General features: G+C 39.2%; 1 protein-coding gene, 2 long non-coding RNA genes and 1 pseudogene across 7 annotated transcripts; 1 reads left to right on the top strand and 3 right to left on the bottom strand.

Annotated features, from left to right (window-relative positions):
• Positions 1 to 13,386: 13,386 nt before the first annotated feature.
• Positions 13,387 to 14,208, top strand: LOC309862287 (high mobility group protein B1 pseudogene; annotated as a pseudogene). Its single transcript has one exon. The product of its transcript is annotated as a high mobility group protein B1 pseudogene (transcript).
• Positions 14,209 to 26,797: 12,589 nt separating this feature from the next.
• Positions 26,798 to 87,336, bottom strand: IL6ST (interleukin 6 cytokine family signal transducer). Of its 4 annotated transcripts, XM_082725990.1 has the most exons (18): positions 87,090 to 87,329; positions 85,234 to 85,326; positions 61,733 to 61,819; positions 56,757 to 56,833; positions 51,622 to 51,927; positions 50,651 to 50,771; positions 46,429 to 46,595; positions 45,763 to 45,917; positions 43,662 to 43,821; positions 41,724 to 41,806; positions 40,887 to 41,097; positions 40,248 to 40,430; positions 38,257 to 38,358; positions 37,902 to 38,048; positions 37,475 to 37,615; positions 34,231 to 34,327; positions 32,208 to 32,289; positions 26,798 to 31,474 (listed from the first exon to the last, which is right to left on the bottom strand). In XM_082725990.1, exons 4-18 carry the CDS (start codon positions 56,818 to 56,820, stop codon positions 30,737 to 30,739), a joined length of 2,757 nt encoding a protein of 918 aa, XP_082582116.1. In that variant the 5' UTR covers positions 56,821 to 56,833; positions 61,733 to 61,819; positions 85,234 to 85,326; positions 87,090 to 87,329; the 3' UTR covers positions 26,798 to 30,736. The 4 variants fall into 4 exon arrangements, with proteins under 4 accessions (XP_082582116.1, XP_082582115.1, XP_082582117.1 ...); XM_082725989.1 differs by lacking the exon at positions 85,234 to 85,326 and having other exon boundaries at positions 87,090 to 87,336; XM_082725991.1 differs by lacking the exons at positions 61,733 to 61,819; positions 85,234 to 85,326.
• A 794-nt stretch (positions 87,337 to 88,130) lies between these two features.
• Positions 88,131 to 103,168, bottom strand: LOC309862292. The gene is made up of 3 exons (XR_014310405.1): positions 103,048 to 103,168; positions 96,377 to 96,459; positions 88,131 to 88,711 (listed from the first exon to the last, which is right to left on the bottom strand). It is a non-coding gene; the product is annotated as an uncharacterized lncRNA (long non-coding RNA).
• Positions 103,169 to 106,654: 3,486 nt separating this feature from the next.
• LOC309862291 lies at positions 106,655 to 125,609 on the bottom strand. Its single transcript, XR_014310404.1, has 4 exons — positions 125,396 to 125,609; positions 124,077 to 124,205; positions 122,274 to 122,405; positions 106,655 to 108,630 (listed from the first exon to the last, which is right to left on the bottom strand). It is a non-coding gene; the product is annotated as an uncharacterized lncRNA (long non-coding RNA).
• Positions 125,610 to 126,166: the final 557 nt, after the last annotated feature.

Raw genomic sequence — 126,166 nt, 5'->3', positions numbered from 1 at the left:
GGAACCAGCAGGAATTACTCCTACCAGGGATTCAGCTGGGCCTCTCACCTTGCTTCTCACTCTTTCTATTTGATTCCTCATGGCAGCATTTTCAAACTCCCAGCTCCTCAGGTTGTCTCAGGGTCTTCCCTCAGGGCTTCCAGCAGATGCCATGTTTTCCAATTTCTTGGAGGATGCACTAGCCCATGTCTCTTCTCCCCTTCAGGTCAGACTTCTGGGAAGGTCTCAGAGGCAGAGGTGGCTCTGCTCACGCATAACCCTCCCTCCGGCTCTCTTGAACTTTCAACATCTCCCCCTTGAGTGATTCCTTCCCATCAGCTTCTAAACTGGAACATCAGCTGGGGTCGTAAGGATGGCCATTACTTCCCATTCCTTGGCAGCCTTGCTCCTGAGGTTCCATCAGCCTCTAGTAAGGCTTCAGTGTCCCTCCCTATTCCCATGATGCTCCTTGTATAACCCCAGCTGGCTCCCCTCAGTACACCTGGTCGTGTCACAGAAAATCATCCCATGACACTTTCATTCTTTTCTTCTTTTTTTTTTTTTAACAACAGCAACAAAATGGGCTACACTCCATCCTCTGTCTTCCCCCTCATAGCCAGTGTCCATTTTGACCTGGTTTTGCCTTTGAGCCAGCTGGGTGTGGAACCAGCGATCTCAGGGTTTACTCTGTTGCATCTCCTAGGATGACGTAGGCTCCCTGAGCATCTGCTCCTCCCAACAGACCGCAGCCTGCCAAGCCTTTGGCAAAGCCTACTGTGTGCAACCTTTTTCACACTTGGAGGCTCTGACTGGCCCCCTCAGATTAGATTCATCAAGTGTCCCATCCGCTGCAGCAGGAAGAAGAATAGGTTGTTCTCTGGCTGGTCTGCCAGAATTGTGGTTCAGCATTTGAGGCGTGTTGGTTGGAGAGATGAGAAACATGCTAAAATCTGGGCCCCCTGAGAGCTTTCATCGACCTTAGGGAGCCCACATACTGTCAAATATATTGAAGTATCCACCTTTCACATTAATTATATTTTTTCCATAAAAATTTTGTAAGGGATTTTGTTCTTGAAATTTTATATATAACTTGATTTTATGATTACATTTCTTTTTAAAAATTTTTTTTAAAAATTTATTTATTTGAGAGAAAGAGAGATCACAAGTAGGCAGAGAGGAAGGCAGAGAGAGAGGGGGAAGCAGGCTCCCTGCCGAGCAGAGAGCCCCATATGGGGCTTGATCCCAGGACCCTGAGATCATGCTGGGCCAAAGGCAGAGGCTTTCACCCACTGAGCCACCCAGGCACCCCATTTTATGATTACATTTCTTAGCAATCATCCTGTGTTTATAGGGATTCTTACGACTTGAGCAAATCTATTCTAATCGAATTTGCAAATTTTTTAACAACATAACATTTTTATAACTTCTAAAATAATGAAGTTATTTTGTTTTCTAACTACTTACTTAAATATCCTTCATTTCCAATTAGCAATGCTCTTTTCTTGGTTTTGGCCAGTGATTGTTTTTCAAAGGGTGTGTATGTTTTTGTGAGTCCCTGAAAATCTCCTTGGCCTTCGATAGAGCTCCTCTAGTGCTGGAGAATAGAATATTCTGTGAGAGTGTTCCAACTGAAAATACCCAATTGGCATCCAATTAGGAACTGCTGACATCTTGATTAGGAAGGTGGGTATCTTGAAAACAGAACCTGCAACAAAACAGGGCAACACTGTTTACTCCGAGGAACAGTGATTCCCAGTGGAAGGCCTTGGGGTCAGGAGTCAGCTCGTGCTGTGGGTGGGGAAGAAGGACTGTACCTGTAGGGCTGATGGGATTTCAGTGTAGCTTCTCTTCCTTTCACATTCCTAACTGCAGCCTGGCTATTAAATGGAACGCATAAACAAGTAATGCTAATGGGCCCTTTTTGAGTTTGGTAAACTGGGGGCTGCTGAATGAGTCTGAGCCTTTGTGTGAGCCTGCCTTCAACAATCACTTGGGGCCTTCGTTCGCACCTGCTCACCATCACGCCAAATAAAGGCCCACCCATGTAGTTAGAGTACTGAAGACTGCATCTGCACAGATTAGGCGTTGGGATGGTATTTCAGGTTAATTCCCCAGAAGCAAACCCTAAGACATAAATTCAGGTGCAACTAATTTACGAGGAGACCATTTCCAGGAGAAACTAGTAAAGGAGTGAAGGAAGGTTTATAGGGAAGGGGAAGAAACGAGATCAAGCAGGATTTTAAACTCCTCTGGAGGCCAGTCCTAGCCTGATCCCCTGCGAGGTGGATGCTGGTGGTAAGTGACTGGGACTCCAGAGTGTGTTACCAGCTAAGGCAAGGGACCTGGGTGTTCTCACTCCTAAACCCCTCAGTCACTGCCAAGGATTTCCCTGTCGGATGTGTAACTTTTAGGCACTTTTGACTCTGCACAGAGGGGGAGAAGGCCAGCCACCCAACAGGAGTGTCAGGGGCAGGCGACAGAAAAGAGAACTCTGAGAGATTGGATGCTGGGAGGTTGGGAGGTATCCTGGTAAGGCGACCAGACTGAGCAACTAAAGATGCAGAAAACATGAACAGACACTTCTCTAAAGAAGACATACACATGGCTAACAGATATATGAAAACAAAACAAAACAAAACCAAACCCAAATCACTTGCCATCAGTGAAATATAAATCAAAACCACAACGAGATACCACCTCATGCCAACTAGAATGGCATAATTAACAAAACAGGTAACAACAAATGTTGGTGAGGATGTGGAGAAAGGGGAACCCTCCTATAGTGTTGGTGGGAATGCAAGCTGGTGCAGACACTCGGAAAAACAGTATGGAGGTTCTTCAGGATGTTAAGAATAGAGCTACCCTATGACTCAGCAATTACACTAGGAGGTGTTTACCCCAAAGATACAGAGGACCACCGTGAACGGGAGGGAAATCTGGAGGGGGGTAAATCAGAGAGGGAGAAAAACCATGAGAGACTATGGACCCGGGAAAACAAACTGGGGGTTTCAGAGAGGAGGAGGGTGGGGGAGAGGTTAACAGGGTGATGGGTGGTAAGGAGGGCACGTATTGTGATGAGCACTGGGTGTTACACCTAACCAAGGAATCATTGAACACCACATCAAAAACTAATGATGGCTGGGGCGCCTGGGTGGCTCAGTGGGTTAAGCCGCTGCCTTCGGCTCAGGTCATGATCTCAGAGTCCTGGGATCGAGCCCCGCATGGGGCTCTCTGCTCAGCGGGGGGCCTGCTTCCTCCTCTCTCTCTGCCTGCCTCTCTGCCTGCTTGTGATCTCTGTCAAATAAATAAATAAAATCTTAAAAAAAAAAAAAAACTAATGATGGCTAATTGAACATAAAAAAAAGAGGCAGAGCATGTGTTTTGTTTTTAAAGAGCGAGCCTGTACGTGCTGGCAAGAGGGTGGGGGAGGGGCAGAGGGCGAGAGAGACCGTCCTAAGCAGGCTCCACTCCCAGCACAGAGCCTGAGGGGGGCTCTATCTAAAGACCCTGGGACATTGACCTGAGCCGAAATCATGAGTAGGATTCTTCACCGACCAAGCCACCCGGATGCCTCCCAGCGTGTGTGTTTTTAACACGCAGCAGGTATTCTGTGCGTGTCTGTCAGAGATTGTGTTCCTATTCCCGCGGCAGCCCTGTAAGAGCCGCCCCCTCTCGTTAAGTCAGCGTTTGCGGCAGAAGCGTTTGCGTTGAATTGCTTTGAACGCTCACTTTGCTGCCGGCTGGTCTGCGGCCTGGTGCGAACCTCCCGACCTCCGTTCCTGTATCCGTAAACTGATGGGGGGAGAGTAGGAACCCTGTGAACAGTTCCGGGGAGATCCAGCGAAGGAATGATGGACGCTGAACGCAGGGCGTGGCACAGAGCGCGAGCCCAGTGAATAACACATGCGGTTATTGCTGGTGATGGTCTTGTTTCTTAGAACGGTCATAGTTTTAGTGAATGTGAGGCAGGGTCGTCTCGGTAAAGCAAGGATAAGAAATCGGCCTTGCAGTGATGAGAGCTGGTCAGTCACGGCGCTGGTCTGCCCCTTTCTAGCGGCCTGGGGGAGGGGCAGGCAGCGCGGTTTCTCCCGGGAAGCACGTCCCGTGCCGGTGAGTGTGACCGGGTGAGACAGGCCTTGGCGGAGCTGAGGTGAGGAGGGCAGTAGACCAAGCTGACGGGGAAAGTGGGGCGGTGTCCGTGATCAAACGGAGACACAGACGAGGGCGAGGAGGTCTCCTGTGGTAGGCGGAGGGGGAAGTGGTCACTCGTGGTTGGGGGAGTTCAGGGTGTAATCTGGGGTTCCGGGGAAGAAGAGGAGACAAACTCTGGAGATGGTGAGGTTTGGGGACTCAGGCCAGCTGGGTTCCTTGCTGCAAGCTTGTGGTCCTTGCCTCAACAGGCGTTAGTGATTGTCCTCTCCTTTGGTAGTGTTCAGGTCTGAGAAGACGATTCTTGATGTGTTCTTGGTAGGAATATTGAAAACACTGTCCCACCTTTGCTTAGGATTCTCCAGCCTTTGCCTGTAGGCCAGCTCTCTGCTGTTCTAGACTCTTCGCACGTGCTGCATGGGCATTTTTGATTCCAGTGTGTATTGGGGAGGTCCCCAACTCCTCTTGCCCCTTCACCTTCCTTTCCTGTACCCTGGTAAAGCAGCTGTTGTGGCCGCCTTCTGTCCCCCACTTGATCACACACGATGATCCTACCTCCTCAATACCCTTTCTTCTCTATCCCTTCCTCCTGTCCTTCTGACACATTGATCACTGTTGGAGCCTTTCCTGCCTCTCCTGGAATTAGAGCAGCAGCGTCCCCACTGCCCTCCCCTTTCCTGTTTGCACACCCTACCTCTTATCAAGCATTTCTCTCCCTGCACGATGTGGTCTTTTCACTGTTCTTTTCTTGCTTGGTGGACCTAAGGGGCACTGGCATTGCTGCTGGCCTCTCCAACCCAAGGCCTTGCCACTGCCCCCCAGGTGCCTCTAGCTGTGACTTTAAGGCATGCCAGGAGGTTTGTCCTTGTGCAGGGAGTGAGTACTTGCTTTTCTTTCTCTGTTCAACTCCTTTAACATTATGTTTGGAACAACAGTGGTGGGACTTGTTCTCCCCTCTTGATAAGTTAATACTCCCATTCATTGTGTGTTCTTTCATGTTCAGCCTCTCTGAGGGATATTAGGAAGGAAAAGGAAACTTAGAAATCCAGGTTTTATATTCTTTCTTCCTACCTTATTATGTTACCAACACTGCTATTTCTTGAGCACTTACTATGGACCAGTTGCCATGCTCAAATTTATGGATCCTACTTCATTTAAGCCTCTTAATAACTCCATGAGGTGAGTTCAACAATCATTTTTCATTTTATTTATTTATTTGGTAGAGAGCAAGCAGGAACAGGGAGAAGGAGAAGCAGCCACCTCACTGAGCAGGGAGCTTGAACCCGGGACTCCAGGAATCAGGACCTGAGCCACCCAGGTGCCCCATCAGTTTCATTTTTAACATTCCTACTACTGTCAGTCCTTGTGCTTAAGATTCTTAGAATTTTCTGGGATGCCTGAGTGGCTGAGTCACTTAAATGTCTGTCTTTGGCTCAGGTCATGGTCTCAGGGTCCTGGGATGGAGCCCCTGGTCTGGCTCCCTGCTCAGCAGGAAGCCTGCTTCTCCCTCAGCCCCTCCCCTTATTTGTGCTCTTTTGCACCCTCTCTCTGTTAAATAAATAAGGTATTTAAAAGAAAAAAAAGTTTGGTTGTGGTGCAAAGTGGACTAGGAGCTTAAATGAATTCAGTTCAGGATTTGTATGGTTTCTGGTCTTATGTTCAAGTCTTTAATCTACTTGGAGTTAATTTTTGTGTGTTGTGTAAGGCAGTATGCAGATTCATTCTTCTGCATGCTGCTGTTCAGCGTTTCCAAAACCATTGAATGAAGGGACTGTCCTCTCCCCACTGTATATTCTTGGCTTTGTTGTTATAAATTAATTGACCTTGAATGCATATGTTTATTTCTGGGCTCTTTTATGTACCATAGATGGGTGTGTCTGTCTTTATGACAATATCATACTGTTTGGATTACTGTAGCTTTATATACAGTTTGGAATCAGGAAATCAGCTTTCTTTATCTAGATGGTTTTGGCTATTTTGAGGTCTTTTGCGGTTCTTTAACCATGTGAAAATTGTCCTGTTTTTGAAAAATGCCATTGGAATTTTGATAGGGATCATATAGAATCTGACTGCTTTGGATAGTATGAACATTTTATTATCACCAATTTAAATATGAGAGGAGCAGAGGGAAAGAATCTTTAAGCAGACTCCCTGCTGAGGGAGAGGCCAATTGCAAGGCCCAATTCCATAATACCTTCTTTGGAGAATGTCTTTTCATGTGTTCTGCTTATTTTTTAATTGGATTATTTGGTTTTGGGATGTTGAGTTGTGTCAGTTCTTTATATATTTTGGGTAATAACCCTTTATTGGATATGCAATTTGCAAATATTTTCTCCCATTCCATAGGTTGCCTTTTAGCATTATTGATTTTCTCCTTCATTGTACAGAAGCTTTTTACTTTGACAGAGTTCCACTAGTTTATTTTTGCTTTTGTTTCTCTTGCCTTAGGGGACCTATCTAAAAAATAGTTGCTATGGCTAATATCAGAGAAATTACTGCCTGTGCTAACTTACAGGATTTTTTTTTTAAGATTTATTTATTTGAGAGAGAGTAAGAGCATGTGGATGAGAAAGAGAACATGAGTGGGAGGGACAGAGAGAGGGAAAGAGAATCCCCCCATGCTGACCACAGAGCCGGTTGTGGGGTTTGATCTCAGGACCCCAAGATCATAATCTAAGGTAAAACCAAGAGTTGGACGCCCAACCATATGTACCACCCAGGCACCCATCTTCTAGGATTTTTATGGTTCCAGCTCTCACATTTGGGTCTTTATCCATTTTGAATTTATTTTTGTATGGTGTAAGAAATTGGTCTGGTTTCATTCTTCTTAATGTTGCTTTCTAGAAGAAAAATTGACCATAGAATGGTGGGTTTATTTCTGAGTTTTCTGTTTTCTTCTATTGATCTATGTGTCTGTTTTTATGTTGCTGGCATATTGTTTTGATTGTGACAGCTTTGTAATACATCTTGAAGTCTGGAATTGTGATGCCTCTAGCATTGCTTTTCTTTTTCCAAGATTGCTTTGTCTACTCAGGGTCTTTTGTGGTTGTGTATGAATTTTAGGATTGTTAGTTTTAATTCTGTGAAAGATGCCATTGGTCTTTTGATAGGGATTGAGTTAAATGTATAGATTGCTTTGGGTACTATAGATATTTTTTTTTATTAGCAGTTAATTTAAAATTTTTTATTTTTTATAAACATATATTTTTATCCCCAGGGGTACAGGTCTCTGAATCACCAGGTTTACACACTTCACAGCACTCACCAAAGCACATACCCTCCCCAATGTCCATAATCCCACCTCCCTCTCCCAAACCCCCTCCCCCCAGCAGCCCTCAGTTTGTTTTGTGAGATTAAGAGTCACTTATGGTTTGTCTCCCTCCCAATCCCAGATTCTTTCATTTATTCTTCTCGTACCCACTTAAGCCCCCATGTTGCATCACCACTTCCTCATATCAGGGAGATCATATGATAGTTGTCTTTCTCTGCTTGACTTATTTCGCTAAGCATGATACTCTCTAGTTCCATCCATGTTGTCGCAAATGGCAAGATTTCATTTCTTTTGATGGCTGCATAGTATTCCATTGTGTATATATACCACATCTTCTTGATCCATTCATCTGTTGATGGACATCTAGGTTCTTTCCATAGTTTGGCTATTGTGGACATTGCTGCTATAAACATTCGGGTACACGTGCCCCTTTGGATCACTACGTTTGTATCTTTAGGATAAATACCCAATAATGCAATTGCTGGGTCATAGGGCAGTTCTATTTTCAACATTTTGAGGAACCTCCATGCTGTTTTCCAGAGAGGTTGCACCAGCTTGCATTCCCAGCAGCAGTGTAGGAGGGTTCCCCTTTCTCCGCATCCTCGCCAGCATCTGTCATTTCCTGACTTGTTGATTTTAGCCATTCTGACTGGTGTGAGGTGATATCGCATTGTGGTTTTGATTGGTATTTCCCTGATGCCGAGTGATATGGAGCACTTTTTCATGTGTCTGTTGGCCATCTGGATGTCTTCTTTGCAGAAATGTCTGTTCATGTCCTCTGCCCATTTCTTGATTGGATTATTTGTTCTTTGGGTGTTGAGTTTGCTAAGTTCTTTATAGATTCTGGACACTAGTCCTTTATCTGATATGTCGTTTGCAAATATCTTCTCCCATTCTGTCAGTTGTCTTTTGGTTTTGTTAACTGTTTCCTTTGCTGTGCAAAAGCTTTTGATCTTGATGAAATCCCAATAGTTCATTTTTGCCCTTGCTTCCCTTGCCTTTGGCGTTGTTCCTAGGAAGATGTTGCTGCGGCTGAGGTCGAAGAGGTTGCTGCCTGTGGTCTCCTCAAGGATTTTGATGGATTCCTTTCGCACATTGAGGTCCTTCATCCATTTTGAGTCTATTTTTGTGTGTGGTGTAAGGAAATGGTCCAATTTCATTTTTCTGCATGTGGCTGTCCAATTTTCCCAGCACCATTTATTGAAGAGGCTGTCTTTTTTCCATTGGACATTCTTTCCTGCTTTGTCGAAGATTAGTTGACCATAGAGTTGAGGGTCTATTTCTGGGCTCTCTATTCTGTTCCATTGATCTATGGGTCTGTTTTTGTGCCAATACCATGCTGTCTTGATGATGACAGCTTTGTAATAGAGCTTGAAGTCCGGAATTGTGATGCCACCAACGTTGGCTTTCTTTTTCAATATCCCTTTGGCTATTCGAGGTCTTTTCTGGTTCCATATAAATTTTAGCATTATTTGTTCCATTTCTTTGAAAAAGATGGATGGTACTTTGATAGGAATTGCATTAAATGTGTAGATTTCTTTAGGTAGCATAGACATTTTCACAATATTTATTCTTCCAATCCAGGAGCATGGAACATTTTTCCATTTCTTTGTGTCTTCCTTAATTTCTTTCATGAGTACTTTATAGTTTTCTGAGTATAGATTCTGTGTCTCTTTGGTTAGGTTTATTCCTAGGTATCTTATGGTTTTGGATGCAATTGTAAATGGGATTGACTCCTTAATATCTCTTTCTTCTGTCTTGCTGTTGGTGTAGAGAAATGCAACTGATTTCTGTGCATTGATTTTATATCCTGACACTTTACTGAATTCCTGTATAAGTTCTAGCAGTTTTGGAGTGGAGTCTTTTGGGTTTTCCACATATAGTATCATATCATCTGCGAAGAGTGATAATTTGACTTCTTCTTTGCCGATTTGGATGCCTTTAATTTCCTTTTGTTGTCTGATTGCTGAGGCTACGACCTCTAGTACTATGTTGAATAGCAGTGGTGATAATGGACATCCCTGCCGTGTTCCTGACCTTAGCGGAAAAGCTTTCAGTGTTTCTCCATTGAGAATGATATTTGCGGTGGGTTTTTCATAGACGGCTTTGATGATATTGAGGTATGTGCCTTCTATCCCTACACTTTGAAGAGTTTTGATCAGGAAGGGATGCTGTACTTTGTCAAATGCTTTTTCAGCATCTATTGAGAGTATCATATGGTTCTTGTTCTTTCTTTTATTGATGTGTTGTATCACATTGACTGATTTGCGGATGTTGAACCAACCTTGCAGCCCTGGAATAAATCCCACTTGGTCTTGGTGAATAATCCTTTTAATGTACTGTTGAATCCTATTGGCTAGTATTTTGTTGAGTATTTTCGCATCTGTGTTCATCAAGGATATTGGTCTGTAGCTCTCTTTTTTGATGGGATCTTTGTCTGGTTTTGGGATCAAGGTGATGCTGGCCTCATAAAATGAGTTTGGAAGTTTTCCTTCCATTTCTATTTTTTGGAACAGTTTCAGGAGAATAGGAATTAGTTCTTCTTTAAATGTTTGGTAGAATTCCCCCGGGAAGCCGTCTGGCCTTGGGCTTTTGTTTGTTTGGAGATTTTTAATGACTGTTTCAATCTCCTTACTGGTTATGGGTCTGTTCAGGCTTTCTGTTTCTTCCTGGTTCAGTTGTGGTAGTTTATATGTTTCTAGGAATGCATCCATTTCTTCCAGATTGTCAAATTTATTGCCGTAGAGTTGCTCATAGTATGTTCTTATAATAGTTTGTATTTCTTTGGTGTTAGTTGTGATCTCTCCTCTTTCATTCATGATTTTATTTATTTGGGTCCTTTCTCTTTTCTTTTTGATAAGTCGGGCCAGGGGTTTATCAATTTTATTAATTCTTTCAAAGAACCAGCTTCTACTTTCGTTGATTTGCTCTATTGTTTTTTTGGTTTCTATTTCATTGATTTCTGCTCTGATCTTTATTATTTCTCTTCTCCTGCTGGGCTTAGGGTTTCTTTCTTGTTCTTTCTCCAGCTCCTTTAGGTGTAGGGTTAGGTTGTGTACCTGAGACCTTTCTTGTTTCTTGAGAAAGGCTTGTACCGCTATATATTTTCCTCTCCAGACTGCCTTTGTTGTGTCCCACAGATTTTGAACCGTTGTATTTTCATTATCATTTGTTTCCATGATTTTTTTCAATTCTTCTTTAATTTCCCGGTTGACCCATTCATTCTTTAGAAGGATGCTGTTTAGTCTCCATGTATTTTGGTTCTTTTCAAACTTCCTTTTGTGGTTGAGTTCTAGCTTTAGAGCATTGTGGTCTGAAAATATGCAGGGAATGATCCCAATCTTTTGATACCGGTTGAGTCCTGATTTAGGACCGAGGATGTGATCTATTCTGGAGAATGTTCCATGTGCACTAGAGAAGAATGTGTATTCTGTTGCTTTGGGATGAAATGTTCTGAATATATCTGTGATGTCCATCTGGTCCAGTGTGTCATTTAAGGCCTTTATTTCCTTGCTGATCTTTTGCTTGGATGATCTGTCCATTTCAGTGAGGGGAGTGTTAAAGTCCCCTACTATTATTGTATTATTGTTGATGTGTTTCTTTGATTTTGTTATTAATTGGTTTATATAGTTGGCTGCTCCCACGTTGGGGGCATAGATATTTAAAATTGTTAAATCTTCTTGTTGGACACACCCTTTGAGTATGATATAGTGTCCTTCCTCATCTCTTATTATAGTCTTTGGCTTAAAATCTAATTGATCTGATATAAGGATTGCCACTCCTTCTTTCTTCTGATGTCCATTAGCATGGTAAATTCTTTTCCACCCCCTCACTTTAAATCTGGAGGTGTCGTCGGGCTTAAAATGAGTTTCTTGGAGGCAACATATAGATGGGTTTTGTTTTTTTATCCATTCTGATACCCTGTGTCTTTTGACAGGGGCATTAAGCCCATTAACATTCAGGGTAACTATTGAGAGATATGGATTTAGTGCCATTGTATTGCCTGTAAGGTGACTGTTACTGTATATGGTCTCTGTTCCTTTCTGATCTACCACTTGTAGGCTCTCTCTTTGCTTAGAGGACCCCTTTGAAGATTTCCTGTAGAGCTGGTTTGGTGTTTGCAAATTCTTTCAGTTGTTGTTTTTCCTGGAAGCTTTTAATCTCTCCTTCTATTTTCAATGATAGCCTAGCTGGATATAGTATTCTGGGCTGCATGTTTTTCTCATTTAGTGCTCTGAAAATATCATGCCAGCTCTTTCTGGCCTGCCAGGTCTCTGTGGATAAGTCAGCTGCCAATCTAATATTTTTACCATTGTATGTTACAGACTTCTTTTCCCGGGCTGCTTTCAGGATTTTCTCTTTGTCACTGAGACTTGTAAATTTTACTATTAGGTGACGGCGTGTGGGCCTATTCTTATTGATTTTGAGGGGTGTTCTCTCAACCTCGTGAATTTTGATGCTCGTTCCCTTTGCCATATTGGGGAAATTCTCCCCAATAATTCTCTCTAGTATACCTTCTGCTCCTCTCTCTCTTTCTTCTTCTTCTGGAATCCCAATTATTCTAATGTTGTTTCGTCTTATGGTGTCACTTATCTCTCGAATTCTCCCCTCGTGGTCCAGTAGCTGTTTGTCCCTCTTTTGCTCAGCTTCTTTATTCTCTGTCATTTGGTCTTCTATATCACTAATTCTTTCTTCTGCCTCATTTATCCTAGCAGTGAGAGCCTCCATTTTTGATTGCACCTCATTAATAGCTTTTTTGATTTCAACTTGGTTAGATTTTAGTTCTTTTATTTCTCCAGAAAGGGCTTTTATATCTCTCGAGAGGGTTTCTCTAATATCTTCCATGCCTTTTTTGAGCCCGGCTAGAACCTTGAGAATTGTCATTCTGAACTCTAGATCTGACATATTACCAATGTCTGTATTGATTAGGTCCCTAGCCTTCGGTACTGCCTCTTGTTCTTTTTTTTGTGTTGAATTTTTCCGTCTTGTCATTTTGTCCAGATTAGAGTATATGAAGGGGCACGTAAAATACTAAAAGGGTGGCAACAACCCCAGGGAAATATGCTTTAACCAAATTAGAAGAGGTCCCAAATCGTGAGGGGGGAGAAAGGGGATAAAAAGAGGTTCAAAAAGGAAGAAAGAAAATAAAAAGAAAAAAAGAAAAGAGAAGAATTTAAAAAAAGAAAACAAATAAGAAAAATATAAAAAATAAAAAATATATATATTGGATAAACTAGTTAAAAAACGTTAAAAAAGGAAAAGGTAAAAGTTAAAAAAAAATTTACCAGAAGGCGAGGAAAAAAAACAAAAAATGAAAAAGAAAAAAATTAAATTAACTGCAAGACTAAAAAAAGTCACAGGGAAAAAGCCATGAGTTCCGTGCTTTGCTTTCTCCTCCTCTGGAATTCTGCTGCTCTCCTTGGTATTGAAACCGCACTCCTTGCTAGGTGAACTTGGTCTCGGCTGGATTTCTTGTTGATCTTCTGGGGGAGGGGTCTGTTGTAGTGATTCTCATGTGTCTTTGCCCCAGGCGGAATTGCAACGCCCTTACCCGGGGCCGGGGTGAGTAATCCCCTCGGGTTTGCTTTCAGGAGCTTTTGTTCCCTGAGCGCTTTCCGTAGAGTTCCGGAGGGCGGGAATACAAATGGCGGCCTCCTGGTCTCCGGCCCGGAGGAGCCGAGAGCCCAGGGCCCCACTCCCCAGTGCGCCCTCAGAGAACAGCGCCAGTTACTCCCGTCTGCCTGACCTCCGGCCGCGCTCCGAGCTCACCAAGCCTGCGACCGGTTCAAGGTAACACCGAGCTGCGAGCTTACTGTCGGCTCTGTCTCTGTAGCCGGCTTTCCCGTTCCAATACCCGCAAACTCTGCGACACTCAGACACCCCCGATCCTTCTGTGACCCTGCGGGACCTGAGGTGGGGCTTCGCCCCGGTTTAGCCTCTGGAGCGATGTCCCTCAGCGGAACAGACTTTTAAAAGTCCTGATTTTGGAGAGACAGCGCCGGGGAAAGTGAGAGCCAGACGGGCACTGGGCGACTCTGTGCCTCGCTGAGGAAAATAATTAACCATGGGCAAAGGAGATCCTAAGAAGCCGAGAGGCAAAATGTCATCATATGCATTCTTTGTGCAAACTTGCCGGGAGGAGCACAAGAAGAAGCACCCAGATGCTTCAGTCAACTTCTCAGAGTTTTCTAAGAAGTGCTCAGAAAGGTGGAAGACCATGTCTGCTAAAGAGAAAGGAAAATTTGAAGACATGGCAAAGGCTGACAAGGCCCGTTATGAAAGAGAAATGAAAACTTATATTATTCCCCCTAAAGGGGAAACAAAAAAGAAGTTCAAGGATCCCAATGCACCCAAGAGGCCTCCTTCGGCCTTTTTCTTGTTTTGTTCTGAGTATCGCCCAAAAATCAAAGGAGAACATCCAGGCCTATCCATTGGTGATGTTGCAAAGAAACTGGGAGAAATGTGGAATAACACTGCTGCAGATGACAAGCAGCCTTACGAAAAGAAGGCTGCTAAGCTGAAGGAAAAATATGAAAAGGATATTGCTGCATACCGAGCTAAAGGAAAGCCTGATGCGGCAAAAAAGGGAGTCGTCAAGGCTGAAAAGAGCAAGAAAAAGAAGGAAGAGGAGGAGGATGAGGAAGATGAAGAGGATGAGGAGGAGGAGGAAGATGAAGAAGATGAAGATGAAGAAGAAGATGATGATGATGAATAAGTTGGTTCTAGCGCAGTTTTTTTTTCTTGTCTATAAAGCATTTAACCCCCCTGTACACAACTCACTCCTTTTAAAGAAAAAAATTGAAATGTAAGGCTGTGTAAGATTTGTTTTTAAACTGTACAGTGTCTTTTTTTGTATAGTTAACACACTACCGAATGTGTCTTTAGATAGCCCTGTCCTGGTGGTATTTTCAATAGCCACTAACCTTGCCTGGTACAGTATGGGGGTTGTAAATTGGCATGGAAACTTAAAGCAGGTTCTTGTTGGTGCACAGCACAAATTAGTTATATATGGGGATGGTAGTTTTTCATCTTCAGTTGTCTCTGATGCAGCTTCTACGAAATAATTGTTGTTCTGTTAACTGAATACCACTCTGTAATTGCAAAAAAAAAAAAAAGTTGCAGCTGTTTTGTTGACATTCTGAATGCTTCTAAGTAAATACAATTTTTTTTATTAAAAAAAAAAAAAAAAAGTCCTGATTTTGTGGGCGTTGCTCCGCCGCTTGCCGGGAGCCGGCCCCTCCCCCCGGGGTCTATCTTCCCGTCGCTTTGGATTCACTTCTCCTCCGGTCCTACCTTTGAGAAGGTGGTTGTTTTTCTGTTTCCAGAATTGCTGTTCTTCTTCTCTTCGATCTGCCGATGGATTTTCAGGTGTTTGCAATCTTTAGATAAGCTATCTAGCTGATCTCCGGCTAGCTGAAGTAGTCTCAGCCTGCTACTTCTCCGCCATCTTGACTCCTCCCCTCTACTATAGATATTTTTTTAACAGAGTTCTTGCAATCCATAAGCGTGGAATGTCTTTCCATTTTTTTTGTGTGTGTGTGTCACCTTCAGTTTCTTTCATCAGTGTTCTATAGTTTGCAGAGTACCTCATTGTTATGTTTTCATTTTCATTTGCTTCCATGTATTTTTATTTCTTCTTTAATTTCCTCGTTAACCCACTCATTCTTTAGTAGAATGTTTTTAAACTTCCGTGTATTTGTGGTCTTCTCAAATTTTTACTTGTGGTTGATTTCAAGTCTCATAGCATTGCAGTCTGAGAGTATTCCTGGTGTGATCTTAATCTTTTTTTACTTGTCAAGACCTGATTTTAGTCCCAGTATTTGATCAATTCTGGAGAATGTTCCCTGTGCCCTCAAAACCAAAACAAAACAAAAAGTGTATTCTGCTGCTTTAGGATGACATGTTTTGCACTTATCTATTAAGTCCATCTGGTTCAGTGTGCCCTTCAAAGCCATTGTTTCCTTGTTGATTTTCTACTTAGATGATCTGTCCGTTGTTGTAAGTGGGGTGTTAAGTTCCCCTGCTATTATTGTGTTATTATCAGTGAGTTCTTTTATGTTGGTTATTAAGTGATTTATATATTTGGGTGCTCCAAAGTTAGGGACATACTTAAAATTGTTAAATTTTGATTGATCCCTTAATTATGATATAATGCCCTTTTCATCTCTTGCTACAGTCTTTGGTTTAAAATCTAACTTGTCTGATACAAGTATGGCTACTCTGCCTTTCTTTCTACATCCATTAGCATGATGGATGGTTCTCCATTATCTCACTTTCAATATGCAGGTCTTTGGGTCTAAAATCAGCCTCTTGTAGGCAGTATATAGATGGGTCTTGTTTTTTAACCTAGTAGGATACCCTATGTTTTTGGATTGGAGCATTTAGTCCATTTACATTCAAAGTGATTATTGATAAGATTTTAGTGCCTTTGTGTTACTTATAAAGTTGGTATTTCTGGGGGTGTTCTCTGTTCCTTTGCGGTCCTTTTTGCTTTTGGTCTTTTCTTTCCCCACTCAAAGAGTCCCCTTTAATATTTCTCGCAGGGCTGATTTAATGGTAACAAACAATTTGTGAACAGTTATGCTGCAAACCTGATGTGTCTTCCATTGCAGGTTAGGATTTTTTCCCCTTGCTTTCAGGATTCTTTCCTTGTCTCTGCAAATTTTGTGATTTTGACGATAATGTATATTGGTGATGGCCTGCTTTAGTTAAATTTAATGGGAGTGTTCTGTGCTTCATGGATTTTGGTATCTGTTTTCTTTTCCAGATTAGGGAGTTTTCAGCTATAATTTACTCAAATAAGTCTTTTGCTTCTTTTTCTCTTCTTTTTCTGGGACTCCTATGATATGAATGTTACTACTTTTTAAGGAATCGCTGAGTTTCTTAGGTATACATTCATGATCCAAAGTGTTTTTTGCCCTCTTTTTTTTTTAAGCTTTATTATTTTCCATAATTTTACCTTCTAGATCATTGACTTGTTCTTCTGTTTCATCCGTCATCTTTGTTATTGCATCCAGTTGGCTTTGCATCCCATCTATAGCCTTTTTTATCTCAGCCTGACGAGTTTTGAGTTCTTTTATCTCTGCAGTAGGGATTCTCTAGAGTCTTCTATGCTTTTCTCAAGTGCAGCTAGTTTCTTTATTATTGTCATTTCAAATTCTGGTTCAGGCATTTTACTTATTGATAAAATCCCTGGCTATTACTTACTCCCTTTTTTTCTTTTGGGGTCAATTCCTCCCTCTTGTTATTTTGTCTAGGTCACTGTGTTTGTGTGTGTGTGTGTGTGTGTGTGTGTGTGTGTGTGTGTGTGTGTAAAGTCTGTTATAGTTCTCCTGAGAGTAATGGCTCTATTAGGAAGAGGTCCAATACTGTCTGGGGCCTGGTGCTTCCGGAGGTGTTTCAGGGTGTGCACTCTGCTGCTGTGTTTGCAGAGTTGCTCCTTGCCTGCTGTGGGTGGGGTGGGGGATGTGTTTGGACCTTGTCTGCTGTGTGGCAGTTTTGAATGAGATGTGTTTCAGTCTGCTTGTTAGAAGAAGCTAGATCCAAAAGGGGGAAAAAAAATGCGAGGTCCTATTTCCCCTAGAGGTGAAGCTTTGCAGCACTCTATGATCAGTAAGTGGTGCAAGTAAGGAGTTTGTGCTGATCTTCAGGGGGAGGGTCCTGCTGTGCGGATTCTCAGGCTGACTTGTCCTAGTAAAGATGGACCTGCAGGGCTCAGGGTGGCCAGACTTGGTGTAAGTGGCTCCAGCCTCCACTGGGTGGCACTTTGTTGCTCACTGAAGTTGGTCAGTGCTGATAAGTGGGGGGAAATGGTCTTGGCCTGCTCTCTCCTTCTTGGAGTAAGGAGTTCACACCTACCACTCTTCAGAAAGCCCTCACAGAAGAGCAAACAGTCACCCCTCTAGTGTCTCCAGCTTCCTTCAGATCCCTGCTTTCATCCTATTTGTGTCTGAGCTATGTGCCTGGCCAGGCAGCATAGTTCTCCTGTGTTGAATGAAGCTGGTTTTCAAAACTCCCCAAATTTGGGGGATCTGGTAGCATGGACAAGCACTGATCCTTTGTGGGAGGGTCTTGCTACGCTGTGGTGAGAGCATCTCAGAAGATGGTCACATGACCATGTAGTGGTTCATAATTTATGGTAAAGCACAGCAAAAAGCCAGCACCAAGGTGCCTAAATTCCTGTGCTATGGAACAGGTTGACACTTTGGCACCACCAGTTGTTCTGTCCCCAGAGGGGCCATTCCAGTGCTCCCAAATGCACTCCAGGAAGGGGAAATCTTTATGCCCGTGTGATTCACCTGGCTGCCCACTCCTGGGTTTCTACCCATCTTCCGCACTGGAATGCCACTAAACCTACCAGGCACCACCCTGATATGGCAGAGCTTCAGACTTTGCTCTTCACTGCTTATAAAAACTTGCACGTTGGAGGCCACAATAAGGCTTGAGATGAGGAGGATCAAACCAGGCCCTGACTTGTGTCTCCCTTTAAGTCCAAATGTCTTAATAAAGGGTTACGGACAGGAAAGGTTGAGTAGCACTGAGAAAGGGTCTGTGCTATGTGTCTTGCACTCGCCTACGTGACTTCCCACACGCAATGTAGTCAGGGTCATAAATTCTTAGTTGGTCCTTGTTGTTCCTGTACTTCCCATAATCCACTCCCTGGTTGATTGTAACTTCTTGTATCAATAGTAGCTAATGGCATTAGCCATGACTACCCTGCATCAGGAGATTTGTTTGTAGTTAATGTAAAACTTGTTATAGGAACTTGCGGTTACTCCTTCTATTGTGGTCTGCCTTATAAATGCTTGTAAGATGTGGAATAAAATTGGCATTGTTGGACATCCTCCTCCGTGTCCCTCCTGCCCCCATCTCTTTGTCTCTTAATTTCTTTTCACCATCCTCTTACCCTCATGTTCCTGGTCGATTTGTCGCGCCAGCCGCGACACTTGCAGTAGTCAGTTCCTCTCTTTTTCCCAGGCAGTAGTTTTGGGGTAGAGTATCCCTAGTGCGATCTCCTGTACACACTTTCACACTTTCTCTATCTCTGATCAAGGCTCCCTCCCCTCTGCAGCACCCATAGCTCTTTTCTCCCATAGGTCAACTCTCCACAGTTTCTGGCTTCGATGATGTGGCTTTTGTTTCTAACTCTAGTTGTGCAGTTTGTACTGTCTTCAGAACGATTTTTTGGGTGTTCAGAATAATTTGGTATTTATCTACTGTGCTCAAGGGACAAGACGCCGGATGCTTAGGGGCTACCTGATGTTCTGCCATCTTAACTCCTCCTCTACAGTCTGTATAAAAGAGAGTTTTGGAGATGCCTAGGTGGCCCATTTTGTTAAGCATCTGTTTTTGGCTCAGGTTATAATCCCAGGGTCCTGGGTTCAAGCCCTGTGTTGGGCTCCTTGCTCAGTAGGGAACCTGCTTGTTTTTCTGCCTGCCACTTCCCTTGCCTGTGTTCTTTCTCTTCCTCTGACAAATAAGGAAATAGAATCTTAAAAAAAAAAAAAAAAGTCAATTTTATCTAATAAAACTCTTGGTACCCCAGCTTATTTTTATTTTATTTTTTTCGTTTCATTTTGAGTAAAATATCTTTATCCTTTCCTTCATTCTAGTCTGTATTTGTCTTTAGGTATAAAGTGAGTTTCTTGTAGGCAGCATATAGATGGGTCTTGTTTTTTTTTATTTAATCCATTCCATCTACCTGTGTCTTTTGACTGGAGTATTTACAACATTTACATTTAAAGTATGTTTACTTAATTATTATGTACTTACTGCCATTTTATTAATTGTTTTTTTGGTTGTTTTCATAGTTTTTCCCTCTTAATCTCCTTCTTTGTGATTAATAACTTTCTCTAGTGTTATGCTTGGCTTTATTTTTATGTATCTGTAATAGGTTTGTTGTGCGGTTACAATGTTCATATATTATGTCCTAAATATGTAGTTATTTATATTAATAGTCATTTAAATTTGAACACATTATGAAAGTGATACATTTGTAATCCTTCCACTCCACATAATTTGCATAGAATATAAGGCTTGTTTAATGGTGATGAACTCCTTTAACTTTTGTTTGTCTGGGAAACCAACTCTCCTTCAGTTTTGAATGACTGTTTTGCCAGTTAGAGCATTTTTGATAATTGGATTTTCCTCTTCACATTTGAATGTATCTTGCTACTTCTGGTCTGCAAAATTTCTGCTGAAAAATCAGCTGATAGCCTTATGAGGCTTCCGTCTACATAACCAGTTGCTTTTCTCTTGCTGATTTTAAGATTCTCTTTTTTAAATTTGTGCCATTTTAATTACTATGTGTCTTGGTGTGGCTCTGTCACACCACACGTTGACTTCTGTCAAAATGTTGATCCTTTCTGGCATCTCTGTAATAAATCCCACTCAATCATGGTGTATGATTTTTTAATGTGTTGTTGAATTAGATTTGGTAATATTTTATTAAGAACTTTAAAAAAATTTTTTACTTCTAATTTCTTAATATACAGTGTAATGTTAGTTTTAAGTGTACAGTATAGTGATTCAGCACTTCTATCCAAGTACTGCTCAGCTTCAAGATCAGACAATATTGGGCATGTTCAGGGTGGTACAGCTATAGACTTATTAAGGATTTTTGCATCTATGTTCATCAGGGATATTGACCTCTAATTTTCTTGTACTGTCATCGTCTGGTTTTGGTTTCAGGGTAATACTGGCCTTAGTGAAGTCAGTTTGGAAGTGCTCCTTCCTCTTCAATTTTTTTATGAAAGTTTCAGAAGGACTGGTATGTCTTCTTTGTATGACTGGAGGAACTTACTAGGGAAGTCATTTGGTCCTGAACTTCTCTGTTTTAGGAGGTTTTGGGTTATTGATACAATCTTCATATTAATGATCAGTGCGTAAGATTTTTTCTATGCATGATTCAGTCTTGGTAGTTTTGTGTTCCTAGGAATTTATCCGTGTCTTAGAGGTTATCGAGTTGGTTGCTGTATGCTTCTTGTTGTTATTATAGATAAGGTAAATGAGGGTCAGTGAAGTGGTCCCAAGTTATTGTGCCTCCAAAGTCCGTGCTGATCCTAATGGGTAAATTTGTGTTGTTGGTTCATTTCTGTGGGAGAGTGTGTGTAGTTGGGAATGGCTGAATTTGGATGGGGTATGAACCTGGCTGTGACTGAAAACCTGGGGAGATGGGGCAGGAGTTCCAGTTTCCTATCCCCTTTTTTGATGCTTTCCACAAATAGACCCTCAGGTGAGGCCTGTAGTGTCAGCACAGTGTGTCACCTCAAAGGCTAGGTGGTTGATGCTGGAACATAGGAAGGATGGGTAAAAGCAGATACTGACTGGGCAGGGATATAGACTACAATTGTGTTGAAAAAGGAAATGAGCTCTTTCTCAGCTCTTTGCCATTAGTGGTTACGCGGAGACACCCTTGTGAGATTCCTTATCTAGTCATACCCAGGATACCCTTACATCCTGTTGGCTTCACCCTCACCAGCTAGTGGGCATAGCCAGAGACCTGGCATAAACATGAGCCCCAGCAATCAATAAAATTGCCTCCCCAAGACAGAAACCTGCCAGTACTGAAGAGGGGAGATAGGGCCTGGTGTCATAAACCTAGATCCTTAAGCTTCATTCATTATCTGCAGGGTGTATCTCCTTGGACACATTATCCACAGCATCAAAAAGCCTTTAACCTGTCCCTTACCTCATTGGCTCATGTACCATGTATACTTCCTTTACCTCTTTCCTGATGGGTAGTGTGCTTCTGGGATGTCTGGTGAGCTGTCTTAGCCTTCTTGTTTTCCTCCAGGACTAAGCAGCCTACGTTAGTCTTCATCACCATCAATGAAACTTTTTGTAACCGTTTGTTATCTCCACTGTCGTCCCCCCCCCCCCCCCCCAGTTTACCCTCTCTTGTCCATTCCTCAGTCAGGAGCTAGAATAACCTTGTCATGGTTACCCCACTTGCCCATTTGAAGAGTCTGGAATACTCCCTGTCTCGTGTGATGACAGAAAGCCCAGAGCTCTACCATCTCCAAGCAGGACAGAAACAAGGGCATCCCCAGCTTACCCCCAGAGCCATGCACATACCCCCACTATCTCCCTTACTCATGTATCCTGAGTGTCAGGATGGCTGCAGGCCACAGCCTATCCCCAAGCTCCTGTCTGTCCTGCTCACTTTATCTCTGACTACCCCATTTGTCCTATGTCCAACATCATTAAATCCTGACCCTTGGATTATCATGGGATCAGCGGAGACTCTAACCTGCAGAAGTATTTGTAGAGCCTTATTGCTTTGAAATGCGGCTGGTTTGCTTTCCATGTTTCTTTTGGAGAAGAGAGAATCCCCTTCAAATGTTGACTTAAATTCAGTAAAAGGTTGCAATTGGATATTCTTTTAGCCTTCCTCAATTGAGGTCAGAGATCTAGGATTAGAAGACCTTCCTATTTTTGTCCTGGGACTAGAAAAAGTACAGAATAATCTCCCCCCTGGCATATGACTGTGGATTGCAGATCAGTCTGATGGTGGCTGGCCTGAGAGTAATGGTGTCAGGACCCTGAAGGTCCTTGCTTGCTTGAGAAAATCACACTCTTGGCTGTGAGCTAGAGGTAGGGCAGGTAATATCTGGGTGTTTCTAGACAGGTCAACAAAATTCCTTTGAAATTTTGATCTCATATTATGGTTTTGAAATTTAAATCTCATATTACAAAAAGAATTATAGTTGAATCTGACCCAGAGCAGTGAGGCAGCATTAACTTGAGAACAGTGTGCATATACTGGTCTCTCTCCTCTGACTCGTCCGTATCTATCACTTGAAAGTTTTATAGAAAATTTTTTTTTCTTTTCTTTCCAGGAAAGTTTTCCTGATGGACAGAATTTTGCCTGAATATCAAATGAGTATTTTCCCTACAATCATTTCCCAGAAAAGGAGGAGTCCCTTAATAGTAACTTCCTTGCAAAGTTTCTCTCATTACACACTCTTTCTCAACTACTTTAACTACTTTAAATATGGGAGTGTTTGGGAAAGACCCATTCATAAAAATGACCTCAATTAGGCTTAGTTTGGGAGCTGTGGTGGTGATGTCCAGAAGAATTGCTATAAAAGGAGCCAAAGGCAAAACCCAAAGATTTAGTCATGATGCCCGTGGCTTGAGCCCACTGTGAAACAGGATTTTATTTTAAACAAGTTTTTTAACGGCCCTTTAAAAAAGAAAAATGGATAAGCAGTTATACAGGCACTTCTGAGGTAGATGGAGAAACTTAGTATTGACACAAGTGGGTACTCAGGACTTGGGAGACTGCAGTAGCAGCTGTGTCGCTGACGACTGCATGGCAGGGACAGGGATGAGCCCTGGAAAACGGTGCTGATGATTCAAAAGAGGAACTAGTGATGATAAGGAAAAATGCTGTCAGCCACGAGCATGCAAAGATTTGGATAGAATTATTTCATACGTATGAGTGAAAAATCAGTATTTTGTATTTGTGTTTTGGATATTGTCTGGTTTAAAGTTATCAGCGATGGGTGCTGTTTAATGATGCAACTGTTTAATCAACATTTATAAAATGTATACATTCATGTTAAAAATCTTTAGATCTTCTCACCAGAAAATTGGGAGATGACTCTGTATGGGGGGCTGCCTTATATTCAAGCCCTGAGATAACCAAGAACCTGGTTTCCCTACTCTGTACTTAACATGCCTTTTCTGATGCATTCTTTTTTAAGGCCGAGGCTAATCGTGTTGACTTCATCTCTCTCTAGAATAACTTTAGAGGATAGGACTGTTGTCTTTTTGCTATAACCCCTCCCAAATGGACTTTTCCCCTCCTGTGGTGTTGGAACAGTCACTGGTCTGTCTTCTCATGGCCCCTGTGAAACAAGATGATCTGTAAGGATCCATCCTGGCTACAATTTTTTTTTTTTTTTTTTTTTTAGTTTTTGTTTTTTGGTTTACCGAGTGTCTGTGTTGCTTTGAAAAAGCTTTTAAGCCCTTGGTGTGTAGGGCTAAAAGCAGGAGCCTTCCTTTAGGACGTGTGGCTCCTAGGTCAGAGGGAGTCAAACACTGGCCAGCAGTGTGGTCTTGAGACACAGACCACCCTTAAGTCTGGGGAGAAAGAGAAGAATAAAAGATCATTGGAGGATGATCATTGGAGTTTCTCTTTCATTAATAGGTCAGGATTTTCTACCTAAACAAGGGACTGGGATGAGGACTAGGAGAATTATCTTAGAAGAAAAATTCATGTGCATAGGCTGGGAGGTAAGAGAAGATAGTATGTTCCAGCAACCAGTGAGTTTATCTCTGGAAGGAGAGGCACTGCAGGACCAGGAAGATGATGCATCCAGAAATGCAAATGTTAGAGAAGGTGGACAGCAGCTGGCGGTTCATGCTGCCAGTGCTGCTCCCTAGTGGATCAGCAGCAGATGGGTGGGAGCAGCTGGAAGCCACCATGGAGGGAGGCCCCAGAGGTTGACAAGCGGGGACGGATCGGTGCACATGGCAGCAGATGTGGGCATTACTGTGGCAGAACAGCCTGGAATAGGATGTGTGTGATCTGAGCACTCAGGAGGTGTCTCGCCCCCAGACCCTTTGGTCAAGAGCTGCAGTGGGCCCGATTCCACCATTAGAGGACTTTCCTTGGGCCAGATGAAACTGTAGGAGTTGTGTTAAAAGGCATTCTGCTGAGGAAGGAGGGATGTATTTACCCTCTTTCCTCCATCCTCCCTTTCTTCCTGTTTTTTCTTTTTCCTTTGTGCATCTACCTCTGTTTTAGGTGTTACTATACATGTTTAGAGCAAATGCATGAGCTGAGCTGTGAGGTGGCTTCTGAGCTGACTCAGACGAGGGCCTGAGGGGGTCCTGATGAAGAAACACTGCTCTGAGTTCACTGCTGGGGATAGAGAAGCTTGGGGGCAGTAGCTGGTGATGGGGAGGCAGTGGTGAGGAGGGGGAGAGAAACTCCAAAGAGTTGGCAAGGTCTATGAGACAGGAGCAAGTTACCATGCACGCTGCCCGCGGATGTGCTGATGAGCAAGGTTTTCACTAAAGGCCACTGAGGACAGATGGCATACACAGCAAAGGATATGGGCTTTGCGGTCAAGTTAAGAGTTGGAACCCCCACTGAGCTATTTGTCTACCATATGGCCCCGAACAAGTTGTTAAACCTGAGTCTGTCAGTAGTTCTGATGCTTACGTCATAGGAATTTTTAAGGATTTATGGACCCAAATGAGTATTTCATAGGTAGTACATATGTGGTCACCTTGATACACCTGCACCAGCCTGTGACCCCCAGTAAATAATGAGAACTACCTTGGGAGTGCGGCGAATACGCAGCCCAGCAAACATGAGCAGCCAGTACTTCCCAGTCAAAATTCGCCAACGTGGAGCTTTTACTTTCTCAGGGGTCCTTAGCTAGGATCTGATGCTGGCTGGAATCCAGGTGTTCCTAAGTCTCGACGGAACAAGGGGCCAAATCAACACTGACTTTGTCTGAGAGTGAAGAATGGCTGCCTTCCTGGTCTTTTGAGTCCTCATGCAGTTAGGTTTTCTGTTGACAGAATCTCAGTGCCTTTGAGCACCTTTTTACTTAAGTATTCTTTTAGGCCATTCATTTAAAGGCATGATCCCCCTTCTTGGAAGCTTGCAGAACCAACTCGAGAAATTTATAGTGATTCATGTAAAAGCTGTCACTAGACCTCAAGCTTCTCACAGATGTAGCCAACACTGCACCGAAAAGTTTCCTACAGGGATGAGACAGAAATGCACACTTAATGGTTGTAGCATATGGACACGTTCATTAACACTCTTTGTCAAAGGAAGTGTGGACGGAGTCCAAAGGTGGGTCTCAGTATCTGAACGAATGCTGTGGGGGTTAAGCTAGTGATCAGTGGGCTAGTCTGGCTACTCCGTCTCTGAAGGATTGTTTTGACATGCCCCTGGATGAGGAGGCCCTTGGAATGCTACACTTCATCTGAGATGGGGTTGTTTACCCCCCTGTTACTTTCATGCTTGAGGATTCCCCTTTGGATCTCACCATGTTTTCCTAGTAAGGATGCAGTTTCATACAAATGCATAAAGGAATCAATAAACACTGTTCAAGTAGGAGATAAGTCTTGCTTGGAAAAGCTCAAGAATGACACAGGTCTAGTTAGATTTTTCTATTATGTTAAGGGATATAACCATTATGACAAAGAATCTAAGTACAGTATTGAAGTTTTGGATGACCAAGGATTTCTGGAACTCAGCTTTCCAGTCTCATCTGGTTTTAATCTGTAGCCATTGGGAGAAAATAATCGTAAAAATAAGTGAACTTTGCATTTAAAGGCAGATTTTTCTCAGTGGAGATAGAACTATTTTAAGCTGTTGAGAAACCAGGCACCAATAGGGCCATGAACTGCTGACCTGGATTTGGTGGGCTGTGCTCCCCTGTACTCTTGTCTGCTTGGGTTCCGCTCTTCTGCTCACTCGAGGGAATGTGCCAAAGCATGGAGCTTAAATGCGTACTTAAAAAGCTCGTGTGCGTGCATGCACGTACACACAGTTTGTTGTACTGTTTTGTATTTTGAAGCTGCAGTATTTTATGTAACTTTACAGAGAAAAAAAGCTTAAACCGAAAGCTAAAGCTGCTTCTCTGCCCCTGGGTTAGGTAAACAATGCTCTGAGAGCATATGACTCTATGAGACCATATGATCTTTCTGGAAGCAGGATATATTGGGAGACTATCAATCAGGGTTAAGACCAGAGGTACCACAAAGAAGTAAAGCCAAGCTGAGTCAGAGCCAAATGAAGAATTTTAAACATAGACCAGTGAGCTCAAAGCCAGATTATTTTTGTAGCCTGTAGTACATTATGTAAAGGGATAAAGCTAACTAACTTGGTTTGTGCATTGGACTCAGTGCGTTATTTTAGATAAATTCCCAATGTATGTGCAAATCTAATAGTTCAGAATTTTCTTCCAAGTGGAATCGTGTACTTAGGTTCATAGACTAAGTAATCTCAGAGTAGCAGCCAATGGATGCTCAATTGGCTCCATGTCTGTTTTAAGGGGATTCAGCATTGTGGCTACAGACCAGCCACTAGATGGCGCAGTACCTCTGTACTTGGCGGGTGCCTGGGGGGGGGGGGGTAGAGATTAATCCACTGGTGGGTGGTATAGTGCTAGGATTCCCGAACTCATCTTGGAAAATTCATTAACCAGTTTTCTGATTTATAATCTCAGTCCATTCTATGTTATTAAGATGATTTATTGCTTTTCTTCTGAAACCGATTCCATTATGCTAAATGGACGTTTAAAAAGCCACTGAACTCTGAAAGCATCTAGTTTACACTAAGACCCAACAGCAGTAGTGACAAATACTGTTACCTCAAACATTACATATAATGACATCACTCTAGTGATCACACACAGAAAAAAATTTAAACAAGATTTCTTAAATTTACTTCAAAGATTAGAGCTGATACATAAGAACGTTTACAGTAACATTTAGAGTTATGTCAACATAAAGACCAATAGTCATGGTAACAACTAGCACATGCAATTCACTACAGAGGTAAAAATACAATACCCTCTCTACACAAGCCTTCTATGTTAAGTCGACAAGGTGGGAGTAAAACAGCAAGTGAACTTTGAAGGATTGCACTTAAAAAGATACACAGAGGATACACACCTAATGCTAAATCACTGTATTGTAGTATTAGCAAATTGCACACTTTCAGAGTATATTCAATAAACATATTAAGACTACAGAATATTCACATATCTGCCTTTAAAATGTCCATTTGACATCACGTTTTGGCATTCATGTTACAGTATTTGAAACGTGTAGTTACCGTTCAGACAAAGCTTGTCTTTAAGGGGTCTTCAATGCATTTTCATCATGATCAATGGTTAAGCATGGGTAATGAAGTCCAACTAATCCACTTGAAGGAGCTGCTGACTGCAAAAAAGATCCTAAAAATTTAGGGAAAAAAAGCACAGTAGAGCTCACACCAAGTTCCCTTTTTTCTTTAATGCATTGTATACTAGAATATCACACTAATGCATGCTAGTAGCACACACAAAAATATTTATCGAAGAGATAGTACATTCAGCTCTGGAAAGCTTGTTTTTTGACTTGTATCTGAATTCTGTTTGTATTTTGAAAAGGAGTATTTTTTCTGCTGGCAGAAGACCATTAGAAAGAGGCTGTAAGTTGCTAGTTTACATCATCTTTGAAATCCGTGAGTGACCAATTTTATTTAAATTTTTTTTTTAGTACTATCTCCATGCAACATGGGGCTTGAGCCCATGGGCTCTGAGATCTCTGAGATATAGCTTATTACATTGACATACTACCCATTTCAACAAAGGTAACATCTAGTTTGGAAATTTCTTCTTAAAACCAAACATAGGACAATGACGTAGAATGTAACAGAATGGAGGAAGAGTTCTCCTACTTCATTTATACTTGGTTGATAAACGCCAGTTAACAAATTTTAGAGAACTATAGAATTATCCTACTTCTACATTATTTCTCCTGATTTTAACTACTTAGCCCTGTGGATATAATATTTAAAAATTTTTTATTTCTATTTATGAAACTATTTAAATGTTCTTAAAGAATGAGCTTTCATAAACAAATGTCTTACATTTTTACTTCATGAACCTTGGACTTCACAGTGAGCTAGAAGATTAGGCAACTTAATGTGTAAGGCTGAAATTAATTCAACAGCTAGGTAAAGAACTGATGTGAACACAATGTGTGAATGGTTTTGCTTTTTTCCTTATTTCTTTCTACTTACATACTGGATTATGTTCCTCAGTGCTGACTGATCCAAGTTTATTTTTTTGTTAGTATTTTAATGCATTTTAAGTTTGGGAGTTTTCCCACAGTTGCTCACCATTATGCCTTTGTAAGGGATGAGGGTATGGGACCAAACACACCAGTTCACAAAGTGCAATGGCAACACCTGTGGCACACTTGCTTGTTTTTTACTCCTTTGTGAGGCCAAGAGCATCAGAAGCAGTGCATTAGTTTTGTCCATAGAGAGGATGTGCCAGCATTACTTTAATGGAAATTTCTGGATACTCAAGATTTAGTGGGAATCACATCCACTAACTTATATATAGACTCGTTTTCATATAAACTAGACTTCTCTCTGCCTAAGTAAACTACAACTTATGTCTCCAAACAAAACAAATTATCTAAAGGCCACAATCATCCTAAGACCTGGCTTAGGAAAGTAATTTTGTAAACAAGTTTCATGAATGCATTTCTCGTTAGGCAAGCATGTACATCACATATTTGTAATCAAATATAGGGCTATTTCTTCAAGGTTTATTTATTTAACTAAATGTCTAAAATGCTCTTGCACCCGGCAGGGGTGGGGGGGCACTCAGGGCACCATGTTCTATGCAAGTTTCAATAGATTTGCTTCTACAGTCAGTGTTCTTTCTGCAAGGACTTCATTCTTACTCCCTTAGATTATAAGCTTACGTTTTCTAATTGCCCCTGTGCCCCCAAATACAAACATCACACCAGAATTCTTTTTAAAACTGGCAGAGGTGACAATTTTACAAATAGGACTATTTACTTGGAGAGAATGAAAAATAAAACTGGTATAAATTTTGGACAGATTCTTAGCAAGATAAATGTCCTAGATGGGATCAGGCTTTGACGAGATCTAAATGGTCGTGGTGCCATTATCTTGTAGTGTGACTCTGGGGTCCCTCTGTCCCTATACGGCCTCTCTCGGTCTTCCTCATGTATTTCTCATCCTGTCATTCTGCCAATCTCAGGTCTTTTCTCCCCCATCTCAAAAAGACCGTGTGTGTGCAAGTGCTCTGAAACACAGCTGGCAAGAATACAAAGATAACGTCTAACGAACAGTAGGTCTACTATGAACAATATTCTCAGAGCATCATGAGTAGAGTTAGATTTCAACTTTCAATGTATAGCAACTTTCCTTCTTTTGAAGTTAGCCTGGTTTTGGTGACAAATACAGAAAACCAAACATACCTTCTGAAAATGTACTACACACCACTAGTTGACCACTAATGATTTATGAAAATTTCTTCATAACTTCTTGTTCCTGTCTTTAGCCCTGCCTCTTTGTCAAATGTGGTGGCCAGGGTATGGCAAAAATGTGAAAGTGGGGTTAAGTGCTAAAATCTGGAACCCTAGCTTACCTTGCTCTGGGAAGAACAGAACTTGCCGGAAAGCAGGTTTAATATCTAAATCACAGTGTAGAAGAAGTCAGTCCCATCTACCTCAGAACTGGCAGATACTAAAATACTGTCCCTTCATTTAAGTGCCTTTACAATAGGGTATGCTCTGTGATACTTACTAACATCAACATGTTATGTTTTTGGATGATGCTTTATTTTGTTAGTAGTGCCCATCTCCTCTTAGTTTGCTTCAAACACTGAAGGAAAAAAAAAACCTTCAAATCTTGGCCTACTTAAAAAATAAAAACAAAGTATGTGTCTTCACCTTAAAATATGTTTTAATGTAACATTGTATAGAGCGATTCATCAAGTTCTCTAGTATTAACAAAAAGGGTCATGTTTGCATATATATAGAAGAATGTTAAATAATGAAGGTCTTTAAAAAAAACAATTAAGGTCTTAATAAATGGCAAAGAATTTTTAAAATGGCTAACATAGTTTGGCATTCATTCGTAGCTCTTACCTGGGCACTTTGCTGAATTTATGAATGATAAAAAGCAGATCTTGAAAATCTGTTAGGCTGCGTAATGGTAAATATTCAGACTTGTACAACCTTTGTCTCATAATAGGCAGCATCATTACCAATGGAAGAGAATGTCTATTACTTCCTGTTGGCAATATTCTAATTAGACCCACTATTTTGACTGGTTTTGGTCAGACAAAAAATGCCGGCTTCATATAATTATGCCGCCCATAGCTCTCCCTACGCTGTCGTTTGTGTCTAGATCTCACTCTTCTAATTTTTTTTATCTTATCTCAGCCACTTTATTTGGTGCCTGTTCTCACTAGAATCAGTATAGCCGTACTAAGTTTATCACTGCTTATTATTTAAATACCCTCTGTTTCCTAGCTACCAAAACAAAGTTTTACTTTGCAAATCTGAGACAAGCTTTCTGTTTTTCTTCAGTGCAAACATCCTGAAACAGCACAGTATCATTCAGCTATTCAGAGGATGAAGTCAGTTTATGTAGTGCTTGAAGAATCATCCCAGATATTCTGGAAGGGATACTGCCCAGGGGGAAGGACAGTCTGTTGTTGTCCTCAAGGGCAAATGATCTTCAGTGAGTGAAGATTATTTTTACCTGAAATAACAGATAAAATCAGCTTTAGTTTACAGGTACTGCTGAAGCTGTAACAGGACTAGTCTTTACTGAGGCATGTAGCCACCTCGTCGGACAGTCTGTGGTAGGTAACTTTTAGGCATTCCTTCATCAACTGCAGCCTCCATCCCCACTGTTTCAAATCTCTCTACCAGTCCATCAGTATGTGGGCCAAAAGCATCTGCTACAGAAATTTCTTGAAACATTTTCATTTGCGCAGCTTCAAAGGGCTTTGAAATATCTGACATCTGCTGTTTGAGTCTCACAAAATCTTCTTCATTGACTGATGAAACTTGCTTTGACCTTTCAAAATGTGAAATATCTGGGCTGGTGTCACGCTGACTGCAGTTCTGTTTGAAATACTGTTGCCTGGAGAAACTGCCAGCACTGTTCTCTGTGTTCTCTACCAGTTGTAGATCTTCAGGCCGCTCCTCAGAATCTAACAAGGGCTGGGTGGACTCAGATCTTGAGAAGACTTGGACCGATGGAACCTGGTGTCTATAGCCACTGTGCACCACTGTAGAATACTGGACGGTGCCCGAGGTGTTTTGTGCAGACTCATTTTCATCGCTGCTAGAAATGCTTGGCCTAGAGGAGGACATGCATGAAGACCCTCCAATACCACTGCTGTGTCCTTCAGTACTAATTTTTTCCTTCTTGAACAGGTCCAGTGATTTCAGATCTTCTGGAAAAGGCTTTTTGTCATTTGCTGCTTCTATTTCCACAACACTTACATCAGTGAAATTGCCATCTGAATACATTTGATCTTTTGAATTAAAATTATGCTAAGAAAGAAAGAAACTGTATTAGTAACTCTGGCATATGTTTACTCAAACTCTGAAACATATGGTAAAAGTCTAAAGCCACAGAGAAATCCATCTCTGAAGCTTCTCAGTTAATTCCCATGGGATAGACATAATTTGGGGTCACTAGGTCCTATCAACTAGCTGAACTGCAGGTACTGTGGGAGTAATTCTGAGAAGAATCAATCAATGTATTTTACCAGAATTCCTAATCAATACAGGTGTTCAATATTGATAAGCTACAGGTCGGTGTACAAAGATTACTTCTCTTACTAGACTATGGAGCCTAGGATTACCAGGATAGACAGACTCAAATGACTTAAATCTCATAAAATATATTCTAGATCTTAACATAAAATTCAACAATTATTAGAAGGTAGTAAAGTTAAGTCATTTCAACTTTAAGGTAGTTAGAAGAGTTCAGGTGTCTAGAAATCTTTTCAGCAGTTATTAAACTGGTATACTGTTCAATTTCATTTTAATAGCCTATATAAAATGCTTGCCTTACAACACAGTTACCAGAGAGCAGTATTTACACATCAAACTTTTCTATTTTCAAAGTTCCATCAAGTAAACAGAAGTAGGGAGTATCAGAATATGTTGTGTAATACTTTATTACCATTTATTTCTCAATCTGGGCTCACCATTTGGTTTAACTCTAGAAACCTACCCTAACATGCCCATGTATAAACAAGTCAGAGACATTTTATCTTACCCTAGGAGGTGTGTGAGGTGACCACTGGGCAATATGACTCTTTGAAGGGTCTGGAACATTAGGCCAGATATGCTTTTTAATTCTAAAGAGAAAAGAAATATACTGTTTGTAAAACTGTATGTTTTAAGCATATATGCTAAACATGAGTTTAATCTAGCTGTAATAAAAAACTGTTAAGTGTTCAATTTAAAGAAACAAAAGTTGAGGAAAGCCACAAAGCTTTACAGTATACCCCTTCCCCAACAACAAAAGCTAATGTTCAATTTCCAACTAAACCACTTAATAAGTTTTTACATAGCTACCAGAAAAAACTTGATTTTTCACCAGAGTATTTATTTACCTTAATACAGTTCCTAACCCTAAGTGAAAGATCCTTAAGTATATATAAGTATACAAGAAGTGAGTCACCTTGAGAATAAGTTCAAATATAAAAATAAAGATGAGTAATAAGGTCCTGACTGACTCTCCTGTGGAAACAACTATAAAATGTGTGTATAATATAAAAAGCAATAAAGTTAAGATCCTAAACAAAAATCGTATGATCAATAGATGACAAAAAAAGCATTTGACAAAACCAACATCCCATGTGATCCTAAAAGACTGAATGCTTTCTCCCTTAAACCAGTGATAATGAAAAAAAAAAAAAAAAAAAAAAAAAAAAAAAAAACCAAAACCAGTGATAATGCAAAGTTTTACTTAACCAGTATAACAAGAAAAATAACTGAAAACATCAGAATAACTATCTTCACTGGTGAGCAGCAAAAATGCTAAGAAATCCAAAAAAGTCCTAGAGTAGTTGACTATATCCAGGTCATAGTATACAAGAACTAAGTTCTTTAAAAAATTGCTTTCTATTTCTAGCAATGAAGAATTAGAAGATAAAAATGCCATTTACAACCGTATAAAAGATATTTAGTAATGAATTTAATGTAGGATGTGTAAGGCCTATCCCACTGGAAATTACATACTGCAAAAGAAAATTAAAACCAATATACCCCTGAAAGACATGTGATTTATGCAGATGTAAACGCCTGTTCAGATTGTAGTTTTTCCCTAGATTGACTTACAGATTCAGTAAAATCTCAGTCAACATGTACTGGGTTCCCCTCCACCCCAAGGAAATTTCCTTTTCAGATCAGTATCAGTTTACTCTAGCCAAAATAATTCTGAAAAATGGATTATTAGAAGAATTCCACTAACTGCTCTCAAAACTTACCACAGAGCAGGAACAAGATAGTATGGTACTAGGATAACTGACATATGGATCAGTGGAATAGAACGGAGTCCATAAATAAATCCAGACATACATGGATAACTGATTTTGGCAAAGATATCCAGGCAATACAATGGGGCAAAAAGTAGGTAAGTAAATTTCACTAAGTAAGGCTGGAATCTATGGGGGGAAAAAATGAACCCTGACCCTGACCTCGGACCATACACAAAAACAAATCATAGACTTTTGGCTACAGTGATTACAGTTCTAGAGGAAAACAAAGGAAAGCACACATTCATGACACTTGACTTAGGCAAAGATTTCCTATGCAGAACATAAACTTCATCAAAATTAGAAACTTTAGTTCTAAAATCACAATGAAAAAATGAGAAGGCAAAGCCACAAGAACAGACTTTCCAAAACACATTTGAGAATAATTCTGTAATCAGAGTATGTAAAGAACTCTTATAGTTCAGCATTCAGGCAAACAACCCAATGTAAAAACTGGCAGAAGATTTCAGAAGATTTACTGCACCAAAGAATATATAGCAATGGCACATGAAAAGACCCATTACTACTATTCAATAAATAGGAAAAAGAAGTATATTCAACACTAAGTCTCAAGAACAGGTGAAATGCAAGACGTAATATAAAAAGACTATGTATTATTTGATTCTATTTATATGGAATCCTAGAAAAGACAGAACTACAGTCACAGAAGGCAAATCAATTACTTGGAGCCAGAGGATGAGGGAGAGAACAGAGCATAAATCCAGCGGAAAAACTGTAAAAATAAAAACGGGTACTTACAGGTCTCGCTTATTAAAGCAGAACAGTACTCCCAAAAGGGTTGTCAATAGGAACGCTAAGCAAACAGGCACAACTATGGCTTCAATTTCTCCTTGAGCTAAAAACAAAGGGATAAGGTAGAAAATAATGGTCAATGCCTATGTTGACACAAATAATGCAACTTCCCAGCCAGAGGATTGTTGAACAGATGAAATACCATCTGGTTTTTACAGCGTTTTTAACTTAAAAGGCTGGTTTCTCCCTGCTTTTCTAGCCCTTTATACCTTACACAGTAACCTGGCCACAGGGTAAGCATGAACTGTATGTTGGTTAGGGGAATGAAATGACTTTAAGTTTAGTTTAGTGGACAGATAATCTACTCAGTAAGTTAGAGCTCCCAAACCTAACCATTTATTACATTTATGATCTGCCCTCAGCACAATCTTAACAAAAGCTTATCTTTGAGATCTGTGAGTACTGGGGAGAAGTAGAGAAGTTGTAAAACGATCTTAGTAACTGAACTAAAGATGTGCTCCTCTGTAAGGAATAAAAATAAAAGGTTCAGACAAAAATTTTAGTAGCTATTTACTATTTTCAAAAAGATGGCATCAGGGCACCTGTATGGTTTGGTTAAGTATCCAACTCTAGATTTTGGCTCAGGTCATGATCGCAGGGCACTGGGATTGAGCCCTAAGTCAGGCTCTGCACTCAGCAAGGAGTCTGCTGGAGATATTTTCTCCCTCTCTCTGTGCCCCTGCCCTCCTCCCCCGTTGTGTGCACTCTCAAATAAATAAATACCAAAACAAAACAAAAACAACCAAGGCATATCTGATAAATGGCTAAGGAATTGTACTTTTTAATTTTTTTTTTTTTTTTAAAGATCTTGTTTATTTATTTCTGACAGAGAGCACGAGCAGTGGGGAAAGGCAGAGGGAGAGAGCAGATTCCCTCCTGAGCTAGAGCAGGCCGGACTGGACAGGGCTCTGGGATAATGATCAGAGCCAAGGGCAGACACTTAACGACGAGTCACCCCGGTGCCCAGAATTTTTAAAGAATCTTAAATACAACACAAGAAAAGTTTGTGCTCGCTTTCGGCAGCACATATACTAAAAAAAGAATCTTAAATACAAGGAGTGGCAGTAGTAGGAATAGTTATCACCTAAAAATCAGTAAGCCTAAGATTTCTAATTAGCAGATGATCCCTAATCTGCATTTTAAAGAGGGCTTACTTAATCAAATGAATCACTAATTGGATAGTTTATATTGGAGTTACTTTTTAATGATTGACGTTACAATTGTTTCTGGTTAACTCCTCCAGTCTCCACCTAATTAGTCTTTCATGGGAAGACTTTAAAATCAGTAAGTCAGATCGATGCTCAGGAAAAAACCGTAGACTGGCAAATACTAGTTACTTGTATGCTCAGGTTTCATATATTCATATCTATACCAAATCAAATTCAAGCAGAACCTCTCTGTACTGCTGCTAACTTACTATGTTTTTATGTCTTGGGCCTTTGCTCATTCTGTCCTAAGATGCACTCTTCTTCCTATTTGTTCACATCCTATCCTTGAGGCTCAAGTACTGTCTCCTTTATAAAATTTTTGATGATAAAAGTCACCCTAATTACCTTTAACCTCCTCCTCTGTTTACTGCCTACATGGCCCAAATGCCTTTCCATTCAATTACTTTGCTTATGCTGCATTTCTTCAAATACACTAAGGTCCTTTGGGAGCAAGCCACATGTTATAGTAAGAACCCATAATAGTTCCACAATCAAAACAATAGATCAGTGAAAAAAGTAGATAATAAAGTAAATCCTATGCTCTAAATTTTGGGAAAAAAATGTATGCACAGATAATACTAGAAGGATACACAATATGTTAGAAGATTATTCTAGAAGAGAGATTAGGAGTGATTTTTCTTCTGCTCTACAGAATGTTACTTTCACAAACAGGGTAGTATTTGAAAAGTTTTTTTTTTGAAGATCAATTTCAATTATTACTTGTTACATATATTTTATTAACATATCACCACAAACCTTATTCCAGAAACTATGTATATTACTGGATATCACAGCAAAGCTCAGATCTTTTATTATCTATTTTATGTAGTTACTCATTCATTTTCTCATTCAGCAATCAATCAGGAATATTAAGTTTCTACTTATCAATCACTGTGGTGGTACTTGGGGGTGGACATTACAAATACAATTATAATAATTTCTATACTAATTCAAAATGTAGTAGAAAAAAGAATGAATGCAGCTTCAGTCTGCATTAGGGAAGCTAAAGAACAGCCAAAAGGTAAGAAGCTCACATAGGAAAAGCTCGCATTAGGAAAAGACAGAAAAAGATGGGAGAAAATCCTGAGAAGCTTAGGGTCAAGGAAGAGATTATCAAAGGGCATGCAAAAGCAGTAATTTAGAAGACATGATCAACAGGACTTTATACTTGGCTTATGTAAGCAAAAAAGATAGGGAAAAATTTACTACAACCTTATCTAAATTTCTGGCTTTGGCAAAGACCTGGATGGTTTTGTCAGGGAAAAGAGATGTTATTTGTGAAGGAGTGAGAGGACAGCTGAAGTCACAGGGAGTGTGAATAGGCAGATAATAAAATAGGGCGGAGAACAGAGCTCTGGAAAATACATACTGTTTTTAAGAGTGAAAAGGAGGCCAAGAAGGGAAGTACCAGAGCGGGAGAAGACTCAGGAGGGCGCTATTCCATAGAAGGACCAAGAGGCAGTTTCGAGGATGGAGAAGCCAACAGACTCAAATGCTGAGAAGTACAGAAAAAAGACTAAAAAGCATGCCAGGGAGATCATAACTAAGAAGACATCCCTGAGGGATGTGAGGGAGATTTCAGTGGAGTGGGAGCTGGCGGCCTGGTTTTAAGGAAGTCAAAGACTGAGCTGGAGGAACAGAAGTAGAGTGTGGAAGGGTGGACTCATCTTTCCAGCAATCTGCCTATAGAAAGGATTAAGAGAAGGAAGAAAGACCACACTTGATTTTTGCCAGTGAAAATATGAACCCACTTAGAAAGATACAAAAATTCTTTCAGCATTTAGGGAGTATATAGATGAAAGGAGTGAGAAGCTGTTAATGAAGTAACAGAGGTTGAGCTTTAATAGTTTAAAGAAACCATCAAAATCAGATAAAGACAAAAACCGTAATTTATGAAAAATGCTTTTTCTATGAATCTAAGTCTGCTTTTAGTCTGATCAAACTTTAAAACGAAAAAGAAGGAAAGAGCCAACATTACTTACCAAACTTTGGTGTAGTGAAAGTGAATTCTGGGCCATCCTTTCCACCTTCATCTGTGTATGCTGCCATTCGTACCATGTACAAAGTGTCACTGGTCAAAGAGGACAATGTATATTCCGTGTGAGAAGAATCCACATTCACAGCTAGAAGAAATCGTAAGTGTGGTTTATTCAACTGCTCAGTGTTTCTGATTTAGCTTTTGAAAAAGTATTAAAAACGCAAAAAGTATTCAGAAAATAATTTTCATATCTCTGACACACTCTTCTCCAATAAGCACAACACAGTATTTCTTTAATAGGACCACAAAAGCAACCATTAGACAAATTCTCAGGTGTCTCTTTTCTGATGATAATATACTCTAAGAAAGACTTAATATTTGAAAGCTTAAGAAAAAAACCAGTAATTTTTAATAACTGATAATTTTATTACCGGTTTCATTTCCAATGATGGTTCTATAAAATATAGTATAATTTCGGATAAATCCATTCTGAACATCAACAGGAAGTTGGTCCCACTCTAAGACAGCTTCATTTTTCCCCACTTTTTTTGTCCGAACAGTAGGTCCTTTGGAAGGTGCTAGAATAGAAGAAAAGTATTTGATAACTGAGAATCATTACAATTCAGTATATTACTAGAATTCACTAGAATTTCGTTATTTTATTTGAACACTGTAACACATACCCTTATTTATTTTTTTTTTTTTCACATACCCTTATTTTAAGAAGAAAAAACACCTTTGTTAATAGCAAACAACACATTTCAAAGAAAATGAGTTTGGACTTACGAGCTTGTTTAAGGTATGCTTTTATAGACTCCGGGCTTCCTGGTCCATCAGCAAATACTGGAGTAACTGTTATCAAGTAACATTTGCTCTCTGCTAGGTTCCCTAAAGAAAGAAAAGGAGAGAAACATTTTTTCCACCATAATAAAAGTGTAATTCCATTATTTATTTTTACATTATAATTTCATGGTTATTAAACTTTTAGAACTATAGTTTTTAATTCTTTTTTTTTTTAAGGTTTTATTTATTTATTTGACAGAGATCACAAGTAGGCAGAGAGGCAGGCAGAGAGAGAGAAGGGAGAAGCAGGCTCCCCTGCTGAGCAGAGAGCCTGATGCGGGGCTCGATCCCAGGACCCTGGGATCATGACCTGAGCCGAAGGTAAGAGGCTTTAACCCACTGAGCCACCCAGGCACCCCTAGAACTGCAGCTTTTAAATCAAGCATTGATTTGTGTGTACTGGATTCAAGCTTAACAGAATAATAAATAAAATAAAAGCTTACTTTTATTTTATTTATTTATAAAATAAATAAATAAAAGCTTACTTTTATTGCCAGTATCATGGAAATAAAAAAATATACTGTCAGTTAAAGTAATTATTGTATTATTATACAGGACTTACAATAAAACATTGATTTCAAATTATCCTTGGTCTTATAGTTCGACAGTGTTTGTATATTTTAACTAATTCTTGGAGAACTACCTGAAGACCCACTGTTAAGAGCTAGGGAAATGGCCCTGGTTTGTCAGGTCACTGGGAAAAAAAGAATTAGTACTATTTCCCCCAAAAAGTTAAAAAAAATTATTTATTATTTATAAATTCTTTTGATCTCTTCAAATTAACAAAGTAATCTATTACCGATACACAATATTAAAAATTTTTAAGTTCTTTTTTTTACAGAATTTGACCTGTCCACATCAGAAAATATTTATTTTACTGAAGTTTATCATTCAATAGGAACTTTTATTTCCTTAAATATTACTTGTAAAGTTGTAAAGTTATTATATGCTCCATTGCTTTCTTAAACAGAGTAACTTTACTTTTTCTTGATGACTCAGTATTAACAAGATGATGAGTGTTATATTCTGCTTTAATACAGTGATGTTATCAGAGCTATGAACTATTAGGGCTCTCTATGCAACCTGTCTCTGCAGATTATGCTATGCTATCTTAAAAACATTTCTATTGTCTAGTTATTACCAATGTAGGTCTTCCCTCTTAGCTCTACCTTGCTTTTGATAAGGCTGAGAAGAAACCACATTTATTAAAATTGTTTATTGAATAAGAGGGTAAGGAGGGCCAAATAGCCTGTTTTATAAATCAAACTCACAAACCTTATGGCAGATTACGTCCTTGTTTATAGCTTCTCTAATAAATCATATTACTCACAGCTGAATTCTAATGGTTATCCTGCCGTACTTGCAGGGGGAGGCGTGGCACATGCAAGCTAAATGTTTTCTCTTTAAAGCTGTTTTATCACTTCAAAGCCACACAGTTAAGTTGTACCTTAAAACACAGGGTAATCCACCATTCTGGAGCTCTACAACATCATTCCTTTCTGTCCATTACAACTTCCAGTTAAAAGACATAAAGTAATCTGTTCTAATTCCGCTTTCCCTATTCAACAGCTTTAAGAGTTAAGTCATTCAGATGCTACGGAAAAGTATTTTCTCACTGCAGGATGAGGGGAGTTAAATCAGGTACAGAAAGAATGCAACTAATTACAGGCAGAGGTCATATAGTATTTCTCTTTACAATTTAAGTGTTCCTTAACTATAAAGAGAAATACTATTAACCCCACTCTGTCCATAAAAAGACCCTGCAACTGAACGAGGTTTGATGTGACTTGGTGAGAGTCACACATGTGGCAAACTAGATTTAACTTTTCAGGGGACCACAGCATCTGTAACGCACAAAAAATACGTAGAAGAAAAATCTGTCTGAAGAGTAAGACATAAGGATATCAACTTAAATTTTTTCTAACCAGGAATACCTCTTAAATAGGTGCGGTGTACTAATCCATCTTCCTGTTGCCAGTCTGGGATACAGGGCGATTTATCTGATAATACACACCACTCAAGGATGTATTTGTTTACAGATTCATTCGGAGCAGTCCATTCCACCCAAAGCATATTATCTTTGGGAAACGCTTTAAGATCCCTTACAGGGCGAGTAGCTTTAAAACAAAGGTTGAATACCAATATGGTTAAGTGAGCATTAAAAATCTGCAATTTTGGTATTTTACGTATCAGTTTTTGTAACATATGATAATATGGATTTCCATGAATAAAGGCACATTATAATTTACATACAATTTATGCAACTAAAATTCTTCCTTTCTCAAAATTCAAGTGTTTTCTATATGTAAATGGCCTTTTCCTTCTTTGAAAGCTATGAACAATATATTTAAGTCATATTCATATATGGATCCCATAGTCTTAAAAACCAAGTAATCAGAAAAGACTGAAATGAATTAAGCAGTTTACTTCAAAGTTTAAGTGAGCCACCTAAGAATAAAACAAATTACTTGGCTGTTCACGTAAGTTAACTATGTACTATGCCTCAGAGTATCTTCTACTTTAAGAACCACCTTTTCCCATCCTTAAGTCGATGCCATCTCACAGACACAAACCTTTAAAGTCATAAGCAGGGATAGTTAAAACAGCTGCATCTGATTTGCCAACCAGATTTCTCGCTGTGAGAGTTGCTATGTAACGATCATTTGTGATGTTTACTGTCCATTTGGTTTCATTAACTGTGTAATTCTGTAAACGTGATTTCCACCTTGTGAGAGTCACTTCATAATCCAAAATTTTTCCATTGGCTTCAAAAGGAGGCAATGTCTATAATAAAATATTTTAAAAATTTAATAAAAGTTAATCAGTTTTCTCTGTGTTCACAAATTCTGCTGTTATGTAAAACCTCTAAATGTTTAACTGAAAAAAAGGTACCTGCAATCTCATTTACAGTTCACTACCTTAAGTAAATTACTACATAGTAAGAAAGAATAAACCTGTAACTTTGACTAGGAAGAAAAGTAGCACGATTTCATTAGCTTTTAGTTCTGTATCTAGTACCTACACTGTGGCTATCTGGCTCTAAATTGTATTTTATTCCTGAGTATTTTTTTTTTTTTTAGTATGGATATGCTTGCAGCCTTACAGAGTTAAGAACAATTATTATTGGCAATACATTTTATTACTCAAAACCTTTAAAAATTGTTTTCCATGAGACACTCAGGAAAGTTCAATGACAGACAAAATCCTTCTCATAGAACTTTTCACAAATGCTTAACAGATATAACCTGCAGTTTATGTAATATATACAAAGCTTTGTGTTTCTATTTGTCAAATGTTTTCCTGATACTGAGATGAATCAAAATTTAAGTTAAAAAACTACACTCATATGTCGTATAAAATGTATTTACATTAAGTGACAAAAGATAAACATGCAATTTTTTTTTTTTTACCTTCCATATGAGTTGTACAGATCTATAGCCATGAGTATGGGATGGCTCTATCTTATACCAGAAACTTGGTGCCTTGGATGGTCCTAAAAAAATGACATGAACTTTTTAAAATAGAAGTTTTTAACAATAAAGTATTATCTTGGAAATTATTCTCTTACTTTGTTCTTAATATTCTTGCCCTTTAGTCACTGTTTAAACTATCATTTTCCCCATTCTAGAATGCTATGCCCGGGTCTTCCTTTAGTTAGGATAATAGATCACTTGGTAATTTAGATTATACTGGATTTTTCTTCTAATCGTGAAATTATAAAACTACATACATATCCTAAGGTACAACCCAAGATGGATCACTTCTTACTGCTGAAACTCAAACTGAAAAATTATGTTTAAATACTTTAAACTCCTAAATGTGTGTGTGTGTGTGTGTATATGTATGAATATAAAACAACATAAATGGAATAAATGTGGGCTAAGTTTATTACCTTATGTTAGGACTGTTGACAAGATACAATAAAAATGAATTTGCAGTGTTGCCGTCATAATCACCAACATGAGAAATGAAAATCCACTTTATAAAACAAGTATCAAATGCTAATAAATTAGGTTCTAAAAATTCCTATGCAATCAACTGATTTTTTTTTAGAAATTTTTAAGTGCAGTATGGTTCAAGTTTAAGCTGTGGTTCAACAGAGTAAGAAAGGAAGTTTAAGCAATGATGTGATTTACTATAAAGAGGTAATTATGGAGGACAAAACAGAGAAAAGGACACAAGGCTGGGGACAAGGTTGCCAGTACAGATACACAACTCGAGTATACAAAATCAAGACCAAGAAACTATAATGAAGTGTTATAGTCCAAAAAGACTTCCTAACATAAAAAGAACCTAGAGGAATCACTCATTAAATTGAAGAATTGCTTAATCTAATGGTTCATGATTTCCACCATCTCCCCTCCCAAAAAAACACACACAGGCACTAGCCATTATTATTTTGCCCACACTTGAGTTCAGGAACCACCCTCCCCACTTCCCCTCTGCAACTGACCCACCAGCTTGCAAGGCCCCATGGATCCCAGTTTAAGAATTCCTAGCCAAGACAAAGAAATCCAGTTGAGGACCCTCAAATCAGCAATAGCAGAACTACTTTCTTTCATGTCACTTATGAGAATAAGAGAAAATCTAGAGGAAAAGGCAGTTTACTTTTCTGCCTTTGATACTCTCTCTTCACTATCTAACCTCTAGTGAAGCGGAAGTGAAGGGACAGTGGTGGTACAGGAGGTTTTAAACCCAGAGCTGTTGCCATTGACACCTGACCGATGAAACTATGGAATAAAACTGTTCAAAAAGAAAAAATTCTGTATGCCACATTCTTGACTGCTACAAAAGAAATTACTAATTTTAACTGTTGTGGGCAGGAGATCTTACCTTGGATCCTATATACCCTTTTATGACTTTTGGATTCTATGTTCTATGCCCCGTATGATCGTGGGGGGTGGGGAAAGGAAAAATGAAAATAAACCAAAACTCTAGGATTCTTTTCCAGGGGTTTATTAAGTGCTGGTAGAAACGAACAAGTAATAGTACACATGTATTTCTGACAGTGGGTGACTATGGTATATTTTGTTAGTATGACTTTAATGAAGTTAGGATATGATTCTCTTTTGGGGGTATCTTTGAACTACCATCCTTTATAAAGTGTTCTGGACTTAAATGTTAGTTCAGTGGTTTTCTCATGGTCATTCCTGGGCATCTTCTTTATGAGGAATCATGTATTAACACAATCATGCACATTTTACATCTTGATGTTAGAACAGAAGTGTAAAATACAAGTTTGAATAAAATGGTCATAAAATAAGGAGTGGTCTACATTATTAAAACCAGATACAATTCATAGCCCTAATTCCAAAAACTTTATTTCCTCATGTATCTTAATTACTCACTATCTTCATATGTGATACCACTTGCTTCTTCACTCCAGTCACTCCAGAAGCCTTTACCATCTTCCTTCATACAACGAATCCTGAATACATATTCTGTAAAAGGTTTAAGGTCCTGGACAGTGAAGGAAGATCGAGTGGATGCTGTATCTTCAGGAGGAATCTGAAATCAAAGCAGATCAACTAATTAAAAAAATCCATGTATTTATTTTAACTGTCCTAAATTCCCTAACATTTGGAAACTCATTTAATGAAACTAGACTAATAAATTCAAGCTCAGGAGAGATATAAATGCAAATCAAAAAGCTGTCTGAGTTAGTGAAGTTAGTATATTTCAAAGTATGGAAACATCTATTATTAATCCTTCATTTATTTATTTTTCTTCCATTGGGCCTGTAACACTTAGGGTTTCAGCAGAAGAAAGATAGTATACTCCAATTAGAATTCAATTCAAGAAGGGTTTTAAAAGCAAGTATGGGCAGAGTATAGGGAAACCTTAGATAGTGGTCATTACTCAGGGGCTTGGAACGGTTATTACCCCCAGGCCAAAAGGGCTGGCAACAGCAACTGGGAGAAGAGGGTCAGACAGGATTAACTTTAGTAGAGCAGTGACCTTAGGCTGAGAGAATGGGCAGCTCCAGGAGGAAGCAGGGAAAATAAATATGCTGATATCACTTTTCTCTCTTGCCAGATCCCCTGCTTCCTTTAACCATATTCACCAAGAAACCAGAGAGCATGTGAACCCACAGATGAAATCCATACAGGTCAGCATTCCAAAATAAGAGTAAGCACAGTAGGGAAGAGCAGAGTGCAACTCTGGATAGGAAAAAGGCAGGTATCTAGCCCAATCAAGAAAAACAAAACTTGTTTTCAGGAAGAGAGAATACAGATAATAACTAATTCTATTACTATGGAATTTCATTACTATGATATTTCAATAGTGAATACAAAGCAGGTATCATTTTTTGTTATTATTAATGAATTAAGTTTCTGTGATATCAAAAAATATTTTTTTAATTAAAGATTTTATTTATTTATTCGACAGAGAGAGATCACAAGTAGGCAGAGAGGCAGGCAGAGAGAGAGGAGGAAGCAGGCTCCCCACTGAGCAGACAGCCGATGTGGGACTCAATCCCAGGACCCTGAGATCATGACCTGAGCCGAAGGCAGCGGCTTAACCCACTGAGCCACCCAGGCGCCCTCAAAAAATACTTTTAAGTTCAGGTATGTATACTGTCTAACATGAAGCATTAATCCATTTTCATTTGTTGCTTTTTCTAATTTTATTTTGACCAGTCCTTCTGTAAGTGGAATGGAGAGCAGAGGTATTAAAATCATGAGCTCAAATCCTTATGAGCTCATTATTGCAACAAGAGAAAGAAAAAGTACGGTGTTAGTGACAAATGAAGTTGTGACAAATATTACGGGGAGCACAAGCTATGGTGATTGTCTTTTTTAAAAGTTCCAAGTACTTCTTTTGGTGGCAGCATCATCTTTGGTATACTCTTCTGTTCCTTTTCAGTCTTTAAGTTCCCCAACTACTACTTCCTCTACTAAAAAGTTGACATGCTTTCTAAAACGCGCTAACTAGATAGTGAGTATTTTAGGCTGTGGGCCAGACCGTCTCCGTTCCAACTGCTCAACTTGTCCGCTGCAGCATAAAATAGCCAAAGACAATATTTAAAAACTTTATTTTTAAAGACAGATGGCTGGCTGAAATTGGCTTGCAGATTTAGTTTGCCAACCCCTGCTCTACTTAGCCAAATAATCTCTTTATGTACTCCCCCCCCCCTTTATTTGCTCATTTTTTGTGTTCCTTTCACCTCCCATCGAAAGTACTACTCCTTACCACCTGGTATCACTCCCATACTTCAAAGCTACCGTACTAAGCAAAACTGTATTTTCTTTTCTTTTTTTTTTTTTTTTGTTTTTGCAAAACTGTATTTTCAATCTGAATGTCTTCCTGTTTGCACCTACGTGAAACACAGATCAAGAAGAGGTATCAAGCAAAGTATTTCATGTAACCACAACCTTAGGATATTCAGACTTTTAGGTTAGACTAGGGTTGCGAGACTATTTGCATAAACAGTAACTTGCAATTTACCTGGTTCCAAACTGAGGAATCTCTGGTCCTATATTGAATGTTGTATTTCAGTCTTATAAAATCCTGGATACTTGAGTTGATCCATGTCAATTTTAAGATACTGGACAGTTCCTCTGAGTTGCTTACGGATAAATTATGTGGTGGATTGGGCTTCACTGAAGAATAAAATAAATCCGAATATTTATCATGGTTCATTTTTACAACTTCTTATACAAACTCAAAACGTACTACTTATTTTTGTTTCATATTTATTCTTACCAAATGAACTATTATTTTTGAAAACAATGCAATGTCATACTATTATAATGAAAAGGTTTCTAAAGAAATTGTAGTTTTGTCAAGTTATTATGAGCCTATTAATCTTTTCAGGTTCAGTTATCAAAAGACAAAGATTTATGATGTATGTAAAGACAGAGACAATAAAAACAAAACATGTATACTCTAATTGCTATGTTGTAAAACGTTTGATAATTGCATAAATACTAGCAGGTAACATTCTAAGTCAAAACCACTGTAGTACAGCTGTATTATTATTTTTCCAGATTTTCAATGTTGTTATTAAAGCAAATTTATAAAAATCATTAAAAGAGTTAGTCCTTTTTCTGTATATAGAAAAACGCCACTGTATATACCCCAGTAAATTTTCAAATTCAGGCTTCTAACTACCTTTATCTACAGGATCAAAATTTATATGATCCGATGTAACTTTCCCAAGGGCATTCTCTGCTTCTACCCAGACTTCAGTGTTGACGAAATACACAGGAGAATAATCAACAGTGCATGAGGTGGGGGTGTCACGTTTTGTTTTACAATCAGCAAACTTCTCTGTTGCCCTAAATACAAAAATGGAAGAATTGCATTAAAAAGAGATTTTAAAAAATTACTGTGAAAAAGGTTACCTGATGAGGCCCAGACTGTTACAGCTTAAAATAAAATTTCTTAAGAACTATTAGGCGTCCCTTTAAAATGGAGTTTGAGCTGTATCTTAAAACATTTTTTTCAAAATTTTACACCAAGAACATTGCATTTAGAATAATATGCACTATCCCTGATGACCCATCTCTAAAAATCATCTATTTCCTGTGACCTTACTACTATTTCTTTCCATTCCTGAAACAATCCTTACTGGACCCTCAATGTCCTTCTTCAAGCAGTTACGATTATTCTAAGCACAATATACTAGGAGGTGATAGGAGGACAAGGTCAGAATTTCTGTCAACCCCAGAAAACTCCCTTAGTCTCTTTCCAGTCAAACCCTTTCTGATTTCTATCATGAAAAAAGTTTCAAGTGGTACTATTTACTCAATTTTAAATTATGCATCAATTAAAAAGACATATACACACTTTTTTTTTAAAGTAGGAGGTTAAGTCAAAACCACGAACAGGTTAACTTTTATGAATGACTATGATGTATACCTGAAATAAACAGGATATTGTAGATCAATTATGTCTCAATTAAAGAATTCCTAAAAATCAAAAGCAAAATGAAACATGAACTCTTGTACTGAGTTGGTGCTTTAACACGCAAACTATTTTAAGTGCCTTAATTTTTGTAATTTTTTTTTTAAGATTTTATTTCTTTGAGAGCGAGCGAGCAAGCAGAATCAAGGGGAGTGGGAGAGGGAAAAGCGGGCTCCTTGCTGAGCAGGGAGCCTGATTCAGAGTGTGATCCCAGGCCGCTGGGATCATACATGACCTGAGCATGACCTGAGCCGACTAAGCCACCCAGGCACCCCTTTAAGTAGCTTTAAAACGTCATTTAAGGAGCACGTGGGTGGCTTAGTGGGTTAAAGCCTCTGCCTTCGGCTCAGGTCATGATCCCAGGGTCAAGCCCTGCATCGGGCTCTCTGCTCAGCAGGGAGCCTGCTTCCTTCTCTCTCTGTCTGCCTCTCTGCCTACTTGTGATCTCATCAAATAAATAAATAAATAATCTTTAAAAAAAAAAAACCCACACACAAAAAAACGTAATTTAACTATATCCTTAGGGGAAGAAAAACAATCTTAAAATTCATTTTAGTATTCACTGTTCATGCTGATATTGGCATTGCTATTCTGCAGGTGCTGCTTATTATGAGATAAAGCAAAGAACTATTATATTGGTGCTGCTGGAGACTAAGGTTTTCAGCACAGAAGATGTAATGTTAGATGGATGAAATTAAGTAAAAACAGGTAGTCCAGATTTTAAACTGGAAATATCAGTATTAGTGCATGATGTATTTTACCTTAAAAACATTTCCTAGTTGTATCTACTGTAAAACCCTAGAACAACACCATAACAGTAAGCTCCCCTAGCTTGACTGAAGTCTAATCAGTATTTTCTATTAAATGGAACCATGGCTACCTGGGAAATGGTTGATTCTTGGCCTGGGGAAGGACATATATACTAAGATGAATCTGCAAAGTCATGTCATATCAAAAAGGAAGGAAGCTGTTGAAGACAGCTATCAAAGACTAGTGAGTGAAGTCAAAAGGAAAAGCCAACCTGAGCAGGTTCCTAACCAAAGATGGGACAATGTAAGCATCAAGGAAAGTTAATAGTAATGGACTGAACATGTAAAATGTGTTTCAGTATGAATTCGTAATGAAGGGGGGGAACCCTCATCTTTGGAGGATGCTAGGGACTATACATGCTGTATGATTACATCTACATGACAGTAGGAACAAACAAGAATTTATAGTGGAGAAAATCACTGCAGTAGTTGCTTTGTGGGACAGGGTGAGATAGGTTGGTGGGTAGGACTGACTGGGAAGGAGCAGAGTGAACTCTCTGGGGTATGAGTAATGTTTTGTATCTTGGTAAGGTCTAAGTTACGTAACTAGACTAGTCAAAGGTCACTGATTGATAACGCTTCAGGTATCTAAGTTATATTTAAAGGTGCATATAAATTTTACCAAAAACCAAAAATATACCTGTCAATGTATAATTACATCTACTTAATAATGTAAATGCTGGAGTGTTTAAGGGTGAAATATACGAACTCCTGCAAGTCACTCTGAAATACATTAAAAAAAAAAAAAGATGGATAGGTGGAGAGAAGTATGCATAAACACCACATATGTGATAAAGCAAACACAGTAAAATGTTAATTATAGGATCTAAAGATGGATCTGTATAAGCATTCACTGCAAAGTTCTTCCAGCTTTTGATAAAAACTGCAGTCAAGAACTGTTTAAGATCAATTTGTACTACGTACTGCAGTGTGTGTCAATCATATCAAAGCCAAGTCCAATAAACAAAACCTGTCTTTAAAAAAAAAAAGGGAAACTTTTATAAAGAATGGATCAAGCTGACAACAGTACCTGAAACCACTTCTCCATCTTAGTATCAGAAAAACAAAAGCTCTCAAGCAAAAGATGTTAGATCTAATGAGTGCATTTAGTAAAGTTGCACAATACAAAATTAAAATACAAAAATCAGTAGTGCTTCTATATACTTACAATGAATTTTCTAAAAAAAAAAAAAATCAAAATGTTTGAAACTATCAAGCATCAGAAACAAGAAAATAGAATACATTTAACTAGGGAGGTAAAAGATCTCTATTCTGAACTCTAAGACATTGATGAAAGAAATCAAAAACAATAAATGGAAAGGTACCCCATGCCCACAAATTCCAAGAATTAATCTTGCTAAAACATTAATACCACCAAGAGCCATCTATAGAATCGATGCAATCTTTATCAAGATTGTAATGGCAATTTTTTACAAAAGTAAAGGAAAACACTCGAAAATTTATGTGGAAACACAAATGACTGAACAGTCAAAAAAAAAAAAAAATCCTGAGGAATAAAAGAATAAAGCTGGAAAACATCCCACTTCCTGATTTCGGTCTATACTATCAAGTTAAGAGTCATCAAAACATATAGTACTAGCATTAAAAATAGACTGACCAGTGGAAAGAACTAAAAGCCTGGAAATAAACCCAAGCATAATTCAATTGATTATGCCAAATATTTGACAAGGGGCCCAGGGGAATTCGTAACATTGTTGGGATAACTGGATATTCACCTACAAAAGGATGAAATTATCCCCTATCTTGTATGATTCACAAAAATGAACTCAACGAATTACTTTTGGAATAACAAAACAAAAAACCTAAATCTGATCAAGTGTCTAGACTGAATAGAAATTTCTAAGGCCAAAAAAAAAAAAAAAAAGGACAGAGGACTATGTGACTATGTTAAACAATGTGTTAACAGTTACTTTAATGACTGAATTGCAAAGTAAAAGAAAACCAGGCAGAATCTATGGTTTAAAAAAAAAAAAACCAATTTGTAATGCATGGAGATTGTGATTTGATGACTTGTAAAAATATATACAAATATTTGTGTCACAGCATAGGGAATACAATGCCATTTTAAAAGTGTTATATGATGACAGAAGCTATGCTTGTGGTAAGCATTGCCTAAGATCAAGTGTTCAATCACCACACTGTATGGCTGAAACTGTTTTAACATTATGTGTCAACTATACTCAAATAAAAAAAATTATAAAAATTATGTCTATACATATATTCATGAAACATCTGAGTAAACATGAAACTAACTGAAAATGGGACAATCTATCGAAGTTTCTTCAGTTATATTTTGGTATAATAATGGTATACAGTTACGTGTCTTAAAGTATCCCTATCTTTCAGAGGTATGAACTACAATATTTATGGGTAAGATGATATGATGTCTCAGATTTCCTTTAAGATAGACTGGTCATGAGCTGGATGATGAACACATGGGAATTTATTATACTATTCTTTCCACTTTTTTGTTTCAGATGCTCTAAAATAAAAGCTTAGACAAAAATCTGCATTTACTATTTCTACCTTAAGAAACAGAAACTCTAGCACAAATGACAAATTATTGAGTTCAACATACAAAAAACTTAAAAACTTGCCATTCAGATTTTAAAGTGAAGTTCGTTTCCAGATATGTTTCCCTTCCAGGATCCCACTGACACATCATTTTCTTTCCTTCATTCACAATGCAACTCAAATTTTTAGGTTTTTCTGGAGGCACTAAAAGGGAAAAAAATGTGCAATTTTCAAAAGCTTTCTACCCACCAATAACATGTAATTTATATACTACCCAAGACATCAGCAAACTAAATTAGATGAAAAATGAACAAAACACCCCCAGACATAATGAAAGACTAGGGACTAAAAATTCATCTTTTCTACTTAAACTCATACTTTTTATATTTATATACATTTTCTATAACTAACTAGCATGTTTCAAATTAATTTTCTACACAAAATCAACTTTCATTTGTAACTAGTTAAGAGTATTGAATTCCCCATGAAGTGTATTTTATTAAGTATTACTGCATGTTAGTAAGAAGCATTTAAATGGAACCAAATGATTTACTTTTATTTCTCCTCCTATTGTTTTCTTAAACTCTGTTGGAGGAAAAGCAAATACCAAAATTATGGTCTTGGGATCCACAAATTTGACAAGCTACTCTTAGATCAGACTAAGTTTACTCTGACACAACAGGACGTTCTCCAGTCTTTACTCACCTTCAGATAGTTGCTTTGTATGTGATCTCCTCATCAATTAAAGAGTACTGAAAATTACTATGGATATACTGACAAATTTCAATTCAAGAACTGTTTTTTGTGGGTCTCATCTAAAAACATTTTTCTAGGAAACAGATACTTGACTCTCAGGATATGTTACTCTTCAAGCTTTTTGTACAGCAGTAATGCAAATGGACTTCCACTTCGAAACTTATTTTTTAAAAAAAGCATGTTCAAAGTCAATAAAGCCAACAAGTAACTGCATTTCATAAAGACTAAGAGACATTACAAGTGGAATTCAACAGTCATAACAAAGTTTGAAATAAGACAAAAACAAAATGAAACTTACAGCCTGAAATTATTCTGATTCCATAAACATTCTGATCAATTTGTCCAAATGTACGAATGTTGCAAGTCAGCTGAGTATTTAATGAAGATGTATCTGTAAATGTGACACTAGATGCTGTTTTGTTTATGGTGGTATATTGTTCTTTAGGAACAGTTAGATGGTTTGTTTTCCAGAAAATGTAACTAGCATTTACATGGAAATAATCCATACATTTTTCTTTTAGCACACAGACCGCAGTGAAATTAGAACCAAGCTGTACAACTGGAGATTCCGGTTTGATATAACCACATGGCTCTAGAAGTTCACCTGAAAGGGAACAAGGGAAAATAGAAAAATGTACTGAATTATTCTGGTATAAAATGGTATTTATCAATGCAGTCCTCAATCTTCACTAAAATATCTCTTAAAGCCAGCGAAGAAGAATTACACAGTGAAAAAATAATATAGCCAGAATTCAGTGCCTCAATTTGTAAATACACAAATTACAAGGCTGATGAAAAAAAGACCTCTGTAAGCCTCAGGTTTTTTTTTGTTTTTTTTGTTTTTTTTTTTGGTTTTTTTTTTTTTTTTTTGCGTAACATTCTGACTTTGCTTTAGGAAACACAGACTGCCTGCAGCGTGATTCACACTTACTCTACCACCAATCCCATTCTTTGATTCAGACTCAGGGTCTAAATTACACCTTCCAGCAAAGCAGCAGTGGTAGGCTCTGTTCTCTCCAGTTCCGAATGGTGTTGGGGGTATGGATGGGGTCAGGGAAGGTAGTAGACAATGTTCATTTATCAAAATTCCAAACAACAAAGGATAGAGCAACAGAACAACAAAGAACATAAAGAATACAGAACAAGATGGCCAAATAAATTAGTTTTAACAATAAATGGGATAAAATCCCGTATTAAAAACAAAACAAAATCAGCCTGCATAGAAAGAACTATACCAGAAGTGTATGCTTCAACTATCACCTAACTCCATGCTGATGGCAACTAAATCCCTATCTCCAGCTCGAACTTCCTCTTCTTTTCAGTAACTTGCAAGACATATCCACTTGAAATCCTTCCTAAGTACTTTAAGATAAATACATCTAAAGGGCACCTGAGCAGCCCAACTCTAAGAGTGTCTGACTCTTGGTTTTGACTCATGTTGTCATCACATGGGTTGCAGGATTGAGCCCCATGTCAGGCTCTGTACTCAGTGGGGAGTCTGTTTGAGATTCTCTCCCTCTGCCCTTCCCCTAGGTACCCACTCTCTCAAATAAATCTTAAAAAACAGAAAAAAGATGAACACATCTAAAACTTCTATGTATCACAATCCCTTTCAAACTTACTCTTATTTCTCTACCTCTGTTAACAGCACTATTTATATCCAGTCATCGAGGCCAGATATCTTATGGTTGCCTTCAATACCTCTTCCAACTTTATAGTATTGCACTCAGTCTGGTTGGTTCTATTAAGATGTCTGTCAACCTTTCTCTCACCAGTCCCTTTTGCCTGCTGAAGCTGAGGCCATTATACCATGGTCTGACCTCCTTCCAGTTTATCTTACATGCTGCTATCAGAGTTACTATTCAAAATGATCATACTATTTCCGTATTTTAAATTATTTAATGGCTGCCTACACCATCAAGATAAAATCCTAACTACTTGGCTTGACTATAGCCTCACTGCCCAGAAACACAAGGCAACTTTCCCTAGTGAATCCTTTTGCCAATGGGTTTCTGGGTGGTAACCTATCCTGAGGTTCAGTGTTTTCACTTGGAAAATGAAGTTATTATCTTTTTAATAAAAGAGAGAGAGAGAGAGAGAACAATCAGGGGCAATGGCAGGTAAAAGGAGCAGACTCCCTGCTAAGCAGGGAACCTGATGTGCAATTGGAACCCAGGATCCTGAGACTATGACCTGAGCTAAAGGCAGACACTTAACAGACTGAGCCACCCAGGCACCGGTAATAAAAAAGCTATCTTGAAGAGTTGAGATTAAAATTACTTACATAAAGCACCTATTATAATGCCTGGTATTTGAAAGTCCACCAGTAGTAATGATAAGCCTATCACAATTATTACTACTCTCCAAGACAATCAAGTCACGCTGACAGGGTATGGAAGATTCTCTCAAAGTCAGCAGGAAGAATTAAAAACTGTACTTTTAAGTTTTTTTTTTCTTTGCAGTCAAAACTTTACTCTCCAATGGGATCCTGGAACATCTCATCAAATCTATAATGCCCAGAGTAGGAATGTGGATTTCTTTGTTTCAAAACTTTTAAGTTAAGGTGGGCTGTTTATATGACCATGCTATTATTATACATGTCTAATATGTCTAATATGTGCCCAGGGCACATACTTCTTTACACTTCCAAATATATGGAGCCTCATCTTGTGGGATTTTATTAAGTTACCCTGTGATACTGGGCCAGTCCTTCCAACTCCCTAGACTTCACTTTCTTCCTTGGTAAAATCACTCCTGTTTTACTTACTTACTTAATATGAAATATATTTTAGAATATTAAATAACCTAATATGTAACTACAGACTCAGTATTCATTTTTAATCACACAGAATGAGAGAGATACTAGACATGAGCAGATGTTCCAGAGTGAAAACAAAGACTCATTAAAAGCGTCCTATGCCAAATTAATCCCATTTTTACAGGGGTACCAGGCTATTTGAGATTAAATTGTAGAGAGAGAAATGTTTTAATTTTAAAAAGCCATTTGATAAACTTAGTTGGAACCATGTAGACAAGATGATGAAATGTGGATTAGTATACCTTAACAGGTAACAGCTGAACATGACAGAACTGCTGGTATCTGTTACTGATCTACACAAACAGAAATTTCATAGGTTCAAAAAAGACATCCTTAATTGATTACTCATATATAAACTTCTACAAAAATGAAGTCAGTGAGACAGAGGTCTTCAATGGAGTATGCCGGAAGTACCTGTTTTCAGTCCTTACAGCAGACTGTTATTTTCCAAATACGGTCACACCTATGTATTTATCACATCCCACTTTTTTTTACAATGTGATTGATACTCCTTCCACAAAGAAATGGGTTCAATATTCCCTTTCTGCCCTCAAATCTGTGTGGGAGCTTATGTCTGCCCAAGCCAATGGAATGTGCTGTATGACTAACTAGATCGTTAGAAGAATACAACTTTCAACCAGCATTCTTTTTCTCTTGGACATCTGTCCATAGAACTCAGTCACATGTTGCAGGGGAAGCCAAGGCCACATGGGGAGACCACATGTGGTGTTCTGGCCAATAAGCCTAGCAAAGCCCTTAACCTACAGACAGAATCAATACCAGACATATAAATGAGAGTGCGTTCAGATGATTCTAGTCCCCAATCTTTGAATATTCCAAGTGACTCCCCACCCCAGACATCATAAAGCAAAGATGAAATAGTCCAGCTGTGCCCAACTTTGTTCCCAACACACACAAACTGTGAGTAGTAGTAAATTATTGTCATTTAAAGCCATGAAGTTTTAGAGTAATTTGTGAGGCAGCAGTAAGGTTACTTCTGTTATTTTGAACATTTTTTTCAATAATCTGGCAGAACACACACACACACATACACCAAATAGCAAAGGACAAGGCTATGAAAGATCTCTAACACTGGATGTTAATATGATTAGACCAAAAGGCCAAAAGTAATATAATGAAATTTTCTAGAGAGCAAAATCTCTCTTATTTAGGCTGAGATTAAATATAGGGTAAGGGAGAAATGGCTTGAAGGAATTCATGTGAAAACCTAAGACTTTTCACTGACAAGTAACTTAACTGAAACTACAGTTTATCTTAGCTGGCCAAATACTATGCTGACTGAGTAGGAATGATGCTCAGATCAAAATAAAAATAAAATCACTCTACTCAGACCATGTCCAGTTCTGGTACATAAACTAATTTTTTTTCATAAGTATGTTTTCATTAAAACCTCAGTAACAATTACATAATTACTATCCTTTTTATAATGTTTACTCTGGGCCAGGTACTGTTCAGATGGCTTGTGTATAGTAACTCATTTAATTCTCACAATACCCCTAGGAGAGAGGAACAATTATTACGGTGATTTTTTAAATCATCAGGAAACTGACACAGATCAAGTAACTGGCCTAAGTCCTATAGCTGGTAAGTATGAGAGGTGTGATGGTCTTGTATTTGGAATGTGCTATGAGCAACCAAGAGAAGAATCAGGAGGGTAATCAACATGTACAGGGTTAGAAGCCAAGTCCTATGAAGAATTTTTAGAACAACTTGGTAAGTTTAGCTTGGGCAAAAGAGGCCTTAGAGACACATGAAAGCAGTCCTTCAGTATTTTCTAAAAGTTGAACAGTGGGAAGAGAAAGTGGAACTACTCCAGAACTAGGGATAATGGGAAAAAGTTACAAGGAAAATTTGGGCTCAAAAATAAGGAAAAGATTTTCTAAATAACAACAATTTTCAAAGTTAAGTCTTATGTCACTTAAAGTGTTCAAAAAGAAGTTGCATTCCTAGATTTTGAAAGGGGTTCATTTACAGCAGTGCTTCTAAAACTACCGGTGGTTACAGATCGGTTTGGTTTTTTACCCCCAATCTTTCACAGACTTACACTTTTGCTCTATACCATATCTTTAAGTCCAGTGATGGCATGCTTGGATGTCACAGCTACATCAAACTGTTTAAAGATTCTAAACATTTACTCTTAATTTCTGTACTTATCTCTTGTCTACTAGTAACAACCAGTTCAAGGATGAGGCTGTGGATTCCAGACCTATCACTAACACAGTGCGGTTCAGTGACAACCTTTGGCCATTAAAAAGTGAAGTGCTGAAGGTTAATAGATTTTCCCCTATGTATTAAAAAAAATGCCCAAAAAACCAGCATGTATTCCCCCCCACCTTAAAGTTATCGTTAGTATACTTAAACAGCATTTTTACTGGGAGACTGTTTCAACTCGTACTATAATTTATCAGGAATATTTTTACATTTCACAATCATTTTAGGTTACAGCAGCATTATTCTCCCAATAATGACCCTAGAAAGAATAGAAACATTAATATAATTACGTAATTATGAAGCATAAGCTTAATTATATAATTATACAAAAATACATAAACAAATTTATGAGGTTGGGAGGTAGTCTATTTCATGAACCTTACCTACAGATTCAGTGGTGAAGAAAATAAACAACGCGTGCACTATCCAAGTTTGCAATGTCAACATCTTGCATTAATTTCTGTAAAAGACACACATAGTATTATTTTTATTATTTTTTCTCTTATTACACATAGTAAGTAAAGACACAATTCCTAAAGCTCTTGTTTTCACCGGATAGGCGTCTTCTTCTAAAAGGTAGTAAAATTTTATGAGCATGCAGAAAACAAATCTAAGTCATCAGAATGTTTTTCTTTATTCCCAACAGAGTCATGGCTACATAAAAAAGTGATGGAACACAATTTATACTTTAAGGTTAATTAAAAGGGCAATCTTGTTTATTATGTGAAGATTTACATTATTAGTAAATTATTAGTAAAGACTGTGTGAGACAGTACTTCAGAGAGACATACGGCAAAACCCACCAAAAGCAATCTCAAAAGGTATTTGCCAAAATGGAAAAGAAAGTTTGTAATTCATAATACCATGACCAAAAAAAAATCCCCTACTATATGAAGAATACCTACACATCACTAAAATATTTAAACACCTAGAAGAAGCAGTAAGGTGAGCTGAATAGGTAATTTAAGAAAGAAAATACAAATTATTTAAAACATAAAAAATGGTACTTTCAACCCCACTCATAATGAGAGATACAAATTAAAACTACCCCAGAAAGGAATGCAAGATGATACAGACACTTTGGAAAATGATTTGGCAGTTCTTTACCAAGTTAAATGTACGTAATAGTAGTTAATACATATTTCACTAAGAATGTGTCCAGAGAACTAAATATACTAATATATGTCCTCATGAAGACTTATACTCAAATGTTCATATAGCAGCTTTATTCGTAACAGTCCCAAACTAAAAACCACCCAACTATCAACTTTTATTCTTTATAAATTAGACCTCAATTAAAAACCAACAAAATCTACCCAGGCAAGGTACATAGTAAAAAAAAAAAAAAAAAAGTTCAGTGCTTCACTCCTCTGAAAGACACGTACAAGAATGTTCATACAAGTTTAAGTACTGAAAAGTAGAAGCAACCAAACACGAACACAGTAGAACAGAAAAATTCAAGTAACTCAATCACAATTAATTACAGGTACTCACAACAACATGACTCAATTTCCTATTAAGAGAGAAGAGAATGAGACACAAAGTATGCTTGATTCCCTTTATATAGAAGTTCGAAATTAGGCAAATGTCATCTGTGGTGATAGAGAACAGTTCTTATCTTTTATGGGGGATGGGGAAAGAGAGCAGAAGGGAACTTCTGGAATGCTGGGCATGTTCTATAAACTAGATGGTCATTAAAAATTTACTGAGCTATAAACTTGTGATCTGTGGACTTTACTGCATGTAAGTTATACTTAGTAAAAACAGTGAACAAAACAAAAATGAGCCCAATATCATTTCTAGTTTTGGCAAAAATATAATGAAAAGTAAAAAATTATCAACACAATATTTTGAGACCATGACATAAAGGCATTCTTATTTCCTGCACTTACAGTGTGTAAACGGCATAACCTGAGCCAAGTCAGGAGTTAAAAATTGAATTCTTTGTAAATCAGAGCTCAATTATAAACAAAAAAAGAACCCAGACAAGATATATGCCCAGTTTTGCATTATCGATCAAAACTTAAATATTTTATGTTTGAATCTAATAATTCTTCCAGTATTTTATCCTACAGAATTGAGCAAAGCAACACACACATAAGGTTATTCACTATAGCTTTGTTTTTAATAAAAAAGGTTAATGCACAAGTAAGGACTAGTTAAATTATGGTATATCCAAATACAGCCTACATGTGGCTCCAAAAAAATGAGTAAGTTCTAGATCACTACCTAGAGATGTGTAATGGCATCCAAAAATAAATAAATAAAATAAAATACTGTTGAAGTAGAGAACAGTGTATTTATTTGTGGGGAGGAACAACAACAACAAAAAAAACCCACTCATCTCCTTATAGATGCATAAAATACCTCAAGGAGGATACTAATTCAAAGACTGGTTGCTACTGGATGAGATTCCACAGTAGGAAGGAGACACTACCATATACTCTCTGTACCTTTCCCATGTTGTACCATGTGACTTCAGTACTTAGTCAAAAACTAAATTTGCATTAAAAAATACTTGATGTGTAAACTCTCTCCCCCAAATAAAACCATGAACTTCTTAACAGGGCTTCACAGTACTGCATTTGGGATACAGTGTTCTTTTATTAAATCTCAGTACTAACTTACTTTATGTACTCCCTAACAACGTTAAGTCACTCTATAATAATCTGCTCATGAACTATTTAAACAACTGTTACAGGGTAAATGATTAAAGAATGAAATTTCAAGAACCATTTTCCTCCACTGGTTTTATTTCTTATTTCCTAACTTTCATAGTCCCATATTAGAAAAATCCACATCATTCAACTGCTCATCAAAACAAAATGAAGAAAATAACTGATCATGTTGGGAGAGCAGTATGCAATTACACAATGATCACCCATACCAACCAAGTACCTTGTTCACACTGTAGAGACTGGCAATCTTTCTATGAATGCACTATATTCTTATGACAAAACTGACACAAGAGATCCCATAAAGGTATTTACAGTTACCGCAAAGTGCTTAGATTTATCTAAGCAGGGCCATGAAACACAGTAGGTAACAGGCAAAAAGATAGGTTTCACAATTTAGTAGTTGGAAGTTGGAAAGTAATGTTTCCTGGGACACCTCTCAGTGGCTCCGTCAGTTAAGCATCTGCCTTAGACTTGGCTCAGGTCACAATGCAGGGTCCTGGGATTGAGCCCCAAGTCAGGCTCCCTGCTCAGTGGGGTCTACTTCTCTGTCTCCTTATGCCCCTACCCGGGCTTGTGTGCTCTCTCAAATAATAAAAAAAAAATTTTTTTAAAGTAATGTCCTAATTTTTAAAGGATTGTCATTGAGATCAGATGAAGAAACATCTCTTCAGGAACTTAATATCATAGTCCCAACCTAAGAGACAGTAGCACTACCTAAAATATTAAACGCAGGGGCACCTGGGTGGCTCAGTGGGTTAAAGCCTCTGCCTTCAGCTCGGGTCATGATCCCAGGGTCCTGGGATCAAGCCCCATATCAGGCTCTCTGCTCAGCGGGAAGCCTGCTTCTCCCTCTCTCTGCCTGCCTCTCTGCCTACTTGTGATCCCTCTCTCTCTGTCAAATAAATAAATAAAATCTTTAAAAAAAAAAAATATTAAACGCAATATAGTCAACTTCATTTTGGGGCTTATTTGTTTTAAAATGGACAGAATTGATAGTACACTGCATCCTGTTCCTCTCATTTTGTTGACAGTACATACTAAATTTAAAATTCCATTATTAGCATTATCCTCCTACATCTCTGGTAGAACTTTCCATGCATATATTATAACCACATATGGCATACAATTTTTCTTGAAATTTGCATCTTATTTTAGAAGATTCTATGAAACCATGCTCAGCAGAGAGTCTGCTCCCACGACCCCCTCAACCCCACCGCCTCTTTGCCTACTTCTCATCTGTCAAACAAAGAAGATTCTATGAAACTGCTAACCACAGATATAGGCAAGGCTATTCCAATTCCACAATGAGTGGTTCTTCTAGAGTGGCAATTCCTCAACTGTGATGGTTCAACACGTAATGTGCTGAAAAGTGCACATCAGAACTAATTCACTATTATTGTTAAATGAATAAAATTTACAAATGATTTTAAAAAATTAGAACAGATCAAGATTATCCCTATAGTTTATCATTCTTGTTCATTTTCATTCCCATGGATTTCTTAAGTGGGAGAAAATGTACAGGAGTTATAACTGATAAATATTTGATACTTCTGGCCTTTATAAATTCTTTGTTACTTATGGATTGTGATCTTTGAGTGTCTTTTTCTTTTTACTTTGACCCAAGGACAAAATGAAAAAGTGTGAGTAGGGATACATGGGTGGCTCAGTGGCTTAAGCCTCTGCCTTCTGCTCAGGTCATGATCTCAGGGTGGGTTCTGTGATGGAGCCTCACATGGGGCTCTCTGCTCATCAGGGAGCATGCTTCTGTCTGCCTGCCTCTCTGCCTACTTGAGATCTGTCAAATGAAATAAAAACAAAACAAAACAAAAAAACAAAAGAAAAGGCATGAGTAATACATTTAGGTACAGATTTCATTGGAGCGAAGAATGTTAATATAAACTTAGTTACCATAGTAACATCGTTCTTGTAATTAAAATAGTAGATGAACTACGATTGCCAAACAGAAGGCAAAGTAATGTTTGTTGACTAAGTAAGCTGGGCAGGGATCAGGATGAAGAAAATTCCAATATGGTAGGATGTATACACATTATAGTGTTACTATATACTATATACTATACTATATACTATAGTATACTCTATATATACTGTAGTATATATATACTATATACGGAGTATATACCATACTCTGAATAAATTTTCAGAGAGACAGTTATACCTACATTATATTATTATTTTAAAAATGATCCAACTCTGCTCTATTCCATTATTACTAATTGTTAATTCATAGTAACACTTGTACATTATATACTATTTTACAATACAGAACTGCTTTTATATAAATTACTTCACCTGATCATCCGAATATCCTAGAAAAGGAGGTTGGTAGGGCAGGAATCATTATTTTAATAAAGAGCTTCAGGCTTAAAACAAAATTGAGAGGAAGGTATGGAGAATTCCCACACACCCTCTGCCCCCACACAGAGGCTAAACAGCCTCTCCTATTTAGCAGTATCACTCACCAGAATAGTATATTTTACCAAGGATGAACCCACACTGACACACTTTAACCTCCACTGAGTCTGTAGTTTACCTTACGGTCCACTCATTGTGTTGTACATATACACTAGGTTTCGAATGGCAAGGATTAATTACTGAAACTTCACAAAAGATTAATTCTGACAGGTTAAAAAAAAAAAATTCTGACAGGTGAAGTTACTTACCAAATCACAAAATTAGAAAGTGAAGAAACAGGGACTTGAAACTAAGTCTTCTGCCTCCAAAAGTCATGCTCTTTTCATTAAGTCTCACTATAGAGAGAGGAGAGCCTTGTTCAGAAAGCTGACTTTGGTAATATTTATTACATGCATTCCTCTTAAATCCTTGCCTGCGGTAAGCCTTCCTGAAAGTATCTCATTCAGGTACCTTCTGACTTTCAGTCTAAAACGATCCCATAAACACTGGTATAACAATATTTAAACATCCTATTGATGTTTTGAAAAATACTTAGGAACATTATCAGCCCCTCCCATGCCTACTCCAAACTTTTCTGATGTTCATGTAATGTCACAGAAACATGAATGGGACATTTTTTGAATTTGACAAAAGGAATAAAAGCAAATTTTTAGGAGAATCATACCTTTTACCTTTCACTAGCAGTTAAGGCTACTGCTTTTCAACTGCCATACTGTTTTATGCACACAGGCATTATAAAAATTGAAGTTAAATTTCAGTACTAAGTTAAATTCTAGTATAATTAATGGTGGTTCCCCTTTGAAATGTAAAGGATAACTTCAACACAGTACCAGAAGTCCTAGCCCCAGCTACCAGAGAACAAGAAGAATTAAAAGGCCTCCCAATCGGCAAAGAAATCTCTCTTTCTTCACAGATGACATGAAAAACCCAAAAGACTCTACCCCTAAATTACTCGAAGTCATACACATTAATTCAGTAATGTGGCAGGATACAAATAAATGCATAGAAATCAGTTGCTCTCCTCTTATACACCAACAATGTACCTGCGATTCCATTTACAATAGCACCAAAAACTGTAAGATACCTTTGAATGAACCTAACCAAAGAGGTGAAGGAAGCCTACAGAACACTTACGTTCTGAAATTGAAGAAGAGACAGAAAAATGGAAGAACATTCCATGCTTATAGATCAGAAGAATAAACATTGTTAAAATGTCTATGCCACCCAGAGCCATGTATACTTTCAACACCATCCCACTCAAAATACCAATGGCATTTTTCAAAGTTCTGGAACAACCAATCCTAAAATTTGTATGGAACCTGAAATATCTCGAATTGCCAAGGAAATGTTGAAAAAGAAAACCAAAGCTGGAGGCATCATAATGCATGACTTTAGGTTCTATTACAAAATAGAAGCTTCTGCAGAACAAAGGGAATAGTCAACAAAACAAAGAGGCAACCTATGGAATGGGAGAAGATATTCACAAATGACACTCCAGACAAACGGCTGATATCCAAGATCTGTAAAAAACTCCTCAAACTCAACACACACGAAACAGATAATCAAGTCAAAAAATGGACAGAAGACACAGACACTTTTCCAAATAAGACATACAAAGGGCTAACAGATACATGAAGTAGTAGTCATCATTAGCCATCAAGGAAATTCAAATCAAAACCACAGTGATATACCACCTTACACCACTTAGAATGGCCAAAATGAAGGTGGCAAGAAACAACAAATGCTGGAGAGATTGTGGAGAAAGGGGAACCCTCTTACACTGTTGGTGGAAATGCAAACTGGTACAGCCTCTTTGGAAAACAGTGTGGCAGTTAAAAATAGAGCAACCGTATGACCAAGCAATTGCTCTACTACAAAGATACAGATGTAGTGAAAAGAAGGGCCACATGCACCCCAATGTTCACAGCAGCAATGTCACAACAGCCAAACCGTGGGAAGAGTTGAAATGCCCTTCAACAGACAAATGGATAAAGATATCATCCAGATATATAATGGAATATTACTCAGCCTTCAGAAAGGATGAATACCCAACTTTTGCATCAGCATGGATGGTACTGGAGGAGATTATGCTAAGTGAAGTAAGTCAAGGAGAGAAGTCAATTATCATAGGGTTTCACTTATTTCTGAAACATAAGGAAGAGCATGGGGGACATTAGGAAGAGAAAAATGAAGGGGGGAATCAGAGGGGGAGACCTTAATAAGAGACAATGGACTCCAGGAAACAAGCTGAGGGTTTTAGAGGGGAAGGGGGTAGGGGGATGGGTTAGCCCCGTGATGGGTATTAAAGGGGGGCACGTATTGCACAGAACACTGGGTGTCATACACAAACAATGAATCAATGAATTAATCAAAAACTGATAATGTATTGTATGGTGACTACCACAATATTAAAAAAAAAAACCACACACACACAAAAACGAAACAAAAGGGACGCCTCGGTGGCTCAGTTGGTTAAGCAGCTGCCTTGGGCTCAGGTCATGATCCCAGCGTTCTGGGATTGAGTCCCACATCGGGCTCCTTGCTCCGCAGGGAGCCTGCTTCTCCCTCTGCCTCTGCCTTCCACTCTGTCTGCCTATGCTCGCTCTCGCTCGCTCTCTCTCTGACAAATAAATAAATAAAATCTTAAAAAAAAAAAAAAAACAAAAAAAAACGAAACAAAAAAACAAACAGGCAATGAGGTTCAACTCCTTTTGAATCCTCCATTACTGTTTCACACATATTAAGCCTTTGATGTAATTTAATAGTATGTAAGAAATTAAGTTTACAATGATATTAAAATGCAAAGGAAGTAATTTTTAAATTTTCAAATGAACGGAAGCTGAAAATACATCATGTAGAAGTCCCCTATAATCCCACCACGGTAACTAATGTGAACGATTTGGCAGGTAATTTTGAAAATTTTCTATTCATATATTACATTATACTGCATAAATACATACTTTCTTATTTTACAAAAGTTGGATCACAAAAATGTGCCGTAACTTGCTTTTTTCACTTACTACATCTGGACGTCTTTCTAAGTTAATACATAAAGATGAATTCCTTATAGCATCTGCTCAAATTCAACCTTCTCATACAGGTCTTCCCTGACCACCCAGTACTACTAATCTCCCCTTCCCATTTTTTCCCAATGGCACTTTACAATTTCTAAAATGACTTGGCAAACATTTCTTGTAAAGGGCCAGATAATAAATATTTTAGGTTTTGTGGCAATTAAGGTATCTGTTGTAACTAGGTAGACAGTATGTGAACAGATGGCATGGCTGAATTCTAATAAAACTATTTAATAAAATAGGATGCATCCTAGATTTGGTCTGCAGACTATAGTAAAATAGTTTACTTATCTTATTGGCTGTTATGGGTTGAATTGTGTTTTCTTCCCAAAAGATATACTGATGTCTTAATCCACAGTATCTCATAATATGATGGTTTGGAAATAGGGCTGTGGCTGATGTAGTTAAGATGCCATAAAGGAGTAGGGTGGGCCCTTAATACAGTATGAAATTATGAAAAACACACACATAGGCACAATGCCATGTGACAACACAGGCATGCACTAGAGACTATAGGGGTATAGGTGCATGATGTATTAGTGAAATAAATATAGTGTAATCTAACTAGTCCCAAGTCTGCATGGATAGAAGCTTTCACTTCTCTTGGGACAATACCTAACAGACAAGCCAGGTTGTATCTATGGTAGGTGTATATTCATGTTCTTCTTTGGTGATGTTGGTCTGTTCAAATATTTTGCTCATTTTTAAATTGGGTGTGTTGTTTTCTCATTATTATGTTTAGAAGTTTTAAAAAATAGGTTTCTAGATCAAAGTCTTTATTAGAAAATCCTTTTAAAGTATTTTCTCCCAGGGCGCCTGGGTGGCTCAGTGGGTTAAGCCGCTGCCTTCGGCTCAGGTCATGATCTCAGGGTCCTGGGATCAAGTCCCGCATCGGGCTCTCTGCTTGGCAGGGAGCCTGCTTCCCTCTCTCTCTCTGCCTGCCTCTCCATCTACTTGTGATTTCTCTCTGTCAAATAAATAAATAAAATCTTAAAAAAAAAAAAAAAAGTATTTTCTCCCAATCTGTGGCTTATCTTCCCGTTCTTTAACCATGCTTTTTTAAACAGCAGAAATTTTCATTTTAATCAAGTCCAATTTATTTACTACTCCTTTTGATACTGTATCAAAGAAATCCTTGCTGAATGCCAAGTCTCAAGGGTCTATGTTTTCTAGCCAGAAGTTTTATAGTTTCAGGTTTGATATTTAGGTCTATCAACTATGTTGGTAATTCTTATACATGGTGTAAAGGTAGGTATTCAAGTTCATTTTGTTACACAGGAATACCCAATTGTTTCCAAACTATTTGTAGAAAAACTGTCCTTTCTCAAGTGAATTGCCTTTACACTTTGATCAAAAATCAGTGTCCGTGTATATGTGGGTCTATTTATATACTCTCTACTCCACGCTTGGGAAAACTTTTTATGTAAAGGGCCAGAGAATAAGTATTTCAGGCTTTGCAGACCATAATGTCTCTGTTGAACTACACCATCTGCTGTTGCAGACAAAAGCAGCCATAGATAAAACATAAACAAATGGGTGTGGCTATGTTCTAACAATACTTTACAAAATTAGGAGGCACCCTGATTTCACCTGGGAGCTCTAACTACCCAATTTCTGCTCTATTCTGTTCCACTGATCTATTTGCTTAAAAATATTATTAAAAATATTTACTTAAGAAAGTCTTGAAAATCAGTGTTCTGTGTGTAGTTAAAAACCACAAGTGGAAAGCCACCTATGAAAAACCCACCACAAATATCATTCTCAATGGAGAAAAATTGAGGGCTTTTCCACTAAGGTCAGGAACACGGCAGGGATGTCCATTATCACCACTGCTATTCAACATAGTACTAGAAGTATTTCTAGCAGAATATTTCTAGCAATACTATATTTCTAGCAATACTAGAAATATTTCTAGCCTCAGCAATCAAACAAAAAGAAATTAAAGGCATCCAAATATCCAATCCAAACTATCACTCTTTGCAGATGATATGATACTTTATGTGGAAAACCCGAAGACTCCACTCCCAAAACTGCTAGAACTTGTTCAGTAAAATGTCAGGCTATAAAATCAATGCACAGGAATCCATTCCATTTCTTTACACCAACAGTAAGACAGAAAAAAGAGAAATTAAGGACTCAGTCGCATTTACAATTGCACCCAAAACCGTAAGATACCTAGGAATAAACCTAACCAAAGAGGCAAAGAATCCATACTCCAAAAACTACAAGTACTCATGAAAGAAATTGAGGAAGACACAAAGAAATGGAAAAATGTTCCATGCTCATGGATCGGAAGAATAAATATTGTGAAAATGTCTATGCTACCTAAAGCAATCTACACATTTAATGCAATTCCTATCAAAATCCCATCCATTTTTTCAAAGAAATGGAACAAATAATCCTAAAATTTATATGGAACCAGAGAAGACCTCCAAGTTGAAAAAGAAAGCCAAAGCTGGTGGCATCCCAATTCTGGACTTCAAGCTCTATTACAAAGCTGTGATCATCAAGATAGTATGGTACTGGCACAAAAACAGACACATAGATCAATGAACAGAATTGAGAGCCCAGATATGGTCAACTAATCTTCAACAATGCAGGAAAGAATGCCCAATGGGAAAAAGACAGCCTCTTCAACAAATGGTGTTTGGAAAATTGGATAGCCACATGCAGAAAAATGAAACTGAACCATTTCCTTATACCACACATGAAAATAGACTCAAAATGGATGAAGGACCTCAATGTGAGAAAGGAATCCATCAAAATCCTTGAGGAGAACACAGGCAGCAACCTCTTCCACCTCAGAGGCAGCAACTTCTTCCTAGGAACATTGCCAAAGGCAAGGGAACAGGGCAAAAAATAAAGTACTGGGATTTCATCAAGATCAAAAGATTTTGCACAGCAAAGGAAACAGTTAACAAAACCAAAGACAAACCACAGAATGGGAGAAGATATTTGCAAACGAACATATCAGATATAGGGCTAGTATCCAAAATCTATAAAGAGCTTAGCAAACTCAACACCCAAAGAATAAATAATCCAATCAAGAAATGGGCAGAAGACATGAACAGACATTTCTGCAAAGACGACATCCAGATGGCCCACAGACACATGAAAAAGTGCTCCACATCACTGGGCATCAGGGAAATACAGATCAAAACCACAATGAGATACCACCTCACACCAGTCAGAAAGGCTAAAATTAACAAATCAAGAAATGACAGATGCTTGTGAGGATGTGGAGAAAGGGGAACCCTCCTACACTGTTGGTGGGAATGCAAGCTGGTGCAACCACTCTGGAAATGGCATGGAGGTTCCTCAACAAGTTGAAAATAGAGCTACTTTACCACCCAGCAATTGCACTACTGGGTATTTACCCTAAAGATACAAACAGTGATCTAAAGGGGCACGTGCACCCAAATGTTTATAGCAGCAATGTCCACAATAGCCAAACTGTGGAGAGAACCTACATCAACAGATGAATGGATCAAGATGATACATATATATACAATGGAATAATATGCAGTCATCTAGAGAAATGAAATCTTGGGGCACCTGGGTGGCTCAGTGGGTTAAGGCCTCTGCCTTCGGCTCAGGTCATCATCTCAGGGTCCTGGGATGGAGCCCCACATCAGGCTCTCTGCTCAGCAGGGAGCCTGCTTCCCTTCCTCTCTCTCTGCCTGCCTCTCTGCCTGCTTGTGATCTCTGTCAAATAAATAAATAAAGTCTTTGGGAAAAAAAAAAAGGAAATGAAATCTTGCCATTTGGGATGGCATGGATGAACTGGAGGGTATTATGCTTAGCAAATAAGTCAATTGGAGAAAGACAACTATCACAGGATCTCCCTGATATGAGGAAGTGGAGATGCAATGTGGGGGTTTGGGGGACAGGGAAAGAATAAATGAAACAAGATGGCATCGGGAAGGAGACAAACCATAAGAGACTCAATGTCACAAAACAAACTGGGGGGAAAACAAACTGGGGGGGCGGAGGGAGGGGGCTAGAAAGAGGGTGGTGGGGTTATGGACATAGAGGAGGGTATATGCTATGGTGAGTGCTGTGAAGTGTGTAAACCTGGTGATTCACAGACCTGTACCCCTGAGGCTAGTAATACATGTTTATTAAAAAATTTAAAAATTAAAAAAAAACAAAACAAAACACTACAGTTGCTCCTGGATGCAGTGTTAAGTGTCAGTCAAGTCTGGTTGATAGTGTTATTCAAATCTTCTGTTATATTATTAGTCATTTTCTGTCTACTTCCTCTATCAAATATTGAAAGGGGCGTATTGATAATCCCTTTATTCTTGCAGTTCTTTCAGATTTTGCCCTATTTTGAAGCTTTATTAGGAACATAAATGTAAGGTCTTGATGAAGTGACTCTTCTATCATTGTGCAATGATGTTCTTTACCAATGGTAATATTCTTCACTCTGAAATCTACTTTTGACATCATTATAGACCTCTCATCTTCTCTTCCATTAGTATTATTATGGTATACTCTTTCCCTGTTCTTTTGTATATTACCTGTTTCTTTCTTCATATTTAAAGCTTTGTGGGTTTTTTGTTGCTGTGTTTTGTTTTGGTAGGTAGTATATAGTTTATCTAATCTGACAATTTCTGCTTTAATTAGTAATCTAGGCCACCAACATTTATTATTATTGATAAGTAGGTAAAGCTCACAGCTTTGTATTTCTTTTCTACCTACTTATCTCTTTTCTCCCTTTTCTTCTATTTTTGTCATCTGTGTTAGGTGACATTTCTTAGGATTTCCATTTTGTCTTCTTTTTGGCTTGTAAACTATTAATTGTTTTGTTATCCTAGTGATTAAGATTTCTAGTTTACTTCGTAAACTTACCCATCTTTGTAACAAGTGATGTTATAGCACCTCATGCACATTGAAGTTTACAAGAGTATATAAATTCTTTCTCCCCTCTTATCTTTATGCTATTTTTGGCATACAACTTACTTTTACATATTTTATAAACTTCAGATGTACTTTATACATGTTGTAAACCCTACTGTTGTTTTTGCTTAAATCATCACTCTGAAGATTTTTTTTTTTTTTAATTCAACAGAGATCCCAAGTAGGCACAGAGGCAGGCAGAGAGAGACGGAGAAGCAGGCTCCCTGCTGAGCAGAGAGCCCGATGTGGGACTCGATCCCAGCACCCTGGGATCATGACCTGAGCTGAAGGCATAGGCTCTACCCACCAAGCCACCAGGCAACCCTTAAAAATCACTTTAAAGGAGAGATTATAATACAAATATCTTGTGTATATACCTATGTCTACTACCATTTCCAGAGCTTCTCATCTTTTATCTAAGGTCTACATTTCTATTTGATGTTTTCCTTCTGTCTGAAGGATTATTATTATTTGTAGCGCAGGTCTGCTGGTGATGGATTCTTTGTTTCTACACACCTAAAAATAACTTCTTTATTATTTTTCATAGGTATTTTCACTAGGTATAGATTCTCAATTGACAGATTTTTCTTTCAGTGTTTTAAAAATGTAGCTATTAAGTTCTTGCATGCACTGTTTCTCATGAGAAATCCACTATCATCCTTATCTTTCTTCTTTTGTATGAAAGGTCTCTTTTCTCCTGTGGATGCATGTCAGTTTTCCTTAACTATTTCTTACCAATTTTGAGCAATCTTGATTATAAAGCACCTTGGTCAAGTTTTTATGATGTTTCTGGCGCTTAAGAGTTTGTTGAACTTCTTGCATCTGCTGGTTTAAACATTTTTCATCAAATCTATGAAGACTGAGGCCACTGTTTCTTTGAATTTATTTCTGACCCTCTTGCTCCTAACCCTTGAGAATTCTATTAACATGTATTATTAGGATGCTTGAAGTAGTTCCCCTTGCTCATTGTGTCCAGTCCGTTTTTTCTGTTTTATGATAATTTCTACTGCTGTATCTTTAGGCATACTGATCTTTTCATCTGCAATATCTATTCTGACATTAATCCTAACTTGTATATTTTTCATCTCACACATATTTATTATCTCTAGAAGTTCAACTGGGTCTTTTGCATGTATTCTGTAACTAACTTCTTGAACATATAGGACACAGTTAAAGTAACTTCTAATTTCTTTGGTAATTCTAACATCTAATGTCAGCTCTGCATTACTTTTAATTTTTCTCCTTATTATACTTTGTACTTTCATGCTTCTTACACATGCCTGATAATTCCTATTTGGATGATGGACACTGACTTTCACCTTTTTTGCTACTGGATCTGTACTGGATTTTTTTTGTATTTCTAAATCCTTTTATTTATTTATTTATTTATTTTATAATATAATTTTTTATTTTTTATAAACATATATTTTTATCCCCAGGGGTACAGGTCTGTGAATCACCAGGTTTACACACTTCACAGCACTCACCAAAACACATACCCTCCCCAATGTCCATAATACCACCCCCTTCTCCCAAACCCCCTCCCCCCAGCAACCCTCAGTTTGTTTTGTGAGATTAAGAGTCACTTATGGTTTGTCTCCCTCCCAATCCCATCTTCTTTCATTTATTCTTCTCGTACCCACTTAAGCCCCCATGTTGCATCACCACTTCCTCATATCAGGGAGATCATATGATAGTTGTCTTTCTCCGCTTGATTTATTTCGCTAAGCATGATACGCTCTAGTTCCATCCATGTTGTCGCAAATGGCAAGATTTCATTTCTTTTGATGGCTGCATAGTATTCCATTGTGTATATATACCACATCTTCTTGATCCATTCATCTGTTGATGGACATCTAAGTTCTTTCCATAGTTTGGCTATTGTGGACATTGCTGCTATAAACATTCGAGTACACGTGCCCCTTTGGATCACTACGTTTGTATCTTTAGGGAAAATACCCAATAGTGCAAATGCTGGGTCATAGGGCAGTTCTATTTTCAACATTTTGAGGAACCTCCATGCTGTTTTCCAGAGTGGCTGCACCAGCTTGCATTCCCACCAACAGTGTAGGAGGGTTCCCCTTTCTCCGCATCCTCGCCAACATCTGTCATTTCCTGACTTGTTGATTTTAGCCATTCTGACTGGTGTGAGGTGATATCGCATTGTGGTTTTGATTTGTATTTCCCTGATGCCGAGTGATATGGAGCACTTTTTCATGTGTCTGTTGGCCATCTGGATGTCTTCTTTGCAGAAATGTCTGTTCATGTCCTCTGCCCATTTCTTGATTGGATTATTTGTTCTTTGGGTGTTGAGTTTGCTAAGTTCTTTATAGATTCTGGACACTAGTCCTTTATCTGATATGTCGTTTGCAAATATCTTCTCCCATTCTGTCAGTTGTCTTTTGGTTTTGTTAACTGTTTCCTTTGCTGTGCAAAAGCTTTTGATCTTGATGAAATCCCAATAGTTCATTTTTGCCCTTGCTTCCCTTGCCTTTGGCGTTGTTCCTAGGAAGATGTTGCTGCGGCTGAGGTCGAAGAGGTTGCTGCCTGTGGTCTCCTCAAGGATTTTGATGGATTCCTTTCGCACATTGAGGTCCTTCATCCATTTTGAGTCTATTTTTGTGTGTGGTGTAAGGAAATGGTCCAATTTCATTTTTCTGCATGTGGCTGTCCAATTTTCCCAGCACCATTTATTGAAGAGGCTGTCTTTTTTCCATTGGACATTCTTTCCTGCTTTGTCGAAGATTAGTTGACCATAGATTTGAGGGTCTATCTCTGGGCTCTCTATTCTGTTCCATTGATCTATGGGTCTGTTTTTGTGCCAGTACCATGCTGTCTTGATGATGACAGCTTTGTAATAGAGCTTGAAGTCCGGGATTGTGATGCCACCAACGTTGGCTTTCTTTTTCAATATCCCTTTAGCTATTCGAGGTCTTTTCTGGTTCCATATAAATTTTAGAATTATTTGTTCCATTTCTTTGAAAAAGATGGATGGTACTTTGATAGGAATTGCATTAAATGTGTAGATTGCTTTAGGTAACATAGACATTTTCACAATATTTATTCTTCCAATCCAGGAGCATGGAACATTTTTCCATTTCTTTGTGGCTTCCTTAATTTCTTTCATGAGTACTTTATAGTTTTCTGAGTATAGATTCTGTGTCTCTTTGGTTAGGTTTATTCCTAGGTATCTTATGGTTTTGGGTGCAATTGTAAATGGGATTGACTCCTTAATTTCCCTTTCTTCTGTCTTGCTGTTGGTGTAGAGAAATGCAACTGATTTCTGTGCATTGATTTTATATCATGACACTTTACTGAATTCCTGTATAAGTTCTAGCAGTTTTGGAGTGGAGTCTTTTGGGTTTTCCACATATAGTATCATATCATCTGCGAAGAGTGATAATTTGACTTCTTCTTTGCCGATTTGGATGCCTTTAATTTCCTTTTGTTGTCTGATTGCTGAGGCTAGGACCTCTAGTACTATGTTGAATAGCAGTGGTGATAATGGACATCCCTGCCGTGTTCCTGACCTTAGCGGAAAAGCTTTCAGTTTTTCTCCATTGAGAATTATATTTGCGGTGGGTTTTTCATAGATGGCTTTGATGATATTGAGGTATGTGCCCTCTATCCCTACACTTTGAAGAGTTTTGATCAGGAAGGGATGCTGTACTTTGTCAAATGCTTTTTCAGCATCTATTGAGAGTATCATATGGTTCTTGTTCTTACTTTTATTGATGTGTTGTATCACATTGACTGATTTGCGGATGTTGAACCAACCTTGCAGCCCTGGAATAAATCCCACTTGGTCGTGGTGAATAATCTTTTTAATGTACTGTTGAATCCTATTGGCTAGTATTTTGTTGAGTATTTTCGCATCTGTGTTCATCAAGGATATTGGTCTATAGCTCTCTTTTTTGGTGGGATCCTTGTCTGGTTTTGGGATCAAGGTGATGCTGGCCTCATAAAATGAGTTTGGAAGTTTTCCTTCCATTTCTATTTTTTGGAACAGTTTCAGGAGAATAGGAATTATTTCTTCTTTAAATGTTTGGTGGAATTCCCCCGGGAAGCCGTCTGGCCCTGGGCTTTTGTTTGTTTGGAGATTTTTAATGACTGTTTCAATCTCCTTACTGGTTATGGGTCTGTTCAGGCTTTCTATTTCTTCCTGGTTCAGTTGTGGTAGTTTATATGTTTCTAGGAATGCATCCATTTCTTCCAGATTGTCAAATTTATTGCCGTAGAGTTGCTCATAGTATGTTCTTATAATAGTTTGTATTTCTTTGGTGTTAGTTGTGATCTCTCCTCTTTCATTCATGATTTTATTTATTTGGGTCCTTTCTCTTTTCTTTTTGATAAGTCGGGACAGGGGTTTATCAATTTTATTAATTCTTTCAAAGAACCAGCTCCTAGTTTCGTTGATTTGTTCTATTGTTTTTTTGGTTTCTATTTCATTGATTTCTGCTCTGATCTTTATGATTTCTCTTCTCCTGCTAGGCTTAGGGTTTCTTTCTTGTTCTTTTTCCAGCTCCTTTAGGTGTAGGGTTAGATTGTGTACCTGAGACCTTTCTTGTTTCTTGAGAAAGGCTTGTACCGCTATATATTTTCCTCTCAGGACTGCCTTTGTTGTGTCCCACAGATTTTGAACCGTTGTATTTTCATTATCATTTGTTTCCATGATTTTTTTCAATTCTTCTTTAATTTCCCGGTTGACCCATTCATTCTTTAGAAGGATGCTGTTTAGTCTCCATGTATTTTGGTTCTTTTCAAACTTCCTTTTGTGGTTGAGTTCTAGCTTTAGAGCATTGTGGTCTGAAAATATGCAGGGAATGATCCCAATCTTTTGATACCAGTTGAATCCTGATTTAGGACCGAGGATGTGATCTATTCTGGAGAATGTTCCATGTGCACTAGAGAAGAATGTGTATTCTGTTGCTTTGGGATGAAATGTTCTGAATATATCTGTGATGTCCATCTGGTCCAGTGTGTCGTTTAAGGCCTTTATTTCCTTGCTGATCTTTTGCTTGGATGATCTGTCCATTTCAGTGAGGGGAGTGTTAAAGTCCCCTACTATTATTGTATTATTGTTGATGTGTTTCTTTGATTTTGTTATTAATTGGTTTATATAGTTGGCTGCTCCCACGTTGGGGGCATAGATATTTAAAATTGTTAAATCTTCTTGTTGGACACACCCTTTGAGTATGATATAGTGTCCTTCCTCATCTCTTATTATAGTTTTTGGCTTAAAATCTAATTGATCTGATATAAGGATTGCCACTCCTGCTTTCTTCTGATGTCCATTAGCATGGTAAATTCTTTTCCACCCCCTCACTTTAAATCTGGAGGTGTCTTCGGGCTTAAAATGTGTTTCTTGGAGGCAACATACAGATGGGTTTTGTTTTTTTATCCATTCTGATACCCTGTGTCTTTTGACAGGGGCATTTAGCCCATTAACATTCAGGGTAACTATTGAGAGATATGAATTTAGGGCCATTGTATTGCCTGTAAGGTGACTGTTACTGTATATGGTCTCTGTTCCTTTCTGATCTACCACTTGTAGGATCTCTCTTTGTTTAGAGGACCCCTTTCAAGATTTCCTGTAGAGCTGGTTTGATGTTTCCAAATTCTTTCAGTTGTTGTTTGTCCTGGAAGCTTTTAATCTCTCCTTCTATTTTCAATGATAGCCTAGCTGGATATAGTATTCTGGGCTGCATGTTTTTCTCATTTAGTGCTCTGAAAATATCATGCCAGCTCTTTCTGGCCTGCCAGGTCTCTGTGGATAAGTCAGCTGCCAATCTAATATTTTTACCATTGTATGTTACAGACTTCTTTTCCCGGGCTGCTTTCAGGATTTTCTCTTTGTCACTGAGACTTGTAAATTTTACTATTAGGTGACGGCGTATGGGCCTATTCTTATTGATTTTGAGGGGCGTTCTCTGAACCTCCTGAATTTTGATGCTTGTTCCCTTTGCCATATTGGGGAAATTCTCCCCAATAATTCTCTCTAGTATACCTTCTGCTCCCCTCTCTCTTTCTTCTTCTTCTGGAATCCCAATTATTCTAATGTTGTTTCGTCTTATGGTGTCACTTATCTCTTGAATTCTCCCCTCGTGGTCCAGTAGCTGTTTGTCCCTCTTTTGCTCAGCTTCTTTATTCTCTGTCATTTGGTCTTCTATATCACTAATTCTTTCTTCTGCCTCATTTATCCTAGCAGTGAGAGCCTCCATTTTTGATTGCACCTCATTAATAGCTTTTTTGATTTCAACTTGGTTAGATTTTAGTTCTTTTATTTCTCCAGAAAGGGCTTTTATATCTCTCGAGAGGGTTTCTCTAATATCTTCCATGCCTTTTTCGAGCCCGGCTAGAACCTTGAGAATTGTCATTCTGAACTCTAGGTCTGACATATTACCAATGTCTGTATTGATTAGGTCCCTAGCCTTCGGTACTGCCTCTTGTTCTTTTTTTTGTGTTGAATTTTTCCGTCTTGTCATTTTGTCCAGATAAGAGTATATGAAGGGCCAAGTAAAATACTAAAAGGGTGGCAACAACCCCAGGAAAATATGCTTTAACCAAATTAGAAGAGATCCAAAATCGTGAGGGGGGAGAAAGGGGATAAAAAGTGGTTCAAAAAGGAAACAATAAAAAAAAAAAGAAAAAAAGAGAAAAAAAAAAGAATTTTTAAAAAAAAGGAAAACACCTAAGAAAAATATAAAAAAGAAAAAAAATATATGTATTAGATAAACTAGTAAAAAATCGTTAAAAAAGAAAAAGGTAACAGTTAAAAAAAAAATTTTACCCAAAGGCAAAAAAAAAAAAAAAAAAAAGAAAAAGAAAAAGAAAAAAATTAAATTAAATTAACCGCAAGACTAAAAAAAATCACAGGGAAAAAGCCATGAGTTCCGTGCTTTGCTTTCTCCTCCTCTAGAATTCTGCTGCTCTCCTTCGTATTGAAACTGCACTCTTTGGTAGGTGAACTTGGTCTCGGCTGGATTTCTTGTTGATCTTCTGGGGGAGGGGCCTGTTGTAGTGATTCTCAAGTGTCTTTGACCCAGGCAGAATTGCAGCGCTTTTACCCGGGGCAGGGGTGAGTAATCCGCTTGGGTTTGCTTTCAGGAGCTTTTGTTCCCTGAGCGCTTTCCGTAGAGTTCCGGAGGACGGGAATACAAATGGCGGCCTCCTGGTCTCCGGCCCGGAGGAGCCGAGAGCCCAGGGCCGCACTCCTCAGTGCGTGCCCAGAGAACCGCGCTCAGTTACTCCCGTCTGCCTGATCTCCGGCCGCGCTCCGAGCTCACCGAGCCTGCGACCGGTTCAAGGTCACCCCGAGCTGCGAGCTTACTGTCGGCTCTGTCTCTGTGGCCGGCTTTCCCGTTCCAATACCCGCAAGCTCTGCGACACTCAGACACCCCCGATCCTTCTGTGACCCTGCGGGACCTGATGCCACGCTGACCCCGTGTGGGCTTTGCCCCGGGTAGCCTCTGGAGCGATGTCCCTCAGTGCAACAGACTTTTAAAAGTCCTGATTTTGTGCGCAGTTGCTCCGCCGCTTGCCGGGAGCCGGCCCCTCCCCCCAGGGTCTATCTTCCCGTCGCTTTGGATTCACTTCTCCGCCGGTCCTACCTTTCAGAAAGTGGTTGTTTTTCTGTTTCCAGAATTGCTGTTCTTCTTCTCTTCGATCTGCTGATGGGTTGGCAGGTGTTTGCAATCTTTAGATAAGCTATCTAGCTGATCTCCGGGTAGCTGAAGTAGTCTCAGCCTGCTACTTCTCCGCCATCTTGACTCCTCCCCCTATTTATTTATTTATTTATTTTTGAAGGTTTATTTATCATTGGAGTGAGCAAGAAAGAGCATGCAAGAATGAGGGCAGTGGGGAGAGGAACAGACACCTCATGAGCCTGACATAGGGCTTGATCTCAGGGTTCTGAGATCAAGACCTGAGCCAAAACCCAGTAACTCAAGCGAAGGTGTCTCTGTTATGTCTGTACGTTTTAACTTTATTCTAGGACACAGTTAAGTACCTGGAAACAATATGGTTCTTCACAGTTAAGTACCTGGAAACAATATGGTTCTTTTAGGTCTTCCTTTTAAGATACACTGGTTAAGTAGGTATTTATCCAAACAATACAAAATTACTAATATAAAGGAATACATGCACCTTGAGGTTTGTATTAGCAGTACCTACAATAGCCAAATCATGGAAACAGCCCACATGTCCATCAACTGATTAGTCAATAAAGATGACAGGTGTGTAGGGGTATATATATACATACATACATACCCACACACACGTGTTATGTGTATCTATGTGTGTACACACACACACACACACACACACACACACACACACTCTGGACTATTACTCAGCCATCAAAAAGAATGAAATCTTGCCATTTTCAATGACGTGGATGGAACTGGAGAATATGATGCTAAGTAAAATAAGTCACAGAAAGACAATGTATTCACTCATATATGGAATTTAAGAAACAAAACAAGGTTAAAAAGGAAAGGATGTAAACAAAGAAACAGACTCTTAACAAAAAAAAGATCTGAGTTTAAAGCGTGAGCAGCGGGAGAGGCAGCAGCAGCCCCTCTGCTGAGCAGGAAGCCTAATGCAGGGCTTGATTCCAGGATCCTGAGATCCTGACCTGAGCCAAACGCAGACGCTTAACTGACTGAGCCACCCCAATGCCCCCCCCCCCCAGACTGTTAACTATAAAAACCAAACTGATGGTTACCAGAGGGGAGATGCATAGGGGAGGGTGGGTGAAACAGGTGATGGGGATTAAGGAGTGCACTTGTGACGAGCACCAGGTATAGTATAAAAGTACTGAATCACTATTTTGTACACCTGAAATTAAATTTCACACTGGATGTTAAAAGGAATTTAAACAAAAAAACTTAAAAAAAAAAAAAAAAAGATACCCTGGGTGGAATTGGAGCAGCACTTATTCCAGGCCAATTTATTTACTACTGACCCAGGGTCCTTCTGTGTCTCTAACCAACGTCCCATGAGTCAAATGGTTCCAAACCTGGCTGGTGAGGTCAGGAAGCTTTCCTGATCCAATGGAAGCACCAAGCACTGCTATCTTCAACCCCTCCAGGAGGTTCTTTCCCTGGTCTGTAGTAATTTCTTTACATGCATGCACTAGTCAGTACTCAGATGAATAGTTTAGCAGGACCTCTGAAGCTTTTTAGCCCTCTAGTACTGTTTTGTGAATTCTAGATCCTTTGGTAATCCCAGCCATCTCCACAGGTCAAAGAGAATCCATGGATCTTATCCTGGATTCCCCACCTACCTGTGCCAGGGACTGGAAACTTTCTCAAGGTAGTAGGCTAGGGCAATCACAGGGTTCATCTCACTTGTTTCCCATCTGTCAAGACCACTGCTTTTCATTATCCAGTGTCAAGTGTCTTGATTATCACTGTTTCATGTGGGTTTTTTGTTTGTTTGTTTTATGGTTCTATCAGTCAAGAGAGTAAATCTTACCTCCTTTTATCCCATTTTTGGTCTTAAGTGCAAGTTGCAGTCATTTGGACACCAAATCAAACAGGAATTACGTAATAAAACTATTGTTAAACTATTGTGCATATAGGTGTGAAAAATCCTAACCAAAGCATTTGCAAATTAATTTTCATGACATACATGAAAACAACAACAAAAACTCCATAAATACCAATAGTACTAAGCCTAAAATAAAGGGCACATGGGTGGCTCAGTATGTTATGCTTCTGCCTTGAGCTAAGTCATAATCCCAGGATTCTGGGATGGAGCCCCCAGTCAGGCTCAACAGAAAGTCTGCTTCTCCCTCTTCTTCTCCCCCTCCCCCCATCCTGCTCATGTTCTTGAGTAAATTAATTTTTGAATAAATTAATTTTATTCTTGAATAAATTAATTTTTAAAAATCTTTAGAAAAAAATAAAAACCTAAAAATGTAAGCATGGTCCATTAAGCAAAAGATTAACAATATTACTCACTGTATTAAGAGAAAAAACTATACAATCATTCCAAAAGATGCTTGAAAATTATCTGATAATATTCAACAACTGTTCACTTAAAATTTGAAAGTAACAAAGTGTAAGAAAAAAAAAGACCGAAAGAGACCATCCTTACCTTCATGAAGTATAACAAAGATGATGGATTCAAGCCTATGTTCAAATCCCCAATGTGTGCAAATCCGAACTCTTTTTGTAAAACATCTTAGCCAAGTTATTTACTATCCCTCCCTTTCATTCTCCTTATCTGTAAAATAAGAATACCACCACTACCTACCCCACATATTACCCAGAGCTTTTGTGAGGATTAAGTCAATAAATATAAAGCACTTATAATCTACCTGACTCACAGTATGTACTCAATAAATGGTAACCTGTTATCAGTGCAGCTCTTGTTGCTGTTGCCACTATCTTTTATCAGAAACCCACAGGAAACAACACAGTAAAAAATAAAAATTAGGATCAGTCCTATTGAAGTCAGAATTCAAACAAGATATTTGGAGTCATCACTTAACACTGTTCTACATGGCTTAACCAAAAACAGAACAAATGATATATAAAAATGGAGAAAGAAAAACTTGCAGATGATACTATCTATTAAGGAATAGAATGGGAATCAAATGACAAACTACCACAACTACTTAGAATTTAAAAGATCATCAAAAAACATAGTTCTCCTACATACCAGTAATAACCAGGTAGAAATTTCAAAGAAAAAATCCTAGTCACAACAGCAGCAAAAACTGTAATAAAGAAAAAAAAAAAACTAATCAGAGCTATGTAATAACCTGATACAGAAAACCATAAACCCTTACTAAAAGCTCATTAGTCAAATACCATGAAATGGAAAAGAAAATATACATGGTAGGCACTGGTTCTTCACAAAATACTGTATTAATGCAACACAACTTTTACTTAAACTACAAAGAAGTCATTTATTATAGAACTTTACAAACCAATTTAAAATGTCACACAAAATATTAGATAATGACCAAAAGCCAATTTTCAAGAGATGAAGAGAAAACTTGCTCTACTCATCTATTAAGGCATAATGCAACATTATAGTAATTAAATGGGGCATTGCATCTGAATATTTTGATCAATAGTATAAAGCAAAAAAAGTCCAGAAACAGATCCATAGATACTTAAGAATTTAATCATCCGATTAAAAAAAAAAAAAAAAAAAAGCGCCTATCACTGGGGGAAAAGGACCATTTAGAACAGTACTGGGAAAACTGGCTCCACAAGCAAAAAGATAGAGAGTTCTACTTCATTACACATACATACACTCCAGATTAAGGATCTTTAGATTCTGACTATTGGAAGAAAGAGAGACCTCAGAGTTAGGCAAGTCCTCCTACAAATTATCACTGATTAGTTTCATACAAATGAAAATGCTAAAAAATATTTTGATGACTATTTACATTCTCACTGCAGCTTAAGGAATATAACTCATACAGTTGAAGCCAAATAAACAGGTCTTGCTCTTAAGTTTAAAGTTTAGAGAGGCAGAACATGCACAGAATGCTACAGAAGCACAGAGAACAGCCCAATTCACAAAGGACCCAGGAAGGCCCAGAAATGAAACGCGAATAAAGGCCTTTCTAAACAGAGAACATAGCATACACATGAGCTATATGTCACCTTTGATTCTAAATGTCAAATGAAGATTATCAATGGCAAAATTCCAGCACAGGCCAGTGTACAAACCAGAGCTGCCATATCTGAAACACAGCTCTGATGAGTTTACTTTCTGTTAGGGAATGGAGGTAAGGGAATACAAACAAAGAACATCCAAACAAAAACAGACTGTGGAGACAACCAATATGAAATGCACTCTTCAGAAGTAATGATGAAACAAATCTACTTCCGAGCAAAGAATGAAACTGAGTAAACGAAAAATGAAAACTTGGGAGGCAGAACATCCAAATTTTGAATAGAGCCAACAGATTTATTGTGCTGAAAGAAAGAAAGCTCCTGCTCTGGGGTATGTATACAAGCAGCTTTAAAATAATAACCTATACTACAGCCACATTGCAAAACACACAGCTATCTTAGTTAGTCATGATTAGCTAACTAATTTCTCATTAAATCTCATTAAGATATACTAGACAAGACACAGAATCAGAGAGACTCTAGACATTGTAACATATCGTGTTTCTGAACATGGTTGACCAGGTCTGTTTTTGAATTTCTCTTTTCTCCTGTTTTCTATATAATGGTGTCATGTGGATGAATTCTTTCAACTATCTTACTTTATGTCTCCTTCACTGAATTCTCTCCTAGGGTTTACCTCCTGGCTATGGAAGTACCCAAGTATTTGGAATCTACTGCTTTTTAAAAATACCAACATATGAAGATACAGAGCTTCAACTATTACTATTTCTAACAAAATAATTTCAAGAATTCTGGCTGGGGGACGCCTGGATGGCTCAGTGGGTTAAATCCTCTGCCTTTGGCTCAGGTCCTGGGATTGAGCCCCGCATCAGGCTCTCCACACAGCAGGGAGCCTGCTTTCTCCTCTCTCTCTCAGCCTGCGCCTCTGCCTACCTGTGATCTGTCTGTCAAACAAATAAAATCTTTAACAAACAAAAAATTCTGGCTGGGATCATTGATTCCAGTTATGTATCCTTGTCTTGGATATTCTGCCTCTGACTCAAATAGAAAGGTCTAAAAACAATACACAAATAACATACATGCTATACACATACAGACACAAATGCACTCACTTGGAAGAAAAAAATTATCTTTTTCCCCACCTAAGATTACCTTTTTGAACAACCTAAATCAATGGGGTCCACCACTGCCTCTTAGCTATCTATTATTCTAGCTTATCTAATCATCTTTCATGATGTCTTTCCTACTTGTCTCTTTTCTACCTTCTACCATGAAGATCATCATTTCCGCACATAGGATCACCTTACTTTTTAATGGCCTTCCTGCTTCCAGTCTCTTTCCATCCTCCGAATAAGTCTGAGGTTACAGGTGGATCAACCTACCTAACTTGTCACTCTTATCTTCAAAAGCTTTTAAAGGGTCAATAATAATGCCAAATATTTAGCTATTTTAGAACTTAAAAAATTGGCTTCATGTGCCTGTCTAACCTATCTTCTCCAGTACTTAAAATCTATTCTATGTCCAATGGAAAAAAGCCTCTGTAACAAACGATTTTGGGAAGATTGGATATCTACATGCCGAAGCATGTACCATTCCTTACACCACACACAAAAACAGACTCAAAATGGATGGAAGACATCAATATGACAGGAATCTATCAAAATCCTTGAGGAGAGCACCAGCAGCAACTCTAGAAACATTGCCAAAGGCAAGGGAAGCAAGGGCAATACTGGGACTTCATCAAGATAAAAAGCTTTTTGCAACTCAAACAGTCAACAAAACCAAAAGACAACCGAAGAATGGGAAAAGGTATTTGCAAATGATGTATCAGACAAAGGGCTAGTAACCAAAATCTATAAAGAACTTATCAAACCTAACACCCAAAGAACAAATAATCCAATCAAGAAATGAGCAGAAGACAGGAACAGACATTTCTGGGAAGACAGCCAAATGGCCAAGAGACACATGAAGAAATGCTAATCATCACTGGCATCAAGGCAATACAAACCAAAACCACCTGGAGATACCACGTTGTACCAGTCAGAATGTCTAAAATTAATCAGTCAGGAAACGACAGGTGCAGGCGAGGATACAGAGAACGGGGACCCCTCCTACATTGTTGGTGGGAATGCAAGCTGGTCCAGACACTCTGGAACACGGTATGGAGGTTCCTCAGAAAGTTGAAAATAGAGCTACCCTACTATCCAGCAATCGCACTACTGGGTATTTACCCTAAAGATACAAATGTAGTGATCCCAAGGGGCACGTGCACCCAAATGTTTGTAAGAGCAATGTCCGCAATAGCCAAACTATGGAAAGAACCTAGATGTCCAACAGATGAATGGTTATTTTATATGTGTGTGTGTGTGTGTGTGTAAAAGTATATATAATGGAATACTATGCAGCCATAAAAAATAAACGTAATCTTGCCATACGCAGATGGAACTAGAGTATTATGCTAAACAAAAGTCAATCACAGAAAAACAATTATCCTATGATCTCTGATATGAGGAATTTGGGGGGGAGAGGGAGAGAAAAATGAGACAAGATGGGACCTGGGAGGGAGACAAACCATAAGAGACTCAGGAAATAAATTGAGGGCTGCTGGGTTGGGGGGAGGGATAGGGTGACTGGGTGATAAAACACTGAGGAGGGTTATGTGTTACAATGACTGCTGTGAATTGTCTTAAGACTGATGATCACAGACCTGTACCCCTGAAACAAGTAATACATTATATGTTAATAAAATAAAAATTTGAAAAAAATAAAAAAATCTATTCTAGAAGGGCCTAGCTGGCTCATCAGATATAGCAAGTGACCTTGACCTTGGGGTTTTGAGTTCAAGCCTCATGTTGGGTGTAGAGAGCACCTCAAACAATCAAACCAATGAACAATCAAGTCTATTCTAAAAAAAACCCTCTACTCAATTATTGTTTCCTCAAGCTACCCCTCCATTGTACATCTAAACAGAATAGCAAACAATCCAGCTTCCCAAATGCAAAGCAAATATTTAAGCTTTTATTTGCCTTGAACTCATCATGCCATTTCACATTTTGGTCTACTTTTTTTTTTTTAAAGATTTTATTTATTTGTCAGAGAGAGCGAGCAAGCAAGAGCGAGCACAGGCAGACAGAGTGGAAGGCAGAGTCAGACGGAGAGGCAGGCTCCCTGCGGAGCAAGGAGCCCGATATGGGACTCGATCCCAGGACGCTGGGATCATGACCTGAGCCGAAGGCAGCTGCTTAACCAACTGAGCCACCCAGGCGTCCCTGGTCTACTTTTTATCATTCCCTGCACCTGTAGACTAAACTCACTCCTACAGACTAAGCTCAGGCCACAATAAACTACTGGACTTTCTGTAACATGTTTTGTTATTTCAGAGTCTGTGCTTCTACATACACTATCCCGACTCTGCTTTTTAACTGTGTAACTCCAATGAAACATCATCTCTCCTGTGCAATTTCCCAGTTCCCACAAACACATTTGCTCCCAATGCACTTGTGTACAGTTCCGTAACAGGACTGATTAAACTTGTACTGGATTACTTGTTTCTATGTCTTGAGATTTTTCAGATCTACAGATACTTTGAGGCACACAGAGCACAACTGAGAGTGTTTTAAAAGACCTCCTGGAATTGCCGTATTATTTGAGTCACCACCATTCAAGTATACTATATGAAGAAATAAACACATGCATCACAGTTAAGAGCTCAGATTCTGAAGCCAGGCTATTTGTGCCTGAATTCCAGATCGACCCCTTATTAACTGTGTGGCACTGGACAAATTAACCTCTTTTTGTTTTGGCTTCTTTGTAAAAGGAAGATAATAGCATTTGCCTTCTGAGAGAATTAATATGGGCAAAGTGCTCAGAACCATGACTGGCACAAATTAAGTATTACATACCTATTGGCTATTTTAATTAACATACCTTCTACATAGACCTCTATTTGGCTTGAGTTTCCTTCATTTTTCTCTATCCAAATCTCACGAAGGTTTCAAGTTTAACTTCTGCTCAATCCTTTGATTATTCCAACCTTTAAATAATCACTCCCTAATTTAATTACCTATAGCAGTTTCTGTATCATTCTACATTTCTACATTCTACATTTCTGCATCATTCTAAATAAAACTGCCAGTCCAATTTCTGTAAACTCTATAAACGACCTAGGAATACCTTATATGACTTTGTGAATTCCTGTAGCCCGCAGTTAAGTCCTTAGTATTTGTTGTGTAAGAAGAGTAGAAACTTCAATTCTGATCATACAACCTTTGCAATCAAAGAAATGGAGACTGTGAGAACATTCCACACTTCTCCAGGAGCCAGAGTGCAAATGTATAGAACTAGGGAGTCCTGATATGTTAAAATGGAAAACTCTAGCTTCTATAGGGAAAAAACCCTCTCTGAGGATCAGTTATCAAGTCCCCAAGTTCCCAAACTGTACTGGTGGATCCTTTACAAGAATTTCATCAGCATGACAAAATGATCAACTGAGATTACAGGATTTAGAATTACACAGATCTAGGTATCACAGGGACCCAGCCCCTCAGTTTCCTTCTCTATAAAGAATACTGCAACTTTTTACTTCATGGGTATATGTAATAATCAACACTTACCTAACATTAACTGAAGCTCAAATTCCCTTGGAAAAAAATTTTAAATAAACTGAAAACACTGCAACTCATAAATGAAAACGTGAAAGAACACTGCATGTTTTTCATTACATAGGAAAATATATTAACTTAGCTGGCAGTATTTATAATATTCTAAATTACCTATAAGACACAAACATGTATAGCATTGCCAATTAGACTTGAGAAGAGGGAAAAATTCCACTATAAAACTTATCCTTTTTCTCACTTTCTCCATCCTGTAATTTTCTTCTTCCATTTGTGATTAAAAACAAGTGTTCAAAATAACCCCTCAAAAGAAGCAGCTGGAAAACACGATTCAACTTAGTATCAAGTTGGTTCCATAAACGTGTAATTCCATTTATAGCTAAAAAAAAAAAAAAAAAATACTTCCAAGTGAAAACTATCAGTAATCTAAGAAATTAAGATAATGGCGAACAGCTCAGATGATGATCTGAGCCAGAAATTTCAAATTAACAGTTGTTCCAACTTGAAGCTGGCAGTCACACAGTCGAAAGGGTTTGTTTACAGCAGTGACTTAACCAAAGACTCCAATCTTTTAGAAGTCACCCTGGCATTCTAATCACTAATTATTTCCTAGCAGCGTAACTGCTGTAAATGCCAATACTACACAAATTAAACCAAAATGGGTGTTCTTCTGAAGGGAAAAATCCCCAAAAAACCAAAGTGGCAAGTCTTAATTCTAACCTGCGATATTTTTTTCAGCTGGAGTTATGAATAAAATGCTGTTCATCTACTGAAAAACAGAAGAACCTTGCCACTTGGAATAACCTTTAAGCTAGGGGGAGGGGTAAACTTTTAAAGATGGATTTGGTGCTTCTCAAATACAGCGCTACGTGGGATACATGTAAGAGATACATGTAAAGGTATATAGAAGAGATAAAGATAGAAAAAAACGCGTTTAGTTTAAAATATTTTAATTAAAACGAACTTTCAACCATGTTGAAACATTGTAACTTCACGATTAAAAGATGGCTTTGGTAAAGAGATACTGATTTACAGGTAGAAAAATATGAAGAGGCTAGTGCAAATTAAGGGGAGATAGAAAAGGGCAAAAAGTGGGGATTTGGGGGCGTGGGCCAAAGAAGGGTGTGTGGGTGCGTGTGAGCGCGCTTAAGTAAGGTCTGCGCTTATGATTGAGGAATATAGGTGACAAACTTGTAGAAATCAAATTCAGAGGTGTGTGAACACGGAAAGGAAGGAGGAATGTGGGGGATTTCCCGGCTGGACTAACAAGTTTGGGACGTGCACATTACTGGGGTGCCCCTCTTCCGGGAGGGGTGGCCCCCTCGAGTGCCTGCTCTCCAGGCCCCAATACCCCCGACCCGGCCCTCACCCTCCCTCTACGCGGCCCTTCACTCGGCCACGGGATCTCCTCACCTCAGGCCGCGGCGCCTCGCTCATTCGCGTCTGTAGAGCGACGACTCCCTCCGTCCCAGGCCGGAACGGGTCTGTCCGCCGCCCAGTCGCGGCCCCAGGCTCAGCTGCGCCCGGGCGTTCCCGGCGCGGAACCGCGGGCCACTCCAGACCTCGCTTCGGCTCCGGCTCGCTCCCGGCTCCCTCCCGCAGACGCGGCACGCGGCCCTCCTCCCTTGGCGGGGCGTTGTGCCCCGGCCCCGCCCCGCAGCGCCCTCGCCGCGCCCCGCCCCCGAGTTTAGGGACTGTATGCTGATTGGCTCCAGGGAGACCTGGCGCGCTAGGATATTGGCCAGGCGGTAACCCGACGGCGAAGGGGCGGGACTCCAGTCTGCTGCAATTCCCGTAACGCTGCTCCTGGCGTCCGGGATTCCGGCGGCTGCGCCCGCGTCGTTTTTCCTAGACCGGATCGAAGGGTTCCCCCCACCTCTCCTCCGCGGGCGGAAGGAGCGGAATGTTCCATTTTTCCGTGGAATAACGGGGTCGTGAACTGGGGCCCGGGTACTTTGTACGCCTGCCGCTCTCCCTTCTCGCTGCGGTCCCGCGGCCTTGGTTCGCGGCCTTCCCCGAGGGACTCAGAGCCGCGAGGGACCGCCGGGCTCCCTCGGGGACAGGGGAGGCGTGGGAGTTTCTCCGGGGAAGTGAAGGACTCGATGGTCGTGACTTCACACGAGATGCCTGCAGATTGTGGTGGCGGCGGCCTCAGTCCAAGGCATGCATAAATGAACCTTGCCAGGATATATATATATATATATAACTTATATATATATAAGTTACTAAATGAGTTTGTTTGCGATTGATCAGTGAACCCTAGAGGTGGTGTGACACGCCAAGAAACTAGTTCTTTGCGGTTTGTACCTCCCAATCTGTGATAAAAATACCTAGCAAAAACTAATTTCATTACATACATACCCTGCCTGAGAATGGACTTTCAGGCTCGCTGTGTTTTTTTGTTTTTTTGTTTTTCCCCAAAGCAAGATGACAAACTTGTAAGGAGTGGGGGGGTCGGGGGTGGGGTGTGTGTGTGTGTGTGTGTGTGTGTCAGTGTCAACCCGAGGCCAGGGCCTCCTGTGGAAGAATGGCACGCTGTAGGAGGGCAATAATGGCTTAATGGACTTGAACAAATTATACCCATAAATTAAACAATTACAAAATTACAAAGTTTTTCATTATATTCAGGATTCAGAAAGAGGAAAACACAACAAATTATGATCTCTTAGTGGTTGATGAAGTACTTTTGAAAAGAAACGGAAAAGCGGGTCTAGTGATAAAGGAGTCCTAAGCAAACCTGGGGATGTGCTGTAAGACGGACAAAGCTACACTGTATTCAGCTTTTGGTGCACCCTGTCATGCTACGCTAACCTACAGTGTGACTGTACTGTATTCTAGGTCGGCCATTTACAGGGATGTTTAAAACAAACGTATAAAATTTAAATTGTTTATTTAGATCTAGCAAACATTTATTTAGAGGAATGTATAGTGGTTAAGTGTACTTAACTTTCTGGTTGCAAATTCCCTGAGTTTGCATCCTGGTGCTGCCACTTCCTATGTCTGTGATGGCAGGCAGGTCATCTCGGTTTCTTTATCTGCAAAATGAGAATAATGGTTCAACCTAATGGGAATGCTGCAAAGGTTAAATGAGTTAAAATACATGAGACTCTCAGTATATAGTAGGTGCTCAATAAATATCAGCTGTTCGTGGATGACTTATGTCAGTGTTTCCCAAACCTTTTGCATCAAAGCATATAATGAAAATGATGATATTTCACCAGTACAGGGAATAAAGATGGAGGGAATTAATATCTCACAGCACACTAGTCTGTCTTGTGCGCTGGTCAAGAGAGCAAACAACTGAGTCATTCCTTCTGTGGGTATCTATGTATTGGCCTAACCCAGCCTAACTTCTAAGAAACTCACGTTTTGTGGGGATGGCTAAAGTCGTGGGCTAAAAGGATGAATTAATATTGGAGAAAGATTTTTCAAAACAGAAAGAGCCCTTCCCCCCATGGCTGGAATTATTAGTTTGCAGGCACCTCTTTAGGGTATTGGCCCTCAAATGACCACTTTTCAGTTAAGGATTTGTCATGAGAAAACTTATCAAGATGCAACAGTAAGTGGGGAAAAGTGACATATCAATCAAGAACTTTCCATGTATGCCTTAGGATCATTTTGGATTTCACATATATCAAAAGCAGAGAGTAGGGAAGTGTACAGTGAGAGAGCAATATGAGGACAGTGAGGTTACTCAGAGCAGGTGAACAGAGCCAGGAAAAAAGTGCTACATAACAAAGGTAATCTGTGCTGAAGACCAATTCTGCCTGCTCACTATTTGCATACAGTTGGCAGTGACCAAGACAGCCATTTACTTCCTTGCCTGTGCCCTACTGTGTTTCTGAAACTCTGTGTCAGCCTTGGAAGGATCTGCATGTCCTGCCCCAGCCTAATGATTTCAGCATCCATGATCATGACTCAGAACCCTGACCTCACGATTTCTCATCTTTCTTTTCCAATCATCTTCATCTCTGTCAGAAGCCCATAGATGTAGTCACTCCTTGAATCCAGTCCTCAAATGAAATTACTCCGCCTGCAACATTTTCAATTGTTAAGATTCTCTACCCACAACTACCTACTCTTGTATCTCTTTTACTCGTTCTCTCCCACTGAGTCTATGGTTTGTCCTCAGTGTGACCTCCAGTCTTTGTTCTGAAAATTTATCAGTTATTTCCTACCTTTGCTTATCTCCCTAAATTGTGGGAACCCTTTTATCAACTTTTTAAACTGCACTGTCACTAGTATTTTCAATTCCCTTGACTTTCAGTCATGTTTACCTTATCAATGCTATTTCCTAACTATTTTCCTTGTCCTTGAACTATCGGCCCCACCCCAAAATCTATTCTAGATGTTCTGTTTCATTATTCCGTGGAAAAACCCAGTAGCATCATTTGTGAGCAATCTTCACTTTTCTCCAACTTAGGAGGCAAGTGTATACCTTTTTCTTCTTTTCCCACTGCCTTATTCTTTTAAAAGCTTTCCACCTCTGCATTCTTGGTCCCACTCTTTACCAATTTCAGTCCCCTAGTTTTATATTTATCATTATTAGCATAAAATACCTTAGAAAATTTTTTCAATTAAATATTTAATCAATGTTGAGTTGGGGACAATGTTTTGTATGTGTTAAAATCTTTATAACCTAATAGCATCTAATTCACCAAGCAGAATGAAAAGTCATTCAAAATAAATTTCAAAATGAAGCAGTTCCAGCCATACTATAATCTACTTACTAAGTTTGGGATGAAATATGAACTTAAATCAAGTTGTAACTAAATTTCCAAGCTCAAAAACACGGCAAACTCACTTCACAGCAACGAAACTAAACAATAATGTGACCCCACTTCAAAAATTTCACACAATCACTGTGCATACAGTAAGAACACAACTTGGAGGTTTTTCACAAACCAAACAAAGCCATATAATGAGCATCTAGATCAAGGAAAAGAACATGACCAACACCTCCCAAAGACCCCTCCTGCTTCCTTCTGGTTATTACAAAGCCACTGGTGACCCATATTCTGATTTCTAACACAACAGTTTTATGGCTATTATTTTAAAATTGAGAATTTAAGCAGAAACTTCTCAATGTTATAAGTATTTTCTTATTTTATTTCATTGTAATGGACAACTATAGTAGAGAAAGAGAGTTAGAAGTGAAATAAATACTACTCTGAATAAAGGTTAAACATAGATGCAAACGGAAGCAGAGGGCTTTTAGCTTCTTGTTACACTAGACCTCTGGGAAACCCTGTCAGATAGCCCTGGGCTTTCAGGGAGCAGGAAAGGCCGGTGCAGAAGTGTGAGCAGCAGTGAGATGCAATAGTTTTCCCAGACACATACACAGGATAAGGAAGTCAGGTACTGGGACTGTAACTTTGCAATAGCCCAGGCTAGCTTCAGAGTGTCATCCTGAAGATTTTCATCATACTTTGCTTTTGTTAACTCTCACACAACTTTTAGAGAAGCAAAGGTTCTTCCTTTGTTGACCCTCATAGGCAAGAATACTTTTCAGTTACAAAATAGATTCCTTGGCTCCAAGTCTGATACTTATATTAAAACCAGATAAACCAGATAAGAAAGTACCAACATGAACTTCTTTTTTTTTTTTTTTTTAAAGACTTTATTTATTTATTTATTTGACAGACAGAAATCACAAGTAGGCAGAGAGGCAGGCAGAGAGAAAGGAAGGGAAGCGGGCTCCCTCCCAAGCGGGGAGAGAGCCCGATGCGGGGCTGGATCTCAGGACCCCAAGATCATGACCTGAGCTGAAGGCAGAGGCTTTACCACTTAGCCACCCAGGTACCCCCCAACATGAACTTCTAAAAAAATATTTTATTTTATGGACTTGTATGGCCAAGAGTTCCCAGGCTTTTGCCTAGAATTTGGATAGAGATTTGGTACTAAATGTGTGTCTGTCTCCTCAAGAGGAGTTGGCAGTACCCACTGAAAAGGCAAAAATTAAATAAATATACTTCTTGAGATAGCTGGAATTTCTTGAAAATTGTCCTTCCTGTTTTTCCTTTAGAATTTTAAGGTTTGATCATTTTCCAGGATCAACAAATAATAAATGGAATTTAGTGTCAGAGTCAAATGAAACTGGGAACAAAGCTAATCTAGCTCATGTTTTAAATTATGAGAATCCTTAGTTTGCTTTAAGTGGGCATGACAGACAGACTCTTAATATAAATTCTATGACCTCTGGCTTCTCAGTATTCTTTGTGTGATTTCTTCTCCATGAGAGAAGGGATGCACAGGACCATGTTATGTAAGATGACAGTGCCCATCTTACTAGTGTCTTCCTTTTGTAGCTTTGACAAATCAAATTGCCATGTGCTGGCCTCTATGTTGTATGAAATTATAATACTTCTCTTGGGAAGAGACTCTTTCTTCGTTGCTGGCTTTGATGACGCAGACTGCCATACTGTGAGCTGTTAGATATGTAGCAAGAAATGAAGGATGGCCTCTGGCCAACAGCTAGTACTAAACTGAAGTCTTCACAACTCAAGGAAGTGAATTTGGCCAACAAAAGCAGATCCTGCCACATCAAACCTCGGATAAGATAACATCCTCAGCCAACAAACTGGAGCCTTTTTAGACCGAAAGCAGAGAACCCAGTCAAGCTGTGCTCAGACTCTTGTTCCACAGAAACTGAAGATAATGTGTGTTGTTTTAAGATGCTAAGTTTGTAGTATCTGTTGTACCACAAAAGAAAACTAACACAGGAGGCAAAAGCTGAAAGCTATTTTATGTGTTCATACTGAATGCTATCTTTATACATTCAAATCCAGCATTTCTTAAGTCAATAAGAAGATCTGGATCTGGAGAAGGGGATTATATCAAATAGGAGCTTGCTCTGGTGTTCCAAGACCCAGGAATTGAGAGAACTGGTCCAATTTATTCAGTTCATTTATTCCATAAATAATTACTGAACATCTACGATGTGCCAGGCACTTAGATATGGATCTGAGTAAGAAACATGTGTTGGTCTTGAGACTCTCAGAGTCTAATGAGAGAAAGAGGTGAATAAGCCAGCAATTACAGCCATGTCCTAGTGCCACAAGAAAGGTGTTAAGAGAACATCTGGAAGTGCTCGCACAAGAATACTTAAGGAACTGGGGATTCTAAGAACTCTTGTACTTCTGTCTACCCCAGTCTCACATCCTCTCACCCTGCGGTGGGTTAAAAAAGGCCAGATATTCTTTGATACTTCTCTGTGGATGGAGTGAAGTCTGTTTCCCTGCCTAGCAGATTTAGCTAAGCTTGAGTATGGCACGGATCAACACAGTACAGAAAAAGGACTCTATGCCAGTTCAGGGGCTGACCTTTAAGAGAAGCTTTCACCTTGATCCCTGGAAGTTCTGAACCACCATGAAGAAGCCCAACTTCCTTGTGAGACCATATGGCAAGGGCTGAGATGACATGGCGAGGGACAGGGGCCCAGCTGCCCGGTTACCAGGCATGAATATAAGGACATCTTGTAACACCCATACCAGATCGACCGCCAGAGGAATACTATTGTGGTGCCAATCAGTGCCACACAGAGCAGAAGGATTGCCCAGCTGAGCCCTGCCCAAACTCCCGACCTCCAAAACTGTAATACGTAATGTTATTTTAAATTATTAAGTTTTGTCAGGGAGGAATAAACAACCAGAATGAAACCCTCAAACCCATCATGCACAATGCTGAAAATCTGATCATCTCTTTCAATGCCTTTCTATCATCTAAGCCACTTTTGTGTGTCATAAAAGTCCTCCATTACCTGCCCTCTACTTACTTCTCCAAACTTATCTTTATCATAACCTCCAACTCCAGGCTGTCATATTACCAATTTGCTAATGGTTCCTGGGCTAGTTTCCAATATACTGTTTCCTGTTCCTATGCCAAGAAAAGACAGCTTTACTCTGTTCCCTTGCCCTATCATTGCCTTCTTTACTTTCATTGCCCAACTTGATTACCATATTTCAATATTCATCTTGGGAATTATCTCCACCCCCCAAAATATATCGGACTTCTTCTCCCTGCTTTGGGCCATGAGAAACTCACAGCAAAAGAATGCAAATGATTCCAGATGATCTCCTCTACTTTCTTTTCTCCAGAGTGAGCTAACTTCTGGGGCAGTAGGAAAGGGCTTCTGTCCTCAGTCTTGACAAGGCCTGACAATCTGTTGAGACGACCAACAATGGCACCCCTCTGGTTTCTGGGTGTCACGGCCACCACAGTAGATTCTGTCTTTGATCCACCTGGATTCATGGTGTGCATAGTCCACGCCACTTTCTACTTTCGTGACTCAGTGTTATAAGACCCCTTGCGCCCTTTGTCAGCTAAATCCTGTGCCCTTCCTGACGGTCCAGGGGCAATTCAGCTCTTCACCTGTGCCTCTCTGGGGCTGCTGGAGATTCAGAGGGGCTGCCTTAAGCTTTCCCTACTCAATAGCACTCTATGTGGCCATTTTTAACTTACTACTGTCAAAACACTGTGTGCTAGGAAACACTTCAAGGCTGTTGCTTCCCAGGATTTCATAGAGTAACAGATCCCCAATATCATCATGAGGCTCCATCATTTTCCCCCACCTGAGAACTAAACTCAAGGTAAAGGACATGGTAGAGGGTCCTTTTTTTCTTCACTCTCTCTACTTCCCTTGCTTACACTCATTTATCTACTTATGCTCTCCCCAACTAGGGAAGTCTTTATCTGGCCTGCAGGGGGATATGGGTGGGAGGCTGGTGTTACCAGAAGGGGCAATGAACACTGGTGAGCAAACACTCTCCCCAAATCCTTCTTGTACCTGGCCAAGCCTTTGGAATTTGAAAGCCAAGAGTTTGATACCTTTATTCCCTACAAATGCTGTGATCATTTTTCTGAAGCAATGGGGAAAAGTTAGTAAATGAAGAGTACAAAGAGAAAAAACATAATCTGGAATGAACTTTACTAAAATAGTTGAATACTAGAAGGAAGTTTTTTAGCTCTCCCAAATCTATGCTCCCTCTTCTCACATCTGCCATTACAGTCATAGGTAAGAAACCCTAAATTAGAATACAGAGTATCTGCTGTCCTTAACGTGATTTTTGCTGTGTAAAGAATGAGAAGAGGGGAGAGATCAACCCAATGAAAACTTGTTTTCAAGTACCCGGGCCAGAGCTTAAAACAAAGCATTTCCCCAAGGGTTCAGTGACTTGGGAACTGAGTCTCAGAGGTCATGTAGAAAATTTCCAGGGACATTCAAGGCAGCCCACACTCTTGATTGTGGTAAATAAAGGGGGAAAAACATTTAAAAGCTGCCTGGCACTGAACTTTGTGTGTCCAGCTCTGGTTCTGCCTGCAGAGCTGTGTGACAGAGGGTCTGCAGACTAAATATAGCATGCATCCTATTTTATTAAATAGTTTTATTAGAATTCAGCCATGCCATTCTCTGCATGTATGAAGGCCAAACAAGAAATGAAAGAATGGACAATTCCTCTCATGTGTCTATGTGTAATGGCAGGAGGTGGGAGAAGGGAAAGCCAGTATATATTTAAACCTCTAGGGTCTTTGGCTCCCAGTGGACTGAATGATCCAACCGTATATACAGAAAATGATTCCAAATCATTTGACTGTGATTTTGATTTTAAGAAGAAGAGAAAGTGATTTTTTTTTCCAGATAGGAATAATTTACGCCATTTGCTCTAACTGATCAGAGACAAACTTTCAGTGCTTAAAGAACTACTCATAATACTGCCCTTCCTTGAGTGCCAGCTGTGTGACAGGAACTCACTATCATAGGCACTTAATATCCCAGTTAATCTTTGCAATAAACCAGTGTGGAAAGTGCTGTCATTCCCATTTTATATATGGGGAAGCAAAAGCTTTGAGAATTTCAACAGCTGCCCTAGGCCACACAGCTAGAAATTCATTTCCAGGGACTGGTACCTTTGTCTTAACTGCTTTCAAAATCATGCTCTTTCACTATGCCACACTGTCACCTCACCACCTGTTTCACAAATACCTTCTAATGACATTTGATATTTTGAACTTGTCAAAAATGTAATGGGATAGAGAGCATTGGAAGAAAAATCTTTTCTATCCATCATACTCGGCCATTGGGGATTACTGTGTGTGAAAATCAGAGTGATAACAAACACTAAGTGTTCACCCCGTGCTAGACGATTTTCTAAGTGTTTTATAGATTAATTAGCAATTCTCACAACAATTCTATGCAACTGAATTGCACAGCTGAAATACAAGCCCCCTTTTAAAGAGGGGATGATCGAGTCCCAGAGTGGGTAAAGCTACTATCCCAAGGTCTCATTGTTGCTACTAAAGACTCTGGGGTTTGAATCCCAAGACTGTGCTCTTAAAACACTATGGGAACAGCTATTTATAAAAACAGAGTGAAAAGTTACTTTTATAATTTAAATTACTGTCAGTATCAAAAAAATAATAAAATAAAACAGTATCAATTTCTGTATTAATTAGAGCTTCTTATACTATAAGTGACAAAATAACCCAATACCACTTCTGAGAACTCCAGAGACTCCAGGCTAGATTTGATCCATGGGCTCAAATGATGCCACCAAAAACCTGGCTTCTCTCCATCTCCTTCCTCAGACTGGACAGTATAGCTGGAGCCTTGGGCTCTACACAGGGGTCACCAGCATTATTACCATACTTTCACTCTACAGTAACAGAATGACTGGTACAGTTTGAAATTCAGCATCACTTACCATTTTAATAAGAGAAGAGTGAAGTCTGCCTTTCCCCCAAATTCTAGCAAACATTTCCTCATGTCTCATTGACTTGAATTCAGCTACATGTCCATGTGCAAACCATGGTGGGGGGAATGAGATAAGATGATTAGTTTTAGTCCATTGGATCCCACCTCTGCAGCTTACCCAAGACACTTGTCTGAGAAAGAGGGGAGGCTGGTTCACTGAAGCAAATACAGGGGATTATTTCCTGGAGGGAGAATGTATCCTGGGCAGGATACAGCAGTAGCCCACAGTGCTATCAGTCCAGAAGTGTTAACATTTTGGTGTGTTCTCTTCAAATCTTATTTTCTAAGAATATTGTTTACTTCTAGATCACTTTTATGTTGTTTTCTTCATTTACCATTATGGCCTAAGCAATTTCCCACATTGTTAAAAGCTCATTTTACTGACTACACTCATAATGCTTTTATTAGCTCAATGAAATCTTCCAACAGATTCCACAGATATAGATTGTGGCAGTAGACATAGCTGGAGGGTGTGATAACTTCACATTAGCCTGGGTCTGGTCTTGGAAAGAGTCAGATACGAGACTGCTCCTCGGTACTCTTGCTTTTCCTACAGCTATGCCTCAAGCCCCTCTTTGCGTGGCTTCTGGGGTTTGGCTTGTGAGGAAGAGGAAGAGGGGACAGAAGGCTCAGACTTGCCAGAAGTATCTGGCCCACTTGGCCCTCTCTCCACATTCTCCAACAGAAAAACTTCAGACACCAACACATGTTCCCTCATGACATAAGAAACTTGCTACCTTGAGTTAAAAGACCAAACAATGGGAAAAATTAATTAGAAGTATGGCAGATCATGGATGGAAAAAGCTGCTCTTGTACAGCTTTGAAAACCCTCAGCAGGCCCTGGAATCATCTCTAAAAATGTACAGTGTTGCTTCTATGCAAAGTGTTTTTCATTTTGATTGGAATTTTCACTTGTAAGGCGGAAATTTCTGTAGCATTTGGCCAAAATATTTTAGATCCTGAATTTGTAGATCTAAACTCATTTGTGCTTCTTCTAAGTAGAACAGTCAGGTTCAACTTGTGGGCCAACAGTCGACATTGTGCCAAACAAAATATTTTCTTCTTTGAGGCAAGTAATGAGTTCCAATATTCTTGAGCCTTTCTTACATAAGGAAATGGATCACATCATTAAAGCTGCCTTAAAGGAAAATCTATGAAAGCATTTATGAAGCTAACATTCCAGAAGAAAAGGAATAACACCAATAGAGAGAATTCTTAATTACTGTTTTGTGCCTTCCAATGACTTCACGTTTTGTGTCAGTCTCTGAGGCTCATCACATTATGTGCAAGAGTGCACGGCACTGATCATGGGATGGGTGGCTACTGGTTCTGGTGGAAGCAACCAGTTAGGCAACTAGAGGCAGTCATGACACCTTGTACACACTGGACAATCAGTAATGATTTGTTGTTTAAGATGATGGGTTGGAGAGGAATCCCGGGATGAGGAGATAGAAGACCACATGGTTCTGCCACTTATTCCTTCTATAACTTTAGGTGGGTTACTTGTCTCATCTAAACTGCCACCTCCTTATCTGTAATATGGGAATACAATTTATTTCAGCAAGTTATTATGAAATCTAAGTAAGATATATATGAAAAGTTGCTTTATGTGGAAAAATAATATAAATGAGAAGATATGTTATTATTGCTATATGATTATTACTATTATTAAATTCAGTCACAGAATGGCCTACATACTGATTAATAAACTATGATAGATAAGCAGGAGTCTGAAGTTTAGGGTCTCAAAATAACAATGAAAACATAAATGTCAGATCTTTACACGCACACACACAAACACAGAGATACAGACATACACACAGCAATTTTTTTAGTAGGTGCCCTTTGTAAAGATGAGGAGATTTTTTTCATCTTTCTAGTTCTTGCCACCTATTGGGCAAGTAGTCAAGGCAGGGCTCTCTTTAGATTTCAGAATCACAGCTTAAAAGAGTAAATTTACTGTAGAGGGTTGGGGTGACTGGGTGATGGACATTAGGGAGGGTATGTGCTATGGGGAGTGCTGTGAATTGTGTAAGACTGGTGAGTCACAGGCCTGTACCCCTGAAACGAATAATACATTATACGTTAGTAAAAAATAAAAAATACAAAAAAAAAGAAAAAAAATTTAATGTATATCCAAACTTCTTTGCAGCTGAGAAAATTAGAACTTGCCGATTAGTTCCAATTAGTCCTTGGTTCGAACAAATAGTCAATGCCAGAAGAGGGATGATAAGAGCTGATCACATCAAGTAAATGTGAGACAGAAATGAATGCCTTGGAACAGCCTAGATCTGATGTTAAATCCTGAAGTGATCTTGTCACATTAAGACGCAGAATCTTCTGTCTGCAAGTGAGTGAGGTTCTTGAGTAACTGGCTAAGCCTGATGCATCAAGCCAGAGAGGGATTATTGTTCAGGCTGAGTGTAACCAATGGATTTTTGTCATTTTTCTGATATCATTCAATTGTATTATCTGTAAGGATATGGTTTAGAAACCACTGCCATGGTATAATTCTTGTTAACTGCTTACACAAACAAGTCATCCTTACCATTTACCAATCAGCCATTATGTGCCAGGTATTCTATCTACTTAAACTGATTAACTTAATCCTCCCACCAATCTGGAAGGTTGGTACTATTCTCCTGTTCTACAGATGAAATCAAAGCTCAGGAGTGCCTAGGTGGCTCAGTTGGTTAAGCATCTGCCTTTGGCTCAGGTCATGATCCCAGGGTCTTGGGACTGAGCCCCACATCCACTTCCCTGCTCAGTAGGGAATCTACTTCTCCCTTGCCCCCTGGCCCTCTCCTCGTTTGGGCTCTTGCTCTCATTTGCTCTCTTTCTCTCTCTCAAGTAAATAAACAGAGTCCTTAAAAAGAAAGAAAGAAAGAAAGAAGGAAATCAAAGCTCAGAAAAGCTAGGGAAGTTACTTAAGGCCACAGAACTGGTAAATTTCAGAAGCAGGATTCTAAGTTAGGTCTGTAATATCCTGAAGTCCAGGCTCTTTATGCCACTTACAGCAGTGGGTATGGATGGCTAAGAGACTAAGACTTGTTCTTCCATGGGTGGCCACATTTTCAGTTCCTAGCCAGTCTGAGAACAAGACTGCTGCACAAGAATCAGCTGTCCCAAACCAGAGTTGCTTGCTTAAGATGATTCACATACCAAGATTCTGTTTCAAACAAGTGCTCTATTAGAATCCTTTCCTGATGCAGTGAATTCACACTGTTTTGACCCTAGATCTCTAAACCTTTCCATCTGATTTTGTCCTCTTGCAATTTTCATAAACACTTCAGGTTCCTTCCTTAAATATGAAGGGAAAGAAAAGAATCATGACAGTCAAATATGGGGACTTGGGTTTGAATTAACATAAGAAATTCATGAATTTATGAATTTATTTAAGAATTATGAATTCTTGGGGCGCCTGGGTGGCTCAGTGAGTTAAAGCCTCTGCCTTCGGCTCAGGTCATGATCCCGGGGTCCTGGGATCGAGCCCCGCATCGGGCTCTCTGCTCAGCAGAGAGCCTGCTTCCTCCTCTCTCTCTGCCTGCCTCTCTGCCTACTTGTGACCTCTGTCTGTCAAATAAATAAATAAATCTTAAAAAAAAAAAAAAAAGAATTATGAATTCTTGGGGCGCCTGGGTGGCTCAGTGGGTTAAAGCCTCTGCCTTCGGCTCAGGTCATGATCTCAGGGTCCTGGGATCGAGCCCCACATCGGGCTCTCTGCTCAGCGGGGAGCCTGCTTCCTCCTCCTCTCTCTCTCTGCCTGCCTCTCTGCCTACTTGTGATCTTTGTCTGTCAAATAAATAAATAAAAATTTTTTTTTTAAAGATTTTATTTATTTATTTGACAGACAGAAATCACAAGTAGGCAGAGAAGCAGGCAGAGAGAGAGAAGGGGAAACAGGCTCCTGCTGAGCAGAGAGCCCTATGTGGGGCCCGATCCCAGGATCCCGAGACCATGACCTGAGCCGAAGGCAGAGACTTAATCCACTGAGCCACCCAGGCGCCCCAATAAATAAAATCTTTAAAAAAAAAAAAAGAATTATGAATTCTTACATAAGAAATAGAGATCTGGGCAAACACTCAAGTGAAATAGGATTTGGTTCCTCCTTCAGGTTAAGGCATGACAGTAAATACTTTCTGCATAACTAAGTAACTGAAAGCAGACCTGTCCACTCTTTTTCTTGGGAACCAGATTCATATTCGAACATTATGCAAAGGATCCTGGAAAGAGAGGTGAGAAGCTTTTCAGTATTTGACAATCTGGCTCAAATAATGTTACCTGCAGAACATACGAATTATGCTTTTCTTTAGAAAACTGACTGTATGTGCAGGGCATATGGGCAGGGGGTGGGCTGATGACTAAATTGGAGTCAGAACATCTCTGAGTCCGGGCTCTGTAACTTCCTGACTGCGCCGCCTTTGGCAAGTCACACAATCACTCTGATTCCTCATGGGTAAAATGGGCCTAAGAAGGGAGATCCCTGGCTACAGCATGAGGACCAGCTGAGGGCCAAATGAGAGAAAAGATGGGAAAGAACTTTCTAAGCTGGGAAGTGCTGGGTAACGCAAGGAGTTAGTAGCAACCCCAGCACTTCCTCTCTTTGCCCTTGACTCTCTGTGCCAGTGCCTCTGGGGAAGGTGGGGTGAAAAGTGTGGTGCTGAGGATACTGGTCAGTTTTAGATTCAGATGCTAAACCACAGCCTCAGCGCTGCAGAAAGGCAGGGCAAAGCCTGCTTTCTCCAACTGCCCTTGAGATTCCAGTTTCCTCTCTTCACCTTTCACCCACTGCCCTGCCTCTGAACAGGGAAGTGTCAGGCCCTCCTCCCCCATGCTCACAGGGAGGAAGGAAGCCAGCACTGAGCCGTGAAGAGCCTGGCTCACTAAGAATTACTATGGACTGAGCACTTTCTGTATACCAGGGGGGAGGCTAAGTGTTTTAGACACACAATCCTGTGTATTTCTCATGTCAGAAAATGTATGATTAGTATCCCCATTTTACAGATGAGGAAATTGAGAGACAGAGATGTCAAATAACTTGCCCAAGATTACATGTAGACAGCAGGCTCTACAAAGAGTCAAATCTAGGTGCTCTGATTCTAAAACCCACCTCCTCACACGGTAAACTATGCTGCCTTCTTAGGAGCCAGAGTAATCTCTGGCTCACATCCGTCCTCACTTGTAGCTTCCTGCCACCAATGCAACTCAGGTGGTGGTATCCAGTTCCTGAAGAGAGCAAATCCCAAGAACAATGCTAAGGATGGTCCAGCAACTCCATTTTCTACTCACTGCATAGACCTGACCTCAAGTCCTCTTCTGTGCGGGTAGCCAAGCATTCACCTGGTAACCTATCTCTTTTCGTTCCTGGGGTTTCTGACTCATGGATGTCATAAAGGTGTCTAACTCTAGCTTTAGCCAAGGTAGGAATCAAGTTGTAATCAAGGCAGGGTTTGATGTGGTGGTCACAATCAAGGAACACCTATGACCTGGGGATGGTAGCTGCTAACAAAGGCAAAAACTGGTGCCAGTCCCTCATCTCCATTGACCAGAGGAATCACCATCTACATTGAGTATTTCCTGAGCATCCTGGAGTGTCACTCCCAATGCCAGGGGCCATGTCCTTGCACATGATAAGGAGCTTTGACAGGAGACAAAGTAGTAAGAGGTAGTATATGATGAAAACAGATCAGTGTTTCAGAAAGCAAGTGAAATTGAATTCTGAAGAAGAGACAAGTTGGGGTAGAGTCTTTATGAGGGAGGCAGTGAACTGGACTTTGAAGGAGGTGGGGGGATCTGACATGAGAAAAGGGGTAGGGAGAGATGGGAGAAAAGAAAGAAAGGATGGCATTGTGGGAGAAGATAATCTGCAAAGGCAGGAGAAGAACCTGCAAAGGCTAGTTCAAGACAAGTGGGAATGAGTGCTGGTGTGGAAGGATGCTTTCCCCTGGTTGAAACAGAAATGGCTTCAACCAGTGAATTCTTCCACATAGCCCAGAGGTTGGATAGACTTCTGGATAGCTTGATCCAGCAGCCAAACAGAGCCAATGTCTTTTCAAGTGTCTCCTCTACAGTTCCCAGATCGTTTGTCTTCAACCCGTAAGGCAATATAATCCCTTGTTCAACAAGACATAGATTGATTTATCTTTTCCAGAAATCTCCAGCTGGCCTTTTTTTATATTTCATTGGCTCAAACTCGCTTTAGACCTTCCTGTTTCTAAACCCTGATGAAGGAAATGAATATTATGACTGGCTTATACCAGTGGATCTCAGACTTTAACATTCCTTGGAATCAATGGGAGGAATCCTAAAAGCCACACAATGCTACCCTGTCTACTTCAGAGTTTCTGATTCCAAAGGTCTGGGGTTACATTTCTAACAAGTTGCCATGTGATGCTAGTGCTGCTGGTCTGGGACTATACTTTGAGGACTACTATCTTAGAGTATCATTTGGGGTAGAATAGAGGTTGGGGTATCACCCTGTAATGTGTCCTATGATATGGTTACCAAATATTCTGGTTTGCCCACACATTTTCTTTTTACCCCTGTTAAACTAGTGTAATTATGTCCCCTTTCACTTTCAAAAGTGCCTTGGTCATTTTCACATATAAATTACATGGTTACCTTACTACTGGAGGCCATGAGATCAAGTTCAAGTCAAAGATTCTTCTTTATAAGTCAGCACAGGCTAATGAACTAGGACTCATCAATAAAATATGTGTACCAATTTGGAGATCTTTGTCCCGCATCCAAGGACCTAAAAGAGAGAGAGAGGAAAAAACCCATCACTATGAACCATGTTTTATGCTGTTGGATCCTGTGTTGGAAGCATTGCTCTTAATTTGTATGGAAACTATTCTCTCCTCATGATAAATACAACTTTTGATATCCTTTTTTGGATATTTTTTTAATGTTTTGCTAAACATTCTTAAGAGTATAACTCATTTTACTAAACAGTAAGGCATCGACAACAACTAACTCATTTGTCTTATGCTCACTGACACAATTTTTAGGAAAACACAAAACATATTTTATATTAAGGTAAAATACCATATTTTATAAACTTTGACCATAATGCAGCTCATAGTAAAACAGAGTTCTGAATTAATACATAGTGTTGATTGCCAAGTATTTTTGGCTCATCCAGAACTGAAAGTTTTTATTGAAAATTTACTACATGTGGCAGTCATACTAAGAGGCCATGTAATTTCTGGAAGAAAAGCAGTGAAAGAATATTCTTATTTTTCTTTCTTAATCTAGTTTCTTTTTCTTGGCTTTTTCTGCCTAAAGGCTACCAATCACTAGGTATGAAATGATTTTACACATTAGACACCTCTAAGCTTATTCATGGAATCCACTAATGATCTCTTTGAGTTTCTTAAGAAACTGATAACTCTCAGTGATTGGGATGCAGTTTAAGAATTTACTTAAATCACTTCCTCCCAACCCCATACAAAATCATAAATCCACACCTAATCCAGATGAGGATCATAGATATATTGTTGCTTTCTGCAAAACCGAGAACTGTGAAACTTTACTTAATCCAATATTGTTTGACTTTTGCTGTTTTAAGCCTTTTACTGAACTTTTCTTATTATGCCAAAATAACCACATATGGTTTCAATCCCTCAAGAGAAGGACAACTTGGGGTAAATCTAGTAGAATAGCAACATTTAAAAGTTTAAATACTAGAATTTTTGAATTGTAGAGCCCCTAGCAGTCTTCTGTTCTAAACGTCCATTCACTACAGGAATCTCCTCCCCAACATCACTGCAAGAATGGGTCTTTGAACTGAATTCTGACTTCCAGTGATAGGAAGGTCATGGCTTCAGAGGGTGGGCAACTGGATTCAAGGTTGAAGAGCTTTAGTTAGAAAGCTTTCTTATGGTGAGTTACGACATGCCTCCCAAAATGTTTACTTTAGAGGGCAACAGACTGTACTGTAGACTGAACTGTGTCTTCCCCAAATGTGTATGTTCAAGCCCTAACCCACAATGTAACTGAATTTGGACAAAGGGATTTTTGGAGGTAATTAAAATTAAATGAGTTTATTTGGGTGGGGTCCTAGTTTAGTAGGGCTGGTGTCTTTATCCTCTGCAAGTGCTGAGAAAAGGCCATGTGAGCACACAGTGAGCAGAGGGCCATCTGCAAGCCAGGGAGGGAACACTGCCCAGAAACTGAATAGGTTGGCACCTTGATGTTGGACTTCTGGCTTCCATAACTGTGATAAATAAATTTCTATTAAGCCATCTAGTCTATGGTATTTTGTTACAGAAGCCTGAGCTGGCCAAGACTACATGTACTTGCCTTTTCTATACCAGAGCTATCAACTATCATGCCCATTCAATTTTTCTTTAAGTGAGAACATTTCCAGTTCACTGTCTAGACTGCCCATTTTGAGATCACTCCAGCTTGTGCCTGTCTCATCAAAATAATGTTGTCTAGAACAGAACATAGAATATTCTGAGTTCATTCTGACCAATGCAGAACACACGGAAACATTTTTTTCTGTGAGCTAGATTCCATATATCCTCATGTACCATACATAACACAATTTTGGTTTTGATTTTTCAGAAACACATTGTATGCCAGTTAAACTTAAGGCCACCTAAAATTTGCATTTTGTTAAGATGAGCTTCTTTCTGGGCCCTTCAGAAGGCTCTTATTATCAAGTATGAGAACATATGGGAAAATGTAGAAGATGAAAGAAAACTGAAATTTCACTATACAAATGTGAGCTCTAAGGACTAGTTGGTTTATATAATATAAAATCAGTTATATACTATGTTGGCAAGCATTAAATGCTATTAAAAAAAAACAAGAAAAAGTAGAGCAGGGAAGGGCGTGTTGGGACTACCTTCTTCCAGTCACAACACAGCAGGAATCACTGGGTCTCACCAACATAGCTGTCGCTTTTTCAGTTTCTGCGGTCTCAACTCTGGGTGTATGACCACGACCATTTTAGTCTAGGCATGAATGGTAAACTGATTAACTTGGAAATTTATTATGTATTTTACATATTTAATATTTCTAATGTAGAGTTGTTGTAGACTGTGGTAATTAATTCAGCTGAGGAAGTATTCATTGAGTTACTCATTTAGAAAATCAGCTTGTGATTTTATTTATTAGTGGTACATCTGATTTTGAAAATGCCTTCATTTAATCAATTGATTAATCACCCACCATTTAGACAATAAATATTTATGGAGTGCTTGTTATGCAGAAATCTGAATCATATGTACATGTATTGCAAGTACAGTTACAGAATTACGAACTCTAGAATTCCTGGGTGTTTACAAAGGTGGAATTAGACATCTAGAAACATCATGAAGTTAAAAATGGCAGTATTTCTAATCCAAAGAATATGGCTGATCCAATATTCTAATCCAAAGAATATGAGCATTTTTCTTTTTTTGCTTTATGATTATGTAAGAACATGTAGGTTGATCTTACAATATCTCTCTAGTAGATAAATTAGCATGTTTCCTAACCATATACGTGGGGGAATTCTGAGAAGACAGATGGCTTACCCTTAGTCACTTAGGGAGTGTTAATACCGGAATGGAAACCTTGGGTTTTAGCATCATTGTCTAGCAACATCTGATCTCTGATCCAGTTACTATAAGAGGTCACACACCTTTGTCTCCAGGCCTCCCTGGGACCCAAGGGGGCCTTTACTATCATACCCACTCAGACCTCACCTGTTTCTGGAGTTCATGTCATTGACATCAAAAGGCCTCAGATATGAGAAGTTCTCAGGGAGCTAGAGGCTGTCTTTGCCAGTGAGTTTCTCCATCTGGTCCAGGTACCAGCAAGTACAAAAGAAGGAGGAGTAAGGGGGCAGGAGAAGAGGCCACAGAAGGAATCAACCATGTTTATTTCAACTCCTTTATCTTACTGCAGCTCCCAACTTGCAACTGGATATGTACAATTATGGGTGTAGAGGGCGGGGGGAGAAAATTATAATCACAAAAGAAATCTAGATATGTGTCCCTGACCATTTCACTTTTGGGAATGCCATGTCCAGGTCTTAACTTTTGGGACATTTTCATCTGGAGATTTTCAACCTGGTTAAAAGATGGGCAGGAGTATTACCGCATCAGAATGTATCAAATATATGTCTGGGTAGGGTGTTAAAACACGAATTTCTGCCTCCTACATTCAACCCCCCCCAAACCCGCCCTCACCAAAGGATCTCATGTGAGCAAAGATTCCTAACCCCGGCTACACATTAAAAATACCTACAGAGGGGCACCTGGGTGGGTCAGTTGGTTAAGTTTCTGCCTTTGGCTCAGCTCATGACCTCAGTGTCCTAGGAAGGAGACCCACTGGGCTCTCTGCTCAGCAGGGTGTCTGCTTATCCCTCTCCCACTGCCTCTGTCCCTCCCCACTGCTAGTGCTCTCTCTCTCTCTAATAAGTAAATAAAATCTTTAAAAAAAATAATGAAATAAAATTACCTGTGGAATTTTTTAAAAAATTACCCAGGTCAGGTGCGGGTGGTTCAGTAGGTTAAGTCTCTGCCTTCAGTTCGGGTCATGATCTCAGGGTCCTGGGATCGAGTCCCACATTGGGCTCTCTGCTTGGCAGGGAGCCTGCTTCCTCCTCCACCTCTCTCTCTGCCTACTTGTGATCTCTCTCTCTCTGTCTGTCAAATAAATAAAATCTTTAAAAAAAAAAAATTACCCAGGCCTGGGTCCCACCTCCAGGTTTCTGGGTTCTTTGGTCTGAGACACAATCCTGACTAAAGTATTTCCTTAAAGTTCCATATGCTTTTTTTTCTTTTATTTTTTTCAGTGTTCCAAAATTCATTGTTTATGCACCATACCCAGTGCTCCATGCAACATGTGCCCTCCATAATACTCACCACCAGGCTCATCCCACTCTCCACCTTCCCTCCAAAACCCTCAGTTTGTTTCTCAGAGTCCACAGTCTCTCATGGTTTGTCTCCCCCTCCAATTTCTCCCAACTCATTTCTCTTCTCAATCTCCCATTGTCTTCCATGCTATTCCTTATGCTCCATAAGTAAGTGAAACCATATGATAATTGACTCTCTCTGCTTGACTTATTTCACTCAGCATAATCTCTTCCAGTCCCATCCATGTTGATACAAAAGTTGGGTATTTATCCTTTCTGATAAAGGCATAATACTACATTGTCTATATGGACCATATCTTCTTTATCCATTTGTCTGTTGAAGGGCATCTTGATTCTTTCCACAGTTTGGCAACTGTGGCCATTGCTGCTATGAACATTGGGGTACAGGTAGCCCTTCTTTTCACTACATTTGTATCTTTGGGATAAATATCTAGTATTTACAGGGTAAACTGCAATTGCAGGGTCATACGGTAACTTAAGGAATCTCCACACTGCTTTCCAAAGTGGCTGCAGCAACTTGCATTCCCACCAACAGTATAAGAGGGTTCCCCTTTCTCCACATCCTCTCCAACACTTGTTGTTCACTGTCTTGTTAATTTTGGTCATTCTAACTGGTGTAAGTTGGTATCTCAATGTGGTTTTGATTTGAATGTTTCTAATGGCTAATGATGATGAACATTTTTTTCATGTGTCTGTTAGCCATTTATATGTCTTCTTTGGAGAAGTGTCCACATCTTTTGCCCATTTTTTGACATGATTATCTGTTTTGTGTGTGTTGAGTTTAAGGAGTTCTTTATAGATCCTGGATATCAGCCCTTGGTCTAGAGTGTCATTTGTATCTTCTTCCACTCCATGGGTTGCCTCTTTGTTTTGTTGGCTGTTTCCTTTGCTGTGCAGAAGCTTTTGATCTTGATGAAGTCCCAGAAGTTCATTTTCGCTTCTGTTTCCTTTGCTTTGGAGACATATCTTGAAAGAAGTTGCTGTGGCCAATGTCGAAGAGGTTACTGCCTATGTTCTCCTCTAGGATTTTGACAGATTCCTGCCTCACGATGAGGTCTTTTATCCATTTCGAGTTTATCTTTGTGTGTGGGGTAACAGAATGGTCGAGTTTCATTCTTCTACATATAGATGTGCAATTTTCCCAGCACCATTTATTGAAAAGACTATCTTTTTTCCACTGTATATTTTATTCCTCAACTTCATAAATCTATGAAAAACCCACAGCGAATATCATCCTCAATGGGGAAAAGCTGACAGTCTTTCCTTTGAGATCAGGAACATGACAAGGATGTCCACTCCCATCACTGTTGTTCAGTATAGTACTGGAAGTCCTAGCAACAGCAATCAGACACCAAAAAGAAATAAAAGATATTCAGATTGGCAAAGAAGAAGTCAAACTATCTCTCTTTGCAGCTGACATGATACTTTATATGGAAAACCCAAAAGATTCCACCCCCCAACTACTAAAACTCATACAGCAATTCAGAAATGTGGCAGGATACAAAAATCAATGTACAGAAATCAGTTGCTTTTTTATACATTAACAATAAAAAAAAATGGAAAGGGAAATTAGAGAATCGATTCCATTTACCATAGCGCCAAGGACCATAAGATACCTGGGAACAAACCTAACCAAAGAGGTAAAGGATCTGTACTCAAAGAACTACAGAACACTCATGAAAGAAACCGAAGAAGACACAAAAAGATGGAAGCGCATTCCATGCTCATGGATCAGAAGAATAAACATTGTTAAAATGTCTATACTGCCTAGAGCCATCTATACTTTCAATGCCATCCTGACAAAATTCCACCAACATTTTTCAAAGAGCTGGAACAAACAATCTTAAAATTTGTATGGAACCAGAAGAGACCCAAAACTGCTACGGAAATGTTGAAAAAGAAAAACAAAACTGGGGGCATCACGTTGCTTGATTTCAAGCTTTACTACAAAGCTGTGATCACCAAGACAGCATGGTACTGGTACAAAAACAGACACATAGACCAGTGGAACAGAGTAGAGAGCCCAGATATGAACCCTCAACTCTACGGTCAAATAATCTCCATGTACATTTAATATGCAGCCAGAGCCACTGTCCTGGTGATCTAGGAGACAGCATCCTCCACCAGGAGTGTTAATGTGGAGAAGGAAGCATGAGAGCCATCAGTCCAGTCTTTCTTAAAGTGTTTCACACACCAGCAGCATATCAGTATCACCTAGAAACTTATTAGAGATTCAAATTCTCAGGCCTAACTCTAGACATGCTCTCAAGGTTATAGTCCACGAATTGATGTTTTTAAAAGCCCTCCAGGTGATTCTGATGCACAGTAAAATTTGCAATCCTAACTTAACCTATAGCATTCTAAACTTATAACTTGAACATAACTGTTTAGATACCTGTCCTTTCTGATAAAGAAAGGTATAAACCTGAGTATAGACAGGGCTCCATTTAGCTAAAGATGTTAAGTGTGGCAACAGAAATGTCAGACATTAACCAGGAAGGACTCTGCGTGTGAGGGAAGAGGTTGTACTTTTGTTTTGTGAAATAGGCTCCTTCTCAGGAAATCACATCATACAGGCAGCCATCCTTTCACCTTGAGCTAACGCTCTTCTTGCATTGACAATAAGTTTATATTTTAACCTACTCTAGGCAGGCTCTTGCCCATAATCAAATAATGTTTTCAAAGACAATAAAGATCAACAAACACGGCCCTACACTAGCCAAAGGGACTGGAAAACACTCAAAGCCACCTGACCCAAGATGTCTCATGGGAGTCTTGTGGGAATCCACTGGGTTCTCAATTACAACAATAACATAAATGATGTCATGCCAGACTGCTGTGGTCATGAGAGCTGGGGCAGAAGAGTGAGGTGCTGTCATCCATTTTGACCCTCAATGACCTTTGTGGCTTTGAGAGAATCTTTAGATATGAGTCTACCGAGGAGGGATGATATGTATTTTGGAACATTCTCCATATCATCTTATTTCCAGCTTTCAATCACATCAGTGAAGATGTGAGCAATGTCCCAAAGTAGGAAAACTGTGGTATCATAAGAAAAGCCTCCTGGTTGATAAACTCAAAGGCAGATTCAAAATTCTTTCTTGTGGAAGAAGCCATTATATCAGAGACCCAAAGGTTAAGTTGCTTCAGAGCCTACCTGTTTCAAATAGGTCATAAATTCCTGAGAAATAAATCACTCTTACTACGACTGAAGAGATGCTTAAAGTCAGAATGTGATGGTAATGATTCACTCTGAGATTTCATATCAAAGCCACAGGAACTAAAAATGCAAGTGTATTTCCCAATGTGAAACATGACCTGCAATCTTAATCCATTTAACTTCCTCAAATTGCTGTATTACTTAAAACAGCCTATTTCTTCATTAAGCATAGATGAATTTCTTCTGTGGTAACTGTCACCATTTGACCCAATAATATGTCCAGGCTTTCCTCACTACCTTTGAGTTCTTCAAGGAAAGGTCATCAAATAAGCAGAATGGGTCTGTTTAAAAGTATGTGCTTGGGACCGGATTACCCATGTTCAAGTCTACCAACACAGCTTGTTAGGGGTGTATACCTGGAGGGATTTCTTCACCTTCCTAAAGTACTTTCTCCACTTGCAAAATGAGGAAATGACAGTAATGACCTCAGAGTATTAGCAATAGCACAGGGTTTGGTATACATGGAGTATTCAATAAATACTAGCTCTTATTTGAGGAAGCTATAGCATAATGGTTAAGAGCAGGATTTTAAGGCCAAATTGTCTGGTTCAAATCCATAGACAAGTTTATTAATCTCTCTGTGTTTCTACATCCTTCTGTATGATACAAAGATAGTAATGATATTATTTTACGGGTTGCTGAATCAAATGAGTTAATGCTAAGACGTAAAATGCTTAGAACAGTAATTGGCACATGGCAAGCCTGGATTAACTATTAGTTAATAGTATGATGTAAGTATCATGACATAGGATTCCTGTAAGAACAAGTAGTGAGGTAAGAACCTGATCTCAAGTAGAATCAGACTAATAATACTCTCCTTAACTTCATTACCTGATTAACACTGGCTAGTTAATCAGAGCTGGAGTTGTAAAAGGAGTCCAGAAGGAAGTGGGACAACCTGCCATCAGCTCTGCCCCTCACATCTGTAGGGCACTGGGAGAAAAAAACTATGCAGCCTACCTACCATATTTTAAATACTTAAAAGTTATCAGGCTAAAAACTGTTAAAAATTTTCTATCCTCCTATTGATTGTTGAGGTATATAAATATATACCTCATATATAAGGTATATAAATATACCTTCTCAACAACCTGGAAGTTCAGGTTGGAATCCAGAATTCTCAGAGCTCCATATCATTAAAATGGGTAAAATCAAGAACCTGGAGGCACAGAGAAAGCCAGTGTCCAGCCCCTGGCCCCCAGGCCCTGGCCTCTAGCCTCCTCCCCTCTTCTCCTTCTTCTTTCTACCTCAGTGTCCAAGGTCAACCCAAGAACCCCCACTCCATACCCATCCCAATGATGGCAGTGTGCCACCTGGCTCAAGAAAATCTCAGGTAGATATTCTGCAATGTGGCCTGAGCTCTTTGGGCAGAACATTCCAACTGTCTTGGGTACCAGGAACTCATTCAGGAGGCGGAGCATTACAGACTGAGTATTTGTGTCCCACGCCTCCAACTCCCAAATTCATAGATTAAATTCTAACTCCTACTATGGCTTATTTAGAAGTGGGGCCTCTAAGAAAGTACAGTAGAACAAGATAGTGGGCTGGGGCCCTGGGGGATTAGTGTCCTTCTGAGATGAGACAACAGAGCTTGTTTTCTCCCTCTCTCTGCACAGAGGAAAGACCATGTGAAGACATAGACAGAAGGCAATCATCTGTAAGCCAGAAACAGAGTTCTCACCAGAAATTATCCATGCTGGGACACTACTTATCTCAGACTTCTCATCTCTAGAACTGTGGAAAACTAAATTTCTGTTATTTAAGCACCCCTGAGTCTGTGATATTTTGTTATGACAGTCCAAACTGACTAATATAGGGAGCATGGGGTGGGCTCCTGGTGGGTGCACCCTCTGACCTGCAGACTCCTTGACCTGTGTGGAGGAAGGCAGACAAAAGCTAGAGCACCTTTAAAGAGACATCCTTAGGGCAAGGATCCCCTTAAGCTCCCAAGGATGATCACCTTTCCCTGAAAGAGCTCAGGGAAAAGTGGAGAAATTGAATTTTATTGTACTTGACTAGATAGAGACACTCAGTGTGGGAATTTGGGCCAGAAAATAAGTGGACCTTGATAGTTTTTAGAAATTACCCTAAAGGGGGGTGCCTGGGTGGCTCAGTCAGTTAAGCATGAGCCTTTGTCTCAGGTCATGATCTCGGGGTCCTGGGACCCAGTCCCATATCAGGCTCCTTGCTCAGTGGGGAGCCTGCCTTTCCCTCTCCCATTCCCCTTGCTTGTGCTCTCTCTCTCTCTCACTCCCTCTGTCAAATAAATAAATAAAATCTTAAAAAAAGAAAGAAAGAAAGAAAGAAATTACCCTAAGGGTCATCTAGCTTTCATTTTATAGCTGGAGAAACTGAGGTCTACAGACTTAAATAACTCTTTGCCTAGACCTTGTCTCCCTAAAATCTTAGGCAATACCCTTTCATTTGTTAGGTTAAGTTTCTCAATTTGTGTATTAACTGGCAGAGGCCTCCTGAATTTGCTGGGACAACTTTGGAGAATGCTTGAAGAATCTTTGCCCGTTGCAGCCTAGATCCTGCTCCATCTGGGCTTGATAGGGCAAAATCATTTGGTTAAAAAACATACACAGCTGCCTTGTAAGTAGTTTCTCTTCACACTTATTAACTAAAGAAAAAGGGCATAACAACATTTCAAGAGTGAGGCTTTGGATATTTACAAACTATTATTCACCCCAATGAGACAAACATGTGACTAACAGCAAACATAGTCCAATGAGGTTCAAACAGTATGCTTATTTGCATTAAAACTCTATTCAGATCACATGAAGGAAGCACTTTGAAACTAGGCAGAGGTGGCCAAGCTGTATGTAGCTCAGTAACGGTGTTCACATTCTCTCACATGCCTGAGGGCCCAAGGGATTGGGAGAAGGGGTGGTGGGACTTCAGAAGATCAGTCTAAGGACATGGTGTTGGTATCTAGCACACCTGTAGTTCTCTATAGTTTCTGTGTTTCCTATGACAAGAGACCATCTAATCCACAATGACAGTCCTTCCAGACAGAGAGAAAGGTCTAATTATATTATAATCTCCCTTCATCTGGGTAATTTCAATTTCAAATGACTCCCCCACAGTGGAAAACATTTGAGTTGACTGGCCATGCACTTTTATTATTCCTGTTTGAGAAGTGACAATTTTAAGATTCAGAGAGCCTAATGAAATGCTTGGCCCAAAGTCATACAGCTGATAAAAGAAGGGTTGAATTCATGTCTTCTGGCTTCAATTCCTCTGAAGTTTGAGTAAAAAAGAAAACAGCTAGAGTATGAATCTATCTTATTTGGACCTTGGCTGCGCTTAGGAAATAAATCTATTTTGTTTTGTCTCAATAGGGCTCTAAGTGTGGGCATCCCTTGTTCAAAGCTTGGGCAATCCAGTAGTTCCAGGCCCTCTCACTTTAACTTCCAGAAGTGGAGTTGTGGTCCTTTTCCTTCTGCAGCTCTGCCTTTGACAGGAACGATCAAGGGCAACAGCTGATGCTCTTAGGTTTGACCAGACAAGGTCTCAACCAGTATCCAGTTTATCTCCTGAAAGGAATAAAAGTACGCAAAATAATTTTCCAAATAATTTTGTTAAAACATCGTTTACTGTCCACTGGCTTTTTCCTGGTTACAAAAAAAAGTTCTACAGATATCCTTGTGGAAAATTTATAAGGTGCAGAAAAGTATAAAGAGATAATCAAGTTTACCTATAATTTCGCCTCTCTGAGATAATCACTGTGAACATCTTGATGTGTTTCCTCAAGTCTGTCCTACATTTAGAATACTCAGACCATACTATATATACAATATTTTATACCTTTTTTCATTTAACATTCTATTTTACTCCATTTTCCCATGTCATTTGGAATTTTAAAAGATTATACACACACACTTATTTATTTATCCATATTTTATGGATGTACTACCATTTACTTACTTACCTTATTTATTTACCTATTATTTTTTCTTATGTCATGTTAGTCACCATACAGTAGTACATCATTAGTTTTTGATGTAGTGTTCCACAATTCATTGTTTGCGTATAACACCCAGGGCTCCATGCCACTTATTTAAATGATTTTCTGCTCTTGGACACTTGGGTTTGCTTCCAATTTTTCAGTTTTATAAATCCATAGTAAAGGGTTTGGCGGGGGGAAGAATTCTGTAACAAATATTCTTAACATGATTCTCTATTTCTATCACTAATATTCCTAGAATTGAATCATGGAAGTGGAGTTACTGGACCAAAGACCACAAAACTTTTAAAGATTTTTGATATTTGGAGTCAAATCACTTTTCAAAGAGTTACCAGTTCGTTCCACCACTGGTGGTGTCAAGAGTGCCTCTTCCACACATCTACTCAAGAGTGATTTTTGCCTAATCGTTTCTCACTGGAATATAGGCTCCCAAATCAAACTGTTTAGAACTGAACCCCAAATGGACCACTTCCTAGCTGTGTGGACTGAGAAAACTTGCTTAGCTGCTCTGTGACTTGGTTTTTCTTCCAGTAAGTGGGGATAGCAGTAGTACTTATTTTGTAGAATTAAATGATATATTACAAGTAAACACAGGAGTGCCTGTCATATAGTAAGTACTCAATAAATGCTGGTCTATTATCATAAATAAAATTATTTTCCACTTTGGAGCACTGGGGTGGTTCAGTGGGTTAAGCCTCTGCCTTTGGCTCAGGTCATGATCTCAGGGTCCTGGGATTGAGCCCCACATCAGGCTCTCTGCTCAACGGGGAGCCTGCTTCCCCTTCTCTCTCTCTGCCTGCCTCTCTGCCTACTTGTGATCTTCCTCTCTGTCAAATAAATTTTTAAAAAATCTTTAAAAAATTATGTTCCAATTTGATATGTGAAAAACTATTTCATTGTTGTATTAAATTATATTCTTTGATTACCGATGATGATAAAGTTCTTTATGCTTATTGGCCAATTTGTATGTGTGTATGTGAATTGTCTATTCCTACTTGTTTGTGTTTTCTTGTTAGAGATTTGTTAGAGTCCTTTGTGTATTAAGGATATTAACCTCGTGCATGTCATCTATACTGCAAATCTTATTCCCTGTTTGTAAGTGGCTTTTAATGTTTGTCTATGACTTTTTTTCATGATCTAAATGCTTAAACTTCCATGTGGTCAAATACGATATTTTTCTCTGACATTTCTTCTATTGCTTTTATGTTTAGAAATCCAGCCCTCCTCCCACATTGGTTTATAACACATAATTTATCATTCATAAACTGAGTTTTTACATGTTCTAAGGTCTGTTTTGAGATTCACTAAATATTACATTTTTTGCATCAACCTGAGTGTTTTAATTATTCTAGCTTTTAATACCTGATAGCTCTTCTCTTTCCATTTTTTTAGAAGTTTTTGAATGCTTATTCTTTTAGTTTAATATCATGTTATCATGTCCCCACACATAAAAACCCTTTTAATTAAATTTTTATTAAACCTATCATTTAATTTCTGTTTCAGGAACATGGAATATTTCTTCATTGATTACGATTTTATTTTAAAAATTTTACAGGTTTGCTGTTTTTGTTTTTGTGATTGTTTTCACATAGGCCTATATGTTTCTTGATAGGATTATTTCTATAGCTTTTAATATTTTTGTATTATAAATGGACTTGTTTCTTCCTCCATATGCTCCAACTTGTTGCTGGTAAATGGGGCATAGACAGATTTCTGGATACTTTGTATTCGATAGCTCTGAAGAAGTTTCTTAGGAATTGCAGAAGGTTTATGGTTTCTGTTTGAGTTAGTTGGGTATATAATCAGATCATCTGGAAATAATATTAATTTTTTTCAAATAAACTTATCTCCTATTTCTATTTTATGGATATTGTCACTTGCTGAAAATATGTGTAAGACACAATGTCTAAAGCAATCTGTCCTTCCTTGTTCCCTCCACTCTGACAATAACCAGAGTGGGGGAGGGGAGGGGAGCACAGAGAGAGATGGTGCTTTTCTGAGAACAGCATAGAAGGCCTCTGGGTAGCAGTTTCTTTGGTTCTGAGTGGTTCCAGATGGACTGTGGTCAGTAATCTGCAACCTTCCTTGTTCCCTTTCCCTCTGCCTGAGTCCTGCTCCTTCTCTCCCTCCTCCCTCCCTGAGGACAAGGCAGTGGCCAAAGCCTCTGCAATGAGGAGAGAAGTTGCTAACATGCTTCTTGTTCCTGTAAGAACTTATTGGTCTTTGGTCAAAAGGTAGGATCCTGAATCATGTGCTAGGGCCCTTAGCGCATCTTCCTTGATGTAGTTCCTCCCTCCCCTCCATCTTCCCTGCTCCCGCCTTCCTTGGAGCTACCAGCAACACCCACTTTGATTCCTACAATAGCTTTCTAAATGGCTCCCTGCCAATCCATTCTCCTCACAGGCTAATAGTTAAAAAACCAAAATCAGAATGCACTCCTTTATTAAAAACCTTTCAGTGGCTCTCCGTACCCCTTAGAATAAAACATACACTCCTTAACATGGTCCCATGTGCTTGGTCCCTTCCTAACTCCAATATCTTGTACCACCTCTCTTTCCTTTGCTCTCTGGGCTCCCATCACTCTGCCTTTTTTCTGTCCGTAGAACATACCACGAGCATTTCACTTCAAGTCCTTTGGACTTTCTACTCCTTTTGCCTAACTTTCTTGCTCCAGTCCTTGGCATGTATTCACTTCCTCATTATTCAGGCCTCATATCCAATACGTAAATCCCTACCCTGCCCTAGCCACAGCATCTTATTTGTGCTCTTCATGGCACAACAATCTACATTAATTTTGTTTATCCTTTTCTTATCTTCTGTGTGTTTGCCACCTGGAATGTAAACTCTAAGATGTCAGGACATTTTGTGCTTCTGTTTGAAGCCCTGGTATCTAGGATGGTGGCATGGAAGGGACATGAACAACGTGATTTCTTCCTAGAAAATGGAGTCTGCTCCCACGGCTTGCATGCATTTTGGGAAATGATCCCAGGGAAGGAGGAATGCCACCGATACAAATGACTGTTCTCATGTGGCCACTGTAGGGGACCATTCAAGACTAGGGATCATGGTGATGGACATCTTCTATGCAACTATGGAGAACAAATCTCAGAACTGTCCATTCAAGGGACAGAGAAAGGGGTGTCTACCCACCAGATCTGATTTGTAGCTCTAGTCAAGGGATTACTTTCCATGGGTGTACGGTGCAGGACCAGATACGTAATTTGTGAGGCCCAGGATCAAATAAAATTACAAATCCTTGTTGGAAACGTATTAAAAAATTCAAGGTAGTGATACATGAGCCTACACCAAGCCTGGGGCATTCTGAGCACAGGCCCTGTGCCACAGCATAGGTCTCATGGCCAAGACTTCATGTCCTCAGTACCAAGCCTGGGGACCAAGCAGCCTGCTGCAGGCATTGTGCTGTGTGCACAGGTCCAGAGCAGAAGAGCTAGAGTGGTGAGGAGCAGCTGAAGCAGGTGATCTCAGGTTTCACCTGCAAACAGACTGCTCAGCAGTGGATGGGGCAAAAGGTGAGTGAAGAGGATGTCAGGCTGGGCCACCAGAGGAGTCAGAACCCCAAACAAGTAAATGACTTTGGTGTTGCTTCTCACTGAGATATGCCTAAAATTCTAGAAAACCTACATGGTAATTTGGGGAGTAATCATTCTTTCATTTATGATAGTAATGGATAGATCTCTTTTGCTTCACCATTAAGAATGGTCTTGGCATTGATTTAAATGAGATCACACTTATTAATGTGAGAGAACACCCTACTCGTAGCATTATGTACACTTAATTATTAAAATATTAACTAATAAAATAGTTTTGTTTTCTTCTGTTCTGGTTACTTATTGCTATATCACAAAGGACCCCAAAATTTAGTGGCTTAAAACAATTCCCTTTTACTATAGTTCATGATTTTGTGGCTAGGAATTTGGGCAGGACTTGACCAGTTGTTTTTTCTACTTTATGTGGTATCAACTGAGGCACTTGGTGCTATTCACCTCTTGGGTAAGCTGGTCTAGAGGGCCTAGGATGCCTTTGCTTACATGTCTGGTGTCTTAACAGGGTTGACTAGAAGTCTGGGCTCAGCAGGGACTGCCAGCCAGGGAATACACATGTGTCCTCTCTAGCATGGAAGGTGCAGGATGGTTGGATTTCTTACTCGGTGGCTCAGGGTTTCTAGACAGAGCATTCAAAGGAACCCAGGTGATTATTTGGCCATATAGTCAAGGGTCCATATCTGGGCTCTCTACTCTGTTCCACTGGTCTATGTGTCTGTTTTTGTGCCAGTACCCTGCTGTCTTGGTGATCATAGCTTTGTAATAAAGCTTGAAATCAGGCAAAATATCCAGTGGAAAAAAAGACAGTATTTTTAATAAATGGTGCTGGGAAAATTGGACAGCTATGTACAGAAGAAGAAACTCGACCATTCTCTCACAACATACAGAAAGATAAGCTCGAAATAGGTTAAAGACCTCAACGTGAGGCAGGAATCTGTCAAAATCCTAGAGGAGAACATAGGCAGTAACCTCTTCGACATTGTCCAGAGCAACTTCTTTCAAGATATGTCTCCAAAGGCAAAGGAAACAAAAGCAAACTTTTGGGACTTCATCAAGATCAAAAGCTTCTGAACAGCAAAGAAAACAGCCAAACAAATCAAAGAGGCAACCCATGGAATGGGAGAAGATATTCACAAATAACACTCTAGACAAAGGGCTGATATCCAAGATCTATAAAGAACTCCTCAAACTCAACACCCAAAAAACAGATAATCATGTCAAAAAATGGGCAAAAGACATGACAGACACTTCTCCAAAGAAGACATACAAATGGCTAAGAGACACATGAAAAAATGTTCATCATCATTAGCCATTAGGAAGATTCAAATCAAAAACCACATTGAGATACCACCTCACACCAGTTACAATGGCCACAATCAACATGACAGTGAACAACAAGTGTTGGAGAGTATATGGAGAAAGGTGAACCCTCTTACACTGTTGGTGGGAATGCAAGTTGGTGCAGCCGCTTTGAAGAACAGTGTGGAGATTCCTCAAAAAATTAAAAATAGAGTTACCCTATAACCCTACAACTGCACTACTGGGTATTTACCCCAAAGATACAGATGTGGTGAAAAGAAGGGCCATATATACCCCAATGTTCATAGCAGCAATGGCCACAATAGCCAAACTGTGGAAAGAATCAAGATGCTCTTCAACAGACGAATGGATAAAGAAGATATGGTCCATATATACAATGGAATATTATGCAGCCACCAGAAGGGATGAATACCCAACTTTTGTATCAACATGGTTGGGACTGGAGGGGATTCTGCTGAGGGAAATAAGTCAAGCAAAGAAAGTCAATTATCATATGGTTTCACTTACTTGTGGAGCATAAGGAATAACATGGGAGACATTAGGAAATGGAGAGGAGAAGTGAATTGGGGTAAATTGGAGGGGGGAAAGAACCATAAGAAATTGTGGACTCTGAGAAACAAACTGAGGGTTTTGGAGGGGAGGCAGGTAGGGGGATGAGTGAGCCTGGTGGTGGGTACTAAGGAAGGCAAGTATTGCATGGAGCACTGGGTGTGGTGCATAAACAATAAATCTTGGAACAGTGACCAAAAAAAAAAAAAAAGGACCCAGCTGGCAGCTGCAAGGCTTCTTGTGACCTAGCTTCAGAAATCACAGAATGTAACGTTTGCCACATTCTTATTTGTCAAGGGAGTCGCTGAGGCCAGCATAGATTCAAAAGGAGGGGAATAAAGTGGTCTTCTCAATGGGAGGAAAAGCAAAGCATTTGTGGCCATCTTTAATTTGGCATGTTCTTGTTAAAATTTATTATAAATTACATGATAGGGTGACTCACTCCTTTAGTGTAGAATCTCTCTCTGTGTCTATATCTATCTGTCTATATCTATCTATCTATCTATGTATCTTTAATTAGGGTTGCTGGAAAAAACACAAATACCGCATGAGATTTATTTATCCTAAAAAACTATTTGTTGTTTATCTGAAAGCCAAATGTGACTGGGAATCTTTTCTTCTTTCTAAGTCTGGCAACACTGTTTTCATTATTCCTACATATATTGTATATGCACCAAAGTAGACAGTCTATATGGGAGTATATTCTCAGCTTGGTCAGAGGACATGAGCCTTTGAGAAGCTCAATTGAGATAGTAAGTCTGTAACATAAAGCAATCCCAAGGAGCAAACTGCATGGAAGGAAGGGCTGGTTTACTTTTCTGATCAACTGATAATTAGCTAGAAGCATTTCTGCCTTTAAAAATAGGAAGGATAACATGCAGGAGCAGCTAAAGGACCAGGTTCCCGAGTTGAACACATCTGGGCTCAAGTGCCAACTTGCCTCTGACCAGCTGTGTGATCTCAGAAGACAAGATAATGCCTCTGAATGCTGCTGCCTTATTTATTAAAGGATAAAAATACCTTACAGGGTTGTCTCCAGGGTTAAATGGATGTGTGTAAAGTACCGACCATGGTGCACATAATGAGTACTGAACAATGTTAGGGGCTATTACTGTTATTTTAAATCTTAATGAGCAGAATAGGCTGAACACAATTTTTCTAATTATTGAAATTTGGATGAAAGTCTATTCATGCAAGACATACAGTTGCAAGTGTTTTAAAAATTTCTTAGTATCTTCATATAGCTAGGCACACAAAAAGAGCTCAACAAATACTTACTTATCAGCCTCATTCATTTCTACGCACAGAACACTGAGAAAGGGTGGTTAATGGCTCCAGTTTGTTCACTGTGAGGTAAATATTTGCTAGCGATGTTGCTCATGTAGTAGTGACTAGCTCCCAAACCCTAAATACCTACTCAGCCTCAAAAACCCTAACTAGGATGACTAGTTCTTTTTATCACTTGCAAGAAGATAAGAGTTAATCTTTTGATTTTCATCTTTCTGCACTTGATTCCCCAGCAAGTGAAACCAGCCATAGTCTTTCAACCACAAAGCCCACTTTAAATATTCAGTGGCTAGCACAGGGACAGTTCAACACATTTTTCTTCAAGGGCTGAAAAGTGTGCACACTAAACAAAACAAAAGTGTACATACTAATTAAACATTTGTAAAATACTGATACTGTGAGCTACATATAAGTTTATGTACTTTAAGCATTAGCACAATTTTCTAACTTATTTGTTCCTAGACAGCATCACTGTCCAGTAGAACTTTCTGAGATGATGAGAATGTTCTGGGTCTGTGCTATCCAACAGGGAAGCCAATAGCACACATGGCTACCAAGTACTTAAAATGTAAGGAATTGTATTTTAAGTTTCATTTAGGTTTTTTTTTAAGTTTATTTATTTATTTCTATACCCAATGTGGGGCTCAAACTCATGACTCTGACATCAAGAGAGAGTCTCATGCTCTTATGATTACCAACAAAGCACCCCAAATTTCAGTTAGCTTTAACGAATTAAAATTGCCACATGTTGCTGGGGGCTCCAGGATGGCACAGTGCCACTACTGGCAGTAAATGACATTTGGAGACTCTACCAATGTTTAAAGTCATCAAAAGTTCACTTCTGTTCAGCTTCACTGTGAACTTCACCAACTCAGTAAGATATTCTGAGCTTGCTTAAGTTTATTAGACTGTAGATCCAGAGCAAGATGTCCCATTTCTCTGACCCACAGTGATACGGATTATAGGTTACGGCATTTTTTCCCTTTGAGCTTAGAAATGTCTTTATAATCTTCCTTATTATTAGGCTCTGGAAAGTCATCAAGTTAACAAGAAGCTACTACTTACCGAGGGCTAACTGTGCTGAACATTTGATCAAGTGTCACCTCGGAATTAAATCCCAAGCATTCCAACCACAGATCTGCATCTTCTTCTTTGTGTCAGAAACTAAGATACTCTTCTTCATTGTTTTCTCCTATTCTAAAAAAACAATAATTACCCTGGGGACTTAATGTCAGAATGAAGGAATAAAGAAAATTGGTAGGTATTTGCTGAAATCTGCCCCAAAAGCTTATAAGCAAACAAAGGAAAAGGGGTAAGTGTATATTGAACATAAACTTTCGCAAAAATGATTAAAACCTTCTACAAAGGTACGAAGGTAGGAGTTTGGACATTGGAGTCCAGTGGCTAGGGGAAGGTGGGAAATGATGAGGAAAAACACAATTATGAGTTTAAGCTGTACTACTTGAGGAAGAACTGCCAGACTTATACAAAGCCATCAGGGGGGGAAAAAAAAGGATATCACTATGCTCTTTCAGTATCTTATTCTTAAAAAACAAAAGTGATCATTCCTGGAACTCTGATAAGAAAGGTTCCAGTAGGCAGGTCAGCTGAGGTTCAGCCAGAAAGGCTATTTACTTAATAATGTGCTGCCAGGATTGAAGGGAAAGAGACATTCTAAGTTTGAAACTCAGACTAGACAATAACCATGGGAAACGGATTCACATATTTTCTAGGGAGAAGCAGATATTATCAATAATAATAATAACAACCTACACAGCTATCACTGTTACAAAATTCACATGAGAACTCTTATCATATTCATCTTTGATAAATGCCATTTTTTCTTTACATAAAGATAATAATACATTTTCAAATTATCAAATAGCTAAAAAATATCTGATTTTCAACCTAAGTTAGAAGGTGAATTCTTGGAGGCTAACAGGTTGCTTGTCTGAGGATCTCACAGGTACAGATTTTGTTTTGTTGCAACAAATATTCATGAATGTTTGCCAGGCTCTATGCCAGGTACCAGGTATATATTGGGGGACAAAAGAGACACAGTTCTTGTCCTCATGCAGCTTAGAGTCTAGCAGGGGAGACACACTGAAAAAGTTAATGCCATAATAAATACCCAATTAATGTCTTAAGGGAAAACCACAGCATACAATGCGAGACAAAAATGGGGAGTTTCTAATTTAGGCTGGACAGCCAGGGAAGTATAGATTCTGGGAGCTGTTTCACAGCCAGTTAAACAGACCCCACTCAGCTGTCTATCAGGGATTTCACTAGGTAAAGTATTCTGTAAGCATCCAAGTGATTTAAGTATTATTTCAGGATTTTGTGGTCAGAAGCATCCATTCAGTTTCCATCCATCCACCCAGTTTTCATCCTTGACATGTGATTCAAAAACTTTTTTCACTCCTAGTACCCTGTACCGCAAAAAAATAACAACATAATCCACAAGTTATTCCCTTCAGATCTTGGTAAGTTTCCTAAAGCCTGCCTCATTCCATGCTCTGGGGAACTAAAAGCCCATTCCAGCACTTCTGCAAATTCACAGGGAGTCTATGCTTTCACCGTCACCTCTGGCCTCAAACACCTGCTTTTGCAATGGGTTTCCATTATGATTCCATAATCATACTGCTTCCTGTAAATGCGGTTTCTGTTCCATGCCATGCTAACCCTCATGTGAAACTCAGCCTCCTTTATGACTGCCACAGAACTCTCACTCTCACAGGGCATTTGAATGTATTTTGAAGATCTGAGGGGGTAGGGGATGAAGTCTGCACTTGTCAGGATAAGTCAACTGCTATAACAAACAAGTCTCTACTGCATAAACTTAACAATAGCGAAAGGATAGTCTCTTACTCATATCATAGTCCCATGGAGATGGCAAGGGGTCTGATCCTTACAGTCCTTCACAGAGGTTTCGTTCATCTGGTGGCTCTAACATCTGCTGGGGTCATGGAGCCCTCTACCCGATCTTCTGCAGCCAGCCTGCAGGAGAGGGAAGAGTGTGGAGCATAAGGTGGTAGTTGTGTAAGCCCGGCCTGGAGGTGGCGGCATCACTCCTGCCAACATTCCACTGGCTAGAACTAGTCACATGACTGTACCTAACTGCAAAAGAGGCTGGGAAATGTAGTCTAGTTTTGTGCCCAGGAAGAAAATGGTATTTTGTAGAACACCTAATTTTTCATTGTCATAGGATCTATACCAAAGAAACACAAAAAATTTCAACTTTAATGTTACATCTTCTAATTTTAGGGATTCCTTGGTCTTTTCACTATAGGGGATATTTTAATGTGATGCCCAGGTTCATGCCGACATTTCTCTCTCACTTTACTCTTTTCATCCTTTTCTCTCTTCCCAAAACCCAACAGTGTTTAATTTTTTTTCCTAAAAAGGGTTTTTAAACTCTTTCTCCCACAAATTCCTGATGCTTTTGCCATCCATCAAAATGTCCCACCAGAAAACAAAGAGTGTTTCACCATAGAAATCTTTATGGGTCTTCAGATTTGAGGCCATTGGAGATACCATATGACATATGTCTGTGCTTCTCAAACTGACGTTAATGTATTCTGGAGAATATGGAGCCTCAAGAGAAAATAATCTATTTCTGGCTCAGCACAATTCCCACAAGAGCCATGTGTGTGCTTTTCCTCTTCTTTGGGGGAAGAGTTCCTTTGCACCCCATTGCTCCAATATGCTGTCTAAATCTTCCAAATATGATTGGAGTGTGTGTGTGTGTGTGTGTGTGTACACAAGCATGCTACATTCTTTCTTTCCTCTTTGCTGGTGAAACTGAACTGTGGGGCCCCAAATCCTGCCTTGCCCTCCACTTGAAGAGAAAAGCAGAAACAAGAGGCAGAGAGGAAAAGTGAACTGGGGGTTTCAGGCCTCTGAGTCACTCCGTTCCTCATCCTTCCTGGTTATATGAACCAATAGATGCCCTTCTCTCTCTGACCTAGTTCACATATGTCTGTCACTTACACCCAAAAGAATTCTGGCTTAAATGGCATACATGGCAATTTTCCTGAGGAGTCATTGTTTACCATCAAATTTGTACAACTACCCAACATTATTTTTATTTTGCATCATGTATCTATGGATCATATATATAACTGAACACCCACCTGTAGCGAGGTGCCCAGACCTGTACCTATTCCTCCCCACTTAGAGGTGCTTACGTGGCAAAAATGAAGGAACACTCCCTCTTCTCAGTCTGGGGAAGGGTCAAACTCCTTCTTCATGGAGGAAGTTTTGCCTGAGGAATCCATGAAATAATGACCTTTTCATGCGCTTTCTAGCTGGATGTACTTTTGGGGTGTGGAGCAACTGAAGCTGGTATGTACAACAGAGTAGCAACATCTGAAAAGTCTGCTGAGCCATCTGGCATCAGGAAAATTGGTCCAACTTGCTTCTTGGAGGTTGTGATAAAATTTATAAATTATTTATAACACAAGGACTTCAAGAGAGGCTTATAGCAAAGAAAACTCAGTGTTATCTCAAGCTGCTGGGAGCAAGCTGCTAGTCTCAGCTACCTCCCCCACTACAAGAAAGTGCCAGTTTTAAATGGAAAGGAAACACTTGTAGCTCCATTTCCTCCCTCTCGGGCATAAGCAGCTCTAAAAAAAGAAGCAATGTGAACAGAATGCTTCAGAGAGAGCTATAGCTAGAGTTTGCAAACTGATGAGGAAGCAATAGTGTTAGAAATAGCTTGAGATTAGGGCAGACAAAGAGATTTGCAAATTAGAAAATATATTCTACGGGGATAGACATACCAGATAGGATCTACCTCACTACATGTTTTGCTTTGTGGTATTTTTCCCCCTTTGGTCTCCTAGTTGCAATTAGCATTATCTTCTAATCTAACCATTGCCTACTTCTTGCTTCTTTTCTTCCTATACCTGGGAGTTTCTATTTGTATTTTAGCCACCTTGTTTGAGTAGATGATCAGC

This window comes from Mustela nivalis (genome assembly GCF_964662115.1).
Source record: "Mustela nivalis genome assembly, chromosome: 3".
Lineage (NCBI taxonomy): Eukaryota > Metazoa > Chordata > Mammalia > Carnivora > Mustelidae > Mustela > Mustela nivalis.
Note: the sequence above shows the minus strand (reverse complement) of the source record. Positions and strands in the feature narration are given on the sequence as shown.

What these genes read in the sequence shown, in the direction of transcription:
- IL6ST (XM_082725989.1), bottom strand. Translation starts at nt 56,820, where the DNA reads ATGTTGACATTGCAAACTTGGATAGTGCACGCGTTGTTTATTTTCTTC. An exon ending in TTTTGATCCTGTAGATAAAG is followed by an intron (nt 45,918 to 46,428) that starts GTAGTTAGAAGC and finishes TTTATTCTTCAG; the next exon opens with TGAAGCCCAATCCACCACAT. An exon ending in TGCTTTAATAAGCGAGACCT is followed by an intron (nt 32,290 to 34,230) that starts GTAAGTACCCGT and finishes TTTTCTCTTTAG; the next exon opens with AATTAAAAAGCATATCTGGC.